This window comes from Pistacia vera, unplaced genomic scaffold, assembly GCF_008641045.1.
Source record: "Pistacia vera cultivar Batoury unplaced genomic scaffold, PisVer_v2 Contig729, whole genome shotgun sequence".
NCBI lineage: Eukaryota > Viridiplantae > Streptophyta > Magnoliopsida > Sapindales > Anacardiaceae > Pistacia > Pistacia vera.
The window spans coordinates 21,003-159,312 of record NW_022196589.1 but is presented as its reverse complement, the minus strand read 5'-3'; the positions used below and the strand labels follow the sequence as shown (position 1 = coordinate 159,312).

The 138,310-nt window shown below is 34.4% G+C and overlaps 19 protein-coding genes, 1 non-coding gene and 2 pseudogenes across 28 annotated transcripts in view; 15 read left to right on the top strand and 7 right to left on the bottom strand.

The window, feature by feature from the left end:
- The first annotated feature begins 1,924 nt into the window (after positions 1 to 1,924).
- LOC116114995 lies at positions 1,925 to 2,031 on the top strand. Its single transcript, XR_004125609.1, has one exon. It is a non-coding gene; the product is annotated as a small nucleolar RNA R71 (small nucleolar RNA).
- A 5,526-nt stretch (positions 2,032 to 7,557) lies between these two features.
- On the bottom strand, positions 7,558 to 10,239 carry LOC116114962. The gene is made up of 7 exons (XM_031401098.1): positions 9,910 to 10,239; positions 9,511 to 9,816; positions 9,156 to 9,207; positions 8,932 to 9,035; positions 8,713 to 8,850; positions 8,425 to 8,613; positions 7,558 to 7,842 (listed from the first exon to the last, which is right to left on the bottom strand). The coding sequence occupies exons 1-7, from the start codon at positions 10,237 to 10,239 to the stop codon at positions 7,558 to 7,560; spliced, it is 1,404 nt and encodes a 467-aa protein (XP_031256958.1).
- Positions 10,240 to 10,770: 531 nt separating this feature from the next.
- On the top strand, positions 10,771 to 12,223 carry LOC116114955 (tropinone reductase homolog). Of its 4 annotated transcripts, none has more exons than XM_031401088.1 (5): positions 10,771 to 10,865; positions 10,962 to 11,169; positions 11,311 to 11,527; positions 11,611 to 11,753; positions 11,964 to 12,223. In XM_031401088.1, exons 1-5 carry the CDS (start codon positions 10,771 to 10,773, stop codon positions 12,132 to 12,134), a joined length of 834 nt encoding a protein of 277 aa, XP_031256948.1. In that variant the 3' UTR covers positions 12,135 to 12,223. The 4 variants fall into 4 exon arrangements, with proteins under 4 accessions (XP_031256948.1, XP_031256951.1, XP_031256949.1 ...); XM_031401091.1 differs by having other exon boundaries at positions 10,777 to 10,865; positions 11,611 to 11,723; positions 11,970 to 12,223; XM_031401089.1 differs by having other exon boundaries at positions 10,777 to 10,865; positions 11,611 to 11,723; positions 11,952 to 12,223.
- Positions 12,224 to 19,013: 6,790 nt separating this feature from the next.
- LOC116114954 (tropinone reductase homolog At5g06060-like) lies at positions 19,014 to 20,371 on the top strand. 3 transcript variants are annotated; one of them, XM_031401086.1, is made up of 5 exons: positions 19,014 to 19,102; positions 19,238 to 19,445; positions 19,555 to 19,774; positions 19,854 to 19,939; positions 20,124 to 20,371. In XM_031401086.1, exons 1-5 carry the CDS (start codon positions 19,014 to 19,016, stop codon positions 20,322 to 20,324), a joined length of 804 nt encoding a protein of 267 aa, XP_031256946.1. In that variant the 3' UTR covers positions 20,325 to 20,371. The 3 variants fall into 3 exon arrangements, with proteins under 3 accessions (XP_031256946.1, XP_031256947.1, XP_031256945.1); XM_031401087.1 differs by having other exon boundaries at positions 19,854 to 19,966; positions 20,154 to 20,371; XM_031401085.1 differs by having other exon boundaries at positions 19,854 to 19,966.
- A 1,633-nt stretch (positions 20,372 to 22,004) lies between these two features.
- On the top strand, positions 22,005 to 22,780 carry LOC116114957 (tropinone reductase homolog). The gene is made up of 3 exons (XM_031401092.1): positions 22,005 to 22,159; positions 22,243 to 22,450; positions 22,525 to 22,780. The coding sequence occupies exons 1-3, from the start codon at positions 22,068 to 22,070 to the stop codon at positions 22,759 to 22,761; spliced, it is 537 nt and encodes a 178-aa protein (XP_031256952.1). The 5' UTR covers positions 22,005 to 22,067; the 3' UTR covers positions 22,762 to 22,780.
- A 14,495-nt stretch (positions 22,781 to 37,275) lies between these two features.
- LOC116114982 (transcription factor EMB1444-like) lies at positions 37,276 to 43,924 on the bottom strand. Its single transcript, XM_031401121.1, has 10 exons — positions 43,228 to 43,924; positions 42,567 to 42,743; positions 41,979 to 42,072; positions 41,827 to 41,868; positions 41,561 to 41,620; positions 38,534 to 39,760; positions 38,349 to 38,450; positions 37,808 to 37,954; positions 37,591 to 37,716; positions 37,276 to 37,498 (listed from the first exon to the last, which is right to left on the bottom strand). The coding sequence occupies exons 1-10, from the start codon at positions 43,323 to 43,325 to the stop codon at positions 37,418 to 37,420; spliced, it is 2,154 nt and encodes a 717-aa protein (XP_031256981.1). The 5' UTR covers positions 43,326 to 43,924; the 3' UTR covers positions 37,276 to 37,417.
- A 14,172-nt stretch (positions 43,925 to 58,096) lies between these two features.
- LOC116114994 lies at positions 58,097 to 58,995 on the top strand. The gene has a single exon (XM_031401136.1). It carries the CDS (start codon positions 58,192 to 58,194, stop codon positions 58,465 to 58,467), a length of 276 nt encoding a protein of 91 aa, XP_031256996.1. The 5' UTR covers positions 58,097 to 58,191; the 3' UTR covers positions 58,468 to 58,995.
- A 4,030-nt stretch (positions 58,996 to 63,025) lies between these two features.
- On the top strand, positions 63,026 to 65,651 carry LOC116114961 (wall-associated receptor kinase-like 20). Its single transcript, XM_031401097.1, has 3 exons — positions 63,026 to 63,809; positions 64,030 to 64,092; positions 64,573 to 65,651. Exons 1-3 carry the CDS (start codon positions 63,026 to 63,028, stop codon positions 65,649 to 65,651), a joined length of 1,926 nt encoding a protein of 641 aa, XP_031256957.1.
- Positions 65,652 to 66,080: 429 nt separating this feature from the next.
- On the bottom strand, positions 66,081 to 67,330 carry LOC116114952 (eukaryotic translation initiation factor 3 subunit G-like). The gene is made up of 2 exons (XM_031401083.1): positions 66,982 to 67,330; positions 66,081 to 66,622 (listed from the first exon to the last, which is right to left on the bottom strand). Exons 1-2 carry the CDS (start codon positions 67,328 to 67,330, stop codon positions 66,081 to 66,083), a joined length of 891 nt encoding a protein of 296 aa, XP_031256943.1.
- A 2,369-nt stretch (positions 67,331 to 69,699) lies between these two features.
- On the top strand, positions 69,700 to 72,546 carry LOC116114981 (mannose-1-phosphate guanylyltransferase 1-like). The gene is made up of 5 exons (XM_031401120.1): positions 69,700 to 69,816; positions 70,474 to 70,633; positions 71,061 to 71,123; positions 71,232 to 71,471; positions 71,557 to 72,546. Exons 2-5 carry the CDS (start codon positions 70,523 to 70,525, stop codon positions 72,226 to 72,228), a joined length of 1,086 nt encoding a protein of 361 aa, XP_031256980.1. The 5' UTR covers positions 69,700 to 69,816; positions 70,474 to 70,522; the 3' UTR covers positions 72,229 to 72,546.
- A 174-nt stretch (positions 72,547 to 72,720) lies between these two features.
- LOC116114989 (CASP-like protein 5B2) lies at positions 72,721 to 75,597 on the bottom strand. Its single transcript, XM_031401130.1, has 3 exons — positions 75,243 to 75,597; positions 74,341 to 74,473; positions 72,721 to 73,643 (listed from the first exon to the last, which is right to left on the bottom strand). The coding sequence occupies exons 1-3, from the start codon at positions 75,371 to 75,373 to the stop codon at positions 73,443 to 73,445; spliced, it is 465 nt and encodes a 154-aa protein (XP_031256990.1). The 5' UTR covers positions 75,374 to 75,597; the 3' UTR covers positions 72,721 to 73,442.
- A 1,181-nt stretch (positions 75,598 to 76,778) lies between these two features.
- Positions 76,779 to 79,888, top strand: LOC116114970 (NADPH-dependent aldo-keto reductase, chloroplastic-like). Its single transcript, XM_031401105.1, has 7 exons — positions 76,779 to 77,047; positions 77,128 to 77,178; positions 77,996 to 78,072; positions 78,210 to 78,297; positions 78,542 to 78,814; positions 79,011 to 79,250; positions 79,573 to 79,888. Exons 1-7 carry the CDS (start codon positions 76,922 to 76,924, stop codon positions 79,657 to 79,659), a joined length of 942 nt encoding a protein of 313 aa, XP_031256965.1. The 5' UTR covers positions 76,779 to 76,921; the 3' UTR covers positions 79,660 to 79,888.
- Positions 79,889 to 80,107: 219 nt separating this feature from the next.
- Positions 80,108 to 82,612, top strand: LOC116114971 (NADPH-dependent aldo-keto reductase, chloroplastic-like). 2 transcript variants are annotated; one of them, XM_031401106.1, is made up of 7 exons: positions 80,108 to 80,319; positions 80,454 to 80,504; positions 80,710 to 80,786; positions 80,913 to 81,000; positions 81,296 to 81,568; positions 81,717 to 81,956; positions 82,308 to 82,612. In XM_031401106.1, the coding sequence occupies exons 1-7, from the start codon at positions 80,200 to 80,202 to the stop codon at positions 82,386 to 82,388; spliced, it is 930 nt and encodes a 309-aa protein (XP_031256966.1). In that variant the 5' UTR covers positions 80,108 to 80,199; the 3' UTR covers positions 82,389 to 82,612. The 2 variants fall into 2 exon arrangements, with proteins under 2 accessions (XP_031256966.1, XP_031256967.1); XM_031401107.1 differs by having other exon boundaries at positions 81,717 to 81,960.
- Positions 82,613 to 82,977: 365 nt separating this feature from the next.
- Positions 82,978 to 84,938, top strand: LOC116114986 (NADPH-dependent aldo-keto reductase, chloroplastic-like). Its single transcript, XM_031401125.1, has 7 exons — positions 82,978 to 83,223; positions 83,325 to 83,375; positions 83,469 to 83,545; positions 83,641 to 83,728; positions 83,878 to 84,153; positions 84,334 to 84,582; positions 84,672 to 84,938. Exons 1-7 carry the CDS (start codon positions 83,098 to 83,100, stop codon positions 84,756 to 84,758), a joined length of 954 nt encoding a protein of 317 aa, XP_031256985.1. The 5' UTR covers positions 82,978 to 83,097; the 3' UTR covers positions 84,759 to 84,938.
- A 108-nt stretch (positions 84,939 to 85,046) lies between these two features.
- LOC116114988 (NADPH-dependent aldo-keto reductase, chloroplastic-like) lies at positions 85,047 to 89,266 on the top strand. The gene is made up of 7 exons (XM_031401129.1): positions 85,047 to 85,835; positions 86,351 to 86,401; positions 87,158 to 87,234; positions 87,434 to 87,521; positions 87,910 to 88,185; positions 88,266 to 88,514; positions 88,757 to 89,266. Exons 1-7 carry the CDS (start codon positions 85,716 to 85,718, stop codon positions 88,841 to 88,843), a joined length of 948 nt encoding a protein of 315 aa, XP_031256989.1. The 5' UTR covers positions 85,047 to 85,715; the 3' UTR covers positions 88,844 to 89,266.
- Positions 89,267 to 89,906: 640 nt separating this feature from the next.
- Positions 89,907 to 93,197, top strand: LOC116114987 (NADPH-dependent aldo-keto reductase, chloroplastic-like). 2 transcript variants are annotated; one of them, XM_031401128.1, is made up of 8 exons: positions 89,907 to 90,185; positions 90,283 to 90,333; positions 90,421 to 90,497; positions 90,627 to 90,714; positions 91,230 to 91,505; positions 91,639 to 91,830; positions 92,561 to 92,617; positions 92,872 to 93,197. In XM_031401128.1, the coding sequence occupies exons 1-8, from the start codon at positions 90,066 to 90,068 to the stop codon at positions 92,956 to 92,958; spliced, it is 948 nt and encodes a 315-aa protein (XP_031256988.1). In that variant the 5' UTR covers positions 89,907 to 90,065; the 3' UTR covers positions 92,959 to 93,197. The 2 variants fall into 2 exon arrangements, with proteins under 2 accessions (XP_031256988.1, XP_031256987.1); XM_031401127.1 differs by lacking the exons at positions 92,561 to 92,617; positions 92,872 to 93,197 and adding an exon at positions 92,141 to 92,412 and having other exon boundaries at positions 89,910 to 90,185; positions 91,639 to 91,887.
- Positions 93,198 to 93,663: 466 nt separating this feature from the next.
- Positions 93,664 to 96,122, top strand: LOC116114990 (annotated as a pseudogene).
- A 632-nt stretch (positions 96,123 to 96,754) lies between these two features.
- LOC116114984 (NADPH-dependent aldo-keto reductase, chloroplastic-like) lies at positions 96,755 to 98,820 on the top strand. Of its 2 annotated transcripts, XM_031401123.1 has the most exons (8): positions 96,755 to 96,832; positions 96,931 to 97,074; positions 97,191 to 97,241; positions 97,340 to 97,416; positions 97,549 to 97,636; positions 97,865 to 98,140; positions 98,224 to 98,469; positions 98,570 to 98,820. In XM_031401123.1, exons 2-8 carry the CDS (start codon positions 96,937 to 96,939, stop codon positions 98,654 to 98,656), a joined length of 963 nt encoding a protein of 320 aa, XP_031256983.1. In that variant the 5' UTR covers positions 96,755 to 96,832; positions 96,931 to 96,936; the 3' UTR covers positions 98,657 to 98,820. The 2 variants fall into 2 exon arrangements, with proteins under 2 accessions (XP_031256983.1, XP_031256982.1); XM_031401122.1 differs by having other exon boundaries at positions 96,773 to 97,074.
- A 139-nt stretch (positions 98,821 to 98,959) lies between these two features.
- Positions 98,960 to 105,679, bottom strand: LOC116114979 (annotated as a pseudogene).
- Positions 105,680 to 116,661: 10,982 nt separating this feature from the next.
- Positions 116,662 to 117,577, bottom strand: LOC116114953 (diacylglycerol kinase theta). The gene has a single exon (XM_031401084.1). The coding sequence runs from the start codon at positions 117,571 to 117,573 to the stop codon at positions 116,788 to 116,790; it is 786 nt and encodes a 261-aa protein (XP_031256944.1). The 5' UTR covers positions 117,574 to 117,577; the 3' UTR covers positions 116,662 to 116,787.
- A 6,828-nt stretch (positions 117,578 to 124,405) lies between these two features.
- Positions 124,406 to 128,327, top strand: LOC116114985 (uracil phosphoribosyltransferase). Its single transcript, XM_031401124.1, has 12 exons — positions 124,406 to 124,626; positions 124,717 to 124,809; positions 124,920 to 124,998; positions 125,143 to 125,201; positions 125,513 to 125,590; positions 125,865 to 125,946; positions 126,283 to 126,331; positions 126,570 to 126,631; positions 126,944 to 127,011; positions 127,757 to 127,812; positions 127,900 to 127,947; positions 128,051 to 128,327. The coding sequence occupies exons 1-12, from the start codon at positions 124,477 to 124,479 to the stop codon at positions 128,100 to 128,102; spliced, it is 876 nt and encodes a 291-aa protein (XP_031256984.1). The 5' UTR covers positions 124,406 to 124,476; the 3' UTR covers positions 128,103 to 128,327.
- Positions 128,328 to 136,474: 8,147 nt separating this feature from the next.
- Positions 136,475 to 138,310, bottom strand: part of LOC116114960 (ctenidin-1-like) — a 3,675-nt gene continuing 1,839 nt past the window's right edge. Inside the window, exon 2 of the mRNA XM_031401096.1 lies at positions 136,475 to 136,776. Coding sequence (XP_031256956.1) covers positions 136,475 to 136,776 — 302 coding nt within the window. The remainder of the gene's footprint in view (positions 136,777 to 138,310) is intronic.

Sequence of the window (138,310 nt, the reverse complement as noted above, 5' to 3'; positions counted from 1 at the left end):
AACTAATAATCACCGGAAAAGTTTCTGAGTCTCCAAAAGGTTTCAGTTCAAGCCTTGGAGCCTCTTCATTTGTTTCCTTTACCTTCTCCTTGTCAAAATCAAACTCCTCAAATTCTATATATTGACTATCCTCAATCGGTTGAAGTGCTTCTAACATTCTAGCACAATCATTACTTGCTGATTCTTCTACCTCTACTGTTTTTGATTTGGCTATGCAAGCTTCTAGAGGTAATTCTGGGGTGTTTTCTTCCATGGATTCCACAACAAGTTTATCCACCACATCGACACTAAAGCATGAATCCGCTTAACGGAAACTTCATTGCATCAAAAACATTGAAAGTTACTGTTCATCTTGAACCCTCAACAGTAACTTTCCTTCCTGCACATCAATCAGTGCTCTCCCCGTGGCTAAGAATGGTCGGCCCAAAATGAGAGGAATTCCTTATCCTCTTCCATGTCCAACACCACAAAGTCTGCTGGAAAATTATCTTCCCCACCTTCACTAATACATCTTCTACTATCCCCCTCGGGTGCTTTTTGACCTATCCGCTAGTTGCAACGACATGGTCGTTGGCTTCACTTCACCAATTCCTAATCTCCTGAAAACAGAAAAGGACATCAAATTAATACTAGCTCCTAGATCACATAAAACACGATCAAAAGTAATATCCCCACACAAGGAATAATAAAACTCCCTGGATCTTTGAGCTTCAGGGTAATTTTTTCTGGAGGATGGCACTGCACTCTTCCGTGAGCATCACCATTTCCTTATCTTCTAACTTCCTTTTGTTCGAAAGGATTTCCTTCAGGAACTTCGCATAACTTGACATTTGCTGCAATGCATCTGCAAAAGGAATGTTAATATGCAATTTTTTTAAAATTTCAATAACTTTGAAAATGTTTATCCTAATTCTTTTTCTTCAATCTCTGAGAAAAGGCACGAGTGGGGTGTGATGTGCCAATTCTGGTGGTATCTCGAGGAATGGCAATTTCTCCTTCTTCTTTTGCCTTTCTTCATTTATCTTTGTCTCTTCCCCAAATCACTTAGTTTCTCTTCACAAATGATTTCTTCATCAATTTTCTCTCAGAATCTTCCTTTCCGGGTTGCTCCACCTCTTTGTAGTGTGTCTACCTCTTCCAAAACTGTCCCACTTCTCAAATTATGGCATTTGCTTGTTCACTGGGTTAATCACTGTATTGCTTGGTAGAGAACCCTGCGTCTATCATTAAGCTTCTCGGCCAATTGGCCCATCTGTACCTCAAGATTCCGAATGGACGCCCCTTGGTTTCTAAAATTTCCTCGTCTCATTCATGAACCCTGTGGTCTCTTGCATGAATTTACCAAACATATCCTCCAACTTTGTCACTCTTTGATCTCCTAGTTGATTGGTCACCCCTGGTTGGTTATTTGGAACTGGCCTCTGATTCCATTGGTTATTTTGTTGGTTCTGATTTCCCCAAGCCAGATTTGATGATTTCTCCACCTGGATTGTATGTGTTGAAGTATGGGTTGTTCGGTTTCTCTGATTTCCTGCCAAGTAATTCACTTGCTCCATTGATGAAGATGACGGAGCAAATGTGTTTCCAACTTGACACTCGCTGCTCACATGGTTTCCTGCACAAAAATCACATGTTAGTTGAGGTGCTTGTATAGAGTTTACCTGCATAGTTCCCAACTATTTTTGAAGTGCAGTGAGTTGGGCCGAGATGGCTATGAAGGCATCAACTTCATGAAGACCCGAAGATTTCCTTGTAGTAACTCTCTCATTTGTCTTTGATAGTTGTTGCTTGCCAAAACCTCAAGCAACTCATACGCCTCCTCGGTGTCTTATTCTACAAGGCCCCTCCTGAAGCTGCATCCACCATGGTTTGCACATTACCCATCAAACCATTGTAAAATGTTTGGACTTGAAGTCAAACTGGCAAACCATGGTGTGGACACTTCCTCATTAACTCCTTGTATCTTTCCCAAGCCTCATACAGTGACTCGGACTCTTCTTGTAGAAATGATGTGATATCATTTCTCAATTTCGCTGATTTAGCTAGAGGAAAGAACTTGGTCAGGAATTTCTGTGCTAGATCATTCCACGTTGTTGATTGTTCCGGTGGTAATGCCATTAACCACCCCTTGCTTTATTTCCCAATGAGAATGAATAACCGCAGCCTAATAGCATCATTTGACACTCCATTTGACTTGAAGGTGTCACAAATTTCCAGGAAATTTGCAATGTGCTGATTCGGATCTTCCTTCAAATCACCATGAATCTAACCGACTGCTGGATCATCTGGATGATTGCTGGCTTGATCTCGAAATTGTTTGCTTACACGGTAGGTCTAGTGATACTCGACCTACTACCATTCACTATGGGAACTGAAAATTCCCTCATGTTCTATTTTCTTGTTTAGCCATTTCAACATTACATCTTCAGGTTCTACAACAAGATTCTCTCTTTCTCTTCTCCTTGTTACGTCTTCTCACGGTTCTCTCAAGCTCAAGGTCAACAGGAACCACTGGTTGATGTCTTGTTCTTCGCATAAACTGAAACGAACAGAGTGAAGAAAAGTGAGATCACAATTCTAATGAAAATAAAAACAAAAAATAAAAACTTCAATCTAGCTAACTAAAGAAAAACTCAATGTTAACTTAAAACAATTCCCCAGCAACGGCGCCAAAAACTTGATGCGTGTTTCTTACAACATGCAAAATGTAGCAAGTAACTAGTCGCTCAAGTAATAAAGATGAGAAAGAGTATCGTTCCCAGAGAGATTGTTAGCAAAGCACTGAGTTTCCTAATGTTCTCAAGTTGAAGCAATCGAATTCTTGGATTGGTGGGAGCAAATTCTAATTAAAAACAACAATGAATTTTAAACTAAGATTTAAAACTTAATTAAGAAAGCAATATGGAAAACGGAATATCAATTCAAGCAAAACGGGTAGGTTTTGACTTCGTTTGGATTTTTATGGTTAAACCTAAAAATTACACTACTTCACATTCATATGCATGGTTGTAAATCGAACTCACTATATGTTAAACATACCCTATCGGGCTATATCTTCCTATTCTTCCTTATTAACCTTCCGCACCCAACAAATTGAAGATTAATAATTCCAAACTCATTAAGCAAAAGAATCCTATATGATTTCATTAATTCTTGAATCTATCTCTAGCATCCAATACTATAATGGTGATTACCCAAGACCTAACATGATTCATTTCTCAATCTCACCATGTTCATCACATACACATTTAAAATCAAGTAACACACAACCAAAGCATATTCATATGAAAATAACACAATCAAACCCTTAACCCATTTAAAATCCAAACTACCAACAAAACCCTAACCCAAAAATGATTAGTTCATAGCTAAATCAATAATACACAACGAAAATCGGAATAAACAAGTTCAACATAATGAAAATGAGATAAAAGATTAGAAATCTCCCCAAAAGATGAATCCTCAGTTAGAAATCGAATCTTCTTCCTTTTACAAACCAAATCGCTCAAAGTTCTTAGAAAGTGCAAAAGTGGCTAAACCTAAAACAAATGAAGGCCCTCGGCAAAAAGACTAAGTTTTTCTTTTATACTTCGTCCAAATAACCCGCCAAACCGCACAGCACGAAACTGTGCGTTTAACAAAACTGAAATAATGACTGTCGCCGCTGCGAAGAATGAAGCAGACACGCTCGTCCCTGGCTTACTTCACCACGGCGAAGACAATTCCTTCGCCGGGGCGAAGCTTCTTGAAGAGTTCTGAAATTACAGAACTGCCACTCTGCTTGCTTCTTTGCTTTATTCTTCGATTCTCGGTGCTCTCCCTTGGAAACAAACTTCATCGTACTTTATCCTGCTCCAGAACTCTCCTATCTTCTAAGATCCGTTAATTTCTGAGTCAAAAATATCTAATTTTGTCCTTATTTGCTCCAATTGTCCATTTTAACCTGAAATACGAAAAGTAAAGAATTAAGCAACAATTCAGGTCAAAATGCACTAGAAAGTACCTGAAATTCGACAAAAAGGTATAATGAAAAGTGTATAATTCACGGATTATCAGTAAGTAAACCAAATCTAACTATGCTCTTACTCTGCTGTCCCCGTTTTCGTTGTACTGTTTCTAAATTTCTGCTTGCTTTCTCTCTTTATTCTCAGGCGTACTACTTAGCAGTCTTCTATTTTCCTCAAATCTTTCTAAATCCTTCTAGTGTTGTGCTATTCTTTATCATTTTATATCTCTTCTCTACTAGATTATAACTTTTTGTTTCTTTCTCTACTCAACAAATCGCTAAGTTACCTTGCTATTTGTCATGTTTATAATTTATGTTCTTTTCTAGTATGTATCTAATTTCTTTCATTTTCTTGTATATCTCTAATTTCTTTTCTATTCTCATGGGTTTCTATTTTCTTTTCTTCTCTATTCTCATGGGCTTCTATTTTCTTTTCTTCTCTAATCTCACAGGTTTCTATTTTCTTTTCTTCTCTAATCTCACAGGTTTCTATTTTCTTTTCTTCTCTATTCTCGTGGGCTTCTATTTTCTTTTCTTCTCTATTCTTTCTTTTCTTCTCTATTCTCACGGGCTTCTATTTTCTTTTCTTGACTAGTTAGACATGCAACAATAAAATAAAATGTTTAATCTATGCATAAATGCATAAGATGCAATGCACATAAAATGTCTGATGCATATGCAAATGATCATGTTTGTATTCTTTCTGAAAATTCTTTTCTAATTCTTTTCCTTTCTTTCTGAAATTCTTTTTGTTTTCTATTTCTTATTCTATTTTTCTTTCTTTCTGAAATTATTTCTGTATTTTATTTCTTATTCTATTTTCTTTCTTTCTAAAATTCTTTCTGTATTCTGTTCTGGTTTGCCGATTGGACTAGGCTGAGGCATGAATTTGGAACCTTGGCCGTGTGAGCATATTCTGAAATTCTTTTTGGATACAGTACTCATCCACATGCACTTCTAGTGGACTGTACAATTCTGTTTTCTATTCTAAGGCCGCTCACTGATGGCGGTGTGCATGTGGGAAACTTCTGCATCTCTATCGCCACTAGCTACTGTAGCGAACGCTCACAAGTTCCCCCATCGCAATAGCCCTCTGAAAACATGCTCTGTAAATCTGCAAAATAACTAGCTAGACATTTCCAATAATTATAAAATTTCTGAAATATATGTTATGCTATGTCATGCATTTATATGCTGTCTATGCATGATCTCAAAATACGTGTCTGACTCTGGCATGTATTCTATTAATTCTAAGGCTTTTATTTCTATACTTTTCTGAAAAGCCCAAAGTTCTATTCTACCAACACGCTTAAATTGAACATTTTCTATTTTATTCTTTATTTCTGAATTCTATGCATCGTGTGTACGCACATGATTCTATCATTTCTACATAATTATGTAATTCTTCAATTCTATCATGCTATGTAAAAAGTACACGTGCACAAGTACATTAACTCTTACAAATTCTACTCTTTAATATTTTCTAATGTAACAAACATGTCTTGTACAACTTTCTAAATACAAATCTTAATGCCATAAATTTTCATTCTCTTAACATGACCATCAACATTATTATACATGCCCTTCTTTCTTCTTTTCTTTTGGCTACATTCTATACATTAATCTATATTGCCATGTTAATCATTGTAAATCCAATCTAACATATGGCACAACATATATAATTTGGCTAAATTCTAGTTTCTTTCTAACATTCTTAACTAAACTTTTGGCCAATATAACATATTCTCAAGATCTTCTATGACAATTTTATAGCTTGTAATATATAGGAAGGAATGAAAACTATACCCATACCAATCAATTTCTAAAATGGTCATGTATTTAATATATAAACTAAACTTCTATTTCTTTGATGTTTCTTTGATATTTATACTTGGGAACGCTTTTCTACTCTTTATACAATAAAATCACTTCTTACATATTATTTATAACTAATCTCAAAAAAAGAAACAACAATATATTCATTTGGCCAAGCCATTCTTTGAATGATATTTCTAATTTCAAGCATACAAACTTGACAATTTATGGTGGCATATTGTAACATTATAATATAATCACCCATCTTTTACTATCATCAATACTACACTATTGCAACAATTTAATATGCAATTCTTGCCATCATTTTTCTAAAGTCATAAGTTTCAAAACTCATAATTCAATGACTAAATACAATATGTCATTCAAACTAATACTAAAAGTTCAAGCAACTTGAACCATGCACTAAAAGTCATTCTATAGTCGGCTTCTGCTGAGGAGAAAGATACAGTTTTCTACCTCTTTGTCCTCTAGGAAATAAGAGAAAAAGATCCCAAAAAAACACAATAACCCGTAGTGGATCTACAAGATATTGGACAACCAGCCCAATTTGAATCAGAAAAAGCTCGCAAAGATAAATCATTCTGAAAAGGGAAAAACAAACCTTGTCTTGGACTGTTTTTCAAATAACGCAATACATGCAAGGCAGCTTCCATGTGTGGTCTCTAAGGTGCATGCATGAATCTACTTAACACATGGACCGAATAGGTGATATCCGGCTGGGTAATAGTCAAATAAATTAGGCATCCAACAAGTTGCTTATACTGAGATAGATCTTTAAGCAATTCACCTAAATCCGAGAGCTTTATGTTTTGTTCCATGGGAAAGTTCACAGGTTTAGCACCCAAAAATCCTTTATCTTTTAAAATTTCCAAAGTTTATTTTCGTTGCGAGATGGAAATACCTTTCTTCGACCGAGAAACTTCGATGCCCAGAAAATATTTCAAATCACCCAAATCTTTAATCCGAAAATGACTATGTAGAAATTGCTTGAGAGCTAATATGGCATTGACATCATTACCCATAATAAGAATGTTGTCAACATATATCAACAAAGCTGTAAAAGATTTGCCTTTCTGACATGTGAACAACGAGTAATCTACTTTGGATTGAACAAAGCCAACAGATTGGATAGCTGTAGAGAACTTTGCAAACCATTGTCAGGAAGCTTGCTTTAAGCCATATAACGACTTGTGAAGGCGACATACTAGATTCTCCCCCTGTTGCTGAAGACCAGGAGGTGGAGACATATAAATTTCTTCATGGAGACCACCATGAAGAAAAGCATTGTTGACATCAAGTTGGTGAAGAGACCAATTCTGGGCAGCTGCTAAAGCCAATAAACAATGAACAGCAATCATTTTAGTAGTGGGAGAAAAAGTGTCATGGTAATCTATACCTTCTAGCTATGTGTAACCTTTTGCAACCAAACGAGCTTTGAAAAGCTCAATAGTACCATCCGAGTGCCATTTGATTTTATAAACCTAACGACAACCAATAGGCTTCTTACCAGGAGGAAGAGAAGTGAAGGACCAAGTGTGGTTAGCTTCTAAAGTAGCCAATTCAGATTGCATTACTTCTTACCAATCTGAATGAAAAACTGCTTCTGTATAAGATGTAGGCTCAATATCTTGACTAACAGTAGCAGTAAAAGAGCAATGTTGTGGTGAGTAACGATGATAAGAGAGAAAATTGCAAATGGGATATCACGAACCTTTTTATGGACTTGATGACAAAGGCGGCAAATGGTTGGGACATGTTACTTGGTTGCAGAAAAAATCACGTAAAGCCATGGGAGGGTGATGAGGTCTTTGAGAGCAGCGTAAAATGGGTTCGGGAGGAGGACTAGTAGGTGATGGCTGAGGAGAAGCTACATTTGGTGGTAAGGGTTGTTGGGCAGGAGAAATTGGTTCTGGTGGTGAGGGTTGTTGGACTGGTGGGGAAGGATCAGATACAAAAAGAGGAATCACAGGGGTTGAATTTGAGGAAGTGGATGGAATGGACTCATAAGAAAAAATAGTTTCATGAAAAACAATATCACGGCTAGTGAACATTTGGTGTGTGGCAAGGTCATAAAGCATGTAAGCTTTCTGACCAACTAGATAGCCAAGAAAAATACATTGTTTGGCTCGAGGAGCGAATTTATGGGGGACATGCACATCAGTAGCATAGTTAAGGCACCCAAAAACTCAAATATGGGAATAAAAAGGAAGCTTACCATAAAGTCGTTCAAAAGGTGTTTGGCGAGAAAGGAGTGGTGTGGGCAAACGATTGATTATATGAACAGTAGTAGAAACACATTTTGCCTAAAAATGTAAAGGAAGGTGGGCTTGAAAACGAAAAGCTCTAGCGGACTCAAGAATATGGCGATGCTTGCGCTCTACAACCCCATTTTGTTAAAGAGTATAGACACAAGAATGTTGGTAAGTGGTCCCTTTTTGTTTAAAAAATTCCCACATAGAGAAGAATTCTCCACCATTATCAACCCGAATGTTGGCTATAGAAACAGGGAATTGTTTTTGGACAAATGAGAAAAAATTGACAAGTAAATGTTGTGTTTCACTTTTGTGATGCATAAAAAATACCCATGTGAATCTAGAATAATCATCCACAATAGTAAAAAAATATTTCGCACCAGAAAGAGAGGCAATTTTATAGGGGCCCCAAATGTCACAATGAATTAAGTCAAAAGGTCTAACAGACAACATTGAACTAACAGAAAATGGAAGTCGACTTTGTTTTGCAAGTGCACAAACATCACAAGCATTATTAGACTGAAAAGGGAAATTTAAAAAATGCTTTGCCATAAAATCTAATCTAGAGGAAGACAAATGCCCCAATTGACGATGCCACAAAGCGGTGGAGGAGGTGACCTGAGAACTGGGTGAACGGCAAGAAGTGGCTGCTGCGGATGGAGTTTGAGGTTTTGGCTTCTCTGACACTAACGCAACCAAGTAATAAAGTTCGTCTCGTTGTTCACCCAAACCAATCGTGGTCCTCGTCGTCAAGTCCTGCAAAATACACCAATGAGGGAAAAAAGTTACTAAACAATTTAGATCTCTGGTAACTCGACTCACAGACATTAAATCTACCTTAAAAGATGGCACACCAAGCACATTTTTTAAAGTAACAGCAGAATTCAAAGGTAAATTCCCAATGGATGTAATCAGAGCCTGTTCTCCACTTGGCATAGCAACTGATGCCAAAAAAGTGTTCTTACTGTTGTTAACAAGCAAAGTTGGGGATGAAGTAATGTGGTATGTGGCACCACTGTCTATAATTAATTGATGGAGGTGCAACAATGTTTGTAACAAACCTGAGGAAGCAACATTAGCTTTAGGATTGGCGGATTGTGTTGTCCCTTTACCCTAAATGATAGATAACATTTGCTGGATTTACAAATCAGAGAGCCCATTTGTCACCGACGGCACTTCTTGCATTATTGGACTTTCCTTAACATTGTTGACTGAAGATTGATGGCTACGGTTGTGCTTGAAATGAGTGTTTCCTTGATTAGACATGTTTGATGCATGTTTAGGGTGTTCTGGTGGGTACCCATTCAGCTTCCAACATGTTTCTCGTACATGATGGTCACGGCCACAATAAGAGCAATGCAAAGGTTTTCGATTAGATGGGTTGGAACGAGAAGAAGAACCTTGTCCATGTCAAACAGCCAGAGCCACCAGTTCAACCCTTCGAACAACCATGGATGAGTTCTTCGTCCTCTCATATGCAACCCCCAAGCTTCGCTGCTTCTCCTCTTGTATAATGGAAGAGTAAGCCTTGGCAATATCAAGTAGTGGATTCATCAACAGAATTTGCCCTCTGATTGCACTGTAGGACTTATTGAGTCCCATGAGAAATTGCATCAATCTGCGTCTCTTATGGTCTGCCGCACAAGAGCAAACGGTGTCATTATAGGATCCTAGTTCATCCCATAATTTTTTTAGCCTTGTGTAATAAGCTGCAACAGTCATCTAATCTTAAGCAAGACAAGCAATGTCCCTTCAATCTGAAAAATGCGAGGGGGCATTGCTTTAAGAAAAACGATCCTGAAGGTCTTCCCATACCTCCTGGGTGGTGGTCGAAAAAATAACACTGTCTACAAGGTCCTGTGTGAGTGAATTGAGAATCCAAAAGAGGATCATATCGTTGCATTTTTTCCACGAAGCATAGTCGTTTGGTTTGGCTGTGGCAGACGGCATTGTGGTGGTCCCGTCTATGAAACCTAACTTGGATTTGGCATTCAAAGAAATCGTCATGGCTCTATACCATATCGAATAATTATCCCAATTGAGGGATTTGGAAACAAGCACCATTCCTGGATGATCGAAATGATGAAGAAAATATGGATTTGCAGCATCAAGCTTGCCTCCATTCGAAGGTTGCTGTTCTATCATGATAATGAGAAACAGCAATAAAAAGAAGGCAAAAAGAAAGGGGGTAGAGGCAGAGAGCTAGGGTATCGTTCCCTGCTCTGATACCATGTAAAGAAGAAAAATAATATTTGCCTTTGAATAATTTTATTAAATTAGGAGACGTAGCTTTATACAAGAGATTTCCTACAATCATGCTAATCTATTCTAGGTAGTCTAAGTATAAAAGACAACTAAACAAATATACAATTAATATAATATATTTGTCAATGAATGGTAGTCTATAAAAGGCAACTAAACAAATATACAACTAATGAAATATATTTGTCAATGAATGGCCAGATATCATTGACCTTCCCTTCTCAACAGCATTTGCCATCCTACTGCTTTACACGAGACAACAAACCTTACATAAGCCTTGACATGTGGAAGACATGCTGCCCAACTTCTGTTCAAATGGGTTGTCTTGACTGTTGTTTTTACTTTTAAACATCCACCTTAGTTGATATCTCCAACTCCAAATGTTCAATCTCAAGAATTTGATTATTGTCAAAGATGAACATGACTGAAGCAGATATCAACAGTAAAGGAAAACGGTGGTCTCTCAAGGGAATGACCGCTTTAGTCACCGGTGGAAGCCGAGGCATAGGGTCGGTGACCTCAAATATAATTTTTCGTTTTCCGTTTCATTAATCAGTTGTTTATCATTTTCTGTAAGTCCCATTTGTTTTTGTATTTGGAGTTAGGCATGCAATAGTAGAAGAACTAGCAGGATTTGGTGCAGTTGTCCACACTTGTTGTCGTAACCAAAAAGAACTTGATCGATGTCTACAACAATGGAAAACCATGGGTTTTACAGTGACAGGATCAGCATGTGACTTGTTTTACCCTGACCAAAGGGAGAAATTGATGGAAACTGTCTCCTCTCTCTTCCAGGGAAAGCTCAACATCCTTGTGAGTTTATTGAAATACATATCAGATTGTAAATTCTGCAAGTTCTTATGATCTCTAACTTGGCCTTCCAACATCTAAAATTTATTTATTTATTTCTTTAAAATTTCATACTTTTTTAATGGAAATGGTCGATTTGCTTAGGTGAATAATGTTGGGACAACTATCCGAAAAGAAGTTGTAGAATTCACAGCTGAAGATTTCTCAACTATTATGGTTACAAATTTTGAGTCTGCCTACAATTTATGTCAACTTGCGCAACCCCTTTTGAAAGCTTCAGGATATGGAAGCATTGTATTTAATTCCTCCATTTCAAGTTCTGTGGCTATATCTCTTTCATCTATCTATGCAGCATCTAAAGGTATCTTTTTAATGGCAAACTTCGTCTTTCTGTTTCCAGGAATTCGCATATCTGCTGATGTTTTTACCTTTTTATTGTTTCAGGAGCTATGAATCAATTTACAAAGAACTTGGCATGTGAGTGGGCAAAAGACAATATAAGAGTTAATGCTGTTGCACCTGGCCTAATCAGAGTAGAGAGACCGAAATCCATGATGGTACAAACCTCTCCCCTGTTCTCCCCTTTCGTGAGAATGGATGAAATCTCTTATAACATATCTTTTGTTCATCATAAGGAGTCTGATCTTAATCTTTGCTTGCTTTCTTCTTTAGTTTTCATATGTAAAATCTTAAGTCAATGTTTTGGTTGATGCAATGATGTTCATTTATGAATCCATCAAAGTTTTCACTATTGCTGCATTAAATTAAGATTCCTCTTTTCACAGGAAGATCCTAAGAACAAGAAGGGCTATGATGACGTGATGTCTCGCACTCCGATGCATCGTCCAGGAGAACCTAATGAAGTTTCATCATTGGTGGCATTTCTTTGCTTTCCTGCCGCTTCATATATCACAGGGCAGATAGTCTTTGTTGATGGAGGATATACTGTGAGTGGTTTCAGCACTTAAACAGAAATCCTTCAACAATCTTGCTGAGACTACAAGGTCGGTCAAGAGCTATAATCTGAATTATGCTTTTTCAAATAACCTTCCCTCTTGTAAGGACCCAAGTTTGTTTGTTGTTTGAAGAGAAATTGTTATTGAATATCATATGAATTATGCACTTTCTCTTCATCAAATAAAAAGTTTTGAATTCTTTCAAAAGGTAGTACGATTAAACGAGACCTGGAAATTCAAATGAAGATATCGTATATAACCTCAAATTTCAGTCAAAATCCAGGAATTGAGAAAGAAAAAAAACTTCTAAGCCTGCTCCTTATTTCCCATCTTCCCTCTTATAATATATGAGTTGTATGCATCAAGGCAAGTCCTTACTGTTAAAGTTCACTTATCCAGTTTGTAGTTCTGGCCCCATGAAGCTGGATCAAGATGACTTGGCCCCTGGAAGCTTAATAGACCCAGGCTTGGCTTTCTAAGTATTTAAGTCCCTGAAATTTTATGATCATCATCTCCTTCATATAAAAATCAGAGGCCTGGACGTAGCTATTCCCTTGAGTCGCAGCAGTAATTCATATCTAGAAAAATTATTTTAGAAAAACATCAGGATCAAAGTAAAATGACTAACGATCAGATTAGAGAAGGTTAATTGCTTATTACATAGGGCGAGTTGGGACTCACGTTGACAGGTCATATTAAGCATTTTCCACAGGACCACAAGCAAGAATTTATGCAAACATAAATTCATGATAAGAAAGGTGAATGAATTTAGAGTAATTTTTGTTCAGGTTGACACTTTGACAGATATTATTAAGTATTCTCCAAAAGGCCACAAACAGCAATTCAGAGCATACAGAAATTTATGAGTAGAAAGGTTTCTTGGTTTGTATTTCAAGTGTGTGGCACTAATCAATAATTGACATTTTAATTCACAATACTATATCATCATCAATATGATAATTTACGATTCGTATCACATTATACGGCTCTTCTGTGACTTGTGTCACAGAAATTCGATAACTAGCAAAGATAATCATGGGAGAAGAAGCGATCAACATGAAAGAAAGAAGATGGTCTCTCAAAGGAATGACTGCTCTCGTAACAGGAGGAACCCGAGGCATAGGTTTGGTAACCGTAGAAACCCAAAAAAAAATCTTCCTTTATCAGTTGCTTCAATATAAATCAATGCATTGACACAATAATTACACAAATAGATTATTAATCTTTTTTCATTTCTGTGTTGGGCATTAAGGCATGAAATAGTTGAAGAATTGGCAGGATTTGGTGCACTTGTCCACACCTGCTCTCGTAACCAAACAGAGCTAGATCAGTGCTTACAGGAAATGGAAAAACATGGGGTTTACAGTGACAGATTCAGTATGTGATCTGTTAGGCCGTGGCCAAAGGGAAAAATTAATGGAAACTGTCTCCTCTGCCTTCCATGGGAGGGTCAACATCCTTGTAAGTGTATGATTTAGATGCTTGCCACCATAATGAAAATTTCTTTAGTGAATTTATCCAGCTCTAAATCTATATTCTTGGCTTTTCAACATGCCCACACCCGTCTAAAATTGCTTCAATTTTCTCACTTTACTCTTTGTCCATAATTTGCCTAGGTGAACAATGCCGGGACAGCTATTGCAAAAAATGCGGTAGAATTCACCGCTGAAGACAATGGCTATAGATGGTATAAATTTCTTCTGAAGTCCTCAATTGCTTTATCTTTAAAACCCATCAAATTTCACACTACTGCTCTATGACTTCAATATTTTTCTTTCCACAGGATATACTGTAAATGGATCTTTCTAATTAAATAAGGATTATGTTTGTCCGGAAACGAAGTTTGTCCATTGTGTTGATCTTTTGCTTGTTTCATTATAAAGTGAACTTAAGGGATGGTGATCCTCAGGTATTAGGCAAACTAAAAAAACAAAGTTGATGGTTTATCACTTTATAGCACCAGCAGGTACCTACTGAGATATTTTAGAAGCCCTGTCCTGGATCCCGGAAAGTTGTATCTGAATGTCTGATCCAGTTTGTAGTTTTTGGCAACAAGACGAGTTGGGCCCTGGAGGCCTAATGCAACCAGGGGTTTTGCGTTGAATGAAGTCTCCATGAAGTATGAACAGGGATAGTAAAATTGCAGGTTTTGGATAGGTTCAAGTTAGGGGTGAGCGATTCCGAGTATCCTGTATTTTTCGGGAGAACCAAAACTGGAATCACACAGTGCAAGTTCCCAAAAAAAGGAACCGAAACCAAAACCGCACAATACAGGTTCTTAAATTTAAGGAACCGGAACCTGAAATGCAGGTTCCGGTTCCTTTTCCGGGTACCCTATAGAAAATCAATTACCCTCTATTAGTTTAAAAAATGACAAAAATACCTTAAACATTTACAAATACACCCCTAACAAATTTTGATTACTCATTCATTTGTATCCAATGTAACTCATGAATCCTCTAATCTCTAGGCAATACTTGAATTCAATTAATTCATCACAATTAATATAAAATTCCTCAATCAAAACCAAAACACAAACAATTATTCATCACAATTCACATCAAATAACTTCATCAAAATCATTCAAACAAACAATAATATAGAAAGTTAAAAACTGTCACCAACTTCTTTGATTCTCCCCCAACTAAATACTAATGTAGTAAATTTAATGTTATAAATTATTAATGTTTATAATGTAATATAGTAATGTTGTAATTAATTAAGTAATTATTTAATTATAATGTAATGTTATAATTAATTAAGTAATCATACTATACATTTATAATATAATTTTATAATTAATTAAATTTCTAATTATTTAATTAAATATTGTACTAATATTTATAATGTAATGTTATAATTAGTTAAGTAATCATACTATAAATTTATAATGTAATGTTACAATTAATTAGATTTTTTAACCATTTAATTAAGTAATGTACTAATGACTAATGTAGTAAATTAATAATGTTTATAATGTAATTTTATAAATTTATAATTAATTAAGTAATTATTTAACAATAATGTAATGTTATAATTAATTAAATTTCTTATCATTTAATTAATTACTAATGTTTAATGTTTATAATATAATGTCATAATTAATTAAGTAATAATTTAATTATGTAATGTTATAATTAACTAAGTGATTATACTACACTGTAAATTATAATGTTATAATTAATTAAGTAATATACTATTTAACTATAATGTAATATTATAATTAATTAAATTTCTAATCATTTAATTAAGTATTGTACTAATGTTTATAATAGAATGTTATAATTAATTAAGTAATCATATTATAAATTTATAATATAATGTTATAATTAATTAAAATTCTAATCATTTAATTAAGTATTGTGTAAATTACTAATGTTTATAATATAATGTCATAATCAATTAAGTAATCATTTAATTATGTAATGTTATAATCAATTATGTGATCATACTGTAATGTAATATTATAATGAATTAAGTAATCATACTATAAATTTATAATTTAATATTATAATTAATTAAATTTATAATAATTTAATTAATATACTAATATTTATAATGAAATGTTAGAATTGATTAAATAATCATACTATAAATCTATAATGTAATGTTATAATTACTTAAATTTTTAATCATTTAATTAAGTAATGTAATAATGTAGTAAATTATTAATGTTTATAATGTAATGTTATAAATTTTAAATTTATAATTAATTAAGTAATTATTTAACTATAATATGATGTTTAATTAATTAAATTTCTAATCATTTAATTAAGTAATCACTTGTTTATAATGTAATGTTATAATTAATGTTTATAATATAATGTCATAATTAATTAAATAATCATCTAATTATGTAATGTTATAATTAATTATGTAATCACACTATAATGAAATGTTAGAATGAATTAAGTAATCATAGTATAAATCTTTAATATAATATTATAATTAATTTGTTTATAATATAATATTATAATTAATTAAGTAATCATTTAATTATAATGTAATGTTATAATTAATTAAGTAATCGTACTATAAATTTATAATGTAATGTTATAATTAATTAAATTTATAATCATTTAAGTAAGTATTGTGCTAATGTTTATATCGTAAATTAGTAATTACTAATGTTTATAATATAATGTCATAATCAATTAAGTAATCATTTAATTATGTAATGTTATAATTAATTATGTGATAATGTTATAGTGAATTAAGTAATCATACTATAAATCTTTAATACAATATTATAATTAATTAATTTTTTAATCATTTAATTAAGTATTGTATTTAATGTTTATAATGAAATATTATAATTGATTAAGTAATTATACTATAAATCTATAATGTAATGCTATAATTAATTAAATTTCTAATTATTTAATTAAGTAATATACTAAATGTTATAAGTCAATTAATTAAGTAGTAATCAATTAATATAATGTTATAATTAATTATACTATAAATCAATTAAGTAATTTTTTAAAATTATAATTAATTAAGTAATCATTTAACTATAATGTAACGTTGTAATTGATTAAGTATGATATTTAACTAGTAATTAAATTTATTAATGTTTATCAATTTATCATATATAATTGATTAATGGCTAATTTACTATAGATATACTTAGAACTTGATAATTGAAGTAAATAACTAAATATATGATTATTCAATCAAATATACTATTTTATTCAAAAATAATTCTTTTAATAACATTAAAACACTTTTAGTTGGATCCTAATTCCAATTATACATTTAATTAATCAAAACTTTAATATTAATATATTATAATATATTAAAGTTTTTAATATAGTGTAGTTTATATGTAATAAGTATAATTGTATATTTATTTAATTAGGTTATTCTAAAAATTTAACTTTTTTCTATTTTGATTTTTTTTATATGTAAAATAACAGAAACCCCCCATTATTCAAAAAAATTTCATTACAGCCCATGTTCCAAAATAAGTTCCAAAAATCAGTTCCAAATAGGTTCTAAACCGGATACCCGCTACAGGTTCCAAGCAGGTTCCAAACCAGGTACCCGTTTCAGGTTCTTTTTCCAGGTTCCAGTTCCGGTTTCTCCAAACATAAGAACTAGAACCGCATAGTATCGATTCCAATAAAATGGAACTAGAACCTACCCACACAGTACCGATTCCGGGTAGGTTTCAGTTCCGGTTCTGGTTCTACCCGCAGGTTTCAGTTCTACCCACTATCCGTGCTCACCCCTAGTTCAAGTTCAACCCATATCAAAGTTAGCTTCAAGGCATGTTACAAATTGTCGCTTTTATTAAGAAATTATTTGCGCCCACCAATTGTGTGATGCACTGGGCCTTGCAAAGTCTCCAGGATATGAAGCACGATTATGTTTGCTTGCGTTGTGCATCGACAAAAGCAAACTCGAATACAACTCCTGAATTTTACAAGCCTGCCAAAAATCAGAATTCTATTTCTGTAGTAATAGAACACCGGATTTTATGCTAGAAAACTACGAATAATTTATGCAATGAAAGATTTAGAGAACGGTGGAAAAAAAATAAAGACTTTTCACTAGTTCTGTATGTACAGAAAATGGCCACACAAAGATCTTATTTATAATATTATAGGCACCAATTGGCTCACAACCTTTCATTCATGTCATTTCATTTTTAGCCATAGGATTAAAGTTTAAATCTAATAAATCAACACAACCTCATGGATATGTCCCTTCAAAAGGACACTACCATTAGCCAACTATTTAAATTGTATGTCTTTTCCAAGTGACATATTAGTGCCTTTCTATTTTGTATTTATTTATTATGAAAATTTTCTAACATTTGCTTCCTTATTTGATGCCAATTTTTTTTTTTTTTTTTTTTTTTTTCTACAAATAAGATGATCTGTCACTTAACATAATTGTGTTCCAATCATTTAAATGTATGGGTACCCACAACCTGACCTGACTCGACTTGACCCATTCTTACTTCTTTCAAGATTCAGTTAGATTGAATATTGACTAAGATGCATGCCTGAAAACCAGACCGAACCGGTCGGTCGGACCAGTGACCAACGCCCTCTCTAGTCCAGTTTAGATTGTAGGGGTGTTTTGATGGATTTTAAACATGTAGGGACTATTGGTAATTTTTGGGGTGTTTTTATGAGGTCAAACTTGCGGGACTAATAGGGATCTTTTTGTTGGATTTCAAATCACCCTGATTTTGTCGATTTTGGTGCCAAACAACCCACTTGACACCACCATGGACATCACCTTCATCTAACATCAAAACCCCCATCATCCTGAAGTATGATTGGCCACGATCATGTTGCTACCAAACACAAAATCGGTAAATTCTTCCTTGATTCGGCCGATTTCGGCGGAACACCACCATCGGCGTCACCTTCATCTCCACATCAAAACCCTCATCATCTCAAACTTCGATTGGCTGCCAGTCACCGTCGCAGTCTAATTCGCGATTTCTTGCCCATATAGCAGGGGTGTTTTGCTAGATTTTAAACTTTTAGGACTTAATGGTAATTTTGCAGGGGTGTTTCTGTTAAGTTTCAAACTTTTGAACCGTGGTAACCCGGTGAGACCAGTTCGACTGGCAAAAACTGGAACCGGCCCCTTGACTGGGTCCTGTGGTCTGGTTTCAAAACCTTGCTAAGAAGTGGCTTAGCGTATTGGTAGGTAATTATTTTGTAATAGGCATGTTTCAGAATTCGGATTTTTCAGACAACCAATCCTTCTTGACTGCCACAAAAGGAAGAAATTAACTTCAGAAAAGTTTATAGCCTTGACACGTGGATCCCATGACTTAAAGGTGGTTGGCTTAAACATCCATTTAGTTCCTATTTAATATATCAGGCTCCATCACAGATATCATACAACTAAATAAAAAAGATAAACATGGGAGAAGCAGTTCTCAAAATCAAAGAAAAAAGATGGTCTCTCAAAGGAATGACGGCTCTGGTAACAGGAGGGACCCGAGGCATAGGGTTGGTCACTGAAGAAATTCACCAAAAAAATTATTTCTTCTTTTTTCAATTTCTTGAATTTAAATTAATGTCTAGAAAGAGCAGTATTTTTAACTTTTCTCATTAATCTTTTTCATTGTTGGGTTGGGAATTAAGGCACGCCATAGTAGAAGAATTAGCAGGATTTGGCGCGCACGTCCACACCTGCTCCCGTAACCAAACAGAGCTTGATCAATGCTTGAAGGAATGGAAAAGCATGGGTTTTACAGTGACTGGATCAGTATGTGACTTGTTAGATCGTGCCCAAAGGGAAAATTTGATCAAAACCGTCTCCTCCGTTTTCAGCGGCACGCTCAACATCCTTGTAAGTGTCAGCAGCCATAACGCAAATCAAACTAAATGCCTATATTCTATGGCTTTTGGTCTAATTTTCAAACTTGATTGAGTTTTTAACTAATCCTTACTTCGCTTAGGTGAACAATACTGGGAAGGTTATTGGTAAAACTGCCATAGAATTCACAGAAGAAGATATCTCAACTACAATGGCTGCTAATTTTGAGTCTGCGTACCATCTCTGTCAACTTTCCCACCCCTTGTTGAAAGCTTCAGGAAATGGGAATGTTATATTTATTTCCTCTATCGCAAGTGTTATGGCTACTTCCCAGTTTTCTTCTATCTATGCAGCATCTAAAGGTACATTTTAATTGAGATTGCAACACAAATTCCATAATTACGACTTCAAAATTCACTTGTCAAAACATTTTTCTTCCAGGTGCAATTAATCAAGTTACAAGAAACTTGGCATGTGAATGGGCAAGGGACAAGATTCGAGTTAATACAGTTGCACCAGGGATTATCGTAACCTCAACATTCAAGTCTATGATGGTATGAATCTCCCGAAAAAAAAAAAAAAAAAAAAAAAAAAAAATCTGCTCTACTTTTCTGCAGTCGTTGTTTGCTTTTCTTTTATAATTCGAGGTATTTCCGGAAATTGTAGTATTTGAATATGCATAATCACTTTTAATTTCCTGTTTCTCCGTAGGATGATCCTGATTTTGTGAATCTTATTGAGCAAATAATCTCTCGAAATCCTATGTACCGGGCAGGGCAGCCTGAGGAAGTTTCATCATCGGTGGCATTTCTTTGCCTCCCTGCTGCTTCATACATCACCGGACAAGTTATATTTGTTGATGGAGGATATACTGTGAATGGTTTCAGCTCAACTTATAACAAAAACAATTAAATCCTTCAACCCTGAAGATCTAAACCCTCAGATGGTCGACGCTTCTAAGTAAGGTTATAATTTGTCAGAAAACCAAGTTTGATGTAGTTTGTTTTATTATTGTTTTAAATGAACTTGTTTGCCAGATATGGTTTCAGTGGAATCCTAATGCATTCTTCTCGAGCAACTCAATTTACTCATCGTTTTCTGGAAAAGTGAATTTTTAACCCAATTTGAATTAATATAATTCTTTTCTTTTTTTTCTTTCTTTATAAACTAAACATATTTTTGACATTTGATATTTCTTTTAACACTAAATTCTCTCAAATTAAAAAATCATAATATTCTACATTTTAATCTTACAAAAAAAAAAAAAAATTCATCGTCATGGAAGTATTAGTATTTATGTGATTAAGTGTGAAAGGTATGGGCAGAAGTAGAGGTGTTCAAAAGAACCGGTTGGAACCAGAACTGGCGGGTACCCTGAGTTTGGTTCCGGTTCTTACCCAAAACCAGTCATCAATTGGTAGATTCCGGTTCCAAATTTTTGGAATCGGAACCAGGAACCAGGAACCGAGACTAATATATAAAATTAAAGACTAGGGGGGTTAATAAAAACTTTTGTAGAAAAAGTAATGTGAATACATTTATATTTATATTTCATAACATTTAAAGTAAGTTGGTTTGACTTTTGAGAATCTACCTTTACAAAGTAATTAATAGAGTTTGTAATTTTGAATTTATAATTTGTAATTTTATTTTTGTTAATAAGTGTCAGGGGGGTATTTGTAAGTTTTTAAGGGTTTCTTTGCCATTTTAAAAAGTTTTGGGGGGTCATGAATATTACAAGGTACCCAGAACCGAAACCAGAACCGTTGTTACAGGTTCTGGTTCTGGTTCTGGGTATCTAGGAACCGAAACCGTCGGTTCCGGTTTTGGTTCCAAATTTCAAGGAACCATCGGTTCTGGTTCTAGTTCCGGTTCCTTCAAAAAGTGTAGGGTACCCAGAACCGAACACCCCTAGGCAGAAGTGTTCAAAAATCTTATGAGAGGTCTTGCTTGTGAAGAAAATGGTTATTTTTTAATTTAACTTTTTTTAAATGATCAAGCCAATTTTTTCAAAAATTGAAGATAAAATTCATATTTTGTTAATATCAAGTAATTAGTAGATTATAATAAATGCTTTGTTATCAAAATTTACGTTAACAGAGCTCAATTCATATAATTTACATGAAAATTTCTAGTTCATATTGGGCAAGGCTGAAAATTATTACCGCATTTCCCTGTCTTCCATGGCTAGATTTAACTCCAGATTTTGTATTACACAAATAAATGGGCGGCAACTACCAACCTGTTATTTTCTTGCGGGTACCCACGTTTTGTTTAGGGGCGAAGAGAGATTAGAGGATCCGTTCAAATGGTGCCTGTCTTTCCCTCCGTATTTACTTAAAAGAGAAACCGGAGTGGACCATCCATGTCTATTAAAGACCATGCTGATACCAATAATTCACCAGTCCTTTCACCTTCATACACCCGTTTTTCTTCAAGTTTTCCATGTGGTTGCAGTATCTTCAATCGTTGTTTTACATAATAATTAAAAGATAGAGGCGTATCTAACTGAGAATCGACACAGTCCACATTACACAAATCAACATATATAAATTGATGTATTGTAAAGCAATATTTTTAGAACCACACGTTTCCGATGTTTATCCCCCTCTTTTCTCTCTCCATATAATCGATCACCTCTTGTAGAAAGATAACATGGCTGCACCAGAGACAATTGGCGCCAGGCATGAAAGATGGTCTCTGAAGGGGATGACTGCTCTCGTAACTGGTGGAACTAAAGGCATCGGGTGGGTGACTCTCCAATTTTTATGATAATGAATTACATAGTGGCTAACTAGTTAATTAACCTTCTTTTTGCTATTTGCTTTAGACATGCAATAGTAGAAGAACTAGCAGGATTTGGAGCAGCTGTTCACACTTGTTCTCGCAACCAAACGGAGGTTGATCAACGTTTGCAAGAATGGAAAAGCAAAGGTTTTACTGTAACCGGGTCTGTATGTGATGTGTTACACAGAAACCAAAGAGAAAAATTGATGGAAACTGTCTCTTCTCTCTTCCATGGGAAGCTCAATATCCTTGTAAGTCTAATTCCGGGGAGAGATGGTGAACAAAATTATAATGCACTCTAACAATGACTAATCAATTGGTGTAGGTGAACAATGCTGGAACGGTTATACTTAAAAATACCACAGATTTTACAGCAGAGGATATCTCGTTTATAATGGGTACCAATTTTGAGTCTTCTTATCATCTATGTCAACTAGCACATCCTCTTTTGAAGGCTTCAGGAAATGGAAGCATTGTATTTGTATCCTCAGTTTCTGGTGTGATTGCATGTCCATTGGTTTCAATCTATGCAGCAACTAAAGGTGAGTCCGCTTGTACATAAAGGGCACATTTTTGATGAATCTGACTCATTTGGAAATCATAAATTTGCNTTAGTGGGTCAAAAACTCAACTCCATGGGCCATGAATTGAATAACTGTTTTATAAAAACAGGCAGATGAAACGGATGGTTTATAAAATTTAATTCGAGATTGGCGAAATTATTATACATTTATTTAATTTTTATAATACTATATAGAATGATTTAGATAAGTGGAGCGATTATAAGCTTAAATTAATATTTACATTGTTGAAGGCATGATTCATTATGTCATTAAGTTTAATATCTAGAAACATTATTAATTAATCCAAAGACAAAGACTAAAAATCAAAGTCCACAAAAGGAAAATGACTCTGAAAGTGATTAAATCAATAGCTTAACGTTACCATTATCTTAATTTATTTCACAACTAGATGACTCATCTAATTAATTGCCTTCCCCATTTGAACTTTATAATTGCTTTATTTATTTCCAATTCCAATCATCAACAAACAAAAAAAAATTCAAAACAATGATTTGACATTTATTTATTTATTTTTGTGATTGGAGGTATTTGGGATCCTCGACGCCTTGAAGTTAACAGACGGGTAAAACTTCTAGTGGTTTTAGACCGGTAAACCCTCAAATAGTTACCTTATTAGCAACGGAGAGAAATTAAACTCAAAACCTTTTGTTCAAAAGTCTATATCGCACCATCAGCCACTCTTGTAATTGAGTATCCCATCTATATAAACCCAATATTATAGACACAATTCTTCTAAAAATATATATTTTATATGCAAATAGCCAAATATTGTAAGAAAAATATTTAAATATGTCAAAGGAAAAGTATTCCAATGAATTGATGATAAAAATGATCAAGTTGGATATGAAGAGTTGATAGAGAAATAAAATTCAAATGAATAAATAATAGAAAGTTCGAGGCTTCATTGTCTCTTCAGGCTTTACCTAACCCTCTCCACAATAACACACTAAAGTCTCCTCAACGCACACCGTTTTTTGGCTTTTGCTTAGGACTTGGCGTTTTTTTTTTGAACTTTATCTTTTAAGGCCCACGTTCACATTTACTTCTATGGTCACGCGCGTAGTGGACCCACTAACCTATATAATTAGGCCATAACATAGTCCAGGACCATTCAGGTCCATTTCAACAGGAAGTTGGGGTATCCCATGGGAGTTATGGAACATGCTTCTCTTTTTATGAGCCTATAAAACATTCACTTTTTTGTTCTGTCATTAATGTCAATTTGCATTCACATGTGAAAATTGAAACACGAAAATTCATGCAACTGCGGATAAGGAATGAGAATGAGTGGGCATTTCCATGGGGATGATGATCAGTTGATGGACCAACATAATATTACATCCCTTTCCTTTTTTCCACCATTAAACTTTCCAGAACAAACCATCTTTATTCGTTGCATAAAGCCTGCATTTTTATTTGGGACTAAACCAAACCATAATCATAATTAAGAAAGGTGAGAACGGAAGCCTGTGTCCCAGTCTGAGTCTGGGCATTTTCAGCATGGGAAATAGTATTTTAATATATAAAGTTGATATAACGAAATCTTGTAGCATTTAAGCCATATCTGAATAGACAAATGGATGCAGAGGGTTTACCTGTACAGCGGGGCCGGGCTGATGACGTTGAGGAGTACGCGTGCACAGGAAAAAAAAATGTCACCATCCATCTCAGGCTCTCAGCTCTTCTGACTTTCATCCAAACCCAACCTATTTAAATAAAGGAGAAAAAGGGTCTCCTCCCTTAAAACATCTTCTACAGCCACATTGATTCAATTATAGGAGGGACCAGACCCCTTGAGTTGAACTTGAAGGTTCATTATTAATCTCCCCGGCCTAGAAGAAACTGAAATGAATGATCACGATATCAAGATTCAAGCTGCTGATGTTTACACGAAATTTGTATTATTATTTATTATTATTTTTCTGATTTTTTGCAAGTGAAATGATCGCTGCTATAGGAATCATGCGCTTTTATTCCTGTTTGATATAATTTATATACAGTTTTTTTGTTATTTAAACAAGAGATGCAACAAATCTCACTGAAAATGCATTTAGTACAAACTAATTGAAATACTTTTGAAAATAATTTTCGGATAGAATGCTAAAACTAGTGAATTTAGAACGGTTTAAAAACCTTTTTTAATAGTTTTCTATAGTTTTTTAAATAAAAAACACAATATTAAATACATCTGAAAAAAAAAGAGGTCATATTCTAGTTTTTGAAAATTATTTTTAGATTACAAGTCAAACGCATCAATTGCCAAACAAATAATAACAATCTCATTTTTCCAAGAAACATATACATATTTATAAGAGTAATATTAGAACTAATAATCAGAAATGACAACAACAAAAACGAGTTCAAAATCAATATCTTCCTTGTTTTCGATGGTTTTGAGGTCTGGCTCGTTAGTAACCCCAAGCTGGTCTCGTGTTCGAATGAAGTGATACCTTACACATTTGTGCAATTATCTTAACTTATGGGCTTGTAAATATTTTCAGTATCATGAAGTGGCCCGGATACCTCAATTAATTTATTGTTTTTCAATTCCTTTGTATGATCATTTTACGTTTAAAAATTCTAAATCATATTCAGTTATGTTTCTAATCTCAAAACATTATATAATATCTCTCCGCTTTTATGTTCCCTACAAATCACTTTTTTTTTTTTTTTTTTGGAATGTATTTAATAATCAAACTTTTTTTTTTTCATGAATAATTAAGGAATTTTTGTTATGAATCACTTGCATCTTTAACGAATTAAAACTAAGGTATTTTCCATAGATAATAAATATATTATTACAACCTATTTATTTAAAATAGAAGAACATAATTGAAAAAATTTTCCCTTTTGTTACATTTTATTTATATAATATCTGACTGGAAGAAAGACTTGATCGACCTAGCCCATTTTATAAGGGGCGGATTAGATGAAGGCTTTACGGCTTGACGCGATACACGTCGCATAACCTGAACTCAGTTTAATGAATGAATGATGAAGCGTGTGGAAAAAAGTTAATAAATGAAAATAGTAACTTATTACAATGACGATAATTCGACACGTGGCTAGAGCTAGGAATAATGCAGATTTTTTAACGGAATAAACTATGTGCCGACGTACTTGAGATTTCATTATTAATATGACAATGTATAAAAACATAAAGTAGGACAATCATTTTAATATCCAAGTATCATTTATTTGAAGAGTAAACGACTTTTTCTCTTCCAATAAATTTTAAAATGCCATTTTTTACCGAATTAGTATTATGTTACTATTTAAAGTTGATTCTGTCTATTCTGACAGTGAAAATTATTTTTATCAACATCATTTGAACTAAGAGGTATGCAAAAGAATCCAATATCTGATATCCAGTTCATATCTGATCCAAAAAAACTAGATATCCAAAAATTTGGATCAGATTCGGATATCAATTTTTGGAATATCCGAATTTCAGATCGGCTCTACAAAGAAATCGGATATTCGAATCCGATCCTGTTTTGTCCATAATTACAAGTTTTAAGAAGTTATTTTGGGGTCTTATGTGAAAAGTGGTAAAGTAGGTGGACTATTTAGAAATACGATGAAAACTTTGGGGTCAAAATGTAATAAAATGATGATGTGGTAGGGGTTAAAAAGAATAATGCAAAATTTTAGGGGATAAATTGACATTTTTCATACAAATTGGGATAAAACTGGATATCCGGTTTATTCGATTCGAATATTCGGATCAGATTAAAACCGGATCAGACGAAATCCAGATTAGATTCGGATCGGATCAGAAAAATGCAAAACCAGATCGGATAACCGGTTTTGCACACCCCTAATTTGAACCTTCGGTCTCCTCTATACAAAACACCTTTTACTCTGACGATTGATTTTACATTGATTGTTGGCCACCGCAAAATTAAAGTTTCATGTTCTTAACTAATTTCTGACTGATTTCAACGACGAATATCCAATTGGTTACCACCATTCTATCCACGGACCTTCACTTTAAAAAACTCTTTTTGCTCTGACTCTTGGTAATTCGTCAGACGCTGATTGAAAAAGTGAAGTATCCTATGACGATAATTTGACACGTGGCTACAGATAGGAATAATGCAGATATTTTAACTTGTGCCGACGTACTTGAGATTGCATTATTAATATGACCATGATTAAAAATGTAAAGTAGGACCATCATTGTAATACCCAAATATCATTTACTTTACGCATATAATAAGTCAGTCATTGTTTCAATTTAAATTATTTTTATTCTGTTCTCATATACTAAGCAAGAGACAATCTTTAACGTGTGTTTTATTGGTTACTAATATATATAAATTATACATACAATAATGCGTGGAGGTTAAAGGCTTATAGGTAATCAATTTTTCTGTCCCATTTGAAAGAAATTGTAATACAGACGATCCAAAATGATTTAAGAAATTTATTGTGCAAGTTATTATTATAAATAGGAAGTCGGTAATAATTAATAGAGAAGGGTGTTTGGATGTGCGTACGTAAGCAATGTCAGAAGCAAAGAATATATGGAGGAGGTTTACGGCCGACAAAATGAAAACAAGTGATGGTTATTGCTGCCTTGGCCGCAACAATTTCTCAGACTTCCACCCACGTGTCTCTTTCTCTTTGGAATCACGAGGTGAAACTGAAAAAATAACCCTAACCCATCCTCCTATCATTGCCCTTTTTGTCAGTAACACTTATGCCTTCCATTTACATTAATTTGCTTTGTATTAATCTCATCCCATGATTGAAATTCCTCGCATTCACCGACTAATTAAAGAACTTCAAAAACCCAATTATAACTCCCTTCACATTCACTCAACATCCTTCCTTTCTTTCTTACGTGTAATGTGCATGCATGCTCTTTTAAAGTAGCAACACAATAACCCTTTCTCTGTTCACAACAATAAATAAATGGTTTTTTCTTGGAACAAAACAAAGCCTGAAACTGGAGTCATGAACACAAAAATGGAGTAACAGCTTTTTACCAATTACCCATTTCACAGTAGAGGAAAAAAAAAATATGTATATATAAGAAAGGTGAAGGGACCTGCCCTACAGGCAGAGTACGTGTAGGGTAGGAATGGGGACCATTGAATAGAAATCTGTGAAAAAATCTGCGGCAAAGATGAGGAATGTGGAGTGAAAATTAAGGCACATACTATAACTAGAAGAGAAAGCAACTTTAACTTCTCTCTCTCGTCGAGCTCCGCTATACATTCTCCTAACACTTCCATGTCGTATTTATCATATGAAAAATATGCCTGTAATTCTTCCTCCAACAGATAACCAAACAACTTACTCTCCACTACCTCAACTCATTGGCATCATAAAACAACTTGGTGATTCTGATTCTTTATTGAAGCCAACTAGTGGCTGGTCTCACTATATGAAAGTCCCCGAGAGGCCTCCCCAGATACTTGAAGTGCATCCTGCAAAGTTAACAGTGGCACAACCTGATCCAAAGATGACAGCACAATTTTATTTGCTCGCCAGTGTCAACAGTATCTGAATCTTCAGATTTGTTTGGGCAAACAGAACTGATGGTTTATCTAAGCTATTGATGATACGGCAGTAGGGCTGATGATGATTGATTTTGAATCTCTCTGCCTAAGGTAGAAGGTACAAAATTTCTCCCATATTGTGAAACATGAATCTTCTTTGATATATGCTACCAATGCCGATCTTCAGCAACCTGTTATAGGAGAGAGACGCCATCGTGTAAGTACTTATGGAGAAGCACATGTATGGCACAGCACACATGTACGTGTGTGTACACAAGCACAGACTCTTCAATGGAGAAAAGTACGTCAAGTACATGAACTATCACTATACATAATCACAGCATTTTTATGTCTCCTAAAGTTCTTGTTTTGGACCTTCCCATACATAGATGTACAGCATCTTGACTTAAAAAGTAACATTTTCCACAGATAACCGGATATTTAAAGATAGAGGGCCTATTTGGTACATTATTTTGAATATAATATTCTGAAAAACCATTCTAATAGGATAGATAAATCAAATAGAACAATTCTGAGAATGTATTTGTATATATATGAAAATTATGACTCCATCTGTTAGTTTTTTAGAATACTTTATGGCGAATTAATTTTGAAAAATAGGATAGTCTAAGAAGTTTTTGGTACATTTTTTAAAAATTTAGATTATTTTAACCCCCTAGGTTTGTTAATTTAACTAAACACCCTTCACAATAAAAATTTATAAATTGACAAAAACACCCCCACCCACCACATATTGCCGACAGCCAACCACCACCACCAGAAGGTGGCCGGAATCTGTAGGGAATGGCGCAGACTAGTTAATCTGACATCGTGCGATCTGGCATTTTCCAGCAGATCTACAGCCACAGATCTAGCCATTGAAGTCAGATTTGGTTCGTTGACTACCAACGACGGCCAATATTGGTTGTCGTCAGGCGTCTTTGCCGTAGATCTTCCAAAACGGACAGACCGACACACATCGACAAGATCCCCGGTCTGCGTCGTTACATGCCAACGCCGACTTGCCTGCTGGCAGGTGATAGGGCTTGGTGGGTGGGAGTGTTTTTGTTAATTTTAAACTTCTATTGAAAAGGTAATTATTAATGTTTTGATTGAATAGATAGGATTGATTTTGAAGAATATTAAAACAAAGCATTTTTGTTTTTTAGAATAGGATAGTGGAAAAAGAGTGTGCGTCATCAGAGCCTATATCAGAGTTAGATAAAATATAGAATAGTTGTTGTATATTTTTAAAAACATTTTAAAAATTTAAATATTTTTAACCTCTTACATTTGTTAATTTAGCTAAACAAACCCCCCCACAATAAAAGTTTATATATTAACAAAACACCCCACCTACCCAGCGCTGCCGACAGCTGGCCACCACCGCCAATAGTGACCGAAGTTGCCAAAATGGTGCATGACCGGCTGGATCTAGCCGATCGTGCATCGATCTAGCCAAAATATGCAGATCGACCGATCATGGTCGTTCGTGCCCTACCGTTTGTGCTCATTCCAATGCCAGTAGCTACACGCCAGTGTTGCCGCGCCGACCGTGCTTGGGTGGGTGGTGGTGTTTTTGTTAATTTATAAACTTTTATGTAAGTAATTGTTAAATGTTTGAATTGAATAGAACATGATAATATAAACAAGTTTCACCCACTTTTCTAACTTAGACAAAAATCTATTTGAATCTATTTGAGTTGATTAATTTTCTGAATGAAATGACCCAATAACTAAACAAACATATTCTATTTTGCAATCCAATATGATATAGAAAAGTCACCCAAAAGAGTGAAACAAACAAGCCCAGAACTTCTGAAACCAAATAGTTGTATCAGACTAACCATCAAGAATCACCATTACAGCCAAACAAATACGCACCACTTTTAAAGAGCCAAGCTGGAGAACTCCATGCGGAAGTACAGGTACCAGCAAAATATCTGCCACAAGCATTATCAATGTTAAACATATCAATTTTTGGAGGACTTAATTTATGAATTAGAACACTAAAGTTAGCAAGTGTGCTTAATCCATCCTACACAACATCCATGAACAAGCACACACATGACATGCACCTCTATCAAGAGAACAATGTTTCATATGATTTTGTAAGGCATTTGAAAAATTAAATTACCTGATATACCTATTCCAACTGAAGCAGCCATTCTTCAGGACACTGTAAATAGAAAATTGCATTTGAAAACTGTAGAAAGAAAGAAAGTTTTGACCATATAGCAAAAGTTTTTGACTCTCCTAATTAAAAACTGTAGAAAGAAACTCACCTCTGGAACTAAGTTGAATTGATTTTGCCGGAAGAAACTTATCATTAAAAAACCAAAAATGATTCCCTGTAAAGCCACTTCTCCAACACACCTGTTAAATTTAAAAAAAAAAAACACCATAGTCAATTAAATATTCTATTTTTTTTTTTTTTTTTTTTTTTTTATAGGAGTAATTAACATTACGTAAAAACAATCTCCACAGAACCAGCGCAATCACACACTTGTTATTTTTCCTTTTTTTCAATATAAATAAGATTTTGGTCAATTAATGTCTTCCCAAGCAACAATCGAGTGTGCAAGAGTTTCACTTCATGATTAGACGCAATAGACAGGTTTTCAGGTTGCAACTTTAGACGGAGGATGATGTGCAGAGAATAATTAATAGCAACAGGTGAGGACTTAGAGGAGACCTTCAAATTTAGTTTCTCGAGGTTCAACCTCAAAACCCCATGCCCAAGAAGCATAAATATGAACCCATGAAGATACTAGCTTGAATAATTATAAAGATATAAACCACAATGGACTAAACAAGTGCACTGTACGTAACATAAAGGCTAATAAAAAAACTTACCCTCTCCCAGTATAATGAAGAGTTGACATGTTAGCCACTGCTAACCCAATTGAATATCCCCCATAATCACCATCTTGTACACTTTTCAAGTGTGAAGAAAATAATTCATTACCACCATAAGTAATTCATTACAGAAAATCAAAAACCCATCTTCCCAGCTCAAGACCCTGAAATAATAAGGCAACTAATTCATAAATTCAGAATACAGACATAAAAATTGCACACTTGTACAAACTGTATCACAATATCCAGATATGTACACATTAGAAAAACATAATTAAAATAACAGTAAGTAATCAGTATACTTGAAAAAGTGTTTATCCTGCATTTTCATCCTGTAAAAGTATCGATACATGACTTGTTTGCATCATATATACGCTTGCAACTAATGATGTAATTCAAATCCCAACAACAAATATATCACCAAATTTTAATACGAACTTTAATTCCTATTAAAACTCTCAGTCTCTACCAGCACAACAAGCCTTTCACACATATTTAGACCAAAAAGCCTTTCTGTAGTATTAGACATCAACCAAAGAAGACTGTAAATCCTAAAAGTAATCTGTCTCTAACATCATGTCAAAGAGATTGAAACATTTAATCATGCATAAAAAATTGTAAATAAAATAACTTACATTTGACCCTGTGGCTGAGCTTCCAAAACACAGCATAATTCCAAGATAAATTGGTGCAAAAACTCTTGAATAATTGCCTCAAAGCAGAGTCCCCATCTGATGAACTCAGAAAAACACAAAGATTTCTAACACATAAAAGCAATTTACCCAAAAATGACCACTACAATCTTCTCTAGCTACCACGATATGAACCTCGTCCCGCCTGTTTTATCCTCAACCCAGCCCTGCGTTTTATGGGTGGCCCCGTGAACATAGAAGTAACAAACCCATTTCTAGTAACTCCACTTTCGACTTTCAAAACTCTAACCAATCTAACTCATTATTATTATTCCCACACTCCTCAAGATAACAATTTCTAGTAAGAGTAACTTCCATTTCCACCAAATCAACTCACAAATCTAAATTATCAAACACTAAAAACACAATTAAACTAAACCAGTTTCAAACTCACTTTAAAAGTAACTTCTACACCTAAAACAAAACAACACAACACAACCAGCAACTTTCAAAGATCAGAGAATGTTACGATGTTCAAACTCGTTGATTCCATGTTTGTCTGTGTCTCAAGACTCTGACTGTGACTTGCTTGATGTTTGATAATGGAAGGAAAAAAATTAAAAGGAGGGCTCAACTCTAGTCTTTAATTTAACTAATTGACCTTACTTTATAGACCTCGCCTCCGGTGACTGTTCATATTACAATATAATATTTCTGATACTATCAACGGATTCCAAAACTCTCAAAATTATATTTATAAATCTCTTAAGGTTACAGTGCTCGTGCGTTCCTGGCCCACCTATATCTCTGCCCCAAATACCATGTTTTTATTCACATCTAAACGACACCGGACAGTACTTAACTTGTTGACAAGAAAATTCATATTAATAATTTAACCCTTTTTTTTTTTTTTCAAATGTTCTAATAATTCAAATATTTTATAAAAAAGGAAATTCAATGTGAAAGAGTATAAACTCAATGAATTATTATTTATATATAAAATTATATAAATCTAATAAATACTGAATATAATTAAATAAATACAAATAATCCTGATTAAGAATATATCAAAGATAATCGATTAAGAAAGTGTTGACTATGATTAGTAAAATAAATTAAGATTAAACTTACATAGGTAGTACCTGAACAGTCATTAGAAAAATAATAAACAAACTAAAAATAGGTTACTTGCTACGCTGAGCAAAGGATTTCTTAATAAATCTAATAAGCCCGACTAGATTCAATTAATGTAACAAAAGTTGACAAAAGCCCTTTGTTTTGTTTCATATTTGATTAAATTTCAGTTTCATATTAGCCTAATTTATGCGGCACCAGTTGTATTTATTCACCCTTACCAACAACTTTACTGTAATTATAAATATTACCTTCACTCATAATATTTACAAGAAAAATAAGACAACGGCTGCTAAGAATTCAATTGGCCTAGTTAGATCATTAATATGTTAAATTCAATACCATTAGTTAATCGATGGTAAAATAGTAAAAAAGATTATAATCATTAATCTTCAACATAAAGAAATCTAATTATGTGACAATTAAAGTCAAAGTTATTAATACAGTAATATTAAATTATAATTAAAAATTAATGGCCAAAAGTAATAAGTTTAATGAATGACACGTGGATTAATGTTAAAGTTATGTTGACAGTTAACCAGAAGAGGAAACAAAGGTTAAGCATGAATGTTCCACAAACACAAACGTTTTTTCTAACTCCGTGTCAACCTTATTCTTAAGATCCATCACCAAAAGATATTGGAATCCTATAAAGAGGAGTTATATTTGTAGAATTTGTCATCTGCCTAGCACAAAAGGAAAAATGGGCAAGCACCCAATAAACCTCTTTCTCATTGAATGATGATAGCAATTATGTTGGCGGTTTGAATTTGTACAGAGTAATTACTTTTTCCCACCCAAGGTTTGCCTTAATGACACTTCCCCAAAAAAAAAAAAACTTCCCATCAAAAGTTAATATTCTTTATTATCAAAGCCGATTCCGAGCAAATTTTTCTGTTATCACATTTGAACTTCTGGTCTCCTCTCATCTCCACCAACACTAATTTCTCATAATTGTCAACTACTATAAAGATAAACTTTTGTTCTTAGTTGATTTCGACAAAAGTATTCAATCGATCACCGATTGATCTACGTCTCTACTCTGAAAACCTCTTTACTACTAACCTTAGTTACTCGCTGAACACCGAATTAGAAAGTGAAGTATACTTTTTTTGATATTTAATATGTTCATTATTGAGGCAAACCTTGGGTGGCAAAAGTCGTTTACTCTTTGTAGATAGATGAAACTTGTTGAATTGGTATCACTTATCGTTTGCAATTAATCAATTACTTAAAATAATTGCAAATCATATTTAGTATACATTGGACCGACCTTTCTCAGTTTTTGTCTACACTGAACGTCTAATCAATAAGTAACCATTTTCGGAAGTAGTAATTGTTTACATTACCTATCTAATTCAACCAAAGGGTGGCTGTTAAAATTAATTGCCTTGGCATCTCCACTCATAAATTAAAAGAAAAAAAAAAAAACAAGGTGTGGGAAAAAAGACGGCTCAAATTATATTATTTTATAAGGTTTACTTAAAACATGACAGCTATACTGTCTTAATTTAATTATATTCCAAAATAAGATTTTGTATTTTTAAAAATAAATAATCGTTTTAGATAACTGAAAGCACTTGTGTTATATCACTATTCCTAAGGTCAATTTTATTAAATAAATAAAACAAATATGCAGAAGTGACTACAATGAGTTTGATACATTGCACACATGCCTCAATTCTACAAAAGCAAGATATAAAGTTCTTTTTTTTAAAGCAATTTTTTTTTTTTTTTTTTTAATAACTAAACCCACCAAAGTTTGACCTCACCGTGACTCATCCATTTTTAGAGAATCAATCATAACATAAAACATTCTTATTTCATCTCTAAAATTAAGTTTTTACCATTCTAATCACCAATTGAATACATAGTATAATATATTTATTACCAATACAAATTATATATATATTTTTATTCATAAGAAAAAAGTATAATATAGATTAAATCTTTATGTATTAAATCTTGGATTTTAAAATTTTTTTATGAGAAATAACTTAAATAACTTTTTTGGGTGCAACACTATCAATTAAAGATAGTATATTTAATTACTTTGGGTGGCGAGTAGTTGATATAGACTTTAGTGTATTACTCAAAGGTTATGAGTTTGAGTACTTCCTTGTTGCTAATAGAGTAACCATTGAAGTTTACTTATTGGTAATTTTAGTCTTAAGTTAGTTGAGGTATGCGTAAGTTGGTTAATGCCCAGTTTATAAAAAAAAAAAAAAAAAAGTATTCAATAAATTGCATTCATTTCTAAAATTTCAAATAGTTGATAATACCACTTCCCACTAAAAGTTAATATTCTTTTATTACCAAAGCCGATTCCGACAAAATTCTCTTTGTTATCACCATTTGAACCTCCGCTTCTCCTCTCATAAAACCCCCTCACTCCGCACCTAATTTTCGTTAATTGTCCCCTGCAAACTACAACAAATATTCAATCGTTACATATGATTACCGGTCTCCTCTGAAAAACCTCTCTTACCTTGACTTCTGGTTACTCCTGAACGCGAGTGAAAATGAAGTATATTTTTTGGTATTAATGAAATAATTTTGGATAGAAAATTGTTATTTTGAAACTTTTTGGGGAGAAAAAGTGTCATTGAGGAAACTTGGGTAGAAAAAAGTCGTTTACTCTTTGTAGATAGATGGAAACTTTGTTTGAATTGGTATCACATCATCGTTTGCAATTAATCACTACTTAAAATAGAATTTGCAAATCATATTTATACAATTGGATCGCCCATTTCCAATTTGTCTCACTAAACGTCTTAATAATAAGTCAAGTAAGTTAACCATTACCTATCTAATTCAACCAAAGGGGCTGTATAATTAATTGACTTGGAAAGATCATTAATTATTTTTTTTTTTTTAAAGCAAATTTTTTTTTTTTTATAATATAAACCCACCAAAGTTTTGACCTACCGATATGCTCACCGTGGACATCTCCATTTTCTATGGAATCAAATTCAAACATAAAACATTCCTTATTTCATCTCATAAAATTAAGTTTTCACCATTCTAATCACAATTATAATACAAAAAGTAATATATATTACCAATACAAATTATATATATAATTTTATTCATAAGAAAAATATAATATAGATTTAATCGTTATGTATAAATCTTGGATTTTAAAACTTTTTTTTATGAGAAATAACATTAAAAACTTTTTTTTGGATCAAACTATCATTGTAAAGATAGTATGTTTAACTACCTTTGGATGATCGAGGTTCGATATAGACTCTTGATTGTATTACTCAAATGTTATGAGTTTGAGTATCTATTGATTATAATAAAGGTAATATTGAAGTTTACTCGATTTAATTCAAAAGTTTTGAAGGGTTAATTGGATACGCTAAGCTGATCCGAATGCCTCTGGTTAAAAAAAAAAAAAAAAAAAAGTCTTTTATAAAGTAGCTTCATTCTAAAATTTCAATACCCATCATCAAATTACATTTTCTACACTAAAATTTCAAAGTAGTTGATAAGAGACCTCTGTCAACTATTTCGGCTACTTTGTTTTTTGTTGAGAAAGAAATTTGGTCCAAAGGGATTAAATTTTAGAAGAGAATTATTTTCAGAATAACTTTTATAAATGGGTTATTTTTCAATTTGAATATAAGGTTAATATGATTTTTTTTTTTTCATCTAGGTATTATTAGGAGTTTTAAAATTATTAATAAGGTGTAATATTATGCTCTAGAGAGCAATAATTGCATTCAACACTTTTTCATATATAATGATGAGGAGAAATAATGTATAGAGTTAATAGGTGAAAAGTAAAATCAAAGTCAATGCCCTCTTTGTGTAGGTAATTAATTATATGCTGGGTGATTCAATAGATCGCAACATCCCTTCTCTGGTACCCATTGATGGTTTTCTGCCGCAAAATGTTGCATGTGGTTGGTGGCACACACTATTGCTGGGTGAAACACAGCTCTGATTTTCTTAACTTCGGAGACGGGATGACAGTTTTGGTAGGATAGTTAGCCTCTTGACTATTCTGTTGATTCGGAAAATATTACACTCACTATCTCTTCTTACAAAGTTTCTTACCTTGTCTTTTCATGTACAAGTTACATAATGGTTTATGTTGTGCATGACATGAGATTTCCTTTTAGACAGTAGCTTTAGTTTAAGGGTAATGCTATTTATACACTCTTTGTATAAAGAGAGTTTATATAAATTTACATGACACACCATAAAATATACTCACATAATTTAATGTCATACTAATGTTATGCGAAGACTCACATAATTTAATGTCATACTAATGTTATGCAGATTTTTATATTATGGTGTGCCACGTAAGTTTATACAAATAGCATTACCCTTAGTGTAAAGTAGATTGCAGTGGAAATTTGCTGACTTTGTACACATAATACAACTCTGTATTAATACAATAGATGTTCATTAGGTTTCTCACTCTAAAACTTAGCAATCCAAAGATATTTGTGAATTGAAATTTTTTTTAGAACAGCCCTAGGACGTTAAATCTTGGAATCTGTTTTGCGCTGCAAGAGGTGCATCAGAGGCCAGAAAATATCCGTCCTGTGAAATCCCTTGGATGCCTGTGCAAAATTGCAATGTAGCAAATGTTATTGATATTTCTGATACAGCATTATCAGGAAAAGCTCTTAAAAAAGAATAAATAGTGTAATACCTCAACAATGAAATGAGCCCATGTGTTGTTTGAACGACTTTCCATTACACCCTTCAAGATGGTTAATTGAGAACTGCGAATCACCTGAGCAATCTCAAGAAACAGACAGTGCTCGTTGCATAGCATCTGACATAAAACAGAGGATTGGGAATCAACACCTTTTTCTCTCTCTCAACTAAATGACTTCAAAAGTAAGATTGAAGTTCATACAACCTACCTCTATAAGCATGTGTCCTGGGTATGCAAGATCCTCAACAACTATGGGGCAAACCAAGACATCGTTTCCCAAATCAAAGGCCCAAGTTGTCCCATTTTGGTTTCTATCTGAGGTTTCAGATGATCTTAAATCCTTGCGGGCACCCATCTGCAAGAATTACACAATCGTATATAATGTTAAGTTTCAACACCTTCCTCTCAAGAATAAGCTCAGATTTAAAGTTCATCTTCACAGCTGAAGAGTTGTGATACGTTCCTACTGAATCTAATCTGTTTACAGTTTCCTTTGTCAATAATCATAAGCCTACAGCAGTAGTAAACTCACTCATTAACCACCCCCTTCTTTCTCAAACACAATTCTACGCGAGTACATGTGTCCATTTCTAGACAAACCAATGAACTTATTAGAAAAGTAGTTATTTCTAAATGTAATACTATTTCAGTTATAATCAATGTCTAATTGCAAGCAGAAAAACAGAAATTTTGAATTGAGTGTTTGATGTAAAGAGATACAATACATGAATGACTTTCAGGGACCATACCTCGTTGTACACCCATTGTCTCAACTTCTCAGCCTGGTCAGTTACACTTCTCAAGTACAGCATATGCTTTATGGTTCGATCTAAGAGGCCATCTATGCTACACTGAATCCACCAAAAACCATAGCAAATTGTTTATTTAATTTGATCACAACAAAAAATAACTTTAAACCCAAGAAAGCACTTACCTTCAAGCCATTTGGAACAAGGTCCCGCAGTTCCTTGAGCCGGTCCTGGATCAGCTGTCTATCCCTAGGTCTTGGTCTTTGGTTATCACCTGGCCTAGCCCTTTTTTTGCTGACAGGGGATGGCTTTGATTCCTTCTTGGGCTTCATGTACTTGGAATCTTTTTCCAGCTTTTCTTTGTCAATAACCGTGCCCATTGTACTCTTGATAGTTGTTAAACTTGGAGAGTGTTCATTTCTCTCAAGAGCAATACATGAGGATGTGAAATGGCTCCGGGAAACTGAATCATCGCCAATCAACACACTTGCCTCGTATTCGCTTTGTGGTTGCAATGAAGAAACAAATTGCCCCAACGAAGTTAAAGATGACTTGACACTATCACATATATCAGAAGTATCATCTAAATCACCACATGCATTGGTAACAACAGCTTCCAACAGATATTCTGTATCACCTTCTTTCACAAACCGTGATGGCTCAAATCCATTAGAGAGAATCCTATTGGAGACAAAACTTGAGCTGTTACATGTCTTATCCACTGAGAAAGACGAGTTCCACAAATATTCATTGGCATGTCTTTCAAAAGTTGGTCCAAGTGCTTTGTGTAACTCACAATCCTGGGGGAAGCTAAGGAAACTGGCTGAACTGTTGTGAACTGTATCATTTAGGATCTCGTTTTCAGATAGCTGTTCCATTGTATCTCCAGCAGGATAAGAATTCAGAGCTCCGCTATACAGTTCTCCTAACACTTCCATGTCGTATTTATCATATGAAAAATATGCCTGTAATTCTTCTTCCAGACAAGATAATCCAAACAACTTACTCTCCACTAACTCTAACTCATTGGCATCAATAAAACAACTTGGTGATTCTGATTCTTTATTGAAGCCAACTAGTGGCTTGGTCTCACTAATGAAAGTCCCCGAGAGGTCCTCCCCAGATACTTGAAGTGCATCCTGCAAAGTTAACAGTGGCACAACCTGATCCAAAGATGACAGCACAATTTTATTTGGCTCGCCAGTGTCAACAGTATCTGAATCTTCAGATTTGGTTGGGCAAACAGTAGAAGCTGATGGTTTATCTAAGCTATTGATGATACCGGGCAGTAGGGCTGATGATGATTGATTTTGAATCTCTCTGCCTAAGGTAGAAGGTACAAAATTTCTCCCAGTATTGTGAAACATGAATCTATCTTTGATATATGCTACCAATGCCTGATCTTCAGCAACCTGTTATAGGAAGAGAGACCCATCGTGTAAGTACTTATGGAGAAGCACATGTATGGCACAGCACACATGTACGTGTGTGTACACAAGCAGAGACTCTTCAATGGGAGAAAAGTACGTCAAGTACATGAACTATCACTATACATAATCACAGCATTTTTATGTCTCCTAAAGTTCGTTGTTTTGGACCTTCCCATACATAGATGTACAGCATCTTGACTTAAAAAAGTAACATTTTCCACAGAATAACCGGAATATTTAAAGATAGAGGGCCTATTTGGTACATTATTTTGAAATATAATATTCTGAAAAACCATTCTAAATAGGATAGGATTAAATCAAATAGAACAGGATTCTGAGAATGTATTTTGTATAATATATGAAAATTATGACTCCATCTGGTTAGTTCTTTAGAATAACATTCTATGCTGAATATAATTTTTGAAAAATAGGATAGGAGTCTAAGAAGTTTTTGGTACATTTTTTTAAAATATTTAGATTATTTTTAACCCCCTAGGTTTGTTAATTTAACTAAACACCCTTCACAATAAAAATTTATAAATTGACAAAAACACCCCCACCCACTCACATATTGCCGACAGCCAACCACCACCACCAGAAGGTGGCCGGAATCTGTAGGGAATGGCGCATGACTAGTTAGATCTGACTAATCGTGTGCTGATCTGGCATTTTCCAGCCAGATCTACAGCCACAGATCTAGCCATTGATAGTCAGATTTGGTCATCGTTGACTACCAAACGACGGCCAAGATTTGGTTGTCGTCAGCGGCCCGATCTTTGACCGTAGATCTTACCGAAAACGGACAGACCGACACACAATCGACAAGATCCAGCCGGTCGTGCGTCGTTACAATGCCAACGCCGATTGCTACTGCTAGCAGGTGATAATGGCTTAGGTGGGTGGGAGTGTTTTTGTTAATTTTAAAACTTCTATTGAAAAAGGTAATTATTAATGTTTTGAGTTGAATAGAATAGGATTGGATTTTGAAGAATATTAAAACAAATGCATTTTTTGTTTTTTAGGATAGGATAATGGAAAAAGAGTGTGTCAATCAGAGCCTATATCAGAGTTAGATAAAAATATAGAATAGTTGTTTAGTATATTTTTTGAAAACATTTTCTAAAAACATTTAAATTATTTTTTAACCTCTTACATTTGTTAATTTAGCTAAACAAACCCCCCCACAATAAAAGTTTATATATTAACAAAAACACCCCACCTACCCAGCCGACTGCCGACAGCTGGCCACCACCGCCGAATAGTGACCGGAAGTTGCCAAAATGGTGCATGACCGGCTGGATCTAGCCGATCGTGCATCGATCTAGCCAAAAGTAGTCAGATCCGACCGATCATGTGTCGTTCCGGTGCCCTGACCGGTTGTGCATCATTCCAATGCCAGTAGCTAGCAGTCGACAGTGGTTGCCGTCGACCGACCGTGGCTTGGGTGGGTGGTGGTGTTTTTGTTAATTTATAAACTTTTATTGTTAAATTTAATTGTTAAATGTTTTGAATTGAATAGAACATGATAATATAAAACAAGTTTCACCCACTTTTCTAACTGTAGACAAAAAATCTTATTTGAATCTTATTTGAGTTGGATTAATTTTCTGAAAGAAATGACCCAATAACTAAACAAACATATATTCTATTTTGCAATCCAAATATGATATTAGAAAAGTCACTCAAAAGAGTGAAACAAACAAGCCCAGAACTTCTGAAACCAAAATAGTTGGTATCAGACTAACCATCAAGAATCACCATTACAGCCAAACAAATACGCACCACTTTTAAAGAGCCAAGCTGGAGAACTCCATGCGGAAGTACAGGTACCAGCAAAATAGTCTGCACAAGCATTATCAATAGTTAAAACATATCAATTTTTGGAGGACTTAATTTATGAAATTAGAACAGCTAAAAGTTAGCAAGTGTGCTTAATCCATGCCTACACAACATACATGAACAAGCACACACATGAACATGCACATCTCTATCAAGAGGAGACAATGTTTCATATATGATTTGTAAGGCATATTGAAAAATTAAATTACCTTGATACCTAATGCCAACTGAAGCAGCCATTCTTCAGGACACTGTAAATAGAAAAATTGCATTTGAAAACTGTAGAAAGAAAGAAAGTTTTGACCAATATAGGCAAAAGTTTTGACTCTCCTAAATTAAAGAACTGTAGAAAGAAACTCACCTCTGGAACTAAGTTAGAATTGATTTTGCCGGAAGAAACGTTATCATTAAAAAACCAAAAATGATTCCCTGAATTAGCCACTTCTCCAACAACCCTGTTGAATTTAAAAAAAAAAAACACCATAGTCAATTAATATTGCATTTTTTTTTTTTCTTTTTTTTGATAGGAGTCAAATAACATTACGTAAAAACAATCTCCACAGAACTCAGCCGCAATCACACAGCTTGTTATTTTTCCTTTTTTTCAATATAAATAAGATTTTGGTCAATTAATGTCTTCCCAAGCAACAATCGAGTGTGCAAAGAGTTTCACTTCATGATTAGACGCAAATCAGACAGGTGTTCAGGTTGCAACTTTAGGACGGAGGATGATGTGCAGAGAATAATTATATAGCAACAGGTGAGGACATTAGAGGAGACCTTCAAATTTAGTTTCTCGAGGTTCAACCTCAAAACCTCCATGCCTCAAGAAGCAATAAATATGAACACATGAAGATACTAGCTTGAATAATTATAAAGTATATAAAACACAAATGGACTAAAACAAGTGCACTGTACGTAACCATAAAGGCTAATAAAAAGAACTTACCCCTCTCCCAATGTATAATGAAGAGTTGACATGTTAGCCACTGCTAACCCAATTGAATATCCCCCATAATCACCATCTTGTACACTTGTTTCACAGTGTGAAGAAAATAATTCATTACCACCAGTACAGTAATTCATTACAGGAAAATCACAAAACCCATCTTCCCAGCTCAAGACCCTGAAATAATAAGGCAACTAATTCATAAATTCAGAATACAGACATAAAAATTGCACACTTGTACAAATCTGTATCACAATATCCAGATATGTACACATATAGAAAAACAATAATTAAAATAAACAGTAAGTAATCAGTATACTTGAAAAAGTGTTTAATCCTGCATTTTCATCCTGTAAAAGTATCGATACATGACTTAGTTTGCATCATATATACGCTTGCAACTAATGATGTAATTCAAATCCCAACAACAAATATATCACCAAATTTTAATACGAACTTTAATTCCTATTCAAACTCTCAAGTCTCTACCAGCACAACAAGCCTTTCACACATATTTTAGACCAAAAAGCCATTCTGTAGTATTAGACCATCAACCCAAAGAAGACTGTAAATCCTAAAAGTAATCTGTCTCTAAACATCATGTCAAAGAGATTGAAACAATTTAATCATGCATAAAAAATTGTAAAATAAAATAACTTACATTTGACCCTGATGGCTGAGCTTCCAAAACACAGCATAATTCCAAGATAAATTGGTGCAAAAACTCTTGAATAATTGCCTCAAAGCAGCAGTCCCCATCTGATGAACTCAAGAGAAAAACACAAAGATTTCTAACACATAAAAGCAATTTACCCAAAAATGACCACTACAATCTTCTCTAGCTACCACGATATGAACCTCGTCCCGCCTGTTTTATCCTCAACCCAGCCCTCCGTTTTATGGGTGGCCCCGTGGAACATAGAAGTAGTAACAAACCCATTTCTAGTAACTCCACTTTCGACTTTCACCAACTCTAACCAATCTAACTCCTTCTTATTATTATTATTCCCACACTCCTTCAAGATAACAACTTTCTAGTAAGAGTAAGACTTCCATTTCCACCAAATCAACTCACAAATCTAAATTATCAAACACTAAAAACAACACAATTAAACTAAACCCAGTTTCAAACTCACTTTAAAAGTAACTTCTACAACTAAAACAAAACAACAAAACACAGCAACTTTCAAAGATCAGAGAATGTTACGATGTTCAAACTCGTTGGATTCCATGTTTGTCTGTGTCTCAAGACTCTGACTGTGACTGTGACTTGCTTGATGTTTTGATAATGGAAGGAAAAAAATTAAAAGGGCTCAACTCTATGGCTTTAATTTAACTAAGTGACCTTACTTTATAGACTACTTCGCCTCCGGTGACTGGTTCATATTACAATATAATATTTCTGATACACTCAACGGATTCCAAAACTGCTCAAAATTATATTTTATAAATCTCTTAAGGTTACAGTGCTCTGTGCTGTTCCTGGCCCACCTATTCTCTGCCCCAAATACCATGTTTTTATTCACATCTAAACGACACCGGACAGTACTTAACTTGTTGACAAGAAAATTCATATTAATAATTTAACCCTTTTTTTTTTTTCTAAATGTTCTAATAATTCAAATAATTTTATAAAAAAAGGAAATTCAATGTGGAAAGAGTATAAACTCAATGAATTATTATTTATATATAAAATTATATAAATCTAATAAATACTGAATATAATTAAATAAATACAACAATAATCCTGATTAAGAAAAATGTTAGTTGATACCAAATCTTAATTAATTAAATAAATACAACGATAATCCTGATTAAGAAAGATGTTGACTATGATTAGTAAAATAATAAATTAAGATTAAGACTTACATAGGTAGTACCTGGAACAGTCATTAGAAAAATAATAAACAAAACTATAAAAATAGGTTACTTGCTACGCTGAGCAAAGGATTTGACTTAATAAAATCTAATCAAAGCCCGACTAGATTCAATTAATGTAACAAAAGTTGACAAAAGCCCTTTTGTTTTGTTTCATATTTGATTAAATTTCAGTTTCATATTAGCTCTAATTTATGCGGCAACCAGTTGTATTTGATTCACCCTTACCAACAACTTTACTTGTAATTAATAAAATATTACCTTCACTCATTAATATTTACAAGAAAAATAAGACAACGGCTGCTAAGAATTCAATTGGCCTAAGTTAAGATCAATTAATATGTTAAATTCAATACCATTAGTTAATCGGATGGTAAAATAGTAAAAAAAGATTTTATGAAATTCTGAGTTTAAGTCCTTTCAACCACTAATAAGAATAGTCGCTTAGACTTTTATTCGGTTGACAATTCTAAAGTCTCAAATGATTAATTAAAATACATGTAAACTGATTTAGACATTTCACTAATTAAAAAAAAATGTTAAATGGGCCAAAAGAGTAATAAGTTTAATGAATGACACGTGGATTAATGTTAAAGTTATGTTGACAGTTAACACAGAAGAGGAAACAAAGGTTAGAGCATGAATGTTCCATCAAACACAAACGTTTTTCTAACTCCGTGTCAACCTTATTCTTCAAAGATCCATTCACCAAAAGATATTGGAATCCTATAAAGAAGGAGTTATATTTGTAGAATTTGTCATCTGCCTAGCTACAAAAGGAAAAATGGGCAAGCACCCAATAAACCTCTTTCTCATTGAATGATGATAGCAATTATGTTGGCGGGTTTGAATTTGTAGACGAGTAAATTACTTTTTCCCACCCAAGGTTTGCCTTAATGACACTTCCCCCTAAAAAAACTATTTTCCCATCAAAAGTTAATATTCTATTATTACCCAAAGCCGATTCCGATAGCAAAAATTTTTTCTGTTATCACCATTTGAACTTCTGGTCTCCTCTCACTCCAACACCTAATTTCTCATTAATTGTCAACTACTATAAAGCTATAACTTATTGTTCTTAGTTGATTTCTGACAACAAGTATTCAATCGATCACCGTTATTTGATCTATACGTCTTTACTCTGCAAAACCTGTCTTATCTAGACTCTTAGTTACTCGCTGAACACCGAATTAGAAAGTGAAGTATACTTTTTTGATATTGACGGAATATAAATTTTGGGCAAGCAAGTGGTATTTTGAAATTTTTTGGACGGAAAAGTGTCATTATTGAGGCAAACCTTGGGTGGCAAAAGTCGTTTACTCTTTGTAGATAGATGGAAACTTCGTTGAATTGGTATCACATTATCGTTTGCAATTAATCAATTACTTAAAGTAGAATTTGCAAATCATATTTAGTATACAATTGGACCGACCATTTCTCAGTTTTTGTCTACACTGAACGTCTTAATCAATAAGTAACCATTTTCGGAAGTACGTTAATTGTTTACATTACCTATCTAATTCAACCAAAGGGTGGCTGTTAAAATTAATTGACTTGGCATCTCCACTCATAAATTAAAAGAAAAAAAAAAAAAACAAGGTGGTGGGCAAAAAAGACGGCTCAAATTATATTATTTTATAAGGTTTACTTATCAAACATGACAGCTATACATGTCTTAATTTAATTATATTCCAAAATAAGATTTTGTATTTTTAAAAAATAAATAATCGTTTTAGATAACTGAAGGAGCACTTGTGTTATATCACTATTCCTAAGGTCAATTTTATTAAATAAATAAAACAAATATGACAATGAAAGTGACTACAATGAGTTTGATACATTGCACACATGCCTCAATTCTACAAAAGCAAGATAATTAAAAAGTTCTTTTTTTTTTTTAAAGCAAATTTAATTATTATTATTTTATAACTATAAACCCACCAAAGTTTTGACCTCACCGTGGACATCATCCATTTTAAATGGAATCAAAATCATAACATAGAACATTCCTTATTTCATCTCATAAAATTAAGTTTTTACCATTCTAATCACCAATTGTAATACAATAAAGAATAATATATTTACCAATACAAATTACATATATATAATTTTTACTCATAAGAAAAAAGTATAATATAGATTCAATCATTTATGTATTAAATCTTGGATTTTAAAACTTCTTTTATGAGAAATAACATTAAATAACTTTTTTTGGGTATCAAACTATCAGTTAAAGATAGTATATTTAACTATCTTTGGATGGTCGAGTAGTTTGATATAGACTTTTAAGTGTATTACTCAAGAGGTTATGAGTTTGAGTATCTCCTTGATTGCTAATAGAGGTAACCATTGAAGTTCTACTTGAGTGGTAATTCTAAGGTCTTAAATGATTAGTTGAGGTATGCGTAAGCTGGTCTAAATGCCCCAGTTATTCAAAAAAAAAAAAAAAGAAGGTATTTTATAAAATAGCTTCATTCTAAAATTTCAATACCCATTTGATCAAATTACATTTGCTAAACTAAAATTTCAAAGTAGTTGATAATACCACTTTCCCACTGAAAGTTAATATTCTATTATTATCCAAAGTCGATTTCGACAACAAAAATTCTCTTTGTTATCACCATTTGAACCTTTGTTCTCCTCTTTACAAATTCTCCTCTTTACAAAACCCCCTCACTCCGGCACCTAATTTTTCGTTAATTGTCGGCCACTGCAAAACTACAACAAATATTCAATCGATTACTATTATTTGATCTACCGGTCTTCACTCTGCAAAACCTCTCTTACCTTGACTTCTGGTTACTCGCTGAACGCCGAGTGAGAAAATGAAGTATACTTTTTGGGTATTAATGAAATATAAATTTTGGGTAGAAAATTGTTATTTTGAAACTTTTTAGGGAGAAAAGTGTCATTGAGGCAAACATTGGGTGGAAAAAAGTCGTTTACTCTTTGTAGATAGATGGAAACTTTGTTTGAATTGGTATCACATCATCGTTTGCAATTAATCGACTACTTAAAATAGAATTTGCAAATCATATTTAGTTTACAATTGGATCGACCATTTCCCAATTTTTGTCTTCACTAAACGTCTTAATCAATAAGTAACCATTTTCGGAAGTAAGTTAATTGTTTACATTACCTATCTAATTCAACCAAAGGGTGGCTGTTAAAATTAATTGACTTGGCAAGATCATTAAAGTTCATTTTTATTTTTTAAAGCAAATTTTTTTTTTTTTTTTATAATTATAAACCCACCAAAGTTTTGACCTACCGATATGCTCACCGTGGACATCATCCATTTTCTATGGAATCAAATTCACAACATAAAACATTCCTTATTTCATCTCATAAAATTAAGTTTTCACCATTCTAATCACTAATTATAATACAATAAAGTATAATATATTTACCAATACAAATTATATATATAATTTTTATTCATAAGAAAAAAATATAATATAGATTTTATCGTTTATGTATTAAATCTTGGATTTTAAAACTTTTTTTTATGAGAAATAAACATTAAATAACTTTATTTGGGTATCAAACTATCAGTTAAAGATAGTATGTTTAACTACCTTTGGATGATCGAGCGGTTCGATATAGACTCTTGAGTGTATTACTCAAAAGGTTATCAGTTTGAGTATCTTCTTGATTGATAATAGAGATAGTTATTGAAGTTCTATCTAATTAGTAATTCCAAAGTTTTAAAGATTTTCATAATAACTTTTATAAATGTGTTATTTTTCAATTTGAAATATAAGGTTAATATAATTTTTTTTTTTTCATCTAGGTATTATTAGGAGTTTTTAAAATTATTAATAAGGTCTAATATTATTGCTCTAAGTCATAGCATTAATTGCATTCAACACTTTTTCATAATAATAATGATAGAGGAGAAATAAGTGCATAGAGTTAATAGATGTAAAGTAAAATTTCAAAGTCAATGCCCTCTTTGTGTAGGTAATTATATGATTAAGGCTTTACGGCTTGACGCGATACACGTCGCATAACCTGACCTCAGTTTAATGAATGAATGATGAAGCGTGTGGAAAAAAGTTAATAAATGAAAATAGTAACTTATTAGTTATTACTATGACGATAATTCGACACGTGGCTAGAGCTAGGAATAATGCAGATTTTTTAACGGAATAAACTATGTGCCGACGTACTTGAGATTTCATTATTAATATGACAATGTATAAAAATATAAAGTAGGACAATCATTTTGGCTCCGTTTGGTTGGGAATACTACTCTTGGTATTCTCAAAAAAATTAAACAGTAAAATACCCAAAATCTTTCATTTTTGGGAATACTATTTTCAATATTATTTAATTTTTTTAAACCCTCTAAATTTGTTAATTTAATTAAATACCCCTAAATATTTTTTTTAAAATTATAAAAACACCCCAACAATCCACATTTACCAGATTCCGACCACCACTACAGGAAAATGGCCGGAATCTGGTAGGATGGCGCACTACCGGCTGAATCTGGCTGGTAGTGCGCCGATCTAGCCTTTTCCGGCCAGATCCACCGTGGATCTGGCCAGAAAAGGCCAGATCTAAGGCCAAAGATCTGGCCGTTGACGGCCAGATCTTTGGCCGTAACACTCGGTCACGACGGCCAACAAACGGTCGTCAACTTGTTGGCCGTTGTTGAGAGCAAATACGGTCAGATCTGGCCGTTGACGGCCAGATCTGACCGTAGATCTGGCCTTTTCCAGATCCACCGTGGATCTGGCCGAAAAAGGCCATAGCGACGCATGACCGGCAAGATCCAACCGGTCATGCGCCCATAAGGCGACTCCGGCCACCTCCGGTGGTGTTCTCCGTCTGGGGGTGTTTGAGGGTGGGTTAGGGGTATTTTTGTTAACTTTTAATGTTTTATTATAGGCGGTATTTTGTAAAAAAACAAACATAAAGGGTATTTTATTTATTTATAAATTCTACATCGTAATACCTGCCTAATTCAACTTTTTTTTAACTTTTTTCAAAAAACTTTTCCCAAAACCCCCAAATTTTGAACCAAACGAAGCCTTTAATATCCAAATATCATTTATTTTAAGAGTAAACGACTTTTTCTCATCCAATAAATTTTAAAATACCATTTTTCACCCAAAGTTAGTATCCTATTACCATTTAAAGTTGATTTCGTCCATTCTGACAGCAAAAATTCTTTCTATCAATATCATTTGAACTAAGAGTGTGTAAAAAAATCCGATATCCAATCCAAAAAAACTAGATATCCGAAAATTCGGATCGGATTCGGATATCAATTTTTGGAATATCTGGATTTCTGATCAGCTCTACAAAGAAATTGGATATCCAGATCCAATCCGGGTTTGTCCATAACTACAAGTTTTAAGAAGTTATTTTGCGGTCCTAGGTGAAAAGTGGTAAAGTATGTGGACTATTTAAAATACGATGACAACTTTGGGGGTCAAAATGTAATAAAATGATGATGTGGCAGGGGGTAATAAAGAATAATACAAAATTTTAGGGGATAAATTGATATTTTTAGTACAAATTCGGATAAAATTGGATATTTGGTTTATTCGATCCGAATATTCGGATTGAATCAAAACCGGATCAGACGAAATCCGGATCAGGTTTCATTCGGATCTGAATTTTCATATCGGATCAGAAAAATGCAAAACCAGATCGGATAACCGGTTTTGCACACCCCTAATTTGAACCATCGGTCTCCTTTATACAAAACCTCTTTCACTCCGACGATTGATTTTGCATCGATTATTAGCCACCGCAAAATTAGAGTTTCATGTTCTTAACTGATTTCAATGCCGAATATCCAATTGGTTACCACCATTCTATCCACGGACCTTCACTTTAAAAAACTCTTCTTGTTCTGACTCTTGGTAATTCGCCAAACGTCGATTGAAAAAATGAAGTATACTATGACGATAATTTGACACGTGGCTAGAGATAGGAATAATGCTGATATTTTAACCTAATAAAATTGTGCCGACCTACTTGAGATTGCATTATTAATATGACCATGATTAAAAATGTAAAGTAGGACCATCATTGTAATACCCAAATATCATTTACTTTACGCATATAATAAGTCAGTCATTGTTTCAATTTAAATTATTTTTATTGTGTTCTCATATACTAAGCAAGAGACAATCTTTAACGTGTGTTTTATTGGTTACTAATATATATAAATTATACATACAATAATGCGTGGAGGTTAAAGGCTTATAGGTAATCAATTTTTCTGTCCCATTTGAAAGAAATTGTAATACAGACGATCCAAAATGATTTAAGAAATTTATTGTGCAAGTTATTATTATAAATAGGAAGTCGGTAATAATTAATAGAGAAGGGTGTTTGGATGTGCGTACGTAAGCAATGTCAGAAGCAAAGAATATATGGAGGAGGTTTACGGCCGACAAAATGAAAACAAGTGATGGTTATTGCTGCCTTGGCCGCAACAATTTCTCAGACTTCCACCCACGTGTCTCTTTCTCTTTGGAATCACGAGGTGAAACTGAAAAAATAACCCTAACCCATCCTCCTATCATTGCCCTTTTTGTCAGTAACACTTATGCCTTCCATTTACATTAATTTGCTTTGTATTAATCTCATCCCATGATTGAAATTCCTCGCATTCACCGACTAATTAAAGAACTTCAAAAACCCAATTATAACTCCCTTCACATTCACTCAACATCCTTCCTTTCTTTCTTACGTGTAATGTGCATGCATGCTCTTTTAAAGTAGCAACACAATAACCCTTTCTCTGTTCACAACAATAAATAAATGGTTTTTTCTTGGAACAAAACAAAGCCTGAAACTGGAGTCATGAACACAAAAATGGAGTAACAGCTTTTTACCAATTACCCATTTCACAGTAGAGGAAAAAAAAAATATGTATATATAAGAAAGGTGAAGGGACCTGCCCTACAGGCAGAGTACGTGTAGGGTAGGAATGGGGACCATTGAATAGAAATCTGTGAAAAAATCTGCGGCAAAGATGAGGAATGTGGAGTGAAAATTAAGGCACATACTATAACTAGAAGAGAAAGCAACTTTAACTTCTCTCTCTCGTCACCAATCCAGACATNCGACGAATATCCAATTGGTTACCACCATTCTATCCACGGACCTTCACTTTAAAAAACTCTTTTTGCTCTGACTCTTGGTAATTCGTCAGACGCTGATTGAAAAAGTGAAGTATCCTATGACGATAATTTGACACGTGGCTACAGATAGGAATAATGCAGATATTTTAACTTGTGCCGACGTACTTGAGATTGCATTATTAATATGACCATGATTAAAAATGTAAAGTAGGACCATCATTGTAATACCCAAATATCATTTACTTTACGCATATAATAAGTCAGTCATTGTTTCAATTTAAATTATTTTTATTGTGTTCTCATATACTAAGCAAGAGACAATCTTTAACGTGTGTTTTATTGGTTACTAATATATATAAATTATACATACAATAATGCGTGGAGGTTAAAGGCTTATAGGTAATCAATTTTTCTGTCCCATTTGAAAGAAATTGTAATACAGACGATCCAAAATGATTTAAGAAATTTATTGTGCAAGTTATTATTATAAATAGGAAGTCGGTAATAATTAATAGAGAAGGGTGTTTGGATGTGCGTACGTAAGCAATGTCAGAAGCAAAGAATATATGGAGGAGGTTTACGGCCGACAAAATGAAAACAAGTGATGGTTATTGCTGCCTTGGCCGCAACAATTTCTCAGACTTCCACCCACGTGTCTCTTTCTCTTTGGAATCACGAGGTGAAACTGAAAAAATAACCCTAACCCATCCTCCTATCATTGCCCTTTTTGTCAGTAACACTTATGCCTTCCATTTACATTAATTTGCTTTGTATTAATCTCATCCCATGATTGAAATTCCTCGCATTCACCGACTAATTAAAGAACTTCAAAAACCCAATTATAACTCCCTTCACATTCACTCAACATCCTTCCTTTCTTTCTTACGTGTAATGTGCATGCATGCTCTTTTAAAGTAGCAACACAATAACCCTTTCTCTGTTCACAACAATAAATAAATGGTTTTTTCTTGGAACAAAACAAAGCCTGAAACTGGAGTCATGAACACAAAAATGGAGTAACAGCTTTTTACCAATTACCCATTTCACAGTAGAGGAAAAAAAAAATATGTATATATAAGAAAGGTGAAGGGACCTGCCCTACAGGCAGAGTACTTGTAGGGTAGGAATGGGGACCATTGAATAGAAATCTGTGAAAAAATCTGCGGCAAAGATGAGGAATGTGGAGTGAAAATTAAGGCACATACTATAACTAGAAGAGAAAGCAACTTTAACTTCTCTCTCTCTCGTCGCCAATCCAGACATTTTTTTTTTTTAACTTTATCTTTTAAGGCCCACGTTCACTTTCATTCTATGGTCACGCGCTGTAGTGGACCCACTACCCTATATAATTAGGCCCATAACATAGTCCATGGACCATTCACGGTCCATTTCAACAGGAAGTTGGGTTATGCTCCATGGGAGTTATGGTTGCTTCTCTTTTTTATGAGCCTATAAAACATTCACTTTTCTTCGTCTGTCATTAATGTCAATTCTTGCATTACGCATATGTGAAAATTGAAACACGAAAATTCATGCAACTGCGGGTAAGGAAATGAGTGGGCATTTCCATGGGGATGATGATCAGTTGGTGGTGTTGATGGACCAACATAATATTACATCCCTTTCCTTTTTTCGACCATTAAACTTTTCCAGAACAAACCATCTTTATTCGTTGCATAAAGCCTGCATTTTTAATTTGGGACCATAACCATAACCATAATCATAATTAAAGAAAGGTTGAGAACTGGAAGCCTGTGTACCAGTCTGAGTCTGGGCATTTTCAGCAATGGGAAACTAGTATTTTAAATATATAAAGTTGATATAACGAAATCTTGTAGCATTTAAGCCATATCCTGAATAAGACAAATGGATGCAGAGGGTTTACCTGTACAGCGGGGCCGGGCTGATGACGTTGAGGAGTACGCGTGCACAGGAAAAAAAAAATGTCACCATCCATCTCAGGCTCTCAGCTCTTCTGACTTTCATCCAAACCCAACCTATTTCAAATAAAGGAGAAAAAGGGTTCTCCTCCCTTAAAACCATCTTCTACAGCCAACATTGATTTCAATTATAATGGAGTGACCAGACCCCTTGAGTTGAACTTGAAGGTTCATTATTAATCTCCCCGGCCTAAGAAACGACATGACATGATCACGATATCAAGATTCAAGCTGCTGATGTTTACACGAAATTTGTATTATTATTATTATTATTATTTTTCTTGAATTTTTTGCAAGTGAAATGATCGCTGCTAATAGGAATCATGCCTTTTATTCCTGTTTGATATAGAATTTATATACAGATTTTTGTTATTGAAAACAAGAGATGAAACAAATCTCATGAAAATGCATTTAGTAGAAACTAATTGAAATACTTTTGAAAATAATTTTCGGATAGAATGCTAAAAACTAGGGGTGTTTGAAAGAACCGATTGGAATCGGAACCAGCGGATACCCAGGGTTTGGTTCCGGTTACTACCTGGAACTAGCCGTCAACGGGTAGGTTCCGGTTCTAAATTTTTGAAACTGAAACCGAGAACCAAGACTAATATAAAATAAAATTAAAGAGTAGGGGGTTAATAAAAACTTTTGTAGAAAAAGTAATGTGAATACGTTTATATTTATATTTCATAACATTTAAAGTAAGTTGGTTTGACTTTTGAGAATCTATCTTTACAAAGTAATAGAGTTTATAATTTTGAATTTATAATTTGTAATTTTATTTTTGTTAACAAGTTCCAGGTGAGGGGGTATTTGTAAGTTTTTGAGGTTTTTTTTTTTTTTTTTGCCATTTTAAAAACTTTTGGGAGGTCATTATAATTTTATAGGGTACCCAGAACCGGAACCGGAACCGTTGTTACAGGTTTCGGTTTTGGGTACCTAGGAACCGCAATCGTCGGTTCCGGTTCCAAATTTCAAGGAACCGTTGGTTTCGATTCTGATTCCGGTTCCTTCAAAAAATGCCGGGTACCCGGAACCGAACACCCCAACTAAAAACTAGTGTAAATTTATAAAACGGTTAAAAACCTTTTTTAATAGTTTTCTATAGTTTTTAATATAAAAACGTCAAATATTAAATACATCTGAAAAAATTGAGTCATATTCTAGTTTTTGAAAATTATTTTTAGATTACAAGTCAAACGCATCGAATTGCCAAACAAATAATTAATCAATCTCATTTTTCCAAGAAACATATACCCTATTTATAAGAGTAATATTAGAACTAATTAATAGAAATGACAACAACAAAAACGAGTTCAGAATCAATATCTTCCCTTGTTTCCGGATGGTTTGTAGAGGTCTGACTTGTTAGTGACCCCCGACCGGTCTCGTGTTCGAATGAAGTAACCACCATATTTGTGCAATTATCTTGACCCTATGAGCTTGTAGAATGTTCCAGTACCATGAGGGTGGCCCGGATACCTCAATTAGATTTATTGTTTTTAGAAATTTTCTTAAATCATATTCAGTTTATGTTCTAATCTCAAAACTTATATAATAGCATCCTCTCCACTTTTATATTCCCCTACAAATCACTTTTTTTTTTTTTTTTTTTTGGAATTATTTATATAATCGAACTTTTTTTTAAACATTTTTTTCATGAATAATTAAAGAAAATTTTTGTTATGAATCACTTGCAATCTTTTAACGAATTAAAACTAAGTTATTTTGTCCCATAGATAATAAATATATTTATAAAACCTATTTATTTAAAATAGAAGAACATAATTGAAATAAATTTTCCTTTTGTTACATTTTATTTATATAATATCATCTTTATTTAATTATTAAATTGATGGATTTTTCTGTTTGTAAGAGGATTCTTCATTTTTTTTTTTTTTAAGAATTAAATAATATAAGATGGATTTAGAATATAAAATTACTTTTTCTCAAATATAAAATATAAAATTACCCTTTTAATTTCATTAAAATAAACTATGAGGTTACTTATCAAATTGGTGAGGGCTAAAAATTATTTCCCATACATAAATTTTTTTTTTTTAAAAAAAAAAAAAATCTGACCTGGGAAGAAATATTTGATCGACCTTGAGCCCATTTTTATAAGTGGGCGGATTAGTGGGTCAAAAACTCAACTCCATGGGCCATGAATTGAATAACTGTTTTATAAAAACAGGCATATGAAATGGATGGTTTATAAAATTTAATTCGAGATTGGCGAAATTATTATACATTTATTTAATTTTTATAATACTATATAGAATGATTTAGATAAGTGGAGCGATTATAAGCTTAAATTAATATTTACATTGTTGAAGGCATGATTCATTATGTCATTAAGTAGAATATCTAGAAACATTATTAATTAATCCAAAGACAGAGACTAAAAATCAAAGTCCACAAAAGGAAAATGACTCTGAAAGTGATTAAATCAATAACTTAATGTTACCATTTATCTTAATTTATTTCACAACTAGATGACTCATCTAATTAATTGCCTTCCCCACTTGAACTTCATAATTGCCTTATTTATTTATTGCCAATTCCAATCTTCAACAAACAAAAAAAATTCGAAACAATGGTTCGGGATCCCTAAGGCCTTGAAGTTAACCGAGAGGTAAAACTTCTAGTGGTTTCAGGCTGGTAAAGCCACAAGTGGTTACCCATATTAACAACCGAGAGAAATTGAACTCAAGATCTCTTATTCAAGAGTCCCTATCGCACCACTCAACCACCCTTATAATTGAGTATCCCACGATATAAACCCAATATTATTGACACAATTCTTCTAAAAATATATTTTTTTTATGCAAATAGCCAAATATTGTAAGAAAAATATTTAAATTTGTCAAAGGAAAAGTATTCCAATGAATTGATGATAAAAATGATCAAGTTGGATATGAAGAGTTGATGGAGAAATAAAAATAAAAATAAATAAATAATAGAAAGTTCGAGGCTTCATCGTCTCTTCAGGCTTTACCTAACCCTCTCCACAATAACACACTAAAGTCTCCTCAACGCACACAGTTTTTTGGCTTTTGCTTAGGACTTGGCGGGGGAGGGATGGATTCGATCTCTTCTTTGAAGCTAATATTTTTATTGGATTAAGATAACGACACCAATGGTTAATTTCTAGCCGTGTGATGATTTGATGATGCCAACCATGACTGCATCTACAATCCAGACAACGAAGTGGTTATTTTGATGAAGAAAGCAGACCCCATTTTACTAATTTACAACTTCAATATGTCAGCGACTTTAATTTTTTGATTTTTGTTTTCTTTTATCTTCTGTTTATGTTCTTATCATTTTTAGATGCAGGTTTACACGTTGTTTCGTTTTCTAAAATCTGTTATCCATAAACACAGGTCGGCCAGGGCCAGATTGTTGACAACTAGATTTAGATATGTTTCCATTGATTTGATTTTCAAGTTTCAACATGGGGAACACTCTTTTTCTTGATTTTGTGTGTCTGGGTTATGCTTTTGGATTAATCAACTTAAGAGTTCAGGATTTAATCCACAAGGGTATTCAGAATTTAATATTATTTGGTCAATTTTAATGACTTGATCAGTACTGTGGGTTTGGATAAAATTTTGTGAAAATTACAATGTGCCACGACTTCAATGAGCTTGTCATTTTGATGGGAATATATATATATATATATATATATTCATAAATATAGCTTCAAGTTTCTGAATGATGAGATGAATCTCCTGTATGGTAGTCAATTAAGTCAATAAGATAAAATTTAGATTGGGAAATTTGAGAAGCAAACGATCCAAATCCCCAACATTTGACCATTCATTTAGAATTCTTAGACAAAACCAGCAAAAGTACGAATAAATCCAAAGGAAACCTGAAAATGTTAATGGAGTCCAGCTAATCTGGGTGATGTTAGGAAGCAAGTTTTTATATTAAAAGAACAACAAAAGATTTGGAAACCAATGGATGATGGTCTGCCAATTTCAGTTGATTCTGTCAATGGAAGAATTCCCGCATAATTATAATTATATACAGAAACAAGAATTAAATTCGGATGAAACAACTACATCGATCTGATCTTGAAAGTATAATTCTAACTTGAGACACTTCGCCAAACAAAGAATGATATCATTTGATCTTGTAATCAAACATGTGGCGCACCCTGAAAGAACCACCAACTCATATTATAAAACCTTACTCTAAAACCACATCTAAACAAACACACAAAAAGAAATATATAAAATAAAATAATACAAGCAAGAAGAAAATGGCTGGCCAGAAGGGTTCAAAAAAATACAATAAAGAAGGAGAAACCGACCAATCGTATTAAAAAAGCTTAAACTCATCAAACAAACATAGGAAAAATATAATTAAAATATGGGGATAAACATAAGATTCCACTAAGATTTGGTGAGATGTAATGGAGATGGCTGTAGTTTAGCCATAGTTTTCAAAATGAAAATAACTTTCAAGGTCTTCGTGCGGGTTTGCGTTTGACGTAGCCTTCAAAATCTTGCGTGGCTTAGCGTGAAGAGCTAGATTTAACCCATTACGCCACGTCGCTACTCCTCCTCTCCCTCTTATAAAGCAATCCTCTCTCTGTCTTCGCTCTTCCAAATCAACACCAAGGGCCAAATTTGCAACTTTTGATAATCTCTCTCTCACTTTACTGGTCTTCTCAGGAAAAGGAAAGAAATGGAGGGTCTTATTCCTTTTGTTTATAGAGCCATCATGCAATACAAGAATGGAAATGAAGGTTCCTTCGGGTCATGGTTGAGTGAGTCACCATCGGCTTCGTACATGAGACTTCCAGGTGATTCAGGTCGGTTTCAGACTTCTGATATGCATTTGTTTCAACCTGATTGTGGCTTCTCAACATCAGCTCCTGCTTCTACTACCACACAAATTATCATATCAACCGGAGTTCAATCTCCCGTTTGTCGCCTCACTTCTCGTCGAGTTGCTGCATGATCTTAGTTAAAAACAAAAAAAAAAAAAAATGGTTTATGGAGTTGCAAGTGCCATGCTTGAAGAAAGCTGAAGGCGTGGAACTTGTTACATATGGTGATGAATTGTGGTAATTGTGTTTAGAATATGAAATGATATTCTATTTTATGATAGTTTTTTCTTTTTCTTTTATGGATGGTGCTTATAGGAAATAAGCATGTGGAAAACCAAAGGGGCCATATGCTCTGTGTCATAGCAACTGTGTTGCTGCCTTGCTGGTGTAAAACCTGAAGGTATTATAGAAGAATTAGGCGTTTGGAAAAACCAAAGGGACCAAACGCTTAATTTGTGTTGTTGAATTGTGAAGGTTCTAATATCACGAAGGTTAGATCTGTGATATATTGTATAAATTTGTGATCTCCAGAACAATGTCTATGTAACTATGTTTCATGGCCGAAGGGCCTTGTTTAATGTATATTACTCTTTGCCTCTGTATCGTTCTGGGCTCTTGATTCGAACAGAAGTGTGTGGAAAACAAGAAAAGTTAGCCAATAGTACTCATGACCTGGGAAGCAGAAATAACAGAGCAAAATTTCTGAAAGTTAAATTTATCCATGCCAGCAGCTCCCCGCAGATACAACAAACTGAATAATAAAATGTTAAAATCTAATTATGAACGCAATTGAAGAAAATATTTATGAATTCAATCAGCCAAACACTGCAATTCATTTTACTTGTTATATTTTACTTTGAAAGAGTCTATGGAAAGTACTATAGATATCAGATTATTCTTACAATAAGTGAATGAATTTATTCTAAATTCAGTTTAAATCCTTCAATGATATTTAATCGTTATGGCAGAGAAATATCACTTTTGTAGTATGAATTCATTTATTTTTTGGTATTCAATCGTTCATTGAATTCTAGAATTTTTTTTCGTGTGGAGTTCAACTACTTCGGATTTATAAGTTGGGTTGCTGCCCCGGTTGCAGGCCTGGTACATGTCTTCAGCTCTCACTATTTAGCAAGTAATTGATCTTTAGGCAGGAGTACCTAACTCTCTGATTGAAAGCAAAGGGAGGTCCACATTGAAACGGGTTTGGGGCTAGTGTTGCGTCTGTTGACTGATGGAGCTAGAAAGGTCTACCTTGATGTGTTGCTACAAGGTGAGAAGGTGCTATCCATGGCGTCACTCATTAAAATCTGTGTTGACTCTTTAAGGCAAATGGGCTATCTTCTGTTGTACCTATTTCTGAGCTCATTGGAGACCTAGTCCAAAAATCTAAAGATGAAGTGTCATGCTTTTTTTGGAGTTTGCTACAGGTCTTAGTTGATAAGTCATTTTCTGGATTTAGATAAGTTTTATCAGCTGGTTCATATCCTTTCTTGTTTGAACCAAATTCCTTAAGCCTGAGAATTCTGAGAAGGACATTTAGGTTAAAAACGATAGTACTGCAAGTAATTAATTACCTCTGTTACAAACAGATTGTACTATCCATCAGTTAAGACATAATTTTCATCTACTAAGAACATGACATCTCCATAAAAGGATAAATAGATAAAATTACATGACTGCTGCAGTAATTAATGAAAATTATAATGACAACTTATCTTACGTTTCCTTTCATGTTGAGTTTCAGTGTAAAAGAATCACCACACTCGAATAGTATTCAAAAGTATAATACTGGGAAAAATATCAGTTGATCTGTCTGCATAAGTATATGGCTCCATAATTAGTTCCACACAGTTCTTGACATAAAAATGTTCCATAATGAAAGTTCCCTGGTTTTTAAGAAGCCTTCACAGCATAGAGAAAGTTGCATAAACTCCACCAATTTGGTTCGGTCTATATTTTATGGGCACCATCTCCAAGGTTGTCTGGTTGTTAAGAAATCTTAAGATGCATATGCGTGGTTCCAATTTATTGACATCTATCAACAGCGAATCATTAGTCCAGCAGGCGACATGCGCATAACAGTTTGATGTGGAACGTCTGGTGGATAAATTCATAGAGCGGGTTGAACGTCAGAAGTTCATACGTAAAGCCCAAAAGTCCTAAATGAGCATGTCCCATTCAAACGGCCATAACTTCTTATCCAAAAGGAGTTACAGGGCTTGTAAGATACTGTTGGAAAGCTTATTTCGAGTTCGTCGACATGACAATCCACTGTAGTTAGTTGCAAGTCGTTTTCGAGGTCAAAATCCACCGTTTTGACGTGTTTCGGGGATGTTTTAGTTGTCTGCACGTTTTTCCTATTTTATTTCGAGTTTTCTTGTTTTAATTAATTTAGTTTTTATTTTCTTTTGTTATTAGGAGTCTAATTAGGGTTGGTTGTCACCGTATATAAGCTTATTTTTCGTTTTGGATATTATTCAATGAATTATTCAGACTTATTTCAGATTTTAAGACTTAAGTTTCTGTGATTAAGACTTATTATCAATTTTAAAGGTGTAGCCGAATGCTAGCCTTGTTTTATCATGCTAACTCGTTGCGTCACAACTGATCATCGAAGCCTAGGCATAGAATTCAACAGCAGTCTTACCTTTCACATCAGTTGTAGTGACATTGGAACTACCAAGTCTCAGGATGTTTGGATGTGCCAAGGTGGGCAACGAAAGTGTTGCTCATCGGATTAGAGCTACTTCAATATGTGGATGTGGTGCCAAAGTCTTTTCAGTAATATACTGTCATTTTAAGACAAATTCAGAAGAATTGTGATAGCTCCTTAAATTTGAAGCATTACCACAAATAAACAAAGTATAGATTGAAAAATCCAAAGTCTTTGATGTAGAACCAAGAATTGTTCAGAATAAAAGATATCTTGGTTATAAACTTTTTAATTGCAGAGAGCTCTCTTATCAATCCTTCTTCTTTCCAAAGCTAATGCTTATAACGTTCAGAGAGCTCTCATCTTTTTACTTGAAATATCATATAATACCTCATATGCAGCCACCTTCGCTTAAAAGACTAGTAACTTGATTAATTTAGAGCCATAAGTACTGTTACTCTGTTACTTAATAGCTAATAAAAGCAAAAATTGGCCTGTTTTTTCCTGCAAATTTCTGATACATAACGTAAGCTAAAATTTTGATATGAGAAAGGCAGAAAGCATTCTGTTTTATAGGACGCCAGTACTAGCAGTTGCTTCACGCACTTATCTTATCAACTGCTCCAGTCATGGTAACGAAAGAACTTCGGTGAAGTTTCTTTTCATCTATACTCAAAAGAAGAATTTTTTTACTCAAAAGTTTAATTAGTCCAAAAACTGAATAAGGCACATCATATATTCTGTTGCAGTAGAAATGAATCAATTAAGGTATACATGAACTTACAGTCTTACACAATAGCTGTAGTTAAAAAAAAAAAAAAAAAAAAATTATAATGATAAGACTATAGTGTTGGGATAATGATACGATCTTTTTTGGGCATGGTTAAAATTCACCTAAGCTTGTTCATTTTGTGGTAGTGAAAAAACACAAAACGCATCATGGTGATGATCATGACCCAAATCTTTAATCTTGGTTTCCAGTTAGATTGTCTTCTCGGAAGCTGCAGCAGCAGCCATTGGAAAAAGAAATAGTTAACTCCATCATTATTATTGATGTATCTCCACAGACAAGCTGTATCTGCACAATTTGGCACCAGATAAAGTTTCTCACTGGAGGGTTCTCGAAACTTTTGTGATCTGGAATCCATACGGGAATATAACGATCTGTGTGAATGTTTAGATGTCAATTCCGTTAAGAACCCGCTTTGAGTTCCATAGGATTTGGGCTCGGGGACTTATGGATGGCTCTCTGACTGGACCGAATCTGTGAGATCGGTTATTGTGTTTTCCGAAATGGTTGAAAGCTTATTCGTGCTGCCTACGCAGTTAGTATTAACAATGGGGATGTGACAGATACAATCAATGGAAATCGTTTTGGAAGAAGTACTTTCTTTGAATTCTGTCATTGTTTACTGGAAACATGGCAATGGGATAATAAACAATTAGTATTAGCTTTGGATCTTGAAATATTGAGCCGACATGGGAACATACTCATGCAAGGTACAAGTGATGCAAGGTCTTGATGTATGGTAATTCTCAAGAACTTCTGTATCTCACAATTATTATATATAAAGATGGCCTGGCATTTCTTTCAATTTCCAGCAAGTTAGTTCATTGGTATTCATAACTGTGATGTTGCACTATTAATATTATATATCATCTTCTTGAATTGAAAATACATATCTTCCTAAGAAATTGTTACATATTTTGAGAAAACCGAAACCAGCATTGTACAATGTAACAAGCTAGAAGTATGTCCCCTAATTTGCGCACTGGACTCCCAAAGAATTAGTCCATCCATTTTCATCTCACGTGCAAACACGCAGCCAATCACTGTAAACCCAGTTGCAAAGACCATCTCACTTGAACTCATAAAATGGGCATTTTCAACATTAGGGAATTCTATCAATTAAATATTATAGGACTAGGTTTCTAACCTGACCATTATAATTGTCTTTTGCATTTTCTTTAGTCCAGTAAATCTAGCTATCTAGCTCCTTCTGTTCACAACAGAGCTATCCATTTAGCTTTCAATGAAGAGGAGTGTGCTCAAAATATTGATCCTCATAGTGACTTTGCTATCCTGCACAACGTTTGCTTCGGCTGTGGTACGTTGTGGGAACTGTGGACGCACTCCTGTGCCATATCCGCTGAGCACTGATCCAAATTGCGGTGACCAAGCCTACAAAATTCGTTGCACTGCAGGCACTCTATGGTTTGATGCCCTCAACAAATCATCCTACATGATCACAGATATCAATCCATTAACCCAGCGGATAATTATCCGGCCTGCCGGCCTCTCTGGCAAGACTTGCATTGCAAGTGATATGGCAACTGAAGGCATTCAGCTTGATGACAATCTCCCATTTAACATCACAAGTAGTAACACTATTTTGTTACTCAACTGTTCGGACGCGATGTTACATTTGCAAGCTCCTATAAATTGTTCATCAAACAGCATATGTCACGACTATATTAACAACAATGCACCTCTCTGTAAGAGCACATCTTTGTGTTGTGTGTTTAAGACTGGAGGTTCGCAGAATTCGTATGTGGTGAAGGTCCATATTAATGGAGGATGTGCAGCGTACCAGAGTTTTGTGAACTTGGACACTCATTGGGTGCCAACGAAGACGTGGCCTGCCCCTGCAATGGAGTTAGAGTGGGGATTGCCACAGGAGCCAACTTGCAAGCTCCCAATAGATTGCAAACCCTTATTACATTCAAAGTGCCTGGTTGATCCCATGAATTCTGGGCAGAAAAGGTGCTTTTGCAATGCTGGGTTTGATTGGGATCCTGTCAACGGATTGTGCCGACGTGAGTATATCATTATTTTGATTTGCTTAAACTATATATACTTCTGTAGTATCTACTATTTGTTATAACGATTCCGCAAATATTGAAATTTTATTTCCAAATTAATTATAGTATAATACGATTGAGTCTTGCTAGGTCCTTCACATAGCTATGCAAACAGTTTGAAGACAGTTTTTTTCTAGCAGAAAAAGTAGTTAATTGTATCTTCTCTCTTGTTTAGGTGAAAAATGTCCGCACGGGCGAGGTTGCAAACATCAAAAGAAACAAACAATGCTAATTGCTGGTATGTGCTAGACTACTTCCCATATAAAAACCTTAATTTTTATCCCTATTACATGTCACTAGCTGAAATTCCTCCATTTCTCAATATTTTATACAAAGTCTTTTTGAAGTCAAGATGAACTGGAGCAAATTTAGCAATTGAAGTGAAAATGATAAACGAGACTACCCTTTTTCTTCTTAAATGATCCTGTACCTCTTTTTCCTTGCTTATTTTGGCATAAAAAAATTTGTAAATTTGGGTGAATAGTAATGTTTGTATGCTGGTGACACCTGATATTCAGTAATATTATACTCACAAACCCTTCTCACTAACTTTCTCTCACAAACGCGATGTGTCAGCTCGCAATGGGTTTCGTCTGTCCAACAATGGATCCTGTCTAACCAAATGCGAGCTGACCAATTGTGAGCTGTCACGTCAAAGTTTGTGAGAAATGTTTGTCAACCTATCTTTATTCTCTGATATTTTTTTCTTATTTATCAGGCATGGTTGCTACATTGGGTGGAATTTCGCTTGCCGTCATGATAGTAGTTCTTGTGTTGAAACAAAACAAGCGCATGAAGCAAGAAGCTCAAAAGAATATTATCAGGGAGCGTGAAGAGATGTTAAGGACCAAAAACAATGGCAAATCATCCAAGATTTTCTCTGGAAAAGAAATAATAAAAGCAACCAACAACTTCTCCAAAGACAACCTCATAGGATCTGGAGGCTTTGGGGAGGTCTTCAAGGGCATTCTTGATGATGGAACCATTACAGCCATAAAACGTGCCAAGCTAGGTAATACCAAGGGCACCGATCAAGTCCTCAATGAGGTCCGAATCCTATGCCAGGTGAACCATAGGTGCCTCGTGAGACTTCTTGGTTGTTGCGTAGAGCTTGATCAGCCCTTACTGGTTTATGAGTACATTCCTAATGGCACACTCTTTGATCACCTACATTGTTACTTTAATGGTAAATGGGCTCCCCTGCCTTGGCATCTTCGCCTATTCATTGCTCACCAGACTGCTGAAGGTCTAGCTTATCTCCACTCGGCTGCAGTTCCGCCCATTTATCACCGGGATGTGAAATCAAGCAACATTTTACTTGATGAAAAACTTAATGCCAAAGTTTCTGACTTTGGGCTATCCAGGCTGGTTGAGATTTCAGAAAACAATGATAGTCATATTTTCACTACTGCTCAAGGAACCCTTGGTTATCTTGACCCTGAATATTACCTTAATTTTCAGCTTACTGATAAGAGTGATGTTTATAGCTTTGGAGTTGTGTTGCTTGAGCTGTTGACATCAAAGAGGGCTATAGATTTTAACAGAGAAGAAGAAAATGTGAACTTGGTGGTTTATATGAAAAAGATTATTGATGAAGAGAGGTTGATGGATGCTGTTGATCCAGTTCTCAAGGAGAAAGCTACCAACTTAGACTTGGAGACAATTAAGGCATTGGGGTTACTTGCAGCGGCTTGTTTGGATGAGCGAAGGCAGAATCGACCTTCAATGAAAGAAGTTGCCGATGAGATTGAATACATTATCAGTGTTGCTAAGGGGAAGGTTTCTGCTGAAGGCTAGTGTCTGAATTGGCACCGCCGTGAGCAACTGGTGCCACGAACTTAGGTGAAAATTAGGCTTTTGTCCATTGTAATATGATCTCTCAAGTTTATTCACTAATATAATCTGAACTTCTAAGGACCTTTTTAGCTCCCTAGTTAGAACAGTTAAGTGATGCAGTGAAAAATAAAAGATAAAAAATCACTTCTTAAAACACAATATGAACTGAGAAACTACAGAAAAGAGAATTCAGCAATAAGAATGTACATTATTACGCTTATAACAGTAGAATTGAAGTGTCATTCAGGAGCTATAGGAAACTAACAAATCAACGATATGGTATAAATGGTAACTTGTTCAAGTAAGAAAACTAAATTGAATTCAATGTTCCTAAACACCTTAACTAGATTATCCAGAGTTAAATTCCCTTCAGCAGAAAGCAATATCTCTCTAATTTGGTCTTGATGCAGCCCACTCAACTCTAAGGATGAGGCTATCATAACCATAGCCATCAAGCTTTTGAATAGCTCTCACAGCATCTTCCTTCTTGACAAAATTCACGAAGCCAATACCTCTGCTACAACCAGTCTTGCGATCACAGAGGATATGAACACGAGTGAGCGGTCCAAAAACACCAAAGAGATCTCGCAAGTCAGCTTCAGAAGCGTCTTCGGATATGTTTCTGACTTTAACCCCATTTTCATCATTATGCATTCGCGTCATGTCTGATCCTTTAATGCTGCTGCTTAAAGCACCTCCTCTCTTACTTGGTGGGATATAAGTAGTCATGGCAGTCCCAGAAGAAGAAGGTGCTGCATTTGGATTAGCATCATTCGTATTCGAGGCTTCGGCTTGTGCAGCAAGATCCTTGTAAGGACACCTAGCCGTCCAGTGGTCACCTTTCTTGCCACAATTTCGGCAAACCATGAGAATAGCCCCACCTTTTTGGCCCAAAGAGTCTCCTGCAGCTATGATTTCCTCAGTTGTGCTTCCTGTTGGCAGTACCAGAGCTAAAAATAAGTATTCATATACAAATAGTAATTCAAGAAGAAATTCTATGAATCTTAGAGATGTCTTCTTATGCCCTGACCCAATTCTTAATAGTTTCTTTACTTAGATAATTAAAACTCACTTATGCAATGGACCAACACTAGTTATGCGGTATGTATATGGAAATAAGTATGTTTCTTAATAAAAGAAACTCTTCTTTTATTATATACTTAAATTTTATTAAATCTTGATTCTTGAACTTGTGAACTTGTGTTTACTGGAATTAAAAATTACAACTCAGATAGAAATTGAAAAGAAAAAGAGTAATAAAGGTTGAAGGTGAAATTAAGGAGAAACGAACCTGGAGCCTTGGGCCTTTCAAGCAATATATCCTCAGTAGAGGTGACAGTAAGCCTAGTGCCGACGTCCTCATTCACGGCGTCGCCAAATTTAGTCCAAGACCTCCGCTCAAGAACTCGTTTATTGACAACCGTTTTGATTTTTTTCACCCTGGAAACGGTGGTGACCTTGATGATCTTTCTTTCATCATTGAACTTGTATTCAATCACTCTCTTTATCCCATTCTCGTCAGGACCTATCACTTCGGTTGGAGGAAGAAGACGAGAGTTCAGATCCTCGCCATTACCATCATCATCATCAGCGACGTCAGACCACCGTGGCTTTGGTAGTAAAGCAAGTGTTGTTGCCATGCTTGTAGATCGGTTAATTCTTTAAAGGGTTTTGGAGAGGTTTAAGGGTGAAGAAGTGAAGTTAATTTTGGTAATGTAGAATGAAGTGATGCCTGAAGATCTCTATATATACACGTTATATGGCCTGTACTATGTGGAATCGATTCTCCTTTCAAAGGAAATGATTGTAAGAATTTGGATTTTATAAGCATGACTAAGAGCCTGTTTCCCCGAGCTTATTTGGCCAATCAAAATTAGTTTATAAGCAATGAGTGTATATAAAATAATGTGAGTTTATAAATATTTAAAATTTAAATAATTATATTTTTTATTAAAGTATTTATAAGTAATTAATAAATAATTGATGCTTATAAGTATTTAAAATTTAAGTAATTATATTTTTTATTAAAGTATTTATAAGTGATTAATAAGTAATTGATGCGTTTGATAAAATATGGTTTATACGTACATTTTATTATTAAAATGATTAAAAAATGTACTATATTATTTTATCGAATAATAAATAAAGTTATATGATGAAATTTTAAATTTAAATAAAAGTAATGTGATAATATACTTAATCAAATTAATTTATAAGAAAAAAAAAAAGTAGATTCTCTCAATTTTTTTTTTTTTTTTTTTTTTTTTTTGCTTATAAACCAAATTTATAAGCACATAAAAATTATAAACAAATAAATCAACTTAATTTTAAAACTTATAAATTGGTTTATATATTCAGACAAATACCCTCTAAATCACTATTCACTAATACTAATTATACTACTTGTTTAAGTTGATTAGCTTACTGTATATTAAAGAAAAAAAAAAAAAGTTGCCCCGTGGCCGTGGGCCTTGGTCAAACTCTCACAACCCTTTGTCCCAGTTAAATTAGCATATATTTTCCTAATAAAAAAGGATTTTTTTTTTTTCGATAAATAGGGTTTTTGGACGGCTTCTCACCTCAGCTAATTTTGTTAGACCCTAAAATTATTATATGGAATCTAAAGAAAAATATAATCTATATTTATGGAATAATATTACACCATCAATCCTCTCTCACAATTCTGATGTGATAAATCATAATTGGTCAATTAGTAATTAATTTATAGAATCCATGCAAGACTTCTTATGAATTGATCAATTACGAATTACCACGTCAGGTTCTCAAAAAAATATTACGAGCAAAGGTTATCGGTGTAGAATTATTCGTGCATACGTAACAAACAACAACACTACGGACACCGAATTTCTTACACCGAATTTTTGTACCGGCCGACGTGGAATGCCTTCTCCCATTTATTTATAATTTTTTTCTAGTGAACGGCCGTCCATCAAATTTGGACGGCCGTTCACTCATATGGACGCCCGTCCATCAAATATGGACGNAAAAAAGTACCTCCTCCAAAACTTATTTTTTTTTGCTTATAAGCTCAAAAAAGTTATAAACAAACAGATCAGCTTAATTTTAGAGCTTATAAGCTAGTTTGATCAGCTTATAAGCTTAGACAAACACCCCCTAAGTTCATAAGCTTGCAGTATATTAAAGGAAAATAAGGGTTGCCCCGTGGTCGTGGGCCTGGTCAAACTCTCACAATCCTTTGTTAGGAGATATTTTTCTAATAAAAAAGGGAATTTTTGTTTTGATAACTAGGATTTTTGGACAACTTAAGTACAACTCGACTAATCTTTTGGGACTCTAAAATTATCGATTGGATTAAAGCTTCAGTGTCTACTCATATTAACAACCTTCCTAACTAATCCTATTAGCAATCCTAGACCTATCGGTCGGATAAGAGTTTCAATATTCACTTCTATTAATAATCGAGGAGAGACTCAAACTCAAAACCTATTGAGTAATACAACCAAGAATTCTTATCAAATCACTTGATCACTTAAAGGTTGGTTAACGTTTTGTTTCTTATTAACTTTTTCTATTGGATAGGTGACATTAAAAAAATAATTAATTAATTAAACAATTGTTAAATTATATGGAATCTAAAGAAGAATATAATCTATACTTATGGAATTATACTACACCAACAATCCTCTCTCACAATCCTGACATGGTAGCTCACAATTGGTTAGTTAGTAATTAATTAGTAGGACTTATATCAGACCTATGTGGGACCTGTTGTGAATTGACTAATTACGAACTGTCATGTCAGGGTTGTGAGAGAAAGATTACGAGAGAGGATTGTTGGTACACAATTTTGATATGATAACTCGTAATTGATTAACTCATAATTAGTTAATAAGACTTATATGAGACTCGTTGTTAATTGACTAATTATAAACTGTCACAACAGATTTATAAGAAAGATTGTTGGTATAGTATTATTTATGGTTACGAAACAAAAGGAGAAGTGCATCTGCTTAATGAGCACGAATTATATTAATTAGGAAGTCGCACTCTGTTCAGACTCCAGACTGTTTTATGTTTACATCTCAAGTCCATTTCGTTAACCTTCATTGTCCGCTCAACTCAACAACCGAAAACTCACGTCACTGTAAGTCTTTGTCAAGATCTTTCCTTTTTAGCGCTTATATCTCGCTTTTTAGATCTATTTTTTGATGGGTTTTGAATTGCCAGGTTATCCTTATTTGATCTTATTGTATTTTATCTCTTTCATCCATCAATTCATGTTAAAACTTAGTACAAACAATTAATCTTGTCTTGGATTTACACTGGGTTAGAAGACTGTAGTTGTTTTTCTGAAAGTCTTCTATTAAGAAGCAAAAGTTTAAAATTTTCACCACCCCGCTTAGGATCTCTGTCAAAGGTTTAGCTAGAGTTAGTATATCTTCATCTTTCAGCAAAAAAAAACCCATTTATATTTTTCTGTAATGTGTGTTTGTATATTTTTATGCCAATTAATTGAATAGATTCCTCTTTTCTGTGGCTTTGATCCGACTTCGTTTATTATTCAATTAGTTTGTAGTTCTGGACCATTCTTGTAGCAGTCAATTTGGTGCTTTTTATTCATTGGGTCAATAAAGAGCCTGTTTGTTTGCTGAGATTAGCACAAATTATGATAATGGGATCAACTGTGTGAAGTTCAGATTAGTACAGTGTTGATAAAATGTTGATTTCAAGTACCTTCTTTTCTGCATTGCATGTTAATTTGGAACAAGTTCTCTTCTGACTCTGATAATTTACAACACAGGATAAAAAAGAAATTGAAACAAAAGAATAGTATCTTTTAGGGTATCAACATGAATGCACTTATTCTTGTTGGAGGATTTGGGACACGGTTAAGGCCTCTGACCCTCAGTGTACCAAAGCCACTGGTTGATTTTGCGAACAAGCCCATGATACTGCACCAGGTATTACTTCACAAGTTTTTATTGGTTTGTTTAGGTGTAATTTGTATATTTTGTCTTTTCCATTCTAGTCTCATTTCTGCATGTTTTAAGCTAACATGTTCTCACAAGTTGCATTATCTTTTATTTCATTAGTTATTGTATTAGCATCCACCTGTTATTCACATTATTATTGTTCTTGGACAATCTTAGTTTTACAAATTTGCCTCAATTCTTGACTTTTAGTTGTTGCTTATGAATCTATCGTAATTGTAACCATAAGTTTATGGTTAAGTTATATTTTGATTTTCTTGTATTGAAGTGTGAATTTGTACTTCAAAGAGTGGAACCATGATATATTCATATTTATGAATGATGCTATTGAGACCATTTTTAACCTTGCATAGATATATTAACTGCAAGCATTTTGAATGTGTTCTTTCTTAACTAGATTGAAGCTCTCAAAGCTGTGGGAGTGACTGAAGTAGTTTTAGCCATCAATTATCAACCAGAGGTAACATAGAATGGACATGCTCTCTTTAAATCTTATTGATGATGATGGGTCATCCGGGCAACTAGATTTTCTCATTGCTTGAGCTTTATTACTCCTATCTACTTTCAGGTTATGTTGAATTTCTTGAAAGAATTTGAGAAGAAACTTGAAATTAAGATAACCTGCTCACAAGAGACTGAGCCACTTGGCACAGCTGGTCCCCTGGCTCTAGCAAGGGATAAATTGATTGATGACTCTGGTGAGCCTTTCTTTGTCCTCAACAGTGATGTTATAAGTGAGTACCCACTAAAAAAAATGATTGAATTTCACAGAGGCCATGGAGGGGAAGCTTCCATTATGGTAACCAAGGTAAATTAAATCTGGTAACCTTGCTCTTTGTCACATTCTAATCTATGTACCATTATTCTAAAAGAAATTCTGTTCTTGTTTTAAGGTGGACGAACCATCAAAATATGGTGTGGTAGTTATGGAAGAAACTACTGGGAAAGTTGAAAAATTTGTTGAGAAACCAAAAACATTTGTGGGAAACAAAATTAATGCTGGAATCTATTTGTTGAACCCATCTATTCTTGACCGGATCGAACTAAAGCCTACCTCTATTGAGAAAGAGGTATTCCCTAAGATTGCAGCAGAGAATAAGCTTTATGCTATGGTGCTACCTGGTTTTTGGATGGACATTGGACAACCAAAGGATTACATAACTGGCCTGAGATTGTACCTAGATTTCTTGCATAAGAAATCCTCGTCAAAATTGGCAACTGGATCACACATAATTGGAAATGTTTTGGTGGATGAGAGTGCTCAGATTGGAGATGGATGTCTCATTGGGCCCGATGTGGCCATTGGTCCAGGATGTGTAATTGAACCTGGTGTTAGGCTTTCACGCTGCACCGTAATGCGTGGAGTTCGAATCAAGAAACATGCTTGCATCTCTAGTAGCATCATTGGGTGGCATTCCACTGTTGAAAGGTGGGCTCGAGTGGAAAATATGACAATCTTGGGAGAAGACGTTCATGTTGCTGATGAAGTTTACAGCAATGGGGGTGTTGTTTTGCCGCACAAGGAGATAAAATCTAGCATTTTGAAGCCTGAGATCGTCATGTGACAATAATTGTGAAACTATCTGGTACTAAGATCTGTTTAATATGTTGGTCCCAGTTTTCATTTATATAGAACGTTTACCACGTTTAACCATTTAAAAAGTTAGTTACCAGTGTTACCTGTTTGTATTGAATGAGTTACAGGATTGTGGTCTTGACTTATCGTTGCCTGACCATTTTCCCCGGCTGGTTTTGCATTGGTTTTCAATAGACAGTCTGTTGATACTAGCTTTAGGATTTGTGTAAATTTGCTTACACTTATTCATTCTTGTGTTTACTTGAGTGTTATGAACTTATCACGAATAAATATATTCTTTTTTTTTTATCTTTTTGTGTGATTGCGTAAAATTCCGAAGAGTTGTTAATATCATCGTTGGATGAGTATTTTGAAATGCAGCTAAAATAATTAGTCATTTATATGTTCTATTTCCAGTTATATGGAATAGAATTTCATGCATCTATAATCATATGAATGAATAGATGAATAATCTACCATGCATCAATAATCATATAAATTGATGGCTGAGCCATCTACCGGACAACATATGGTAAATTACAGAACCAACATTCGACAAATTATCCATAGTTATATTCCAAAATCAACATTTAGCCAACAAAACAACACATTGTCCCGAACAGTGAGGGAATATCACGACTTGAGAAACCATGGTGACGAGTTGGAGGCTCAGGAATCTGAATGTTGTGGTGTCTACCGGCAGGTGGAGCTATTTTGCCGGCTTTGGATGATGGTTAGTTAGTTAGTTTTTGGTTCGACACTGGTCATTTCGCTGGTGGATTTCTAAACCATTATCTACCGTTCTACAAAATTAATTAATGGTAATCAACACAGATGCTTAAGACATGTCTGTATTTTGAAGCTTTGGTATTAATTGCCTGATAAAAACTGGCACCAGTCTCTCCATCACAGAAATGGAAATGGGACAAATACAAGTGCAAGGGGGATCGCTCCAGTCTCCAAGATCCATGTCTTATTTGATCCACATGGCTAGCTTGAACGGAGGGCAACAAAGTCGAGAACATTATAAGCTGGAACTCAATCCATGGCAGCAAGAAGCAAAGTCGACAAAATAAATGCAACTGAACTGGGAAACCATGTTAAAGAGAGAAACACAAGGCAACATTTACATGTCAAACAAAGATACAAGTCATGTGTATATTTTGATTGTGGGCAGCTAGTCAGCCCCAATCATTGAGTGGTCTAAACGGAGGCTAAGATCCAGAACATCACATGAGATGATATGGCAATCAAAGCCCAGGTGATGAAAGCCAAAACTACTGAAATCTCAAACCTGCCACAAAGAAGATGATCTTGTTCCCTGCAAAAATTCAAGTCTCTCACATACAGAACTGTTACCCCTGCTGATGAGCATGCAGCTGCAAGTGATAACATTGCTGTCACCTGCATAATTTAAACTCAAAATTTTGTTACCCTGACTATGATGACGACGATGTCGACAACAAAATAAAAATAATTAGTGTACACAATAAGATAAAAGCAACAGAAAACCAATGTTCTCAAGGACAATGGATTGGTGTCTGCATTGGCTTAATGCCATTTCAGCCTTGTAATTGTAGTTTGCAAAATTATTATTAAAAATAGTGGGCTAAATAACATTAATCTACATATTCTAAAAACAAGTACAAAGAAAAGGGGGAAATTGAATTGTGGAGACCCAGATAACTACATACTTCACAGTTAGGAAAAATTCTAGTTAGTTTTATAGAAATATACAAAAAATACAGAATGAATTTATGAAGATTTGAAGAATCCACTCTTCTGAGACTCAGTTTGAACAAACAAAATGATTAAGTAGAGGATTATACAGTTTCCTGTAGTTTTCTCCTCTTTTTCCTCTTTCTTCAATGTTTTAGCTACCTCTTCCCCTCCCCTGGTTGGTTACTAGAACTTGATTATCCTCTAGTATTTTGAAGAATGACAGATATTTGCCATGATTAAGAACAATACAAATATAAACTTACATAAGGACAATAGTTACAAGTGGTGTTAAAATATGAGGAATTCTGCAGAATCGAATTCACATGTTTTCATGTATGAGAAAATAAGTTAAAGAAGTGTCCAAGAGCAAGTAACATACCCAATCACCTACAACAAACAGGCTGACTAGGACTGGATTTTGGAGGTCTCTATTCCTCCTTAAAGCATAAATATCAAGGCATGCAAGTCCAAAGCTCCACAGCATTTGAAGCCCCATTGATGCAATCAAATAGCTGAACCACAGGAGAGAAATTATCATCAAAAGCATGAAGAAGATAAACTACATTAGAACATTAGAATCCGATATTATTGCATGCACCAGATTTCATGAAACATAAACTACGATAAGAACCAAAGTACTCCCCCATGTCAAGTCAGCAGCTTGAAAAGGACATCATTCTACTTCTCAAGAGCCTAAACCCACTTAACTGAAAAAATATAGGAACCATTCTCAAGGACATAGTATATACCTTCTACTTGAATATAATTGAACAACTTTACCCATTTGGCAAGAAATCGAAGTCCATTCTTCAGCCTCACAAGGTGCTAAATCCCTAACAAATACTATTAGCTACTAAAAAGAACAGAGTCATAGTGATAATGCCTAATGATTACACAACAAATGCAAACGGTCAATTTCAGATGTTCCGGATGTAATTTTAACTTCGAGTGTCCGCAATTTTACAGCAGTTCTTGCATTCCAGCAAGCACACACTTGAATATGGATTATGGATGCCTAGTATTGAAACTAGAAAACATACTTGGCTTAGATCAATTACAACATGGCCTTGAGAAAAACCAAGTGAAATTAAGCGACTAATATAAATATGCAAGTCACAGAACGTTTCATACAAAAATTTCAACTCCCAATGGTTCTTCTTCTTTTTTTTTTTTTTTAAAGTTGACTTGCAGTAAATCCGTGTCGCACCCAACAACAAAAACAAAAACAGAAGAAAGCAAATCGTAAGAAAAAATTAAAGAGGCAAGAAAATGAAAATATACCAGAAAGCAGTGTAGCTAGAGAAGCCAGCAGCAGAGGCCATGACTCCAATGGAAGCAGCCGCAAATCCACATTGCCCTAATCTCAGAACTAGCCCACTCAATGTCCCTGGACTCCCAATCAACTCCTTCATTTCTCTCTCTCTCTCTCTTTCCCCCAATGACTTAACCCTAGATTGAATGTAACTCTCCCAAATTCACCTCCATTCCATGTTTTGGAATGTTGCACTAAGTGGGTTTCGAGGTTTGAAGAGACTGAACCGAAACATTCATTTGCTTTAACATCTAAATATTGTTAAATTGTCGACCAGTTAGCTTCAAGAATCCCTATAATTGAGTTCCTCATTACAGTCTTAATTATAATTATTATCTTTCTTTCCTAATTAAATATTGGTTAATGACACTGACTGATAGTCAGACGTCCATGTTTTGTTTTCCTTTATTCGTCTGCGGTTGTTCTGTGGGTCCTACAAATATTCTAGTGTTTCAAGGACCAGTCTATAACGGTGGTCTCTTCCGCTGATTTGAAATCATTTCATCGTCTTGCATTTGTGTTATGCGGACAGCGGAATGAGAAATTTTTGACGGTTATGATTACGAATTAAGTGTGGTGGTGATACCAGTGGATATTCAGCTTTTAGGTCGAATGAAACTAACAGAGTGTGGTGTTGGACCCCACCTAAATCTAGACACGACAGCAATAGGCCCGGCCCAAAGGTTCGGTGATGGGTCCCACCTTGATGTCGATACATAGATCCCGTGGACCTCAATACATATAGCTTTGTTTTATTTTTAAGAAAGGGCAAATTTTTTTTTTTTTTCTAATTGGGGTATGGGTACCTTCATTAATCTCTTATAGTTCTGAATTAAACGATTGAGTAATCTTTCAGTGATTATTTTTATTAACAATTTAAGCTAATCAAATTCAAAACCTCTTAAATAATATACGCAAGAGTTTTAATTGACTATCTAACCACATAGAGATCGGTTAAAAAAAGAAATTTATTTTCACTTGTATGCTAATTAAGTTTATTTTAAATTTAAAAAAATCATATTAAGCCGTCTTTTATTTTATACATCAAAACTTAGGTGTAAAAATAATATTGCATTTAATTAAGCTTAGTGGATTCACCATGAGAATGTAGTAGGTAAGGAATTTGTTTAGGTAAAATCTTGAAGGTAGGATTTGCTTATGGGCATAATAAAAGTAGCCAATTGTTGTTAAATGGTACAAAGCGTCTTGAATTTTGATCATGAAGCGGTCACGGGCACGCACATCGATAAATGATTAAAAGGAGTTTCTTTTATTATTATTATTTTTCTGTGGAAGGCCATGTATTAGCCACGTAAAACATGAGCTAAGACGTTTCGTTTCAGAAACGAAAATTCCACACTGCTGGTGGCGCCCACAAGGGCCACAAGCCCACAACCAGGGCGCATCTAGAGTGTACCGCAGGTGGGCCAAATTTAAAAAAAATATATTTATATGTATTTTTTTTCTTTAAAGTAATTTTAACTAAAAATATAAAATATGAATATTCGGTGCTACTACATTTTATATTGATCCATATTTTTGAATCCGCTGCTGGCCACAACCACAAGCCAAGCCTTATAATAAAATATGGCTGCAGTTGGAAATTAAAGGTGAGAGTGTGTGGGTGCGTCATGCGTTTTTGTTTAAAATGGGAAAACAGTTGAGATACTTCAAATTGAACACCGGAACTGAGATACCGTCGCTTGGGCTGGGCACGTATTCAGGTGCTGCTCCACCTGGTGTTGTCGGCGACGCCGTCACAACGGCAGTTAAGGTATTATCATCTTAATCTAATTTACAGTAATTAGTTGGTGTAGTTAGTTTAATGTTAATTTCTTTTGACTTCTCATGCAGATTGGATACAGACATATTGATTGCGCTAAAATTTATGTCAACGAAAACGAGGTAATTGATTTTATTGTTTTTGTTTCATCACTTTACTTATAATTACTAGTTAATAAAATTTAGGGTTAATGCATTAATCCCCGAGTTATGATAAAATAACAAAAATCCTTTTGAGGTTTCGGAAATTACATAAATCTCTCTAATGTTAAGTTTTAAGTGTTAAAACATACTATAACAGGACAGTTTGTTAATATTTATTAATTTATAATAGAGTAAATTTTAAGGGCTAATTAACAATTTATTAAAGGCACATTATTTTTGTTATTTCAAAAACTTTGGAGAGATTTTTGTTATTATATTGTACCTCTTTAACCCTGAATAAAATCATAAATATTTATATTTCTTTTTGAAAATTTAGTCTCTGATAATTTGGGCAAACTCAATGGTGTTATAATTGGGTTTAGCAAATTAAACTGGTGTTACTTAGGAACAAGTTCACTTTAAATGCGATTTTGCAAATTAAATTCTTAAATTTTAAGAGGTTGTTTGGTCGAACCTCCAGACGTTTTCAAAATGAGTTTTCTGATTCGATTGTAAAAATGAGTGTAAAAGCAGATAATGAAAAAAGGGGTTGATATTTTTTTCGTAGGTGTCTAATTCTGAGAACAATTTTATATATCAGATGAGCACAGTTTTTGAATATTAAATGTCAGATTTTGAGATTGCACATTAATTTTCGAATTTTTTTCGGCGCACGAACCAAACTGGTTGATAGTGTCGTGCTATCAAAATTCAGGACATTGATTGCTATCATTTAATCATGCTTCTTGTTAAGAAACAGTTTTTTCATCTCTGGAAATGGTTTCTGATCATGCAGATTGGTCATGCGCTGAAAAAGTTGTTTGCTGAAGGTGTAGTTAAACGTGAGGACTTATGGATCACCTCCAAACTCTGGTTTGTTCCTCATTTTTTCTTTTGTTTAGTTTGGCTATTAAGTTTTTCCTGGTTGAAGTGAGTAGTTAAAATTTATATCTCAATGGGCCTTCATATGTGTGTAGTTACTTTGTAGTTACATGACATTCTCTCCGTAGGTGTACTGATCATTTGCCAGAAGATGTACCAACGGCATTAGACAGAACTTTGCAGGACCTGCAACTTGACTATGTGGATCTATATCTAGTATGTATATCACAATTGACCCTCCCATTATACTTAATCTGCAATGACAGATGAAGATGTCTTGGAGAAATTGTTGTTCAAATTTCTGCTTTAGTTTAACTCTTTTAATTTGTCTTTGGAGTTACTGGGATGTGTTATGTTATGATCTGCTTCAAACTAACTTTGAAAAATCAGCAGTGGCATAATTTTTTCTCTTTTGTGTTTTCCTTATTTCTTCGTTCAATATTGTTGTTTCTTTGTTAAGATCCACTGGCCAGCTAGCATGAAAAAGGAGTCAAAGGGGAAGCCTGAAGACCTTACCAAACCTGACATACCTAGCACATGGAAAGCAATGGAGGCGCTTTATGATTCAGGCAAGGCTCGAGCAATTGGAGTGAGTAATTTCTCGTCAAAGAAGCTTGGGGATCTTTTGGAAATTGCACGTGTGCCTCCTGCAGTCAATCAGGTGGAATGCCACCCTATATGGCAGCAGCCAAAACTACACGCATTCTGTAAAACCAGGGGGGTTCACCTATCTGTAAGTATGTTATTTTAAGTGGTTCCCTGTTCTTATCGGGATTGAAAAGGTTATAATTGAGGAAACATGCTCATTGTGAATATTTCATACACAAAAAGCAATTACCCTCAAATATGGACCACTTTATTTTTGTTTGAAACACCCCATCAGTGATTATGTAAACATAAATATGTGATGATTTTTTCTTCTCTCACAGGGCTATTCTCCACTTGGTTCTGCTACTAAGAATCATCGGGTTCTTGAAAATCCAACTGTCAATATGGTTGCTCAGAAATTTGGCAAGACTCCTGCGCAAGTGGCGCTTTGTTGGGGGTTGCAAATGGGTCACAGTGTTCTGCCTAAGAGCATAAACGAGACAAGGTTGAAGGAAAATTTTGATGTTTTTGAATGGTGTATACCGGAAGACTTATTAGCCAAGCTTTCTGAAATTAAGCAGGCAAGTAGTGTTCTTTTCTTTTCTTTTTCTTTTAATCATTGCTTCTGTCTCTTTCTTAATATATAAAGCATAGTAATTTCCTTCTGTGATTATTGAACTTTCCATTCGAGCTGCGGCTTTATTTATTCATTTTTTTTTTTTCTGAGGTTTACTGTGACACAATCTGCAAATACTCCATATAATAGGCTACAAGAGCTCCCTGCCAATTAATCTTGCAGTCTGTGGTTTTATTAAAGTATTCATCCATTCCACATGATTAATTGTGAAGTATAATATTACGAAAGCATTCTTAATTTCTGTTTTTGTTTTACATCATATGCAGGAGCGGCTAACTAAAGGTTCTGAATTTGTGCACGAGAAATTTGGTGCATACAGGACCCTTGAGGAATTTTGGGATGGTGAAATATAAGCAGGAGCGGCTAACTAAAGCTTCTGAATTTGTGCACGAGGAATTGCAGTAGCGCTCATGGAGCCTTTGTCTTCTAGCCTCTGAAACTCAGAAGAGTACGTAATGAAAGAGCTTTTGATCAGCATTTGAGGTAGATAGTGATGAAGGGTGAACTCAAAATGTATTGTACTGTTGACTGTTGTTGGTATTGTTACAGTTTGTAATTATAGTAATAACGGAAATTTTTTCCCCCCCTTTTTTTTTTTTTTTTGGTTAAGGTGTCAAAATAAACGGCATAGGGGTAATTGGGTAAATATAATTGTTGGTATTAAAATAAATGATATTGAGGCAATTAGGTAAACATACTGCTAGCCAATCATTATATAAATTCCAAAGTGAAACTTCTGCCACGCAAAGGATGACGCTATGACTAAGACGTTTGCTAAAGACCAAAAAAAAGGTCAAAAAAAAAAAGTCCGGCCCGCAGAGGCCCGGCGTTCGCGTCTATAAGAGTGGCTGCAACTGAACATTTCAAGTTAAGAGTGTCGTGATTTGTCTAAAATGGCGAAAGAGATTCGTTACTATAAATTGAACACTGGAGCTCAGATCCCGTCGCTTGGGCTGGGCACATACGCAGCTCAACGTGCTGTCGTCGACGACACCATTTCTACTGCCGTTAAGGTAGTTTGTTTCTTTACTGTTTTTTATTATTATTTTTTTAATTTTGTATTTATACAGTAAAAAAGTAAAATACGTTAAATCATCAATTTACCAATCTCTCCTTGTTAACTTGCTGTTGACGTGTTTTGATACAGATTGGATATAGGCACTTTGATTGTGCTGCAATTTATGGCAATGAAAAGGAGGTATTTAATTTAATTGTTTTTGTTTCTTTAATTTATAAGTAATTTCTTTAATTCTTGTTGAAAATGTTAGTCTATGAATAATTTGATAATTTTAGGAATGATCATACTTTAATTTGTGAATTATTTAGTTGCCCTTTCCAAATTTTGCGGTTGGACTTCAGGACATTGACTTTAACAATCTGATAAACTGTTTTCTGATTTGCAGATTGGTTTTGCGCTGAAAAAGTTGCTTGATGATGATGTAGTCAAACGGGAGGACTTATGGATCACCTCCAAATTATGGTTCGTTCCTAATTTTTTTCTGTTTATTTTGGTTGTTTTAGTTTTTAACAAGAGGATTGAGTAATTGAAATTCCTATTTCAATGCGATTTCATTCAGCAGTTAGTTACATGATTTTCTCTGCATAGGTGTACTGATCAATTGCCAGAAGATGTACCAAAGGCATTAGACAGAACTTTGCAGGACTTGCAACTTGAGTTTGTGGATCTTTATCTAGTATGTATATCGCAATTGAGTCTCCCTTTATACTTTAAACTGTAATTGCAGATGAAGATGTCGTGGATTAATTGTAATTCAAATTTGTGCTTTACTTTTAACTCTCTTGATTTGCCATTGGAATCAAATCGAATATGTTATTGTGTGACATATTTCAAATAAATGAGAAAGAAAGATGCACAAACGAAAAAAGGCGACTGAAACAAATAAGATTTTGTCAGCTTGAAGAATTGACATGTGGGAGCGGCATAAGTATTTCTCTTTTGTGTTTTTATGAATTTCTTTTCTTTTGAAGATCCACTGGCCAGTCAGCTTGAAAAAGGAGTCAATTGGGATTCCTGAAGGCCTTACCCAACCTGACATACCTAGTACATGGAAAGCAATGGAGGCACTCTATGATTCTGGCAAGGCTCGAGCAATTGGAGTGAGTAATTTTTCTTCAAAGAAGCTTGGGGATCTTCTGGAAATTGCACGTGTGCCTCCTGCTGTTAATCAAGTGGAATGCCACTTATCATGGCAGCAGATAAACCTACATGCATTCTGTAAATCCAAGGGGATTCACCTATCAGTGAGTTTGCTGTTCTTAAGAAATTACCCTTCAATACTCTGACAAAAGATTAGAGATGGCTGCTTTCTTTCCCTGTGTATTGTTAAAACATCTTATCAGTTGATTATGAAATAACTTGCATGATGAAATTTTTTTGTTTATTTTTCAGGGCTATTCACCACTTGGTTCTGCTCGTAAAAAGCATATGCTTCTTGAAAATCCAGTTGTCAATATGGTTGCACAGGAATTGGGCAGGACTCCTGCTCAAGTGGCTCTTCGTTGGGGCCTGCAAATGGGTCACAGCATTCTGCCAAAGAGCACAAATGAGGGAAGGTTGAAGGAAAATTTTGATATTTTTGAATGGTGTATACCTGAAGTCTTATTAGCCAAGCTTTCTGAAATTAAGCAAGCAAGTGATTTTCTTTTTCTCCATCATTGCTTCTTTCTCAATGTAGAATGCATACTGATTTCTGGACATGATTATTTGACATTGTATATGTTCAAGGCATTTTTCATCCTGAATCTGCAATTTTCTTGCAGTCTTATGTGCAGTTGCAGTATCCATTTATTTAAACACGAGACGAGACTAACTAATGCTTGGTCAAGATATTACCTTTATTTGTTTTCTTGTGCCCACATAAATTGTAGTATCAGTATCATTATATTTATAGAAAGACGGTCTAGTGAAGATACGAACAAGTTTAAAGAAGGCTTCATATCTAGCTTAGATGATTGAATTTTTGTTTTACATGATATGCAGGAACGGGTAGTTAAAGGTTCTGAATTTGTGCACGAGACTTTTGGCGCATACACAACTCTTGAAGAACTTTGGGATGAATGATGATGATTACAAACAGAGAAGGGATGTTTGAGACATTCGAGTTAGAAATTAAATTTTCATTGTTTCACAGCTGAGTTCGAATTGAGCAGATGCTCTTCCTCTGAAACTTTAGAGTATATAATAAATTGAGCTTTGTTCAACATTTGAGGTAGAGAGTGTGAACTCTGAAATGCTATGTACTGTTATTTGTACTTTCAATTTCTTACTTAAGCTGCTATATTTTCTGCTTAAAATTTGCTTAAGACTAAATCGAAAATGGGTTGATCAACCATCATTGTATTCATCGAAATATAAAACTTGAGTATTCACGTACAATAGAAAATAAATAGTAATTAATACAGAAAAAGAAAACAAAGAAAAAGGCTGAGGTATCAGGGACAAATACAATCATCTAAAACGATGCTCCAAAGGCCGGCCGAGGATAGTCAAAACGAGACAAAGAATGTCATATTCTGAGAAGGACTTCTCACGTACTGACAGTTTCTATAAGCGAAAAAATTGACAAAGCACTATCATTCAACACTAAAATTGGTAATTTTTTCTTGTTTTGGTTCAGTCAAAGGGCAAGATGTATTAAACTCTGGCTTTGACGTCACCGAGGACATAAGCTGAGGCTATTGCTTTGCTATATATAATCCGTATCAGCGTGGCTGTTGCTCTGTTCTTTTTCATGTTGCAAGCGGTTCTAAATTCGACAAGCTTTTGAGAAATGGCAACGGCAGCAGCAATTAGATTCTTTGAATTGAATACAGGAGCCAAAATCCCGTCGTTTGGGTTTGGAACGTGGCAGTCTGCTCCTGGTGTAGTCGCAGACGCCGTTACCACCGCCGTTAAGGTTTTTGTTTTTGTTGTTGTTTAATTTACAGAAGAGCTGTTTTTTCGATCAACTTATATGATAGTTAATTGCTGGCTACAAATTGTTTTGTTTCAATGCAGGCGGGATATCGTCACATCGATTGTGCTTCGGCTTATGGCAATGAGAAGGAGGTAATTGTTCTTCTATTTTCATTTTTGTTTATTGTTGTTAATAAAATTTGTTTTATTGTTGAACCTCTTTCTCTAATTTTGTTGTTCATACAGATTGGTGATGCGCTGAAGAAACTGTTTGCTGAAAGTGTAGTGAAGCGTGAAGATTTATGGATCACCTCCAAACTCTGGTTTGTTCCAGCCTCCAGGAGCTATTTTTTGTGAGAATTAGGCAGCCAGTTTTAGTCGTAGATCATAATGTTCCTTTCTGGCTTTATATTTGCAGGTGTACAAATCATGCTCCAGAAGATGTACCCAAGGCATTGGATCAAACTTTACAAGACTTGCAACTTGACTACCTCGATCTATATCTGGTATGTATCCCTTCTACATTTCTAATGCTTCAATTTTTGGTTTGTCTTTGGACTCATCTGCTAGATTGCTGTTAAGTATAAACTAATACTATGACTTAGTTGGGCTAAATTTGGATTAATTCATTATTAAATGTTGAAATGTTTTGAAGATCCACTGGCCGGTTAGCATGAAAAAGGACTCAGTTGGGTTCAAGCCTGAAAACCTTAGCCAACCTAATATACCAAATACATGGAAAGCAATGGAGGGGTTATATGATTCTGGTAAGGCTCGAGCTATCGGAGTGAGTAATTTCTCTTCGAAGAAACTTGGGGATCTGTTGGAAGTAGCACGTGTGCCTCCTGCCGTTAATCAAGTGGAGTGCCATCCCTCGTGGCAGCAGCAAAAGTTCCATGCATTCTGTAAATCCAAAGGAGTTCACCTAACTGTGAGTGTTTAATACAATGTGGTTTTGTTTGGGAGCTTGCAAAGGTTTTGATCCCTGCAAACAAGTTCCTTATTCGTGTGCAATTACACAATAAACTTCAAGGAAATGCTTTGATGCATAGTGGATAGGTTCATGCAGATTTTGTCCACAAAAATTTCTAATGAATTCACCTTATTGCAGGGGTACTCGCCACTGGGCTCCCCAGGTACAGGATTTATCAAGAGTGATGTTCTCAAGAATCCGATTATCATTATGGTAGCAGAGAAAATAGGCAAGACTCCAGCACAAGTGGCTCTTCGCTGGGGACTCCAGATGGGTCATAGTGTGATTCCCAAGAGTACAAATGAGGCAAGGATCAAGGAGAACTTAGATGTTTTTGACTGGTCTATACCTGAAGACTTGTTTGTCAAGTTTACTGAAATTCAGCAGGCAAGTAGTGCTTTCACTTGGTTTTTCATCTGTCAAATAAGCTTGGGTTGCTGTTGTAATTATTGAGTACATGGTGTTAATTTTTGCAGGGGAGGCTAATTAAGGGTACTGCATTTGTGCATGAGACTCTGGGTGGATACAAGACTGTTGAAGAACTGTGGGATGGCGAATTATGAAGAAACACTGGATTCTTCAAAATGTGGGATTTGAGCCACATTTTACTAATTAAACGTCTTAGACCTTCTGGAACTCTTGAATAAAATTGACTCTCCCTCTGAAACTCAAAAGAGTAAAACAGTAAAAGAGCTTTGTTGAGCATCTGAGAGAGATAAACTAAGTTGTGTGGTGATTTTGCAGATTGGATGAACTTAGATCTTATGTGATGCTTTTCTTGAATGTTGTTCCAAGTTAAAGCTAAACGCAATAAAATCTATTCATCGCCTTCTGTGAAAAAAAGTAGTTGAATTTTCCTTGCATCCATTTTGCTTATAAAAAATTTGTGATTTGGTGAATTGATATCTAAAACAAGCATAAAAGACCAATGAACTAATTAAAAAAGAAAAAGAAAAAGGAGAATTCAGGGCATCACTAATCAAAGGAAAATATCGTAGATGCTGCCAAGTGTAATCTATCTTGGCCACATCCATGTTCCATCCACTTATTGCAAAGTCTGCAAATGTTCTGATCAACAGTGTAGATCTACCGGAGTCATTTTAATATGATACAACATATTCCAATAACATCAAGTTTAGTTCCTTTCACTGGACCAATATCGAAAAGGGGTCCCCAACTTTTAACACCATCTTCATCTGAATGTAGAAAAAGTTTCTACTCAACAAAATCAACCGGTCAGAAATTGCCTTCATGGCGACGAACGGTGATGATTAGAGAAAAATCTTACCGATGTATGTAAGATTCGACGAATCAGAATGTCAAGTCAAAGCGCATTCATGTTTACTTGGAGGTATAAGATTTGTCTTCTTGCGACCGTGTTAAACATGTTTTGCGATTAAATAATAAAAGATGGGCGGTTATATGTTATTATCAGTGGCCATTCCACACAGTCTCCGTCTATTATTTTATCTGCTTCGAATCTACACCCAAGCACCGAGTTTGTTTTGTTTACTTGGAAAATGGAAAATGGAAATCGATATTTTAAGTTGAACACTGGAGCCGAAATGCCTGCCCTTGGATTAGGTACGTGGCAGGCTGATCCTGGTGTCGTCGGTGACACTGTTGCTACTGCCATCAAGGTTTTTTACTCTTCTCTGATCTCTAACTTGAGTCTATCCATTGATTTTTTATTGGTCCTCTGGCTGTTTGGAGCTTCAAAGAATTGCTTAGTGAAAATGAAGAGAATTTGTAACACTTAGCTCATTAAAGTTAAACTGAGATTGATACAAAATTTAAGTTAGGATAGAATTAATTAAAGAGTTGTATGTTCTGAGTGAATTATGAGATATATAAAACAACTATTCATCATTGACCATGTTTTTTACAAAGACACATACAAAAGGGCATATAAAGATAATCTCCACTCTTGATTTTTATGATTTCTTTCGCTCTTTCTTTTTCTCTTTTTCCGTTTTTTTTGTTTTTTTCTTCTAAATGATATCACTTTGTAACTCTCTTTGTATGGGTCTTTGTAAGGATAGCATTTTTCTTCATCTTTATATGCATTTGGTGCCATAATATGGCTGTTCGGTGCATCCGTTTATTCTTTAAAAAAAAAAACCATAATTATGAATATGCTTTCCTGTCCCTGCAGGCTGGATATCGCCATATTGATTGTGCTCGACTCTATAGCAATGAGAAGGAGGTAATTACAATTATATTGTGCTAAGCTAATTTTTTAAATATGCCCGGGCTACTCTTGGTGATATTGTCATCATTTTCATTCTCTTCATCAGTCTTAGGGTTTAGATTGCTTCTGAGTATGTGTTAATAATATAACATGTTTCCATTTTTAAAAATTTATGTGGTGGTTTCAGCTTCAAAATTTCTTAAATTTTAAATTTATTTCCCTTCCTTTCTGTAATTGTTTCCAGAAAATATGATCATAAATTTATGTGCACATGGTTTATTTAATTGAATGTGTTCCTATTGATCCAAGCTTGTGGACTGAAATTCTGCTTTCTTTTGTTTCTAAATTTGAGATAGAATGTCTTCCCAATTTTGGGGCTTGCTCTTTGTTATGAATGCATGTCAAATTGTATGATTTGCTTTGAATAACTGTGGCGGTAGATACATTAGTGATTCAAACTGTTTATATTTAGTAACAGTTTTTCATTTCATAGAATTCATGTTGGACGTTGTTCTTTCTTTACATATTATGTTAAAATCTGAAGATTGAGTTTTCGTAGGAGTGTGCATGCACATATCCTCCTGTTGATTGCTTGATAACTACAGGTATGACCATGTTATACTGTTAAAAATTTGATATAAAAGCTCAGTTCAGGTACTTATTCATAGTTTTAATTATTCTTGTCTCAGTATTTGAAATGCTTAAATTCACTTTTGCAAAGTACTTTGTATTATACTATGATTTAGTGACTTCAGTCTACATTTTCTGCAGATTGGTTCAGTGCTAAAGAAACTGTTTGAAGATGGAGTGGTCAAGCGTGAGGAATTGTGGATCACCTCCAAACTCTGGTTTGTCTTTACTTTGTTGTTTATATTAATTGAGTCCAAACATTATATTATCCGTAGCTATTGAGTGCATGGATCCAGATGTTAAAGATTTACCATGTAGTGATGATTCTGTGATATTGTGCACTTGTGTATTGTCTCTTTAATCTCATATAAAATCAATAAGGATGGTATTTATGCTTTATATTCTTATATGATTTAGGTGTACTGATCATGCACCAGAAGATGTACTAGAAGCTTTGGACACAACTTTGCAAGACTTGCAAGTTGATTACATTGATCTGTACCTTGTAAGTATTTCATGATGGAACCTTATTTCATCTGTTAAAACATAGCAATGTAGTGTATTCTTTATTATAGCTAATATACAATTCATGGAGCCTAAATGAGAGAAATCTGTCGCTGGACCTCATTCTATGTATACCCTGTAGTTAAAATATGGGTTTTGAGCTATGGCACCTCTAAAAAGGGGTTATTTTGGTACCATCTAATCTGTTGAGGTTGATGAGATTCAGAAGTTGCACCAAATTATGTAAACCCCCTTGAGCTAACATACATAACAGAGACAAGCATAGTTTGAATTTTATATAAATTAAATTTAAGCTTTTGAATATACTGATCTGTTATTGAATACACTATTCTGAATTGTAAATGTTCATGGTTGTTTAATTTTTGAAGATCCACTTTCCAGCTCGGATGAAAAAAGGGTCCGTTGGCTTCAATCATGAAAACCTTATTCAACCAGATATACCTAGCACATGGAGAGCAATGGAGGCACTCTATGATTCTGGCAAAGCTCGAGCTATTGGAGTGAGTAATTTTTCTTCAAAGAAACTAGGAGATTTGTTGAAAGTGGCACGTATACCTCCTGCTGTTAATCAAGTGGAATGCCACCCTTTATGGCAGCAGAAGAAGATACGTGCTTTCTGTAAATCCAAGGGAATTCACCTATCTGTAAGTACGCTTATATTGAATTACTTTTATCTCTGTCAGCTTGTTGTCTTATTTACCTTTTTTTGTTTTAATTTTGAAAGGGATATTCCCCGTTAGGTTCTCCTGGTACAACCTGGATCAAGGTTGATGTTCTCAAGCACCCAGTTGTGAATATGGTTGCAGATAAATTAGGCAAAACACCTGCACAAGTTGCTCTCCGTTGGGGCCTGCAAATGGGTCACAGTGTACTTCCCAAGACCACAAATGAAGCAAGGATCAAGGAAAACATGGACATCTTTGATTGGTCCATACCTAATGACTTGCTTGCCAAGTTTTCTGAAATTGAGCAGGCAAGTAGCTATTGTATTCTCCAACTCAAACAGGAATAGTATTAAAGTTTCTCTTTACGGCCTCAATCATCGTATAGAATATTAAAGTTATCATTTGCACCATTCCTGTCAAGGTTTTTGATTGGGTGACTGAACTTAGCTCTAGTTTGTGTTGATTATCTGAGATTATATGACGCTGAGGCAAGTCATAGACAGTTGTTTTGGAATAAATTTCTCTCTGACAAAGGTTTCTCAATATGCAGGTTAAGCTAATTAGATGCGTTTCATTTGTCCATGATACGTATGGTCCATACCGGTCTCTTGAAGAATTCTGGGATGGCGAGATATGAGCAAATTCATTAGTTGATATCCGGATGGAGAGTGGGGAAGCATGGCCATGATATTATTGAAACTCCGGTGCTTTGAGCTTGTCTGTGGTAGAGGACGAACGAGATTCTCTTATTTACTTCAGAATAATGGATTGAGGAATAAACATCCTTGGAAACATAGAACTAGAACCAAAATCCGAGATTTAAGACATGACTCCTTTCAATAAAATCTTCCTATTTGTGCCGTTAGATTCCAAGAATGGTTTGTTGTAAAGTCAGAATGAGATGAGATGAATATTATATATTTATTAATAATGTGAGTCACTCCTGGGGTGAAATCGAGTCGAGTCGAGTACCTAGGTATTCGAACTCAACTCAGTTGCTACAATATCGATTTTGAGTTCGAGTTAAAGCGTAGTCGAGCTTGATGAATCGAGTTTGAACTCGAACTCGGTATCTAAAAGTTGAATTTTAAGTTCAGTTAATCGAGTTTTAGTCGAGTTTTTTGTACAATGATCGAACTTAACTCATGAGATTATTCGAGTTATTCGAACATGAACTCGACTCGATTAATGTCGAGTCAAATTTAAGCCAAAGCCAAGCTGAGCTCGAGCGGTTCGGCTCGGTTTTCACCCCTACCTACAATAATTTACATTTGATAAAATTCTTGATAAAATGAGTAACCAACGATAGAAAAAATTATCTTTGGATAGTCGAGTGATTCGATAAAGACTTTTAGATATATTATTTAAAAGTTTTTGAGTTTAAATTCCTCATTGGTTCCTAATAAGGATAGCCATTGAAATTTTATGCATAAGCTCATCCCAACAGTTTTTAAAAAAGAAAAAAAAAAATGAAAAGAATCAAATTTGAAGTTTGAACATCACTTTCATTTCCGACCCCGTGAAGATCTCCAAATTGAACTTGGTAGATGCTGTGGCCAACCTTTATCCAGAAGCAATATTTGTTACGTTAACAGCATTCGCATTTCACAAACACCCCCATTAATTTAATCGACAATCCCACGGTCAGCAATTGACTTCACTACGATGATGATAAATTTAATCTTACAAACATGTAGAACCATGTAGTTAATTACACACGTGTCAATTAAAAATGAATGAAACCTCTCGAATGGAATCTCCCGCTTTCTCGAGCGCCGTTTCATTTTACCCTATTCACGCACTCTCTCCCTCTTTCTATTTGTGTGTAAAGTAAAACTGCACGCACCTCGGCTTCGAAAATGGCAAATGAAATTCGATACTTTGAGTTGAACACCGGAGCCAAAATCCCCTCTGTTGGATTAGGCACATGGCAGGCTGATCCCGGTGTCGTTGGTGACGCTGTTGCCGTTGCCATCAAGGTTCTCAATCTCACCTTTCTTTTTCATTTCCGATATTTGTCACTGTAATATAACGATCTTTTCAATCCCTAATTATGGTTTATTTTCCTCGCTGCAGGCTGGATACCGCCATATTGATTGTGCTCGAATCTATGGCAATGAAAAAGAGGTAATTACCATATTTTGAAATTGGTTAACTGTTGTGAGTACTATATATGATTATGATCCTAAGATCTAATAAACGTATATTGCACAGATTGGTTCGGTGCTGAAGAAATTGTTTCAAGATGGTGTGGTTAAGCGTGAGGATTTATTTGTTACCTCTAAACTCTGGTTTGTTTTGACTTTATGTTTAATTAATTGCCTTTTACTATCAAGTTTTAAAAGATTTTGGACCTTTGCGTATTTCTACTAAAACGTATATCGTGTTTCAAATCCCTACTAATGGCATGTCATACACAGGTGTACTGATCATGCACCAGAAGATGTACCAGAGGCATTGGACCAAACTTTGCAGGACTTGCAGCTTGATTATGTTGACTTATACCTTGTATGTTCTTTCCTGATTAAAGATTGTAGCCTTGTTTTATCTGTTAAAATTAGCACTGTGGTTTCTATAGACCACCAATGTATCTCTAATTCAGACAATCTTCTTAACTTTCATTAACCACCATAATTTCCTTGTTGTCTCTTTATTTAATAATCTTTGATGGTGTCTCTTGATGAACCATATACCCTTCATGTAATAGCATGGATCGCTTATATCGTCATAGTCCATGCTTTAGTACTGCTATTATGCTATTTTTGGGAGCCTAACTTGGAAAAAAAATAAAAAAAAAACTGTGCTGGACTTTATTGTATCTAAAACATGTACTTAAATTTTGAATTTGTGGAGGACTGTCAGAAGTTGCAACCAAATTATTTAATCCCTTGAGCTTTGTTGCGTCACCTTCATCTTGTAGTTTGAGATTGTATATTACTTTTGGTAGCTTATATGTTTTATAAATATATTGATTCATAACTGAGGAACTATTCTTAATTTTAAATGGCTGCCAATTTTTGAAGATTCATTGGCCTGTTAGCATGAAGAAAGGGTCTATTGGCTTCAAGCCTGAGAATCTTGTTCCACCAAATATACCTGCCACATGGAAAGCCATGGAGGGACTCTATGATGCTGGCAAGGCTCGAGCTATTGGTGTGAGTAATTTTTCTTCAAAGAAGCTTGGAGATTTGTTGGAAGTCGCACGGGTGCCTCCTGCTGTTAACCAAGTGGAGTGCCATCCTTCATGGCAGCAAAATAAGCTACATGAATTCTGTAAATCTAAGGGTGTTCACCTATCTGTAAGTGGGCATATTCTCAAGTATTTTTTCAGTTTTTGCTTGTTGCTTTTGGATTATCTTTTTACCTATATATGATTGGAAAGTTCTTCATTTAGTTTGATATCTTGGCCAACTTTATTTATTGTTTTATTAGGGATATTCTCCATTGGGTTCTCCGGGTACAACATGGCTCAAAAGTGAAGTTCTCAAGCATCCAGTACTAAATACGGTTGCTGAGAAATTAGGCAAAACTCCTGCACAAGTTGCTCTGCGCTGGGGCCTGCAAATGGGTCATAGTGTGCTTCCCAAAAGCACAAATGAAGAGAGGATAAAGCAGAACCTTGATGTCTATGGCTGGTCTATACCCGACGATTTATTTGCCAAGTTTTCTGAAATTGAGCAGGCAAGTAACTATTGTATTGTAATATTGTTTTTGTTGTGATCATTATTATTCCTATTCTTGGTGTGATTTTAAGGTTTTGCGGTCGCAAATCTTTTAATAATAAGGTTGGTGTTAAAAATGTTCAGCATACTAAATTATAAAAGCCCTGGATATGTATCAATTTGAATATTTGAGCTGCTTGTATATAATGCTTTTGCAAGGTTTAGTTTGGTGAACCCTTCTCTGACCGATGGTTTGGTTTTCAATTCTGCAGGCTAGGCTGATAAGAGGGACTTCATTTACCCACGACACTTTCGGTGTATACAGGTCTGTTGAAGAACTCTGGGATGGTGAGATTTGAGGAAATGCAGTATTTCATATTTAGAAGGAGATCAAGAGGATAGCCTTGATACCGATCAAAGCTCTTTCGATGTTCGCTCTTTTGAAATTTGAGACTTTGTAGTGAAGTAATGAGTCTTTATTTAGATTCTGCTTATTTCCAGTAATTGATTTCGATTGCATTGATTGGCCTTTGATAAACATCACAGCTCTGGTATAAATTCTAGCAGGGCTAGATAAATAAAAGTTCTGTTAGTGCCTCAATATCTTGAGAATCATTTAATTTTTGTTGTTTGTGTTGTCTCTTTCCGTGTGTTCCACGCCATTGTAGTCACTTCTCCAAANGAACCTTGATGTCTACGGCTGGTCTATACCTGATGATTTATTTGCCAAGTTTTCTGAAATTGAGCAGGCAAGTAACTATTGTATTGTAATATTTGTTTTTGTTGTGATCTTTATTATTCCTATTCTTGGTGTGATTTTAAGGTTTTGCGGTCGCAAATCTTTTAATAATAAGGTTGGTGTTAAAAATGTTCAGCATACTAAATTATAAAAGCCCTGGATATGTATCAATTTGAATATTTGAGCTGCTTGTATATAATGCTTTTGCAAGGTTTAGTTTGGTGAACCCTTCTCTGACCGATGGTTTGGTTTTCAATTCTGCAGGCTAGGCTGATAAGAGGGACTTCATTTACCCACGACACTTTCGGTGTATACAGGTCTGTTGAAGAACTCTGGGATGGTGAGATTTGAGGAAATGCAGTATTTCATATTTAGAAGGAGATCAAGAGGATAGCCTTGATACCGATCAAAGCTCTTTCGATGTTCGCTCTTTTGAAATTTGAGACTTTGTAGTGAAGTAATGAGTCTTTATTTAGATTCTGCTTATTTCTAGTAATTGATTTCGATTGCATTGATTGGCCTTTGATAAACATCACAGCTCTGGTATAAATTCTATTAGGGCTAGATAAATAAAAGTTCTGTTAGTGCCTCAATATCTTGAGAATCATTTAATTTTTGTTGTTTGTGTTGTCTCTTTCCGTGTGTTCCACGCCATTGTAGTCACTTCTCCAAATCCATGAGCAAAGTAGATCCATTTATATAACTATATTGGAATTGAAATATAATCCATGAACAAGTGAAATCCTTGTGGTTTTGGATTCTTTTTATAGGATCTTACTAGTTGTTTCTAGTTTAAAGATAAATTAAAAAACCATAAAAATTAAAATCATTAATCACAGGAATGGGTAATATAGATGAGAGGTGGAAAATAAATAAATAAATAAATATATATATATATATATAAGTCATTTTAAGGCCTCTATTATTTGCTACAGCCCATAACCAAGCCCAAACTAAAAATTTTTAGTAAAAACAAGGGCGAAGAAAATATAAAATCCTAAAACCCTTCCCCCAAACCCCTAACAAACGCCAAATATAAAAGCCTAAAACCCTTCCCCCAAACCCTAACAAACGCCAAAACCCTCACCAGCTTTATTTACTCTTCACCCAATTCTCTCCAAAAAGAAAAACAATGGCGTTCAACTTGATGCTTCGCAGAGTATCCTCTTCCGTCCTCCCTCTCGCTGTCCGCGCCGTTGGATCTCCAAGAACCTTCCGCAGTGTAATCTCCGCCGTTCTCAGTGTTGAAAAGGGCACTCTGAATCGGACCCATCTCGTTCCCTTTCTACACTTCTCTACCGAACCAAGCTCCGATGAGAACGTCCTTGGAATCCTCGGTAACGAGATTGAATGCGCTGAGAAACCCCACGTAAGCTTTCCTTTTCTTTATCTCCTTTTCTTTTCCTTATCTTGTATTTTAAGTTCCACTTTGATCCTAAAATACAATTATTTTATATTTTCTTGAATTAAAGGAAAAAAAATTTAGTTTTTTGCTTCTTATAAACATTTCTTATTAAATATCTTGGATTTTGCAAACTAGAAGAATAACAAATATGCTTGTATCTTCCATAAGTAATCACTTGTTTCTTAATTAGGGATGTGTGTTTACTATATCTGAGGTAGCTACAAAGTGATTATTTTTTTCCAACTTAATGTGTGGAATTTTGGTTTTTAAATTTTAAGAAATAGTCCATAAGCGCTACTGCATAAATCCCAGGTTTTTCTATCAGAGAACATATACTGATTCCATGGTAGAGATCACTAAACAATAAAATTGTTCGGGTGTATTGTTTATGGCATCTTATTTTGACCTCAAAGTTTCTCGTATTTCTATGCGTGTATCGTAAAAGATTTAGCTGTGAAATTTCTGTAAAGACTATATATATTTGTGTTTCTTTTCCTGGTTTTCTTATCCTTAGTGGTTGTTATTCAAACATCTTATTTTGCTTACAATTGAATTTTATGGCGGGAAGATACTCTTATTCTTTTCTTTTAAGTGAAATAGGTTTTAGAGAGATGATTGCTGACCAATTTGATGATCTTTTTACTCTCCTTCTTTACTGACATCTGAACAGGAAGACGAAATTCCGGATGGGTTTCCTTTCAAAATTCAGGACAATCCTGGAGAAAGAACCGTATTACTCACAAGAGAGTATCAGGATGAACTTATCAAAGTGGTAGTTGACATGCCTGCTCCTTATGAAGATGAGGATGAAGCTGAAGATGAGGATGGCAAAGAAAATGAGGCTAATGATCAGCCAATTACGCCTTTGGTTGTATATATATCAAAAGTAAATGGCGTGCGCCTGGAATTTTGTGTATCTGCCTACCCTGATGAGCTTGCAATTGATAGCTTATCAATAAAGCAACCTAGTCCTGGAGGTTCTGGAGATTATCTTGCTTATGAAGGGCCCGACTTCACGTAAGCATAAGCAAGCACGTCATAATAATAAAAATAACATTTCTAATTTCATATACATTTTCTCTTTTTTTTTTTTTTTGGTTTCATTTTCTGATTGTTCTTTTTCTTTGTTTCTTTTTTCTAGTGATTTGGATGAAAACTTGCAGAAGGCTTTCCATAAATATCTAGAGATAAGAGGGATCAAACCTAGCACAACAAACTTCTTGCACGAGTACATGGTCAACAAAGACAGTAAAGAATACTTGANGAGAGTATCAGGATGAACTTATCAAAGTGGTAGTTGACATGCCTGCTCCTTATGAAGATGAGGATGAAGCTGAAGATGAGGATGGCAAAGAAAATGAGGCTAATGATCAGCCAATTACGCCTTTGGTTGTATATATATCAAAAGAAAATGGCGTGCGCCTGGAATTTTGTGTATCTGCCTACCCTGATGAGCTTGCAATTGATAGCTTATCAATAAAGCAACCTAGTCCTGGAGGTTCTGGAGATTATCTTGCTTATGAAGGGCCCGACTTCACGTAAGCATAAGCAAGCACGTCATAATAATAAAAATAACATTTCTAATTTCATATACATTTTCTCTTTTTTTTTTTTTTTGGTTTCATTTTCTGATTGTTCTTTTTCTTTGTTTCTTTTTTCTAGTGATTTGGATGAAAACTTGCAGAAGGCTTTCCATAAATATCTAGAGATAAGAGGGATCAAACCTAGCACAACAAACTTCTTGCACGAGTACATGGTCAACAAAGACAGTAAAGAATACTTGAGGTGGTTGTGTAACCTCCAGGAATTTCTTCAAAAGTAATATTATGAACAAGCCATGACTTTTTTCGTGGTTTGTTTATAAGGTGGTGCTCCATCTACATCTTTTTTATGTGTTTAAGTATTTATCTTACTTTTCAAGTGTTCTTAACGCTGCTTGGTACTCTTTTACTGTGAGAGATTTTGGTGGGTTATGTTTCCCATGAAGTTTAATAGGCTATAGGCATTTCAAGACATTTCGATTTTGATATTCATTCTTGTGCTGAACCCGTTTATATATCAAGATGGAAGCACTTCTTGATTACTTTAATTTTCAAGAGATGTATCTTTTGCTCCTTTATTGCTTGTTTAGCCTCACTCGTTTCTTGGCCAGTTGACTTTATCTTCATGATGGAACTGATCACAGAAAAATAATATGTTGCTTTGGTTCCTTCATCCTTGAAAGAATGCACTTCATAGTTCATACCCTAACAATTGAAAGGAAAAAAAAAATGGCTGTATTTTTGGAATCAATGATCAGTTTTTGCAGACCATCATCTTTCCTATCCTCACATCTACCTTGAATAATTCTTTACCTGTGCTTTAATGCACGAGCATATGAAATGTAACTGTGTAAAAATATTATTAATTTACTGCCAATTGTCATGCTTTCAGTTATTTTTTAATTTTTCATTTTCAACTCTGTTAAAATAAGAATGATTAGCTTGATAGAGAGATGGAAGATGAGGCCACTTGGGAGCATGGCCGCCCCTTAATCCTCTGATCTCATTTTGTATATTATATCATTTACCATTTAAAAATAAGTTTAGGCAAACAAAACCATCTAAAATTATAATATATATTATTTCCTCCTCGTCAAGCAAGCATAAGATCCAATTTTGTTGCCGTGAATCCCTATGTAAATGACACCAGCCACCAATACAAAGGTTTGAAAATTGAAAAAAGTGTAGTAGCCACCAGTTGTCGAGTCTGAAGCAGAAAACATCTCTGGGTCTGTCAAACTATGTTGCAAAAAGTTAATTATTATTTATGGTTCCATAGGTATTCTATAAATCTACTCTTTGTTCTTCATTTAAATACCAATCTAACTACAACTCTTTCATATGGTATATATAATTATATTTTTTGTTTTACTTTAGAAGAATATGAATAATCATAAACAAACTCTGCATGGCCCTTCACATTTTGATCTCAATACTGGAGCTAAAATGCCCTCTGTTGGCCTTGGAACATGGAAAGCTCCACCAGGTGTTGTAGGTCAAGCTGTCATTGCCGCTGTCAAGGTTCTACTTTTACATTTTATTTATTTTTGTTAATTTAATTAGTCTTTAGTTGTGGCTACAAATATGACATTTTGAGTTCTGGAATCATAAAATCTTTGGTTTCAACATTTTTTCAGGCTGGTTACAGGCACATTGATTGCGCTAAAGTTTATGACAATGAAAAAGAGGTGATAAAATTTCCTCATACAAAAGAAGTTTGTTTGCTCTACACATTGTTGTTTTTATGTAATTGTTATTTTTCTTGTTCATATTTGTTGTGATGCAGGTGGGTGCAGCTCTGAAGGAACTCTTTTCCACTGGTGTTGTGAAGCGCAATGAGATGTTTATCACATCTAAACTATGGTATCTGTTTCTTTTTTACGCAATTTTCTTTTCTCCATTGATCACAATTCATGAATATAAATGAGTAAATTTTTAGATCAGTTAAAAGAGAAATGTTCCCTCATATATCTGACTTCAATTTGAAATTTGCAGGTGTAGCGACCATGCACCGGAAGACGTTCCTAAAGCTCTGACTAGAACTTTAGAAGATTTGCAACTCGACTATGTTGATCTGTATCTCGTATGCCTCTATAATTTACAGTTGGACATTTTATTTTAATCACAGTTTGTGTTGTCTCAAAAAAAAATCTAGGCTCATGTTTGATTGGGACCAGCCTTGCCCAGAATTTTTTGTCTATACAGCCCATTAGATCATGGAAAATATGTTGGTCATACAGTAGCTTTTGTATACTTTCATCTGCAGTTTTTGTGTTTTGAGCCGAAGTGTGAGCTTTGCTTTGCTTCACAGATGCATTGGCCATTTCGAACAAAACCTGGCGCATGCGGGTTTGATCCTGAAATCATGCTGCCCTTATGCCTTCCAGAAACCTGGACTGCAATGGAGGGTTTGTATAAATCTGGAAAGGCACGTGCGATTGGAGTGAGCAACTTTTCCACAAAGAAGTTGCAGGACTTGCTCAAATATGCAAAGGTTCAACCTGCTGTCAATCAAGTGGAATGTCACCCTGTGTGGCAGCAACCTTCCCTTCACAACTTGTGCAAGTCTACTAAAATTCATCTCTCGGTATGACTTGAAAGAATCTTCATCAAAATTACTTTGATATATAGCAAATCAAGTTCATTATAACTCGGAAAAGTTTCTTGCAGGCATATTCCCCTCTGGGATCTCCAGGGTCTTGGATGAAGGGTGAAATTTTGAAGGAGCCAATATTGAATGAACTTGCTGAGAAACTTCAGAAATCACCAGCACAAATAGCTCTACGCTGGGGTCTTCAGATGGGTCATAGCATCCTCCCAAAGAGCGTAAACGAAAGTAGGATCAAAGAAAACTTAAACCTGTTCGATTGGTTTATTCCTCCAGATCTCTTCTCCAAATTTTTGGAAATCCACCAGGTAACTTGCTGGCATGTTCAATTTTTTGCCTATATATAAACTGTCTGGAATTTGCCTAGTCAATACTCATTACATAAATCCTGGTGGTGTATGTTTTCAGCAAAGACTCCTCCGAGGGAATTTTGCAGTCCATGAAACTAAAAGTCCCTATAAAAGCCTTGAAGAATTGTGGGATGGGGAAATATGAGATGATACATCTTTCGATTTATTTCTATTAAAACTACAGTGATGTTGATCCTGTAACCGTACGCCAATAATGCAGAAGCAAGCCGCTCCTATTTATCTCAAAGAAGAATATACAGTCCCAAATTGAGGATCTTGTCATAGAATAGATTAACGTTTTGTACAGTTTTGCCATCTCTAATGGTCAGCATTCTGTACTAAAAATTTATGCCCCATTCGAAGTTACATGAACAACTATATGGTACTATTCATTTTCTTCTTAAATTAATATAGCTAATCTTGCAGTATGAGCAAACGACATTTGCACTTCTAATCAAAATACGAATTGGTAGTCATTTATTTAAGAAAAATTATAACTAAACACATGCTCTAAGCATGATCCAAGTACAAAACCTGGAAACAATTATAAGCAAAAGTCGATAAATATACATCAAATGGAGCAGCTGGTGAAATATAATACAAGAAAAACCCAGAAGCGTGCAGATATAATTTAAAACCATAATCTTTCAGGACTACAAAGGAAGATCCTTGTGAGAGTAAATGACCCCGTTATCACCATCGACCACGTGCCCACTCCCCTTCAAAATCCTACGTTCATAACAAAAAGCAATTATCAGGTTGGACGTACCAAACATGGTTCCACATAACATTAGCTAGAAATTTTGAATAAGAAAGTTCACTCAGAATTGCCATACCATCGGGTTGTAAGCAATCCTTCAACGCCGACAGGACCTCGAGCATGAATCCTGCTAGTACTTATTCCGACCTGTATATCCATCAAATAAATCCGATAATGCAAAACACAAAATCATGAGTGTCTAAAACCAGTAGTTCAGTAAAGTCATATACCTCTGCACCAAGTCCAAACCGTGCCCCATCACAGAATCGTGTACTTGCATTATGGAATACTGCCGCGCTGTTGACATCAGCAGAAAAGCCATATTGAAGATTACCAACCACAAACTATGAAGAAATTTTTGGCAGATTATTGAACTCGAGAAGATTAGATTGAATATACCTATGCAGCTCAAAACATTGCAAACAAAGAAGGCATATATCGATCTAGCAATCCTTCGGCTAAATGTTATATAGCAAAAGTGTTTTGGAATCCCAAAAGACATCAGAAAAAAATGACTATAATTCTCAGATTGAGGGAAGTACACTCTAAAATAAGGAGAATTAAAATGCCCTCATCAAGAGAAAGAAAAGACTGCAATCATGGAAGCACCATCTTCAGCAAGAACCCATAACACCAATACGTTCACTGCTGGAAACATTGCTTCACTCATAGGTTTTCTCTAGTTGGTGAATCATCACATGTACTACTCCTAAGCCACTTGATTACCAGGTTTTCCATCATCAAAGTTGGAACAAATCTTTTAATTCTCTTTTATTTTTTTTATTTTTATTTTTTTTATTTTTATTTTTTTTTCCTACTCATGGTGTTAGGGTGTATCAATAGTTGGTGTAGCAATGGTCTTGACATTCCTTAAAAATGGGAAAAAGTTGAAACAGGTCTTAGATTTACGCACAGCATGGATCCTTCTGTCTCTTTTATGAAAACAAAAAGCAAAGTTGTGAATGGTGACTGTGAAGGAGATATATTCAGGTGGTTATAACAAGTGATGTTGCCAGTGTCACCTAAATTGGCAGGTCAGGGACTTTACTGACTGCTGCCATATAAAGTATTCATGGTCTGATATGCACCATGTTGACAACCTCAAATCCTTTTTAGTCATTCATAGCTACCGCTGAAATCAATGTCCAAGTTCTTCAAACTAATTTTCTCTTTAGAACAAAAACATTCTCCTCTATCTAATATTCTCTTCAAAAGCAGGGTTACAATGATATCTTAATGGTATCTTTCCTCCTAAAAACTGGCTAATTTGGTTAATAAGATAAGCCATCATCATGTACATGTTGAACTGCATATGAAAAATCAGGCTTACCTATCAACTTGATGTAAAAATATTTCAGCAACTTCATGATTTTCTGTGACAATGCAATCTGTATGAGCACTGCAGAAAAAGAAGTTTGAAAGAAGTTAAAAGTAAAAAATAAAAATAATACTAACTTCATCCCCAAGAAGTTTCAAACTAAAGAAAAAATAAAATGATGTCAATGATATTATAACATGCCTTCCATGTTGATGTATATGGTTGATGGCAGCATGAACATCATCCACAATTTCAATTGTGCACGCCAGTGAATTGTACTCGTGATGGAATGAGTGTGTCTCCGGAATATTTAACAAATTACTTGCTCTTGGACCTCCAAATAATTTAACACCTGCAGAAGATGAATTTGCAGTTGGGAAGATATTTGTCAATGCAATCTCCACCTCAACAATTTAACAGAACTGGTCATGCACTAAAGTGTCATCTTAAATCTAGACTTTCAGGAAAGTAAACTTTTGCTGTGCCAAATTATCTGGTCTCAACCAACACTAAACTCATTCCGGGATTACAGTTCTTGATTCAGAACAACAATCTTAAAATAAATACTCTCAGACAACACACCAATAGAATGTACCAGCTGTTATCCATTATAATTAGAACTGTGGGATAGTTATTTATGCATACCTTCACGCTGAAGTTCTACAATAATCTCAGTGAGTTTGGGATTACTTGACAAATCCTTGTGTACCAGAAGCGTTTCCTGGAAATATCATGATAAAAACAAGAGGCAGATATGTGACAAAAAATTCAGACCAGAAAATTCTTGAACATTGCAATAAACACAAGTTGAAGTCCTTCAAATATGGTCATGGGCACACATATCAGTACACATTTGTAGTTAGTCAAATGGAATGTGAACTGGAATTACCATAGCATTACAGGCTGCAGGATAATCTATCTTTGCATCCAGAACAATGTGTGCTGCCATCTCCATGTCAGCCGATTTATCAAGATAAACATGACAAATTCCATCTGAGAAAAAAAAGCTGCAACTTTAACAGAAGCTTGAGTTTGTGTATTATGACAGAGAGGGACATCCTTTCTTACCAGCATGACCAAGAACAGGAATTTTTGTTGATGCCTTGATTTCAGAAACAAGCTTATTGCTGCCTCTGGGGATGACAAGATCTATAACATCATCAAGCTGTGCAAATAAAATTAGTTATAAAATCACCATATACTAAAGAATCAACAACAGCTTCACAACTCACTATCCACCTTGAGCAAATCAGGAATCTCTTCTCTCGAAGTCACAAGTCCAATGAGTTTCTCACCCACAGTATCTGGGATGGCTGAAGTGATGACCTACAGAACGAATGAAATTTGGAAACAATAATAACCAGTATGGCAAGGCTAGATGATTAACTTTATTTTCAAGTACAAGGAATCGTTGCTTAAACTCGGTGAATCAAACCTTGTGCAGGATTGCATTTGATCGCTTAGCTTCTTTACCTCCTTTCAGCAGCAGACCATTTCCACTACGGATGGCCAATGAAGCTATCTATTGAAGCATTTGAAACAGAGAAAGGGTCAATCAATCAAGATAAATACTACAAGCACACCATGAAATTTAGCTATAAGCTTAACATCAACTAGTTGAAAGCCATGCAAAGATCAATTTTGCTATCCCTGCTTAGAATATAAACACAAAGGAGAAAAACCTAACAACAGAAAAAGAAGATTCAAGGCTCAAAAATTTAACCAGATCAACAAAATATTATACTCAGACATTTCATTCCCGTTAAAAAACTGAATAAAAAAACATAGGAGATACTCAAGTTATCTCAAATATTAGATATGAAATCATCCATACAGAAATACTCACCGAATAAGAATACATTGCTAGGGGTGTAATACCAGAACAAGTTCAGACATCTACTTAAAGGACCAAGAAACAAATCAAAGATCATGTTTACTATTCAACCTTCTAACACTACTTAGGGTGGCAAAAGACTTTGAAGATCAATAGTCTGAGGTACATGCCACCAAGCCCCTTTTACATCTCTTTACACATGCCTATCAGTTGATGTCAATAAACCATGATGCAAGTTTGTGCTGAAAGAATACAGAACAAAAGAGGAAGGAACCTAACATTAAGGGAACTACAATAATAAACGAGAGGAATGGAGAAATTCTCGTCATTGGTGTGGATAGGAAGATCTGTTTATGATATAGTTCAGTTATAGGTCCACCATAAATACCTTACAACAAAATCGATAAATACAACTACAGTTTCTCATTACAAATATGTTAACAACATATAATGTCTTATCAGTAAAATACATGCTTGAGGATTTGATAAAAAGTGTATTATCTTTTACCTGGACTAGGGCATCCGGTCGAGATTCAAATACAATCAAGAGGACACCCAAAGGACTTGATGTTTTCTCCAGGACAAGTCCATCTGCAAGCTGAATGAAAAAGCAATTACCAAAAGGGTTAAAGTCAGAAATGATTAATGCAAAGAAACAGTAGGATACTCAGATTCATTTTTATTGGCATACTATTAAAACTTGGTCTCATTTCTACACTACAGCATTCAACTTGAAAACAGAAGCTGTACATCAGAAATAAACTCATTCTCATAGAAAGAAGACCTATGACATAAATATCCTTGGTTCATGGATCACCAAACTAAAAGAATTCTGGAAGTAATCCTGACCTCTGTTCTCTTTAAAATACGACCAATGGGTTCTTCCATGTCTGATAGTACACGGATGGATTTTGCAAGACTAGAGATCTGTAAAGAACAATAACAAAAGACTATGAGATAGGGTTTCCTATCAAACTCCATCATAAAAGAACTACAGTAATCAACAGGTGCTTGCCTTCCCAGGCTTCAGGGCCAAACGAGATATTAGTGATTTCCCATAACCAGCCTCTTGAGCAGCAGCAATGTCAGCTTCATTCTCAGCTTTAATCAAGCTTTCATTTGCTTCTAGGGCATCAGCTACATCCAATAAAATTTTCCTCCTTGCTTGAGGCTGTAAAGCCTGCAGTTGGGATAATTTATTTTAAATATTCAAACTTCCAATCTAACTACTTATTTGATAGTTTTAATTAAAGTGTCCACAAATATCAAAAGTTTAGGAGATGAAAATAGACACTGAAATAGACTACCTGAAGCCGTCTAGAACATTCCCGTGCTGCAACTGCCATCTGACGTGCACCAACTTCTTTCACTGAAATCCATAAATGAGCATCTTCGTGAAAGAGAGTGCCAACACGCTCTCCCTCAAGTACCTTTAGAATGTTGTCGGTGGCATAGCCGCTTCAAAAGAGATGGAACCAGAATCAGAGTACAACCAGGAACTGTCCAGACTACACAAGAAAACTAGCATGCTTTTTACTACATTTAAATGACAAGATAACTGATCTATAAACATATCCCAACATAACAAACGAAAGCAAAGCATCTGGACTAACAATTGATGAAGGCCCAATTGCAATATTTGTGGGTCTTGCTAAAAGTACCAGACTAAGGTTACCACACGTGATTTGTAACTATTACTAGTCTTGCATTTTGTGTTTTAAGTTCACATTCCGTGTCACAACTCATGTTTGTTGCAAGTTTCACATCTGATGTTATGAGTATAACGTTTCAAGTTACAAAGTTACATAACAATGATTCTCTTTGGTATACTATCAAGATTATCAGTCTGGTAGAGTAGCTTTTGCCAATTGTTACAAACTTTGGTCATACCTAGTAATAACAACAGGGATACCAGCAGAAGCTGCGCAGACAGCAGCATTAACCTTAGCAGTCATACCCCCTCTACCAAGCCTTGACTTGTCTCCAAATGTAATTTCTGATTGTTTTTCTTTTAAATATGTGTGGATCAGCTTTGAGTTTGGCTCATTTGGAGGACCACTATATAGGCCATCTACGTCACTCAACAAAACAAGAAGATCAGCTTTTAGTTCCAGAGCCAATAGGCCTGCCAGACTATCATTATCCCAAAATATGCCAGATGAATCCTGCAAACAGTTTTTATGATTAGAGGTAATAGGGCATGTTTTCAAAACGCAAATGAGCAATTCATACAAACAAAAACAGAATTAAGAAACCACAAAATGTATCAGGAAAAAAAAAAACAAAGGAAATTTGATCTGAAGGGCCCAAACATAGTAACTGTTGGGAGGTTTCATTGCCATGATCACCTAGTACAACAAGCTTGATAAGTGTTTTACATTTTTCATACATATCGTTCAATTCAAGGCTTTAGTCCTTACAAATAATAACTTGAATAATTGCCTTTGTTGTGATCCCCTTTGCCTGGGCCAGTACTTCATAGTAATTTGTGCTTATAGTGTTTGGTCAATTTGATGATCTGGTGGAGGGCTATATAATCACCTCCTAACACAACAGTTTACGTGTTGCATGCATTCATGTATGAGCATGCTAGGTAATTCGTGTATCTAGGATATATACATGAGAATCATTTGACTCTAATCTCCCAAAACTGAAATGATAAACTGCAAAAGGATTTATGATACACGAGGGCTTAGAACATAAGCCAAGCCATAAGAGCCTAGCAAGACATTACTAATGAGTTCCTATCTGAAGTTGTTAATTTGAGCTCAACTAGCAATATTACACTTACGGATAATATTCAAACAGTAACATAATTCCTAAATCCTAAAGGGAGGAATAAAAGGAAATTATCATAACAAAGTATGCCACAAAAATCTTTTTTAATCAGAAGTAAATAAATACCTATATGGTGCTTCCTAGTACTGAGCATCATTCTCATTAAAAAGGGGAATACTTTAGAGATAACAACGATGAACAGTTCAGAGAGCTGCTTTCTGAAATCTTCATTCCTAAAATCATTATCTGTCACAAGAAGTTGAGATGAGGTGACATCAAGCTGCATTAAAAAGGATATCATGGTAGCCTTACAAGAATGGATTTGGCAAATGAACTAGAAAGCAGGGTGAAATTAAAAAAGCACAAAACTAGAGATCACATTCCAAAAAAAAAAAAAAAAATTAAAAAAAAAAAATCGATAAATCTTACCTGACTGAACAGTACATCATAAAGAGCCATAAGACTGCTCTGCCCGACAGCTGCAAAGCTTCCCCCAAGCTCATTTTGTGGTTTTGGAGATCAGCCAAACTGCAAATAAGTATTGATTCTCAATTTACTAAGTACAATTTAGGTATAACTTCTACTACTAGCCAAAAGATTCAACTAATTAAACAAACGGGCACAATACTTAAAGGAAGGAAATTCTCAAAAAGATTCAATTAATCATTAAGGAAATTATAAGAACCTGCTATTGACCAATTTCCTGTATTTTAGTCTTTGGCGACCAAGACCAACCGCGCCTGAAGAAACTAAAATGACCTATAATTTGAGAAATTAGCTCTTAAGCTGCAAGACAATTTATTTGAAAGTTACATCATCATCTAAAACAGCATAATCCATGGTTGACTGTTAATTCCGGAATACTCTTCTATCTCTTTTATCTAAATCAAATTAATAAATTAATGTCCAACACACCTGCTCACAAAGAGCTCCAAGTTGCCCAATGCTAACCTTCCATCACCACGAGTAACCACAGCTGTTCCAACCTCATTGAATTCAAAAAAAAAAAAAAAAAAAAAAAAAACGAAATTAATTCAAGAAACATCAACAATAGCCTCAAATTGAAATTAATGAAATCTAAATTTAAATGCTGCTAGATTGAGACTAAGCCATTGAATTAAACCTTAAGTGATTATCACATCTTGCTTCCTTTTCTATACATGTCATACGGAATATGTTTACGACAAAATATATAGATTTAAATAAATGAAAGTACAAACTGAATGCACAAGAGAAGAAACAAAAACAAAACAAAAACAAAAAAAAAAATCTGACAGGGTGAAGCGAAGTTACCTTAACGACAAGACGCCTAACGTCTTGACGAAAGCTCGAGTAGGATCCATGGAGTCCTCTTCGAAGGAGGGGAGAGGAAGAAGAAGGGTGAGTCAAATCAGGGGAACAGAAAACCAGCAAAAGAGAGGGTGGACAAGCGTTCAACTATCAAATGACGAGACGGCGCCAAGCACGTCAAGGAGTTGGAGGTCAAGTAGTATTTATACAATGCATCCTGGTCATCATACTATTATTAAATCATGATAAATTTCTTATCCTGCACGGATGGTTGAGGAACTTAATATCTTTACAGTTTAGTAGGATAATATAATATTTCTCTTTTTATTTAATAATATAATATTTTTTTAATGACGTCGTTTGGGAATCATCATGGTTTGAGACCTCGTGGAGGTCGATGGTAATTTGAGTTTGAGGTGTTAAGTGGGTTGGTGAATAAAGACAAACGTATAATCGGCCGCGTCGCAGACACAGACGACCATGTGGTTCCCACTCTTTCTGCACATCATATATTTATAAATTATAGTTATCTCTTTTTATTACTTTCTATTTTTTGATAACGATGTAACTTTTGCCAACGGTAACATCAAAAATCTAATAAAAAAGGCCGTCCATTCGTCTAGCAAAACAAAAATCAAGCGTATTGTTTTTAAATAACGCTAAATGTGACAAAGTTAACGTGCAGTTAAAGGGAAAGACCTTGGCTCCTTTGTGTCATAATTTTGTGCTTTTGAAAAAAGTTTTTTTTTGAAAAAAAGTTGAATTAAACGGGTATTATGATGTAAGATTTATAACTTAATACCCCTTATGTTTGTTTTTTTACAAAAATACTCCTATAATAAAATATTAAAAGTTAATAAACACCTCCAACTCACCCTCAAATACGGACAGCTGACCATTTTTGGCAGTGGTCACCGAAATTTGATAAATGTGGATGTTAGGGTGTTTTTATAATTTTTTTAAAAAATATTAGAGCTATTTAATTAAATTAACAAATTTAAGGGATTTAAAAAAAGTTGAATAATATTGTGAGTTTTTTTGGTATTTTACTGTTTAACTTTTTAGAGAATGTAAAATAGTATTCCCAAAAACCAACCAAAGGAAACCCTTATTACTCAAATCGTTTCGTTCGTCACATAAGATCTATATTTTGTATTTAAATATTCAGTCTATCATTCGTGAATTTAATAAATATTTAATATACTGTTTATTTTTAATTTTTTTTTTTTGGTGACCAAGTATCTGGCCAGCTTGCTTGCATGATCTATATTTTGTATTTTAAATTATTAAGATGTATCTTTCTTGAATTTAATAAATATTTCTTTATTTCTATTTTTATCTTTTGAATGACTGAGGAACACCTCAACTAATCTACTAAAATTTTAAAATTGACGACCATGTAAGTTCTTCAGTGGTCACTCTCAAATTTAGAAACTCATAAAATTTCTTTTTGTTATTTTTTACTACTACTTAGTGATTTAAGTATTTTTTTATTTAAAATATTAGAATACCCCTTATTTTATATTATTTAAGTATTTTAAACTGTAAAACTCAAATCTAATTAGTATATCTAAATCCAACCATCCATGTAAAATAGTTAATTATATATTTTTTTTTTATCATGTGAGATATTCAAACCAATTTGTACGTACCTTAATTAATATTTCGAAATCATAGAATTGTTGGTCCGGTAAAAACTCCAATAACATCCTCGTTAATATACAGGGGTTCAACCCAAGAACTCAATCTCTTTTTTTCTTTGACCTATCTAGAAGTTACAATGTTTTTTAGAGCAAACCTGTTCACCCCCGAGGTTTACCAAAATCTTAAATTTATACCCTTAGTTTCATTTATTTCACATACCCACCCTTAATCTAACATCGTTTCTGTTATTTTAAAAGTTGAAGGGTAAAAGAGTCAAAACCCCATTTCTCTCAACTCACTACCATTGATTGCCCTCCCATCTTCTTTCATCTTCGTCCCTCCTCCGTTCTAACATAAGAACTCCATTTTACACCTTTTTTTTTTTTTCGAATAATACTGCATATACATCATTCTCATATAATATTATATGGCAATATATGATTGGGTGAAAGTTTAATTTTAACTTTAAATTAGTCAATCATATCTTGCCACATAATATTGTATGCAAAATATTGTATAAAAATGATGTATATATAGTATTACTCTTTTTTTACTCATCCTTTCTTCTTCTCTTCTTCTCTTTTCCTTCACTCTTTCTTCTTCTCTTCTCTCGTCCATATTCTTCCTCTTTTTCTTCTTCTCCTTTTTTCCTTCTCTTCTCTACACCAGATTCTTCCTCTTCCTCTCTTTCTTCTTCTCTCTTTCTTCTTCTCTTCTCTCCACCAACTACTTCTCCTCGCCATCCCCACCAAAACCCCAATGCCATCTGGCCACGCTGCTTGCCGTTGTCACCCAACAGTCTTCTAGGTTTACGTCAACAATTTTTTCTTTTTATTTTACAAGACATATAACAAAAAAAAAAGTTTATTATTATAAGGTGAAAATGATTTGTGTACAAACATAATACTCGGATCTTTGATCAATAATCATGTTCATGTTGAGAATTATTCATTTTACCTTTTTTTTTTTTCAAATGCACATGTCTTTAGTATTTTTCTTTAATTTTCAGGAACAAAGGAGGAGCAAACTGGTCGGGGTTTTGGTGGGGATGGTGAGGGGAAGTAGCTGGTGGAGAGAAGAGAAGAAAAAGAGGAAGAATCTGGAAGAGAGAAGAAAAGAAGAAAGAGAAAAGGAAAAGAGGAGAAGAAGAGGAAGAATGAGTATAAAAAAAATGGTGTAAAATGGAGCTCCTGTATCAGAATGGAGGAGAGACGGAGAAGAAGGAGATGAGAGGGTAGTCAATGGTGGTGAGTTGAGACAGATGTGGTTTTGATGCTTTTACCCTTTAATTTTAAAATAAGAGAAACGGTGTTAGATTAAGGGTCATCATTGAAATAAATGTAACCACATGTATCAATTTTAGGTTTTTGGTAAACCTCAGGGGGAACGTGACGTTTGCTCTTTTTTTTATTCGCTGAAGTAGGTGCTTGTTTTAGGGTGGAACCCAAACACTGAGATGACTGATCATCCAATTAATGAATCTTTCTTATTTGTTAAGATGCGGAAAAAATGAGCCACAGACACAATGATTGAGTTTTATAAAATAGTGTGCAAATATCGGGTCAAATTTATTTTTTTAACTTGGCAATGGAAGAGATAAAAAGGGAAGAAAAAAGAGGTTTTTTTTTCCGTAAATTATTGTATTTCTCACCTAACCCAAAGGAAAACGTAGTATTTAGATAATGAAAGGGTATTTTAAAAATGGGTGGATTTGAATTTGTCGATAAGCCATTTTTGAAGGTGTGAACATTTCGTTTAACTCTTTAAATTATTAAGATGTATCTTTCTTGACTTTATATATATATATATATATATATAGTAATAAAGGGTGTTTGGATCAGTTTACATACACCTCAACTAATCATTTAGAGTCTTAAAGTTGACGACTAGATAAGCCTTCATTAACTACTCCTATTAGGGTCTATGAGGATTCGACCTTAAGAACTTATAAAACTTTATTTTGCTCTTTTCTCATCGGATCACTAAGTATTTTTTTTTAATTTAAAATATTAGAATACCTCTTAGTTCTATATTATTTAAGTATTTTAAATTGTAAAACTCAAATATAATCAATATACCTAAACCCAACCATCCATGTAAAATAGTTAAATATAATTTTTTTTAATCATTAGAAGTGTTCGAACTAATTTACATGTACCTTATCTGATCTTTTTAGGCTTTAAAACTATTGGTCAAGTAAGAACTATAATAACACCCTTATTAGTATGTGAGAGACGCAAACTCAAAAATTTATGGAAATTTTTTTTTTCTCTTTTACCATTGGGTCATCCGGGGGTCACAAATTTTTTCTATTTGCTACTTTGGTGGTTATTATGAGATTGAATGATCATCCAACTAACGAATCTCTCTTATTTGTTAAGATGTGGAAAAAATGAGCCACGTGTATACAATGATTGAGTTTTATAAAGTAATGTGCAAATATAATGTAAATTATTGGTGGTACGATGATGGAGTTTTCTAGTAGGAGTAAATATTAAATCAATAACTTTTTTTATAAACTTTTTTTCATAACTCTGACGTGATAATTCATAATTGATAAATTTATAATTAATCAATAGAATTCATATAAAATCTATATGGGATCAGTTATAAATTAACTAATTATAAACTATCCTATCAGAATTATTATAAAAAATTTATACAAAAAGGTTGTTAGAGTATTATTTGTCTGATGGCACGAATAGGTCTGGGAGTTTTAAATTCTAGTGGTGTGACTTTGTGAGTGGAGGAGCAGAGAGTTTTTGCCTTTCAAGTGGGTGAGGCGAATGGGGAACGCTAGTTGATTTATAGATAGAGAAGGATTTGGAACTGTATGGGGTGGTGTGACACCTTGTGATTATTTTTAGATGACGAAAGAGATTGGGAGATATTTGAAGTGACGGTCTGGAGATCGACACGTATAGATATAAGATGACAATGAAACTGCCAAAGCAGCTGCGTGTCAGATACGTTCTCACGTGAAAGGTTTTCAGTTTTCTTCTCAATGGGGCTCACCTCCTCTTGATTATGAAGGGGAATACTAGGACACATGTCTCCTGTGACCTGCCGAAAGTTTTTTTTTTTTTTTAATATAATCAAGATTCAAGAGATTTTGCATATCTGTTTAAGATAATCATAATTAAAGTGATGTAACTTTGTAAGATATTCCGCCAAAATACTTGGAGTATTAATAATCCAGTCAGACAAAACAAGTAAGCTTAATATGTTATTTTTCGATTAGGGAAAAATAATTACAGTACTATTCGATTTTTTGGCCAAACTGAATAGCAAGTACCAGGAAAAATTGTAAAATAAATTTGGTTCGGTTTAGTTTGGTTTATCAATTTTAGATAATATTATGTTGATAAACGAATCTCATAATTTTTCTTTTATAAATCCGACGTGACACTTGAGTTGATATTACTATATCAACTGATGACTTTGACTAAATATAAATGATCGTTTTTTAGGGACGAACAATTATTCATTCATAAGAAATGATTGTTCTTTAATAAAGAATAATTATTCCATAAGAAGGAATGATTATTCCATTCATAATTAATAATAATTCCTTATGAAGGTTTCTTATTAATAGAACGGTCTTTCCTTATAAAAAAATAATCGTTTATCCTTAAGAACGATCGTTTTTTCATAAGGAATGACCGTTCCTTATGAAGGAACAGTTGTTTGTCCCTAAGAACGGTTGTTCATTCATAAATAATGATTATTCACTCCTAAGAAACGACCGTTTGTGTTTAGTCAAAGTCATTTAGTGCTTGACAACTCCCATATCAGGTTTATGAGATTCGTTTGTCAACTTATCTTTATTTATCAATTTTTTAATAAAGGGCTTTTTGATATTTTTGAGAACTTTTTATAATTTTTGAAAAGTATTTAAAAAAATATAAAAAACAAAAAGATAAACTATATTTGGTTTGTTATGTTTCGATTAAAATAAACCAAGAACCAAAAACTATTTTTAGAAAAAAAAACAAAAAAATAAACGATAGTTACGATACTAAACCATACGGTTTTACATTTTTTTTTTATTCACCTTCATTTTTTATAATCAGAGTTTAATCAAAAGCTCAATATGCACACAAAACTCTTGCCTAAAGAAACTGCTTCCCCGACCCTCCCCTGCCCTTTTAGATCGAATGATAGAACGAAATGCCACTTTTATTTTATTTTATTTGAAATTAGTCAGAATATAAACTTGTGATTCTTATTTTATAAATGTAATATTACTTTTTCAAGACGTAGTTTATGAGTTAGTAAGTTATCAAACCTTATTGTTTAGAAAATTACTATAGAGCGGACGATATCAATAGTCCTGAAGCTAGTGACACAATTAACTAACATCACAAATATCTCTCACTAGCACATGTGATAGTTTACAATTGGTTTAGTTAGATGAGATTTATTATTGGACAAGCAAGATCCATACAAGTTGACTAATTGCTAACTGACACATCGTGTTTGCGAGAGAAAGTTACGAGAAGTGTTTGTCAGTGTAGTATTACTCATTAACTAAAGCCTCGTTTTAAGAAAATAATAATACTATACTTATAAATAAATCTTACAAAGATTTTCATATAAAGTGAGGTGATAAAAAACAAATGAAATAGTGAAACAAAAAGTCAAATTTATATTAGTTCAAAAAGTCAAATGGAAAAAAGCCTCATTGAAATATTAGTTCTTGTATATATTTTATATTTTAAAAAAATTAAATTTCTTTCCAAATCATTTTAAAAATCAAATTCCAAACTTCTATTATAGTATCATCTATTCCTTTAATTGATGATATTATTTTTATCATAGTAAGTTTTTTAACGTATTGGGACTTTTGAACTGTTGATTGAGTAAAAGCCCCGTGACTATATCTATTAGTGTTTAGGTTTAAGGAGACTTGAATTCAAGAACTCATAGAACATCTTTTTGCTCTTTTACCATTAGACTATCTAGTAGTGTATCTAGAGTAGTTCAGCTCTACCATTTACTAAGTTATATATGTATCATCATTTATAATTTCATCATATCGATCATGTATCGTATCAAAATAGAAAATTTACTTTAATTTAGTGGTAGTTGCCTAAGCTACCGCGTCAATGATATGTAGACTAATCACTCCAATTAATTGGAGATGGGTTAAGGAAAAACCCATGCATTTCATATTCATAACCATTTAGCCGAATCGGTTAACCGCTATTCCTGAACCAAAACCGAACCGATTAATAGGAAAACCGGTTAGTAAAAATACATATGACATTTTAACCACTCTTCTTTATTACCAAACAAACTTGAAGGCCTTAGCTAAAGGGAGGCAGAAGAAGGGGATTTGAAAGTTAAAATGTTAAAAAATATATTTCTTGAAAATAGAGATATCAATGATATATGAATATCAATTAACTTTAATTAAAAATAAGATAAATATTATTTTAACAAAATATGGATCAAGGTTTTTATAATTAACGCAGTTGGAAAATAAAAGATAGTTGCCTAAACCTTAGGAACGAAATAACAATGAGCTACTCTGAAGAAGCAGGATGTATTACCGAATCGAATGAGGGGTGTGAAATATTTTATTAAAGGGAAGAGTTGAAGTTCCTATGGGGATCAACATAAAAAGATAAAAAAAAAAAATTATAATCCAAACACCACATTGGCAATTATTCCAGCAGTTAGGCTTCCCACAATCTGGTACATAATTATTCTGTAAAAACCACTTCGTCTTGGAGGACCAACCTCACCGCCATAGCAATGCTGCATATAATTATGATGATACATGTTATAGTTCGGGCTGAACCAGAAGGGCCACCACCATAAACATAACCAAAATATGGGACCTGAGGTGGAGCTGGAGGAGGATGTGATTTCAGGACTGGCAGAAAGTTGAAACAAACTCGAAATGGATATCAAAAGTCAAAACAACAGATCCCACACCTGTAGCGCCAAGAACTACACTCATTTTCACAAACCATGCACCAACCAGACGAAGAAGGCTGCAGCGTCAAAGGTTGGTTCGGGTGCAGCAAGTGGCACAGTTTCAAACTTAAATGTTACCCCAAACTTATTAACTCCATACTTATAATTTATAAACCAAAGTATTAGTTAATGAAATAGGCTTTTAAACATTTGAACTTTAAAAAATGACAAACAAAACCCAAACTTATTTTTCACTGGTTTAGTTTGTTTTTTATTTTGAAACTTTAAAAAATGACAAACAAAATCCAAACCAAAATCTTAATTAATGAAATGGGCTTTGGACCATTCAGCATGTTAATTGGGCCTATGCTGGCTAAGGAACCTGTTGCTTGACGGGCTGAAGATGTTTTGGATCTGGGCGGTGAATAGACTTTCTATGGGCTGGGCAGGGAGTATGTTTTTGGGCCTGAAGCCTGCTGTTATGTGGTACAGCTTCTTAGACCCTTTTGGGCAAGGCCTTATGGGCTTTAGTAGAAAGTTTAGAAGAAAGGGATGCAGTCGGGTGGGCCTGCTGGCTTCCTTTTATTTTAGCCTTTTGAGCCTGTTTTATTTGGGATTTCTGGTAAAGGATTGTATATCCTTGTTTTTATTTTCGGTCTTTGTATAGTTTTCTTGGGCCTGCCCAAGGGTGATAGCTTGAAAGGGTGTCTCCTCTTTTAGGCTGTATTTTTTATTATTCTTTTCAATACAATTAAGGAGTTTATTAAAAAAAAAAAAAAAAATTTGAATAGGGCCACTAGCCCACTCATCAAATATATTTACAGGATTAAGGTAAGATTATGTTACTTTATTAAACCAAATTTTGTATGAATAATCATATTAGAATGAGAGAGGAATATCAAGGTCCTTGATAACGAAATGAATAGTGAAGTCTTCTTCAATGACTCATTGCTGTGCCATTTAGTTGAAAATTAAATAAAGACAGTAATTTTAGCTACAGAGTCTTCGTCAATGATACGTAGTACAAATAAATAAAAAGATTCGTCAGTTTTGGGTTGGAATATTAGACCTATCTCTTGTTAAATGGGAAATTATCAATTTAGGTACAATATACTACTAAAATACTTAAAAAAAACGAAGGCACAAATTTCAAGTCTTCCAATTAGAGATATCCTACAGTTAATTGGCGCTCTATAAGGTTAGATTTGACTTCAGATTAGCCTTATTCTTGTGAAAGAATTGTTTGAGGCCAAATTCAACCTACCTTCTTAAGGATTTTTTTTTTTTTTTTTTTTTTTTTTTGTTTGTTTGTGAATCTGGTAATTATCTCCCCTTGGACTCGAACATAAAACCCCATAACTAACCCAACGCCCTATATTAATTGTCTCTTCTCGTAACTCGAGCACAAAACCCTATAATTAACTCCAATAATTAAAGGGGTTGTCATGTTAACACAAGGAGAGAGGTAAGGGTTTTCATAATTCACGCAATTGGATAACNTCTAGCAAAACAAAAATCAAGCGTATTGTTTTTAAAATAACGCTAAATGTGACAAAGTTAACGTGCAGTTAAAGGGAAAGACCTTGGCTCCTTTTGTTCATAATTTTGTGCTTTTGAAAAAAGTTTTTTTTTGAAAAAAAGTTGAATTAAACGGGTATTATGATGTAAGATTTATAAACTTAAAATACCCCTTATGTTTGTTTTTTTACAAAATACCTCCTATAATAAAATATTAAAAGTTAATAAAAACACCTCCAACTCACCCTCAAATACGGACAGCTGACCATTTTTTGGCAGTGGTCACCGAAATTTGATAAATGTGGATTGTTAGGGTGTTTTTATAATTTTTTTAAAAATATTTAGAGCTATTTAATTAAATTAACAAATTTAAGGGATTTAAAAAAAGTTGAATAATATTGTGAGTTTTTTTGGTATTTTACTGTTTAACTTTTTAGAGAATGCTAAAAGTAGTATTCCCAAAAACCAACCAAAGGAAACCCTTATTCACTCAAATCGTTTCGTTCGTCACATAAGATCTATATTTTGTATTTTAAATTATTCAGTCTATCATTCGTGAATTTAATAAATATTTACATAATACTGTTTTATTTTAATTTTTTTTTTTTGGTGACCAAGTATCTGGCCAGCTTGCTTGCATGATCTATATTTTGTATTTTAAATTATTAAGATGTATCTTTCTTGAATTTAATAAATATTTCTTTATTTCTATTTTTATCTTTTGAATGACTGAGGAACACCTCAACTAATCTACTAAAATTTTAAAATTGACGACCATGTAAGTTCTTCAGTGGTCACTCTCAAATTTAGAAACTCATAAAATTTCTTTTTGTTATTTTTTACTACTACTTAGTGATTTAAGTATTTTTTTATTTAAAATATTAGAATACCCCTTATTTTATATTATTTAAGTATTTTAAACTGTAAAACTCAAATCTAATTAGTATATCTAAATCCAACCATCCATGTAAAATAGTTAATTATATTTTTTTTTATCATNAGAAGAGAGGTAAGGGTTTTCATAATTCACGCAATTGGATAACGAAAACGAGTTGCCTAAACCGTAGGAACAAAGAAGTAGGATATTAAGTGATATTTATTCAAGAGAATGCCAGCACTCAGACTATGAAAGAGAGAACTGATCAAATAAACACAACAAATCTTACAATCAGATTATTCCATAGGAGTTCATGTTGAAAATAAAAAACCTTATAGTCCAAACACCATATCGGCAATTACTGTAGCAGTTAGGCTCGCCACAATCTGGTAAATTATTTTGCGAGCACCACTTGGTCTTGGACCAACCTCACCACCACTGTGAGGCAGATAATTAATATGCCCATGCTGATTATGATGATACATGTTATAGTACGGACTGAACCCAGAAGGGCCACCAAAATAACCATAACAATAAGGTCCATAAGGACCATAGCCAGGCGGTGGTGCTGCCGATGCAAGAGGATTTGATTGCAGGACTGACCCAGACGTTGACTTTGACGCACCACAGGAAGCTGAAACACACTCGAAATGGATATCAAAACAACAGATCCCACACCTGTAGCGCCAAAAACTGCACTCTCTTTTACAAACCATGCACAAACCAGACGAAGAAGGCTGCAGCGTCAACGGGTGGTCCGGGTGTAACACGTGGCGCAGTTGCTGAGGGAACTGGGTGCATATTGGATGCAAGTTAAACTCACAGTAGTTGCACCTATAGAAGAGGGCTCCGATGTTTTCGCGACACACATGGCAGAAACGAGATGGGTTCTGGAGAGAGTCTTCTGGCGTGCGGACAAGGAGGTCGAGTTGGTGTTGTGGATGCATGAAAGAGGAGAGAGCCGTGGGGCAGGTGGCACAGTATTCATGCAGATCAAAATCACACAAATTGCATCGATATCTTGTGCGAGCTCCTTTAGTATTGCATCCATTACACAAGTATTCTTGGTCGTAATTTACCTTGTATAATAAATGGCTTGGATGGGTAAAGTGCTGCATAGTGGTTGTATCTGGTAATGGAAACTTAATATCTTTGAAACTTTTGCTGCCGGAAACAGATAGAACGAAACTGGTTAAATAAAGAATAATATTCACGAATCTTGTTGCCCCAACGATACTGCTAGAAATGTTTTACGTGAAAAAGACGATTCATTAGAGATGCTTATGCATGAGGCATGTGGGATCACTTGTTTTTAATGAAGTCAAGCCCCAAAAACACTCCTGCAACTATCAAATTCTTTCGTAGGTAAAACTAAACAACACTCATATTTATGAAGACGTGTTGGTCGTCCAACAATTTTGCAAGTTATGGATATTGATCGATTTGTTTTATACAATAAAGACGATTCATTTGATGTATGTGGGTTATTAAGTACGATATAGAGTAAACGACGTGTTCCCAACCGAGGTTCAGTGAAATGACAAGTTGGTACCCCTGATTTCAATTATTCCAGATTCACACCCTTAAAATATCTTTGTTTCCTTTCTTTTGATAATTAAATGCTAAAATGATCATTTCTTATATTTAATATTGTTATGCCTAAAAAATCACGGCTTATATCAGCAATCACTAATCACAATTTAGGAAGGCTTTCTGCCATCTATGAGTTTTTACATTGCCCCATGACAAAAAGAATATGGCTATCACAGGCTTAGTAGATTCAGGTTTTATCTATGAGTGACTGAGGGCCACACACCTATTCAAACCCCAGATAATTTGAGGATATTTCCTAAGTTAGTAGCCAATGGGAGGCAAGGAAGGACTTGCACGACACCTACCTACTTGCAGACTTGTAATCATTATCTTGAATTCCTCAACTATAAATAGAGGACTCACCCTCTCATTTTCCGGATTCTGATCTTGTACTCTAATTCTGATTGTAATCTTTATTTTCAGAGCAAAGATAACCTACGAGAAAGAGACTAACTTGATATTCTCTCTGAATAATAAGTTATTGTACCTTTGCTTGCTGTTCGCTATACACAACCTCTTGTAATCTCTCATATATAGAAGAAAAAGTGGATGCAGGAATCACTTTAAGTATCCGAACCACTTTAAAAATGATTTCTTATTTTGTCTTTACGCTCAATTATATTGATTAGCTCTCATATAATCACTCACGTGTAATTTCTAAGAACTATATTGATTAGCTCTCATATAATCACTCACGTGTAATTTCTAAGAACTGTTTAACACTTTGCATATGCATATGCGAGTCATTGGTGTCAAAATCACGCATCAACAAATATTTTCATTTACTGCAAAAACATCTCTCGCACCCGGCCACCATCAACACCACCATCCAGCCATCGCCTTTCAATACCATCACGACCGAAACCCTTAGTCACCACCATCACCACCCACCGCCATTGCACCAATCCACCACCCTCACAATCCTTCTAAACCCCAACGTCATCCCTGTCTAGACCAAACAACCACCACCAAATCACTCAAAAATCCAACCACAAACCACCACAAACTCAACACCCAACACAACCAAAATTAGCACACAACCAAAAGCAAGAGGCTGACCTAGGTATTGGCGTTGGTTGTCGAGCGCGAGAGGCGACGTCGCGCGTTGGTTGGCAAGCGCGAGAGGCAGCATCGCTCATAGGTCATGCGCTAGTGAGATGTCATGCAGATTGTGTAATGGAGCAGCTCGAGATGACTAGAAGCAATGGCGACGCGAAACGCAAATCTGCAGAAGGGGAAGCACAAAAGTCGTGCAATCTGCTGTGCGAAGAAGTGCGACAGAGAAGGCAATTGAGGCAATGTTGAAACAGGGGTTGGTAAAGAAACTAGTTGAGTTGCTGAGAACGGGACTGGGTAGGAATTTGATTGAGATGGAGAAATTTGATTAGAATGATGAAAAATTGGAAAGAAATAAAGAGACTAAATAAAAGAGGTATTTGGAAATGCATCCATTTGCCAGTTGTGTGGAAGATTTGCAGTTCAATTGGAAGTAGGAGATGGGTTGAGGCAAAGACAGAAAAGGGCATTCAAGCTAGAGATTTTGGTGAGAGTGAGGGAAGCATCGGTTTTTGATGCAGAGGTAGCAAACATTATTGCGAAGTTTCCAGTGCCCACGCTAGTTAAGAGATGAGAAAGGAAGAATGGGTAAAAGAAGAAGAATGGGGAGATTAAGAAGAAGAGGAAGATGGAAGGGCAATTCGGTAATTGCAGTCTCTGCACCTGTGTCAAAATTTAACAGTAGCTAATAGTGTTATTTTAAGGATGGGAATCTGGAATAAATGAAACTAGGGTAACAACTTGCCATTTTGCTTAACCTCGGGTAGGAGCATGCCGCTTAGTCGCTTACTCTTTGATATATTACGAAGATTGCAAAGAGTCCAAGTCAATTAAGAGACGAGAATGTAAGAATATTTGGAATTAATGAAATATTGTTAGTTTGTAAAGTGAAGCTGATTTGGCGAAAGTTTAGAATAAGAGAGAACAGAGGATAAGGGGTAAAGAGTACCTGACTGATGGAAAGAGGATTCAGGTGCAATGACCATAATGCAATGATAATCATTTAAATATGAGGGAGGCTTTCTCAGTCTTCGAGAGCTACGGACATGTGGTATAACAGGAGAGGAAGAGGTAACAAGGGAATTAGCAGAAGGAATGTTACCAGTTGATAATGAAGGTGATTCAGATAAGGAAGTGTCATTAGTAGGACAAAGATCGGGGTCTAAAAAGGTTGAATTCTGAGGTAAGGGAACAAAATTATCCGTAGCTTTGGAAAAAGGAAAAATATATTTGCAAAAGAAAACATTTCGAGAGAGAAAAATTTCTCTAGAATGAAGGTCTAATAGAACAAAACCTTTAGTAACAGATGGGAATCCAAGAAAAAGACAATTCTTGGCTCTAAAATCAAATTTGGTTATGTGAGCTTGTAAAGTTGAAGCAAAACACAAGCAGTCAAATATTTTTAAAGAATCATAGTGAGGTGATTTATGATATAGAAGCTCAAATGGTGATCTGTATTGCAAGATAGGAGAAGGAAGTCTATTGATGAGGTGAATAGCATGAAGTACTGCATAGTTCCAACACACTTTGGGCAAATTAGACTGAAATAGTAAGGACCTAGCAACATTCATGATGTGCTAGTATTTTCGTTCCACCACACCATTTTGTTGAGGTGTCTCAACACTGGATGTTTGATGAGAGGCATTACAAATTCAACACCATTATCAATACAAATGGTTTTTATTTTAGCTGAAAATTGAGTTTCTATGAGAGTAAAAAAAAAAAAACTGAACTAGCTGCCTAACTTCAAATTTTTGTTTAAGCAAGTAAATCCATGTAAATCTAGAATAGTCATCCATGATAGTTAAGAAAAATCAATGATCATGAACAAAACATATTGAATAGAGACCCCAAATATCAAGATGAATCATATTAAAGCATTTAGAAGTTTTGGAATGACTCACAGAAAAAGGTAACCTCGGTTGTTTAGCCAAATGACAAATGGTACAAACTTTATTGTCATGAAATTTAAGGCCAGGAATACAAGGAGCTAAGTATTTCATTCTAGAATCAAATATATGGCCAAGTCTATAATGCCAAATCTCAAACAATGCAGTACTTGAATCTAAAGAAACAAAAGGAGATTGTGAAAAACTGGCTGCAAAAACAGGATATTTTGCATTTCATATAGGCCATCATGCACTTTAACTAAACCAATCATTTTCCACAAAGTTAGATCTTGGATTAAACAATAAGAACGTTGGAAGCTTAGGCAACAATTAAGTGAGGAGGTCAACTTTGTAACATTTATCAGATTAAAAATAAAAATCAGGAATATAGAGTTAATCTATAAGAACTAACTTGTTAGTGAGATTTACAACCCCAGAATATTGAGCAGTGTTTTTGGAACCATTCGGTAATGTGACTAAGATTGGTTTGATTTGTTTATAGCTATCAAAGGAAGACAAAGAATGGGCAATGTGATCTGTTGCCCCTGTATGTACAATCCATAATGGAGATTTAGAGCAGGTTAAAGTAAAATGGCAACCTGAAACTGAAGAAGAAAAATGAGAAGTAAGGGTTGGCTGAGGCTGAGAAACAACAACTTGGTTAGTCACATGGGATGATTGCTCAGAATTAGATGATTGGAGCAAAGCAAGCAATTGGTGATATTGATCTTAAGTGAAAGAAACACCACAACCCCCTTGATTCTTGACAGAAACATTAGATTGCATAGGAAGATCTGTGCCATTCTGTTCTGCAATTACATTATAAGCAGTGGGATTATGACTTTTGGACTTCTAAGCAGATGGAAAACCATGCTTCTTATAGCAAGTTTCAACAATATGTCTCGGTTTGCCACAGAATGTGCAAAACCGATTATCTCCATTGTTCTGTGACCTTGATGAATTAAACTTCCAAGTGTTCTGTGATTTGTTAGCTTGAGAATTCTCTTTGGCAGCTTTATGAACAAACACTTTAGCAACTCCCAAACTCATCTGCCTTTCTTGTTGCAAAACTAAAGAAAAGACTTTATTGATTGAAGGAAGTGGATCCATGAGCATGATTTGAGATCTAACAACAGCAAATTGATCACTAAAACCTTTGAGAAATCGAATGACATAATCATTGTTCTGATAATTCTTGAAAGTAGTCAATGTGTTGTACAAGTACATGTAGGAAGTGGCCTTAAGTTTTTCAACTCATCCCAAAGAATCTTTAATTCGGTAAAGTAATTAGTAACACTTCAATCCACTGGTTTAAAGCTATAAATCCCTTCTTGCAAATATGAGATCCTAAAAATATCTCCTTGTGAAAACCCTTTTTGAAGATCATCTCATACATCATAAGCTTTATCAATCCATAAAATGCTACTAGTAATGGATGATGAAAGAGAATGAGTGAGCCAAGAAAGTACCATAGTATTGCATCTTTCCCAGGTAGAGAAGAAAGAATCGATGGTTGGAGGAGCTTTAATGGAGCCATCGATAAACTTCAACTTGTTTTTGGATAATAATACCATCTTATGTCAGGCCCAAGTATGATAATTGGGACCATTAAGAACGGGAGAAACAAGTACAACAATAAGATTTTCATTAGGATGAAGATAAAAGGGATTAGATAGATCTTATGCTAAATTGGAGGTCAAGGTCGCCATTGACGTAGCACATAAAGCAGTAACAATGAAGAAGAATTTTAGGAGAAAAGAACAAGTTTGTATTTAGAGAAAGCAAAAATGCTCTGATATCATGATGAAACTAATTTAGAAATGAAAAATGATATCGAATTCATTAAATTGGGAATCAGAGTTATAGCAGTGTATGTTTATATTGAGCAATCATCTTATAACAGACTTAACAAACATTAACTAACTAAAAAACTAAGTAACTAACTTCATAACAAACTAACGGCTAACTACTTGAAAGCAGCTCATTCTTCAACATCCTTTGGGTTTTTAAGGGTATTCTTCTAGTTTGAAATTATGGAATAGGGCTAAGATTATTTAATATAATTTTCCAAAAAAACAAATATCATAGCGGATAGAGTATTTAAAATATGTTGAGACAAAAGAAAAATTAAATTATAAAATGGAAACTATAGTACATTCACATGAACAATGTATTAATGTATTAAATATTTATGAATAAAAAAGTAAAATTTTAAATACTCTCTAGGTGGATTGAGAAACTCCGGCTGATGGTAATAAAACCACTTAAAATAAAAATCTAAAAATCTAGGAATAGCAAATATTACGTTAATTATATGTATAATAAAAAATTAATAATATTTAAGAATAACATAATCAGCAAACCACCAATCACGTAAAAACAAACTGCCTGGAATATTTCGGAATTATTCTCGGAAATCACTGAACTGTTTAATCCAAGAATGTCCACCCCTAAGGACAACCCCGAACACTGCCGCCGCCTTATTTACCACATCATGCGAAGCATATGCACCATACAAATACGGATTATCCGAAGCATATGCACCATAAGAGGAGCAGGATGAGTATTGAAAGAATCAGTATCACGAGTATAAGGAACAGGATACGTATCGGAAGAATCAGCATCACGAGAACACAAATACGAAGGATATATGCAGGCAAAGAAGGGTACCAAAGATTCAAAGATTCAAAGCAACTGAACCATAGAATACGGAGGACAACCTCTAGACGTTGACGCATCAGACGCTGATAAAAAACACTCGATATGAATATCAACACTACAAATCCCGCATCTATATCGCCAAGAACTACTACAATCATCTCCACAAACTGCGCACCTACTACACGAAGATGGTTGCAGCGTCAACGGGTGCAGGGGATGCAGTGCGGTGCGGTGCGTACTGCATAACGGGTGCACGTCAAACTCACACTCCTTGCACATATAGAAAAGCCCTTCAACGCCGTCGCGGCACACATCACAGATGCGGTCGATCTGGCGAGTGGATTCTGCCTTCCGGACGACAAGTTATAGTTGGTGTTGAGTGTGCGTGAAAGAGGAGAGGGTTATGGGCCAGGTTTGTTCATGCATGTCAAAATCGCACTACTGGCATCGATATTTGGTGCCGATTCCAACAGCCTTGCATCCGCGGCACAGGAACTCTGTGGCGTTATTTGTCTTCTTTGGCAACGGAGACATGATTGATTAAAAATTGCAGAAAGAAAGGACTATCGATTCTACCAAAATCCCGGATTTTTTATTTTTTTTATTAAGGGCGTGATCACTGGCCCAATGGACCAATGAATGTACGAAGCCCATGGGCCAATGAATGTACGGACTAGACCATGGGCCAAAGAATGTACCTATCATTAGCCCATGGGCCAGTAGCAACACCATTTTATCCAAAGAAAATGACACATTCGGAAACCCAATCTGTCACAAACACTCTCACTTGCAGCTCCCCGAGAGATCGAAGTCATCGGATGCATGGCGTGCAGCATTAATATAACTCTCCGGTGCTCCACCGATACGCCGCGTTTTGGTGACACATGTCATCTCCAGTTTCAATCCCCAAACCCTCGCTCTCCTCTCCTCCTTAAACTCTTTCCCTCCTCTATCAGTCATCACCCCAAAAAGGTGATACAATTCAAACGCTCTCTCTCTGTTTCTGCCGTAATTGTTTCTTAGATTCATTTTAACCTGAATTGTGAACACAATTTTATTTAGATCTCGTATTCGTGTACTCGGCGCCGTAGCTTTGTTACTGTGAAGTCGCACATGGCCACGGAAGAGAAGCCGATTTCCGAGGATCGAATGCTTGTTTGTTCACTATACACTACTGTTCTCAAACTATTCTTGTCTTATTCTGCTATTTTCTTCTTCTCTTTTGAGAATTAAAAAGTGCCGTTTTTATGTTATGGAATTTCCAGGTATTTGTGCCACCGCATCCGTTGATTAAGCACTGGGTTTCAGTTCTCAGAAATGAACAAACTCCTTGTCCCATTTTCAGTGCGTATTTTTATTTTATTTTATATATTTATTTCGTGTAATTAACCAGATAGTTGTCTTCTGACTTGTTTCAACTTGTTTATAATAATTAACTATTCTATTATTTGTTGTTATGTTAATATTCATATGACCTCTGTTTCATAGGGAATGCAATGGCTGAGTTGGGAAGGCTACTTATTTATGAAGCTTCTAGGGATTGGTTGGTAAGTTGGTATAGTTACGCATTATTCAGCTGTTATTTTTACCGTTCTATATTTTTATTTTCCTCATAAAGAATGGGTTTCTAATTGTTTATGTGATGCCATTTCTTATCAGTATTCATGTCTTGCATGCAAAATGCCAATCTCAGTTATATGTCATTGTTGGGAGCCAGAAAAATAAGTTAAATGGCTGTGTCAGAACTAAAGATTGTGAAAACAAATGTAGTTTTGCTTCCTTAGCAGAAACTTGTTTATACTTCTAAAGTTTCTTTGATATGCTTTTCTCATGTATATGTGTTTTCTGTCACTGTCAGCCTACTGTCACAGGGGAAATTCAGTCGCCTATGGGTGTTGCCTCAGTTGAATTTGTTGACCCAAGAGAGCCTGTAGCGGTCAGTATCTAGTGGCAATTTTAAAGTGCTTATTTTTTTTACTTTTTTATATGTTTGTACACTGCATTATACGTATTTATCTAGCTTGTGGTGGTTATAAACAACTACTTTATGATGATGCTTTTAGAAGTTCAGTCCTCTCTGTTTATATTTCTATAAACTAACCTGCTGTGATCGAAATGTAAAGTGATTCAGTTTATTTCATGGTCATGTAACACAAAATTGATAAGAGCTTTTTGCTGAGTGTCACTTATGCTTTCTTTTATTTTTGCAGGTTGTTCCAATTCTGAGAGCTGGTCTTGCTCTTGCTGAGCATGCAACATCAATCTTGCCTGCGACAAAAACATTCCATCTAGGTAAAGGAACATTCATTCTTGCAAAGTAGAAGGGGCACATTGGGGCTTGTCTTTGTTTAACAGTTAAGAGGGTCCAGCAATCTTTAAATATGGGCTGTCATTTGTAAAGTGTGGTTGAAGAAGTTGTATCCTGAGATCTGAAACTGTAAGCTTGTTGTTACGATGATCATCCAATCTCTTGCCACTCTTTTTCTTTTCTGAAAGTTTTAACACCTTTGGTTCTTGCAACTTTTCATTTTTTAAACTATTGTACAAGACTTGAGATGTCTTTTCATATTCTTTTATGTGGTTTGGCATCAATAGTTAATGGCTTTATTTTCTGTCTTGCTAACTAAGGTATAAGCAGAGATGAAGAGACACTTCAGCCGACAATATATCTGAATAAGTAAGGATTTGCTATTACAGAAATGGCGAATATTTACCAAGTGTATTTGTGTTAAACGGTTTTTAATATCTGTTAACAATAATCTATAAAATATTTCTTATTTTCATATGAATACAAATTTTTACAGTAGAAAACCTGTTAGGGCTTCAATTTCATGTTTTGTTTTTTCCTTGAGTTAACTTCTGTATTGGTGTTCGCTTTATTGTTGCCCTTAAACATTTTGTTGTATCTTTTGTAGGTTGCCAGAAAAGTTTCCGGAGGGCTCACGAGTTTTTGTAGTAGATCCTATGCTTGCAACAGGTGTTAAATTTATCCTACTAATGACTGGAAATTCTTGCATCACATTCAGCATATTTAAGCATATAGCTTTCTCTCTCTTGTTTCTTTGTTTTCTCTGAAGTTGAAAAATGCATGACGGTATCTGAGCAAAAGTTATCTTTAGATTTAATGTTACCCTTCCAAACTGGATATCAACTTCTTCTGACTAGTAAGCATACCCAAAGACATTGTTAAGTCATTGTTGTCGTCTAGGATTGTGTGGTATTTAGTGGTTTGTTTCCTCATTTTCTTAGTTTATTTCCTCAAATTAATACTTATGTTAATTAATTTCAGGTGGAACGATTGTGGCCTCTGTCAACCTGTTAAAAGAACGTGGAGTTGAAAACAAGCAAATTAGAGTGGTATATACTTACCTGACATCCTTCTGTGTATTTCTAATAAAGTTTATATACAGTTGTTATTACTAAATGATTAGGATGCATATGGCATGTGAGGAAGGTGTTTTATTGTAGAAATAATTTCGTGGATATTATTGCAACGTTATCAATACTGCATTCTATGATTTCTTCATAATTATAAGAAAAATGCTATCCTTACAAAGACCTATACAAAGTGGGTTACAAAGTGACATCATCCAGAAGAAAAAACAAAGAAAAAACGGAAAAAGAGAAAGAGAGAGAGAGAGAAATCATGAAAATCAAGGGTGAGGATTATCTTTGTATATCTCTTTTGTATGTGTCTTTGTAAAACTAACATTGCTCTAATTATAATGCTGCAAAGTAATTTATACAAGTTATACTGTTGCTTGCATCTTTGATTGCCAGTATAAAGTAGTGAATTGTTGATCAGACGGTTTTCGTGACTACTATTTGCTGTGATTTGGAAATTATTGTAGCTCTGCTACAAATCTTAATGTTCCTGCAAATTTTATTGAATAAAGTTAGTTGTCTAACGACTATTTTAAACATTGGCCTCCTGAGTCAAACTTATGTGCAAAAGCATTACAATCAACATATTGGTTGTCAATGCTCAGCTTATATAGATTTTGAAGCTCTGTTCAGTCTTCACTTCAACACACAATACAGAGTCCTATTTAGTTACACTTCTTCGTTCAGTTCACTACTTACAGATACTACTGTCTCACAGATATCTGCTGTGGCTGCTCCTCCAGCCCTTCAAAAGCTCAGTGAGAAGTTTCCTGGGTAATATAATATTCATATTCAAGTTTCATGTACTTGATTATTCCTAAAGCCTGACCCTTTTCTGTTGCTTGCTTTTGGTTTTTTCAGGCTTTATGTCTACACTGGAATCATCGATCCTACTGTCAATGACAAAGGGTTGGTATTTCTAATTATTCTCATGCATAATTAGCTTAGAATCTGGGTGTTGTTTTGCAGCTGTAATTTTTGTTTCACACCTATACTGAATGGTAAATTTCAGATTTATAGTACCTGGACTTGGAGATGCAGGAGATCGTAGCTTTGGTACATAAGAGATCATCTGAAGTGGCAGATAAAATTTATCACCCGATTGTGGGTGCATCCAATTCTTAATTCCTGGTTGTTATCCATTGCAATTTTGATTTATTGAGCCTTTGAACAATTCTGAAAACATTCTTGGGTTTTTACTTGCGTCCATTGGGTGACTGGCTTTATAGCTTTGCTTGCTTCAAAGCATGACCAGAAGCAGAACCTTCTGGATTGTGTAAATTAGTTGTAGAATTATTGGACAGAACTCCTGTTACCACTTCATATCTCAATTGTTTGGTAGAATGGTGGCCTATATGATCTTAAAATGCAACCTTTTTTTTTTTTTTTTTTTTTTTTTTAATAACTGAGGTATCCGTGCACAATTGTCAGTCGAGTTTGCCCAATCCTCAGGGGCCCACAGAACATCCTACAAGCCTAATTGACCAAGGTAAGAAATGCAAATTCAATTAGCTTGTACTTATATTTGCTTTACATGATAACTTAAGTCGTTGATTAAGAAACTAACTTGTTAGCCGGTATTTTGTAGTGATTAGTTTAGTGATTAATATGTTTGATCAATGTGTAAGCAAGCATTAGATTAATCTTTGGTATATTTGATAAATTATTTTTACTTTGTCATTTTAAAATTAGCTAGATATGTATCTTATGTTCCATAAAATATGACCAGTTTAATAAGTGTTTGAATGAATTGTCTACATAAAGGAAAAATCTTTATAGATAACTCACCCAAAGATTAAAAAAAAAAGAAAAAAAAAAGTACACACAATACTTTTAGGAATTTAATAACATGTAAATGCAACTATTCTTATTTCATTGGGTAGCCTAAGAAACAAAGTATTACATGATTCAATATGATAAAAATGGTATTAACAGGCACTTGCTCCTCTGGCGCCTCATCTCCTTCTTCCTCTGCCGTGATGTTCACCAGATAACCTGTTTTTTCTACCAGCAAACTTTCTCCCACCACGACGACGGCGGAAGAGGCAACATAAAAATGAAAATATACCCAACATTGAAGATCAAATTATGGGTACAACTAAGTAGATAGTTTGTTTTATATAGCAAGGCCTGTGCTGTAGTGTTTGATTTATTCAAACTAAGTGCAAGTGTACGCCTTTGCTTTTAAAACCCCAAAAAAGTTCTGGATACAAATTGATATTACACACCTCAGCGTTCTTATTGCTAATTGCAGCTACAAGTTTCCCATTTATAAGCCTCGACTTCTCTAAATATTTTCATTACGTGTGTGGATTGGTCAATAAATTCATCTCATGTTTGATTTGAACATTTCCTGTAAACTTCTATTTGTGGAAGCAATAATTAAAGAAAATGAAACCTAGATCATCTCTTTTATTTAATATATATATATATATATTTTTAAATCACAAACCCTTCTTATTTAGGTTTATTTTTTATTTATTTTTAATAATCACTTTCAGATAAATTACTTTGCAGCGTGTTTAGAGCATAAATTCAGCCCACCACAACGATCAGTATTTACCGCCCGTTTCAGCATATCCATAATGCACCACCTGCAGGGCAGAAGTCATTCCTGTTGACTCGTAAATTTATTTAATTATTTGTAAATTAGTTTTAAAAGATTTCCTAAATGTTTATATAATACCATTTCATATTAGTATGCATCTCCGGGAGTAATTTGTAATTCTTGAAGAAGAGTAAGCTATGATCTTCTATCTGAACTATGAACTAGTTGAGGGCAGTGCAGCGTCTGAATATCGTTCCGTATACTTAATTACATTATTTACAAAACTATATAAAAAATTTGTCAAAATTCTAAACTTTCTTTGGCCCTTCCTGTTAATATTTCAACAAGTAAATCAGTTATGATCGAAATGCTAATTTATTCAGCTATGGCATCGTCATGTAATGTGAAGCTGATGGAACAGAGCCTTGAGCCTTCTTTTGAGAGCCGTTTACTTATGCTTTATTTAATTTTACTGGTTCTTCCAATTTTGAGAGCCGGTCTTTCTCTTGTTGAGCCTGCTTCATCAATTTTTCCGGCAACAAAAATATTCCATCTAGGTAAAGGGACATTAATTATTGCAAAGAAAAAGTTGTTTATTGGGGCTTGCGCTTATGTTATTTTATTTAAATTGCTGGTTTAGGCGTAGGGTTCCATGATCATTAAATATGGACTGTCTTTTTTGTAAATTTTGTTAAAGAAAGTTGTATCCTGAAGAAAGGAACTGTAAACTTGTTAGTATGATGACAATCCTAACCTCTTTCTCTTCCTTTTCTTTCTGAAAATTTTTTTTTGCTTGTTTTGAACACCTGGCCCTAGTTAGTAAAAACGTGTATAAAATACATATTTACATACTTTTTAAATACGTGTCGAATTATTCACAAATTTTTGGGATATCTGTATAATTCGCGAATTATACGCGAATTATTCGCGAATGATTGAAAAAAAATAAAGCTGATTGAAACGATGTCGTTTTGATGGGGAAGAAGAAATAAAAACCAGTGGAAATTAAATAAAATGCATATTTACGTACTTTTTAAATGGGTGCCGAATTATTTGCAAATTTTTGGGATATCCGTATAATTCGCAAATTATACGCGAATGATTGAAAAAAAATGAAGCTGATTGAAACGATGTCGTTTTGATGGGGAAGAAGAAATAAAAACCAGTGGAAATTAAATAGCCGTTAGAAGAAGAGTGGAATGGGACAAGATATAATTATTTTGTCCAAATTCAGAATCCCAAAGCAATATGTGACGTATAGTAACATGGGATTATGAAATCCAAATAAAATACTAATTAACCCAACAAAAAATATATGGGTTTCCTAATAATAATTATTATAAAAATACAATTATATTGTTTTTTTTTTGTAAGGGAAGTGATTGGAAAAGGGGTTTTAGATTGAATTAATGATATTAAAATAATCTTATTCTTTATGTTAAATAACCTTAAACAAAGTTAAATAATAATTATTATAAAGAATAACTGATATTCAACCTAGTAATCTAGTAATCTTAACTTTTATTGAATCAAAATAAATAAATAAATGATAAACAATTAAAGTCATATATTATGGGTATTGTAACACTAATATTTTATATAAATTTGTGATACAAAATTTTAGTTCTTGATTTAATATAATTTAATGGATTAATGGGAAGTTAAAATTAGTTGCATTTAATATCAAACTTATCAAGTTTTAAATTAGTAAAGAATCATTGGCTAAATATTGTGTTTGAGTCTAAAACCTACAATTTGAATATCAGTTATTTTTTATAATAATTATTATTTAACCTTATTTAAGGTTATTTAACATAAAGAATAAGTTTATTTAACCAGGTAATCCATAAAAATTTAAAACTAAAATTGATATTTCCGTATTTTTCAAAACATATTATTGACAATGTACCGTATTAAACCCGTATCGTATTTTTTTCGTACCCAAATTTTATGGCCGAATTTTTATAAACGTATTTTTTACCATTTGCCGTATTATACCCGTAAAATTCCCGTACCGTTTTTTTACCGTACCCGTATTTACTAACTAGGCACCTGGCTCTTGCAACTACTTATTTGTTATATTTTTTTTTTACAAGATTTGATTTATGTCTTTCACATTCTTTTATACGATTCAGCCTTATCAGCTATTGATTTCATTTTCTGTGTTGAAAATTAAGGGATAATCAGAGATGAAGAGATACTTCAGCTAACAATATATCTGAATAAGTAAGAATTTACCATATCAGAAATGAGTACTATTTGTTTCAGCGTTTCATTTAAAATGGATTTTACTCTCTGTTATTCCTAAACAAAGATCAATAAGATTTTTTTTTTCTTTCCTATCATTGCAATTTTCATGTTTGGACTTCAATATCTTGTTATTATATTTTCTCTGTATGCTTTTGTTTATCTTTGGAATGAACTTCTATTTTGGTGTCCTGTCTAATGCTTGCCCTTGGATATCACATTTTATCTTTTGTAGGTTGCCTAAAAAGTTTCCAGAGGGTTCACGAGTTGTTGTAGTAGATCCAGTTACACTTGAGGAGGATATTTATGCAGTTTACATTTAACTTTCATGGTTTCTCATTTCATTTTACGAATGGTTTCTTGCATTACATCTCAGTTTCTTTAATCAAATACAGGCTTAACATAAATCTTTAGCTTGAACAAATTGAATCATGCCCACTTCAGGAATTCAAACATTATTGAGTATTGAGAAAGGGGAGTCTTATTAAGCAAAATTTAGCTGTAAATTATATTTGACAAACAAAGGGCTGGTTGTTTACTGGCTAATTTATAATCTGGACTGGTGATACATGTGTACAAATTGCTAGATTTTCTTTGTTGATGCTTCTTTATCTTGAAACGTTTATATTTTGGGAAATTATCGATGAATTTTGATTTCCCTTGATTACCTGAAAGGCAACAAATTTTTATTTATTTGTTTATATTTTTTTTGGAAAAAGGTAAATTTCATAAAAGAAGAAAAATTAAACAGAGAACTAGAGACATACCCCTAAAAGAGATCTAGAGAAGAACAAAACAAGTATACCTATCTTTTTAGACAAAAGGATGGGAACAACGTCTAAAAGGGAGCACGCATGCTCCAAACAAAGGAGGGAGATGGGCTCAGGCACCCTAATGGAGCTCGTAGGCTCAAACCAAATAGAATAGAAAAACTTGTTGTGTCGTTTGTAACAACTACTAGCAAGTGCACTAATCTCAAGTAATATAGTATAACAAAATACAGGTTATCGTACTCAAGGGATTGTGTAAACAAGTACTGAAATATTAATTAGTCTTAACTTTATCTAGATAATCAAAACTTAGAATGGTGATCTTTAAAACTGAAAATATTAAATGCTGAAATGTTATAAATGAATTGCAGTAAAACTAAAATTAAGAATTCAATGAGAAAAAACGGCTAAGACTTCAAGCTCATTTATAACTTCTCTGAACCCCTCAATTTACTATGGTCAATGAATTTATTTAATTAATGTGACAACGAGATTTCCTAGGTTAATCGATATTCTTTCTCAAGCAATATTAATTCTACTTCTATCTCACAACCTAGATATTTCTATATAGATTTAATGAAATAGACGAGTATTAAACTTTATAAAATCCTCTAGCTTTCAGCACAAGTTAATCTTACCTATGATTATTGCATGTATCAATTCATATATCTCTATATCCAATTAATCCATGACCTATATTACTAGAGCACTCATGTGATATCTTCTCTCGGTCTCAATCACACAAAACAATTATATCAAAAATTGATCAGATTCCTAATAGCATTAAGCACATAATATAAACTCATCATTAGAAAAATCATTCACTGACCAAAGAGTAAAAGATTGATCACAGATCCATGAATAGACTAACCCTAGTCTTAGCCTAAGAAAATTAGTTCATAATAAAAGAACAAGAGTAGAATCCAAGAAATAAATCATATTGAAAAAGTAAAAACAAACTCTGTGGTGAATTTTGTTCTTGATTCTCCTTTCTCTTTTGTTACACAATAATCTCTCTCCAAGAATAAGTAAATTCGGCCTCCCTAAGAAGTAATCTTAATCACCCTTAAATACCCAAAAGAGTCCTAAGTGAAAAATGAAAGAAAAACTAAAAAAAAAAAAAAACCCTAAAAGTGTTCGACACAGCCATAGCCGTGTCCAAATGTACGTCACCACAGCCTAGGCCATGATGTTTCCTGTCCTCATTATTTTATCTTCATTCCACGGCCACGACCATGGTGAACCACCAAGGCAAGGCCATGGCCTTCAAACTTGTCAACTAATCTCAATTTCTTCAAGCTTTGAATTCTAATTTCATTCCAATACTCCAATCTATTCAATTAATGCCTGAAAATTACAAAAATTCTTCAAATAAATAGCTGACCATTCATATTTCAAACTTAACAAAAACTAACATCAAAACACGGAAAACAATTGAGAAATTAACTAGAAGGCTATAAAAACAAACATGAAATCACTAAATTTATGCAACTTATGCTCAAACCAAACAGAATAGAAAAACGAGCACAAGCGTAACCACCAGAGCACACAAACTCAGAACAAACCAAACCAATTAATCAGGCGAAAAAAGGGGGTATTTCTTTCCGACTCCTCTAAAGGAAAAAAAAAATTAGCCTTAATTTTTTGTTCTTTGACTCTGGTTAAATTTAATTTAAGCTTTTAATTTCCTCGAAAATTAGACTGAAAAGTGAAAAATGACCTGATTTCAGATAATAAAATCCTTCATACGGATTTGCATCCTGAATATATGCTTATATATAACATTTAACAAGAAAGTTTCTAATATTTAACATTCAATGCTTTCTCTACTTACATTGGGAAACCAATCTGGAAAGTGAAAACACGTTTTAGGAAAATAATAGAGCACACAGTTTGATCAGCTGCCCCCACCACCACAACCACCACCGCAACCACCACCACCACCACCACAACCACCGCCACAACCATCTGCGCCTCCAACCAAAAAACAACATCCACCACAACCACCACTTTTACCGCCAGTTTCAACATCTGAAGTTGGACCACCCCCAGAAGTCGTTACAACCATGCCACCGTTTCTAGTGTCATTGCCTTGTGTGGCCGTCGACCCTTTCTCTTGGTTCTTCTTTTCACATACCTTGCAAATGCAAATTAGAAACAAGATTGCAGCGAAAGTCGACACAAAACTAATGAGCAATATAGCATATAATTTCATTTCCTCCAAAGCATACTGAAGTCAGAAATTCTCTGGCATTCTTATAGCCACTGCTTGCTAATTGACTTTAGTATTCAAATAAATTCTATAATGAAAATTTGTAGAGGAAGACTTAATGGCAATGTATGAGAGATTCCCCTGCAAGACCCCTTTCCATATCATAATGTTAATGACGCTTGTTGATGCGTGATTTTGACACCAACTAACTATACGTGTGAAATGCTGAGCTGGCCCAGAGGACACACGTGAATGTGGGATTGAGAATGTAAATAATGGCAAGACGATATTTAAAGTAGTTCAGATGCTTGACCAAGCAAATCTTACGTTCACTGATATTATATTTATAATTAAAGGATCAGGTCGCGGCTTAGCGAGTTGATAAGAATACAAATGAGAGAGAGAGAGAGAGAGAGAGAGAGAGAGAGAGAGAGAGATTACAGAGAAAATATAGCTAATCAAGAGTAAAATGAGCTAATCCCACAAACGGGAGAGAAACTTTCTATTTATAGTGAGACACATTGAGGTAATCATTACTGAATCCGTAAAAAGGGGTCAGGTTCCGTGCAAATCTTCCTTTACGTCCCATTATTCACCTACTTGCGTGATTTCCTCGCTTTGTACAGGGATTGGACACGTGGACGACCTCCAGCTTTTCATCAGTCTGGCGCGCACCCGCTGCACTGACAGGAGCATGTTGCTCACGCCAGCATGCGACGTGGCCGCGCCTGAATGACTGTAGGATCTGCCCAGACCTTGACCAATTACGTTGATTGGGCCTTACGTCAGCCCTACTTTTCCAGGCATAACAACGCTATTGACAAACTAGTGCCAATTCAAGCTACACACTTTAAACCAGTCAGAGACATGCAAATGCATTGTTTAAAAAAATGCTGCAGATTTCTTTGGGAGATGACCTGAAAATGGAACATATCTGGAACAATTGATTATATAATATAGAACATATAAAAAAAAAAGAATGTGGCGTTAAAATTAAAATGTTTCTGGAACTTGGCAAGAGAAGATAAAATTAGTGAAATATATCTAATTTAACTATGAAAAGAATTTGTGTATGATCAGAATAAGAAGGATACGTACGTCTGTTTAGAAATAATTTCATATAATGCTTAAAATTTATATATTTTCTGGTTCTTAAGGAAAGCATGAGAGACAGTCTTGGTCGTCTGTAATATTAGCGACGTGGATGGTTTGTTGACTTGGTTCATCTTTTAACGTTGAAGATGAACTAATCTTGAAGGAGCCGATTATCTGATTCTATCTGACTTTAGCCCAAGTCAAAGTGGAACTTTTACTTTGCTATTTAATTATTTGTTTTCATTTCAAATGTTCGTCAATCCAGATAAAGTTCAAGGATATCAATTAAATCATTAATTATCAAGCAGTATGCCAGAAGGGAGAGGAGAACCAACAATATTTAATATTCTTAAATGCCACAAATAATTCTTATTAATGATAAGATCCGTACAGCTCTTTTAAAAAATATTAAATGAATGAACGAATATCTATACATCATACGAGAAAATTAATGTATACAGCAAGTATCTATCGTATTTGAAATAACCTAAATATACAAATAGGCAAATAGCCTCATAATCTTCTATGTATCAACCTAAACAAGAAAACCACCATATGTATTGCTCAAATATTGACGCCACCGCCTCCTCCTCCTCCTCCACCACCGCCACCACCATCACAGCCGCCGCCACCGCCACCACCAAAACCGCCGCCACCCCCATCAAAACCTCCACCACCACCATCACAACCGCTGTCTCCACCCCCATCAAAACCGCCTTCTCCACCGCCCCCACCTCCTCCATCTCCACCATCTCCACCATCGTTTATGTCTATGGCTACATCTTCGGCGCCTCCACCTCCGCCATCTCCGTTATATTTACCACCATAACCTCCCTGATGAGTAAATCTTTGGAGACTAAACAAAACTAAAACAATAAAGAACATAGCAGAAAAGGCTATAATTGCAGCTTGCCAACTTTCCATTTTCTTTTATTGATGGATAATCCAATAAGTTCTTCAACCTATTACTCCTTTTATAGTCATCCAAGAACTTTGAAAAGTTCTGCATGTTGAATAAGTTTCAAAATACGGAAATAAACAGGAGGATGATTATTTTTAATCGTTCAAAACGAAGGTTACCGCGTTATGGCGAGCGAAGCTGACTAGTCCGGCGCCACTGTTACTTAGAATTCAAATTGCTTCTTCGACTCTATGGGCCTGCCTTTTTTATTTTAATTGGCAGAAATCATTCCCCATGTGTCAATAAAATCATTAAATAGTATAATCACCAAAATACCCTTTATTATGGAGATAAGAGAAAACTTTCATTAGGAAAACTCAATCCGTTCATGAGCTAAACTACAGAACCATTAGGTTAAAGAATTACTTCTGGATATTAATAAAAAGTGATTTGATAATGATATTGATTTAGAAATTTTGATTTAAGGGGAGGAATTTTAGGTTTGGAATAAAAAATAAATGGTTAAAGGACAATCTTATCCAAAATTGAAATGTTAAAGATTTCGCTAATAGATATGGTTACTATAAGTTGCTTAATGTTTGGTATTTTAGTATATTATTTTATTTTTTTAAACCAAGATTAGAGTAGGTTGTGTAATTTTCTTTTAGGTACGAAAAGGAAAATTGTATGATTAGAATTAAAAAAAAAAAAAAGACTATGGTAAGAAGAATTAATAAACAGATACAGATAACACACATATAATAACATCAATTGAATCTTTAGTCAAGACTCCTCAAGACAAGCCAATAACATGCAAGTAACAACAGATCGACATTCACGTATTAATGGCATGTGGTTACTAATCTCCTGGAACTATCAACTGATAAGAGCTCCAGTGACTACTTCTATTAGCAACCGAAGAGGGATTTGAACTTATGATCTTTTAAGTAATTCATCCAAGAGTCTCTATTAACCACCCAGAGGTAGTTAATCTATCCTATATGTTTTGTACAATTTTTTCTGTCTTATGGTTCATGGTTAATGATGATTCTTTCTGCTTCCAACCAGCTAAAAAAAGCATCGCATTATACGGTCAAACACCACCATTGAAAGATTTAATTTTAAGACCTCCATGAGCGCCACCATCTATGTGTATGGCTACACCTCGGCCATGGTGGTGATGCCATGATCACCACCTTGGCCATCTTCATCACCATGCCATACCTGATTACTACTATAGCTTCGGAAGCAACTCACTAATAAAAATACAATGAACATACTAGACCAAGCTATGGTTATAGCATGCCAATTAGGTTCGATTTTCTATAATCTCACTACGTTTAATGGTCCAATAACTTTTTTATATCTCAAACTCCTTCTATAGTTAACTAAGAACTTTAAAAATTGCAAAATTTAACACTTCTTCACCTCTGGTATACAAAGAACTAAATTGAAGAAGCAAGAATTCTCAGAACACAATGTACACTTTATTTCTCTAA

What these genes read in the sequence shown, in the direction of transcription:
- LOC116114962 (XM_031401098.1), bottom strand. Translation starts at nt 10,239, where the DNA reads ATGATAGAACAGCAACCTTCGAATGGAGGCAAGCTTGATGCTGCAAAT. An exon ending in TTGAACTGGTGGCTCTGGCT is followed by an intron (nt 9,208 to 9,510) that starts GTTTGACATGGA and finishes TCTATCATTTAG; the next exon opens with GGTAAAGGGACAACACAATC. An exon ending in ATTATTCTAGATTCACATGG is followed by an intron (nt 7,843 to 8,424) that starts GTATTTTTTATG and finishes TTTTCTTATGAG; the next exon opens with TCCATTCCATCCACTTCCTC.
- LOC116114955 (XM_031401088.1), top strand. Translation starts at nt 10,771, where the DNA reads ATGAACATGACTGAAGCAGATATCAACAGTAAAGGAAAACGGTGGTCT. An exon ending in GGTGGAAGCCGAGGCATAGG is followed by an intron (nt 10,866 to 10,961) that starts GTCGGTGACCTC and finishes ATTTGGAGTTAG; the next exon opens with GCATGCAATAGTAGAAGAAC. An exon ending in TATCTATGCAGCATCTAAAG is followed by an intron (nt 11,528 to 11,610) that starts GTATCTTTTTAA and finishes TTATTGTTTCAG; the next exon opens with GAGCTATGAATCAATTTACA.
- LOC116114954 (XM_031401085.1), top strand. Translation starts at nt 19,014, where the DNA reads ATGGGAGAAGCAGTTCTCAAAATCAAAGAAAAAAGATGGTCTCTCAAA. An exon ending in GCGGCACGCTCAACATCCTT is followed by an intron (nt 19,446 to 19,554) that starts GTAAGTGTCAGC and finishes TACTTCGCTTAG; the next exon opens with GTGAACAATACTGGGAAGGT. An exon ending in TATCTATGCAGCATCTAAAG is followed by an intron (nt 19,775 to 19,853) that starts GTACATTTTAAT and finishes TTTTTCTTCCAG; the next exon opens with GTGCAATTAATCAAGTTACA.
- LOC116114957 (XM_031401092.1), top strand. Translation starts at nt 22,068, where the DNA reads ATGGCTGCACCAGAGACAATTGGCGCCAGGCATGAAAGATGGTCTCTG. An exon ending in GGTGGAACTAAAGGCATCGG is followed by an intron (nt 22,160 to 22,242) that starts GTGGGTGACTCT and finishes TATTTGCTTTAG; the next exon opens with ACATGCAATAGTAGAAGAAC. An exon ending in ATGGGAAGCTCAATATCCTT is followed by an intron (nt 22,451 to 22,524) that starts GTAAGTCTAATT and finishes CAATTGGTGTAG; the next exon opens with GTGAACAATGCTGGAACGGT.
- LOC116114982 (XM_031401121.1), bottom strand. Translation starts at nt 43,325, where the DNA reads ATGGGGACTGCTGCTTTGAGGCAATTATTCAAGAGTTTTTGCACCAAT. An exon ending in CATTATACATTGGGAGAGGG is followed by an intron (nt 42,073 to 42,566) that starts GTAAGTTCTTTT and finishes TAAATTCAACAG; the next exon opens with GGTTGTTGGAGAAGTGGCTA. An exon ending in GGGCTCATTTCATTGTTGAG is followed by an intron (nt 37,499 to 37,590) that starts GTATTACACTAT and finishes AATTTTGCACAG; the next exon opens with GCATCCAAGGGATTTCACAG.
- LOC116114994 (XM_031401136.1), top strand. Translation starts at nt 58,192, where the DNA reads ATGGAGGGTCTTATTCCTTTTGTTTATAGAGCCATCATGCAATACAAG.
- LOC116114961 (XM_031401097.1), top strand. Translation starts at nt 63,026, where the DNA reads ATGAAGAGGAGTGTGCTCAAAATATTGATCCTCATAGTGACTTTGCTA. An exon ending in TGTCAACGGATTGTGCCGAC is followed by an intron (nt 63,810 to 64,029) that starts GTGAGTATATCA and finishes TCTCTTGTTTAG; the next exon opens with GTGAAAAATGTCCGCACGGG. An exon ending in ACAAACAATGCTAATTGCTG is followed by an intron (nt 64,093 to 64,572) that starts GTATGTGCTAGA and finishes CTTATTTATCAG; the next exon opens with GCATGGTTGCTACATTGGGT.
- LOC116114952 (XM_031401083.1), bottom strand. Translation starts at nt 67,330, where the DNA reads ATGGCAACAACACTTGCTTTACTACCAAAGCCACGGTGGTCTGACGTC. An exon ending in TGAAAGGCCCAAGGCTCCAG is followed by an intron (nt 66,623 to 66,981) that starts GTTCGTTTCTCC and finishes TACTGCCAACAG; the next exon opens with GAAGCACAACTGAGGAAATC.
- LOC116114981 (XM_031401120.1), top strand. Translation starts at nt 70,523, where the DNA reads ATGAATGCACTTATTCTTGTTGGAGGATTTGGGACACGGTTAAGGCCT. An exon ending in AGCCCATGATACTGCACCAG is followed by an intron (nt 70,634 to 71,060) that starts GTATTACTTCAC and finishes TTTCTTAACTAG; the next exon opens with ATTGAAGCTCTCAAAGCTGT. An exon ending in CTTCCATTATGGTAACCAAG is followed by an intron (nt 71,472 to 71,556) that starts GTAAATTAAATC and finishes TCTTGTTTTAAG; the next exon opens with GTGGACGAACCATCAAAATA.
- LOC116114989 (XM_031401130.1), bottom strand. Translation starts at nt 75,373, where the DNA reads ATGAAGGAGTTGATTGGGAGTCCAGGGACATTGAGTGGGCTAGTTCTG. An exon ending in TCTAGCTACACTGCTTTCTG is followed by an intron (nt 74,474 to 75,242) that starts GTATATTTTCAT and finishes CCTGTGGTTCAG; the next exon opens with CTATTTGATTGCATCAATGG. An exon ending in TGTTTGTTGTAGGTGATTGG is followed by an intron (nt 73,644 to 74,340) that starts GTATGTTACTTG and finishes TAAATTATGCAG; the next exon opens with GTGACAGCAATGTTATCACT.
- LOC116114970 (XM_031401105.1), top strand. Translation starts at nt 76,922, where the DNA reads ATGGGAAAACAGTTGAGATACTTCAAATTGAACACCGGAACTGAGATA. An exon ending in TGGATCACCTCCAAACTCTG is followed by an intron (nt 78,073 to 78,209) that starts GTTTGTTCCTCA and finishes TTCTCTCCGTAG; the next exon opens with GTGTACTGATCATTTGCCAG. An exon ending in ACTATGTGGATCTATATCTA is followed by an intron (nt 78,298 to 78,541) that starts GTATGTATATCA and finishes TTCTTTGTTAAG; the next exon opens with ATCCACTGGCCAGCTAGCAT.
- LOC116114971 (XM_031401106.1), top strand. Translation starts at nt 80,200, where the DNA reads ATGGCGAAAGAGATTCGTTACTATAAATTGAACACTGGAGCTCAGATC. An exon ending in CCATTTCTACTGCCGTTAAG is followed by an intron (nt 80,320 to 80,453) that starts GTAGTTTGTTTC and finishes GTTTTGATACAG; the next exon opens with ATTGGATATAGGCACTTTGA. An exon ending in TGGATCACCTCCAAATTATG is followed by an intron (nt 80,787 to 80,912) that starts GTTCGTTCCTAA and finishes TTCTCTGCATAG; the next exon opens with GTGTACTGATCAATTGCCAG.
- LOC116114986 (XM_031401125.1), top strand. Translation starts at nt 83,098, where the DNA reads ATGGCAACGGCAGCAGCAATTAGATTCTTTGAATTGAATACAGGAGCC. An exon ending in CTTATGGCAATGAGAAGGAG is followed by an intron (nt 83,376 to 83,468) that starts GTAATTGTTCTT and finishes TTGTTCATACAG; the next exon opens with ATTGGTGATGCGCTGAAGAA. An exon ending in CCAAAGGAGTTCACCTAACT is followed by an intron (nt 84,154 to 84,333) that starts GTGAGTGTTTAA and finishes ACCTTATTGCAG; the next exon opens with GGGTACTCGCCACTGGGCTC.
- LOC116114988 (XM_031401129.1), top strand. Translation starts at nt 85,716, where the DNA reads ATGGAAAATGGAAATCGATATTTTAAGTTGAACACTGGAGCCGAAATG. An exon ending in CCAAGGGAATTCACCTATCT is followed by an intron (nt 88,186 to 88,265) that starts GTAAGTACGCTT and finishes TAATTTTGAAAG; the next exon opens with GGATATTCCCCGTTAGGTTC. An exon ending in AGTTTTCTGAAATTGAGCAG is followed by an intron (nt 88,515 to 88,756) that starts GCAAGTAGCTAT and finishes CTCAATATGCAG; the next exon opens with GTTAAGCTAATTAGATGCGT.
- LOC116114987 (XM_031401128.1), top strand. Translation starts at nt 90,066, where the DNA reads ATGGCAAATGAAATTCGATACTTTGAGTTGAACACCGGAGCCAAAATC. An exon ending in CTGTTGCCGTTGCCATCAAG is followed by an intron (nt 90,186 to 90,282) that starts GTTCTCAATCTC and finishes TCCTCGCTGCAG; the next exon opens with GCTGGATACCGCCATATTGA. An exon ending in AGTTTTCTGAAATTGAGCAG is followed by an intron (nt 92,618 to 92,871) that starts GCAAGTAACTAT and finishes TCAATTCTGCAG; the next exon opens with GCTAGGCTGATAAGAGGGAC.
- LOC116114984 (XM_031401123.1), top strand. Translation starts at nt 96,937, where the DNA reads ATGAATAATCATAAACAAACTCTGCATGGCCCTTCACATTTTGATCTC. An exon ending in TTTATGACAATGAAAAAGAG is followed by an intron (nt 97,242 to 97,339) that starts GTGATAAAATTT and finishes GTTGTGATGCAG; the next exon opens with GTGGGTGCAGCTCTGAAGGA. An exon ending in CTACTAAAATTCATCTCTCG is followed by an intron (nt 98,141 to 98,223) that starts GTATGACTTGAA and finishes AGTTTCTTGCAG; the next exon opens with GCATATTCCCCTCTGGGATC.
- LOC116114953 (XM_031401084.1), bottom strand. Translation starts at nt 117,573, where the DNA reads ATGCAGCACTTTACCCATCCAAGCCATTTATTATACAAGGTAAATTAC.
- LOC116114985 (XM_031401124.1), top strand. Translation starts at nt 124,477, where the DNA reads ATGGCGTGCAGCATTAATATAACTCTCCGGTGCTCCACCGATACGCCG. An exon ending in TCAGTCATCACCCCAAAAAG is followed by an intron (nt 124,627 to 124,716) that starts GTGATACAATTC and finishes AATTTTATTTAG; the next exon opens with ATCTCGTATTCGTGTACTCG. An exon ending in TTTCCGAGGATCGAATGCTT is followed by an intron (nt 124,810 to 124,919) that starts GTTTGTTCACTA and finishes TGGAATTTCCAG; the next exon opens with GTATTTGTGCCACCGCATCC.